This window comes from Nelumbo lutea, chromosome 3 (assembly GCF_056320005.1).
Source record: "Nelumbo lutea isolate HS-2025 chromosome 3, American lotus-T2T, whole genome shotgun sequence".
In the NCBI taxonomy this organism is placed as follows: Eukaryota; Viridiplantae; Streptophyta; class Magnoliopsida; order Proteales; family Nelumbonaceae; genus Nelumbo; species Nelumbo lutea.
In genome coordinates, this window is record NC_142686.1 from 74,869,574 (window position 1) to 75,013,752 (window position 144,179).

The window sequence follows — 144,179 nt, forward strand, 5'->3', positions numbered from 1 at the left end:
GGTGAAGCCCCTCCCACATCGGTCTATGATGCCCCTATCATCTTATGAAACACTCTAACAGATCTAACAGCAAATAGATAGCCCAATTTTATGGTGCGTTTCCTCATTACTGATGGACCCATCATTGTGCTAATGACGGAAGGCCTTTAGAGAGTCCATCATATGGATCTCCCTATCACATGGATTCGTATTTGCTGGAGGGAACAAAATTACGCCCTAGTTCTAATTTAGGTCAAACCAAAGTGGCTCCCACTGACATTCATAAAGTCAGATTTCTGGTGGGCTTTAATCGGCTAGGGGTTCCGTATGCATCCCTTTCCAGGGTTGTAGGGCCCACCAAGAAAGGAAGGGTCATCCAATGACCTTAAGGGACACCATGGAAATGATGTGCATTCAGTCATGGTGTGTGCAAGAGACACTAACGAGTGATCATGGGCCAAGTGCTTATGGCCCATGGTCGCAACACATCAAACATCCAATCATCACATGAAAAGGGAGGAATTGATCCAATCAATCAACTGTTGTAAAGCCCATTAAAAGGCCCATTTGAAATCCATAACATTAACAATTAATGTCTATTAGGTGTATGGGCTGAATTGCAGTTAGCAGTTCGACCCATACAACTTTTCTCACAAGTGTGGGCTTTTGCAGTTTTAATCCTTTTAAAACTGGGCTTTACAGGTGGGCCAAATTAATCCATGTAATTGAAAATCAGATTTGGACAAAAGTATGAGGAAAAATGGACTGAAAAATAGTCCCTTTCGAACCCCAAATTTGGTCCAAACAGTTTTGGTCCAGTCTAGTCCGAAATGGTCTGAAACTGATTTTCAATTCAAGAATTAATTCATGAAAAATCTGAAATTAATAATTTTGATTTTAGACAAACACAAATCAACTATGGACTGTTTGCACCACCTGCAAAACAGAGGTTAATCACTAGGGTTGCAGTTTCACAAACTACAAATCGCAGAGAATGATTTCTCCATCTGCAAATCTCTAGCGCTGCCTTCTTCTTCCTTCTTCTTTAATCAAGAAAATAAAAAAAAAAACAGAAATCCTATTTCTATTTATTAATTACATTCTTGATCAAATCCTATTTCTATTTCTATTTACAGACCGAATTGAATAAAAAAATAGAAAGGAAAAAGGGTGCGCAGACCATTTGCGCCAAATCTGCACAGTGATCTCTAGGTTCGAACAGTCCATTAAATCAAAATAAATAAAGAACTGTTCTAAATAAAATTTGGATTTAACAAAATTAATTTCAAATAAGTCATCCTTAACAAGAAACAATTTCTTGAAATAAAGAAAACAATCTGCGCAAATCTTGGTAGAACATCTTCTGTCCATCTGCACAGGTTCAGATCTGATTTTCCTTTTGGTTCAAGATTCGAACCAGGCTCTGATACCATTGAAAGAATGGTAGGATCCATCTAATTGATGCCATGAAGGGTGCATCGTGGGTGGGCGAATTTAAAAAATTTTCCTACCTTCTCCCAACTGGGAATCATATTCCCTAAATTTAGAATACAATATTCAAGGATTCTACTTGAACCATAATCGAACCATATCTGAAGCAAAAGAAAAAGGGAGGATTATACCTGATCCGGAGAAACAGTATCTCCCAAAGTTGGTGTTCACGCCCAAAGAAGAGACCAAGATCCGCTCCTACTGAAAATGACACAGTTGTGGATGGAACGGAACCAGCAGGGTGCGTCCTACACACTAGATCCTTCGTAAGAACCCACTGGAAACTCTGAACACCAAATCATTTTCAGTCTTTTCTACAAGACTGATGTCAAGAACTGATTTCTTGACTTCTTTCTTCTACAAAGATCGAACCTTGCAAGAGGGAATGGTGGCGGCTGGAGGAGAACTTCGGGGACGAAGATGGCTGGACAGCTTTTCTTCTCTCTGGAGTTTTGTGAGATCTAATCTCTGTATGCAGAAAGCTTTCTTCCTTACTATAAAACCCTTGGTTCAAAATCTGATATTTTCAAATTGGTTTTCTCCTCCTTCCTTCTTGATTAAGAAAACCTCCTAATTAGGAGTTATTCCAATCCAAATCAATATTTGGATAGGGGATTATCTTAATCCTATCTGCAAATTAAGTTAGTTTACTCCTAATCCTATCAGGAGGTTACCAGATTCAAATCTGATTTGAACTTGGTCTCCCAGAGTGGATAAGGTCAAAAGCCCAATCCTTTTACTAACATTAATCTCAGATTTGCCCCATAGATGGGTGATCATATCAGCTCAGCTCGTAATGGGCTTTTGGCCCATTAAGTGTTCAGTGTTTAAGTAGATTCCAATCTGCTGCCCAGTTGGGCTTCTTTGTATGGCGTGGGACCCAAGCATTGATCTACACACCAGCCACATGGGTTCGGCCCAGCCTTTATTACAAGGCCTAGCCGAATTCACTGAAAAGCTCAATGACCCCTTGAGCCCATCACATGGACCTTATGGGCCCAACACTTACATTAAGTGGTCCCTGGGCCAAGAAATCTTATAAAAACCCAAGGACTATGGCCAGGTGCAAGATTAGCCCATCAGGTATTATCCTAAATGGTCTTACACTTAACCTCTCAGCCCTTAATGATCAAGCACTACCCAACAAGAGAGGACCTCTCCCTTGGCTGCAAGGAACAATGCCGCACTCTCTACTCACATGGATCCTGGGAATTAAAACCATTTGCAAACCTTTTGAAATCTTACATATACATTTATATATATTAATTTTGCAAAACAAAATCCCAACGATTGAAATCAACTGCCGGCAGTTTGGTTTCCATCACAGAGAGTGCATTCCCGATCATTACCATTGTCCGACAAAGGGGTTGATCCTGTCACTATGATCACTTACTCAGATGAATTCTCAGACTGCCCCAACATGCCAAGTTTTTGACCCCCGCTAAGGATCTCACTGATTGACATATCAAAGACAGCCTGATCCGACACCTAGTGGAGTGTCATAATCGAGTCTAGGGGTCAGGTGTAATTTTCCAATTTTTCCCATCTGTCTCCAAGGTCCAGGACAATATTGGAAATCCGGTCCGGTTCAAGGATTCAAATAATCCCATACTGCACGTGCCTTGGGTCTTACCCTGATGGCGGAGACAAGCCGTCCCAACACTTAGTGGCACACCAGTATCAGCCTTGGCAGGATAAATCTCCCCAGACTTATCCAATGGTTGTGAACATTTAAAATTAATATGAGTCTTTATAAGTGTCCAGTTTTAGGGTCTTACACAGAAATATACCAAACAACATGAATCAAACATGCACTTTATTTATTTACACTAAATGTCAAAAGTACATCAAATTGGATTGAAGCTAAGGGCATACAAAACTATCTAACATCAAATTCCTTTACATTCCATCTAAAAATGAAAAAATAAAATTAATTGCAGACCAAGAATGTATAAATAAATCAACAGGTGCAAAGATTTCTTGCGCCATTTAAAGAATTCTATCTCCACCATTTGAATATTCCAAAATCCAAGAAAAATATATAAAACTATTCTAAATATAGAATACATTAATAAAGATTTAATTTTAGATCATTCGCCCAATAATTGGGAACCGATTTCCTAGAAAAATGTTAATTACGCAAATCGGGTAGAGCGCCTTCCGCCCATTAGCACAGATCCAAATCTAGTTTAATTCGATGCAAGATTTGTACCTGGCTCTGATACCACTGAAGGAATGAGAGATCCATCGTGTGGATGGCCAAACTCCGCAGGAAGGTTGGGCAAATTTTCAAAATTTCTCTCTCCCATCTGGGAATCATAATCCCTATTTTAGAAAATTGTTTTTTCAATGATCAATCTTGAACCAAACTAGACGATACCTGAAACCAAAAAGGAGGATAGGGATATACCTGGTATGCAGTAATAGTAACTCCCAATGGTTGTGTTCACACCCAAGGAGAAAACAAAAAACTACTTCCATTAAAGTTGACATAGTGTGAGGTGAAGCAAAATAAGTAGGACGACTTTTCAACAAGAACTGAATGGGGTAGAGGTCTGGTGAGCATGACTTAAGATTGCTTCTTCTACCAAGAAGCAATATCAAGAATAGTTCTTGATCAGTCCCACAAGTGGAGATCGAAATGGGTAGGGGATGCAAGAACAGATAGAACTCTGCAGATTGTTGTATCTTGTTTGGTGTGTTTTGCATGTCCCCCCTGCTCTCTTATTTATAGCCTTAAAAAGACAACCTCCTAATCTGATTAGCAGTTTCCAGATCCAAATATTTATTTGGATCTGGACTCTTTAAGTGATATGGATAATCCCTTATCTTATATGTAGTTTAAGATCAGCTTGATCCTAATCAAATTAAGAGTTTTCTGATACAAATCTTTATTTGGATCTAGACTCTTTAAGTGGATAAGACTTATCCTCTTATCCTTATTTGCTTATCCAAACCTAGATTTGCCCCTATTTAATTAATCTAATTAACCCAGTTTGAAATTGGGCTTTAGGCCCATTAAGTTTATGTGCTCACTTAACCTCTTAACTTGTTGTCCATTTGGCTCTCCTTGTATTGCGGGGGACCCAAACATTGATCTATACATCAGCCACATGGGTTCAGCCCAGCCTTTGTTACAAGGCCTAGCCAAATTCATTGTAGGAGACAGTGAACTCCTAAGTCCATCACCATGGGCTCTTAAAGGGCCCAACATTTACACTAAATGGTCATTGGGTCCAGCCACCTTATGAAAACCCAAGGACTGTGGGCAGATGCAAGATTAGCCCATCAGGTATTACCCTCAATGGTCTTACACTTAACCTCTCAACCCATAATGATCAAACATTGTCTGATAAGAGAGAACCTCTCCCTCGGTTATAAGGTACAATGTTGTCTTCTCTAATCACATCGATCCCGGGAATTAAAACCTTTTGCAAATATTTTGAAACCATAATATATATATATATATATATATATATATATATATATATAAATATATTTTGCAAAAGAAAATTTCAACGGTTGAAATCAACTACTATCAGTTTAAGTTTCCATCAAAGAGAGTGCATCCCCGATCATTCACTTTGTTCAACAAACAGGCTGATCCTATCACTATGATCACCCACTCAGATGATTTCTTGGACTATCCCAACATACCCAGGTTTTGACCCCCTCTAAGGATCTCACTGATTGGCATATCAAAGACAGCCCAATCGGATACCTAGTGTAGTACCATAATCGAATATAGGGATCAGGTGTAACATTCCAGTTTTTCCCATCTATCTCCAAGGTCCAAGGCAATACTAGAATTTTGGTCCAGTTCAGGGCTTCAAGAAAACCCACATTACATGTACCTCAGGTCTCACCCTAGCAGTTGAGACAATCCACCCCAACCAACTAGGCGGTACATCAGTGTCAGCTTTGGCAGGACAAATCTCCCTAGATTTATCCAACAGCTGTGAAGATTCTAATATAACATGAGTCTCATAAGTGTCCAATTTAAGGGTATTACAATAAATGTACTTTATTCATTTACAATAAATTTCAAAGGGTACATCAATCTGAGTGGAGTTGTGGGCATAACTATCTAACAAACCCATCATATCGTGAACCCCAAGGTACCATGAGAGAGTCTTCCATTTTAAGATAGGCCCCTCCCACATCGGTTGATGACACCCCTATCATCTTATGAAGCAATCCAACAAACTGAACTAGCAAATGGATAGCCCAATTTTATGTTGCATCTCCTCTTTGCCAATTCAGTCCATCTTCATGCTAATAACAGAAGGCCTTTAGAGAATTCATCATATGAAATACCCTACCACTTGCACTTATATTAATTGGAGGGAACAAATTAAAACATCCCTAGATCTGATTTAGGTTAAACCAAAGTAGCTTCCACTGGCTTTCATAAAGTCAAATTCGAATGGGCCCAAAATGGGCTATGGTTCCGCACGGTTCCGCTTAGGGAAGAAGCTAATCTAGAGCTCATTGAGAAGGAAGATCATCCAATGATCTTTAAGGCACCATGGCAATGATGTGCATTCATCCATGGTGTTTACAGAGAGCCACTAGCAATTAAATATGAGCCAAGTACTTATGGCCCATGCACGAATCACATTCAGCACATCACAAAAATCACATTTACAAATTGATCCAATCAATTAGATTGTTTGTGAAACCCTTAATTATTTTAAGTTAACACAAAATCAGCACATTATAGGCCCATATATTATCAAATAATACTATTTGGTTATATGGGCTAAACTACAAAAGGTAGTTTGGCCAATACAACAGTTGGGGTTTTTGCTTTAACTTAACATAAATTAGGTTTTACAGGGGAGGGCAGAACTGTATCATGTGATGGGACATCAAACCCCTAGCCCATAATCGAATTTGAGTCACTTAAAATGTGACCCATGGGGCTGAAAATAGACCCCATTGAACCATGGGTTCGGTCCCAACTAGTTTGGACCAAATTAGGTTAATTCGGCTTAGGGTTTGGTGTCCAAAACATGTTACAATTTTCAAGATTTTGATTTGAATTAATTATCAGCCAAAATTGGCATCCAACCACAGCAAGAAAACATATCACATAGGGTTGCAAGTGTGATGCTCTGAATCTGATCCGGATGAACTACAAAAGAAAAGGGTTATTCACAGATTGCAGATTTCTTTTCTGTAAAAACTTCTTCTTCTCCTCCACGCGCTCCAACAAGTCATCCAATGTAAAAAATTAGAAAAAACTTAATTTTTTATTAATTACATCATACCAAATCCTATACATTTTGTCTAAAATTAAAATAAAAAAATTATTTACAGACCAAATTGAATAGAATGAAATTGTAGGATGCACAAATCTTGGCGCCAATAAAGAATTTGATCTCCATCACACCAACAACCCAAAAATCAAGAAATAAACATAGAACCATTCTAAAATTATTTCAGAATAATAAAGAATTAATTTTAGATCAAAACGCCTAAAACCGAGAATCGATTTCTCAGAAAATCTACTAATTGTGCAAATCGGGTAGAACAATCCTATTGATTTGGATTTTGATTCAGATATATTTTATTTTGGTTCAAGATTGAAGTAAGCTTTGATACCACTGAAGGAGAGGGAGATCCATCATATGGATGGCCAAACCATGCAGGGTGTTTGGTTAAATTTTCAAAAATTTATTTTCTTCCTTCCGGGAGTCGTATTCCCAATTTTAGAAAAATTGCATTTTTCAAGGATCGCTCATTATCCAAATCAGACCAGATTTGAAACCAAAAGAAAGCGAGAGCAATACCTAATACAGAATCCAAACATGTAGCTCCCAAAGTAGGTGTTCACGCCCAAAGAGGGCACCGAAACCCGCTTTCACTGAAGATGGCACAGCTTAAGATGAAGCAAGTTCAGTAATGCAGTCCTTCAGCAAGAATTGCAATCCAACGGCTTGGATCAAGCAAGGGAGGTGAGCATTAAATCAGATCACATTTTTCTTGAAAAAATCAGAATCAGAACTGATCTCTATCATTTCAAGAATGGAGGTCGAATTAGAGTTAGGGCGGCAAGAGCAAAAGGAGAGAGGGAGAACTGAGAGCAGTGTGTAAAACTAGATTTGGAGCTTCCAAGATTTGGATCATGACTCTTTAAGTGGATAAGACTTATCTTCTTATCCTTATCTGCTAATCCAAACCCATGTCTCTATCCAAATTCTTCCATACTGATTAATCCAATTAATCTAGTTTATTATGGGCCTTAGGCCCATTAAGCAAGTAGGCTCATGTCCCATTTTGATTACTGGCTAACTTGGTTCTCTTGGTATGGCGTGGGAACCTAACATTCATCTTCACAAAAGCCATATCGGTTCAGCCGAGCTTTTGTAAGCCTGGCCGAATTTACTGCTAAATGCAATGAACCCCTAAGTCCATCAATATGGGCTCTTAATGGGCCCAACATTTACACTTAATGGTCCTTGAGTCCAATCACCTTATGAAGGCCCAAAGACTATGGTCTTAAGTGAGATTAGCCCATCAGGTATATAAGCCCTAAATGGTCTTACACTTAACCTCTCATCCCTTAATGATCAAACACTGCCTAACAAGAGAGGACCTCTCCCCTGGCTGCAAGGTAAAGTGTCACACTCTCTGCTCGGATGGATCTCGAGAATTAAAACCTTTTTGCAAACATTTTCTTAAAACATAATATATGTATATATATTCATATAAATATATTTTGCAAAACAAATCTCAAACACGGTTGAAATCAACTACTGACAGTTTTGGTTTCCATTAGAGAGAGTGCAGTCTCTGATCATTCACTTTATCCGACAAAGGGGCTGATCCTGTCACTATGATCATTGAAGGAATGGAAGATCCATCAAATGGATGGCTGAACCCTATAGGAAGATTGGGCAAGTTTTCAAAAATTTCTTCACTCCCATCTAAGAATCATATTCCCAATTTAGAAAATTGCATTTTCAAGGTTCATTCTTGTAACTAAACCAGACCAAATTTGAAACCAAGAATAGGGAGGGATATACTTGATACGGAATCCATGCAAAATCTCCTCCCAACACAGGTGTTCAAGCCCAAAGAGTGTACCAAATTGCTTCTTCTAGCAAGAAACAATATCAAGATCAAATCTTGATCAGATCCAAGAATTGGAGATCGAATAGGGTAGGGCGACAAGAGCAGGGAGAAAAAGAACTGAAGGCAAAAATTAGTCAAACTGAGTTGTCTTCTGTAATGTCTATGTGTTGTTGTCTATTTCAGATCCACCCTGCTCTCTATTTATAGCCTTAAAGAGACAACCTCCTAATCTGATTAGAAGTTTCCTGGTTCAACTCTTTATTTGGATCTGAACACTTTAAGTGATAAGAATAATCCCTTATCTTATTTGCAATTCAAGAATAGCTTATTCCTAATCAAATTAGGAGTTCCCTGATCCAAATCATTATTTGGATTTGGACTCTTTAATTTGATAAGAGTTATCCTCTTATCCTTATCTACTGATCCAAACCTAGATCCGCCCTTATTTAATTAATCCAATTAACCTAGTTCGAAATGGGCTTTTAGGCTCACTTCCCTTTAATGCGGGCTAGCTTGGCTCTCCTGATCCATTAGGTATAACCCTCAATGGTCTTACACTAAACCTCTCAGCCCTTGATGGTCAAGCACTACCCAACAAGAGAGGACCCCTCCCTCGGCTACAAGGTATAGTGTTGCACTCTCTACTCATATGGATCCCAGGAATTAAAACCTTTTGCAAACATATTGAAACCATAATATATATAAGTATATCTCTATATAAATATATTTTGCAATACCAAATTTTAAACACATTTGAAATCCACTACCAAAAGTTTAGGTTTCCATCGAGAGAGTGCATTTTTCCGATCATTCACTTTGTCCGACAAAGGGGCTAGTCCTATCATTATGAGCACCCACTCAGATGAATTCTCGGACTGTCCCAACATACCCAGGTTTTGACCCCCTATAAAGATCTCACTGATTTGCCCATCAAAGACAGCCCAATCTGACACCTAGTGCAGTATCATAATCGAGTCTAGGGGTCAGGTGTAACATTCCAGTTTTGTCTATCTATCTCCAAGGGCCAAGGTAATACTGGAATTTGGTTCAGTTCAGGGTTTCAAGAAAACCCACACTGTATGCACCTCAGGTCTCACCCTAGCAGTTGAGACAAGCCACCCCAACCAACTTGGTGACACATCAGTGTCAACCTTGGCAAGATAAATCTTCCCAGATCTATCCAACGGCTGTGAAGATTCTAAACCTACACAAGTCTCATATATGTCTAGTTTAAGGGTATTACATAGAAACATATCACAATAACATGAATAAATTATGTACTTTATTCATTTACAATAAATGTCAAAGCATACACCAATCTGGGCTAGACTGGTATCTACTTACTACACTCACAGCCTGAGCAATGTATGGCCAAGTGCACAGCATAGCATACATGATGCTCACTACGGTAGAGGCATAGGGAACTTCTTTCATGCCCTCAATCTCCTCAGGTGTCTTGGGAGACATACCCTTGGAGAGAGTGACTCCGTGCCTGACAGGAACATTTCCTTTTTTGGAGTTCTCCATACTGTATCTCTTGACTATCTTGTTAATGTAAGTAGACTGGGGTAATCCTATTATCCTCTTCAATCTATCTCTATATAATCGAAGTCTCATAATGTAAGAGGCTTCTCCAAGATCTTTCATGGAGAATTGCTACAAAAGCCATACTTTCACCATAGCCAACATTCATACATCATTCCTAGTGAGTAGAATGATGTCTACATACAGAACTAAGAACGCAACCTTATCCCCGCTGGTTTTCCTGTAAACATAGGACTCATTCGGAATTTGCTCAAATTCAAACTATTTGATAGTAGAGTCAAACAGGTTGTTCCAGCTCCTATAAACTTGCTTAAGTCCACATATGGCTTGATTAAGTTTATATACCATGTGTTCCTAACCTACAGCTGTAAAACCATGTGGTTACTGCATTTAGTTATCTTCAATAAGATCTCCATTCATGAATGCGGTTTTGACATCCATTTTCCAAATCTCATAGTCATGGTATGCTGTTATGCTAGCAGAATCCTAATGGATTTAAGCATGGCCACAAGTGAAAAGGTTTCCTCATAATCGATTCCCACTTTCTAAATGTACGCTTTTGCCCCAAGATGAACCTTGTAGGTCTCAACTTTAACATCGGGGCCCTTCTTCCTCTTATAGATCCATTTGCAACCAATTGCTTTTACCCTAGGGGGCTTACTAGAGTCCAAACTCCATTGGCCTCCATTGAGTCAATCTCAGCCCTTATGGCATCTATCCACTTCAAGGAATCTATGTCCAACATAGCTTTCGTATAAGTCACGGGATCCTCCTCACTGGTCATTGCTTCCACCAAGTAACTTTCTTGGTCATAACCGTAATGAACTGGAGGCCTAGATGCCGGGGTAGATCTCCTAGGTTGGTTATTAACTAGAGCTTGTGGGACATCTCCCACTACCAATGAGCTCTCCACATCAACAACAACTTCCTGATGATGATTGTTCAGGATGTAATCTTCCTCCAAGAAATGGGCATTTCAACTATAGAATACCTTCTACTCTCCTGGGTCAAAGATTAAATACCCTACAAAGCCTTTTGGGAAACCTATAAATAGGCAATGACTGGTCTTAGATTCCAATTTATCAGCACTTGTTCTTTTAACATGTGATAGACAACCCCAAATCTTCAAATGTCTTACACTTGGTTTCTTACTGGTCCAAATCTCATATGGAGTCTTCAAAACAAATTTGATTGGAACTCGGTTCAGCACGTATATCACAGTCTCTAATGCATTACCCCAAAAGGATGTGGGTAATTCCAAGTATATGAGAAGTGATCAGACCATATCCTATAAATTCTGATTCCTCCTCTCTGACACACTATTTAACTATGGTGTAGCGGGAGGAGCTAGTTGTGATACTATCCAATTTTTCTTTAAGTCGTCCTTAAATTCGTCAGAGAGATATTTGCCCCCCCGATCTGATCAAAAGGCCTTAATGTGTCTCCCTAACTATTTCTTGACCTCTTGTCCGAACTCTTTGAACTTTTTAAAGGATTTAGACTTATGTCTCATTAGGTACACGTAACCATACCAAGAATGACCATTGGTAAATGTTATGAAATAAGCATGCTAGTTACGTGTCCTAACATTCATGGGACCACATACATCAGTATATATAAGGTCAAGTATGCTTGTTAGGGCTGTTCATAAGGAGGCCCAACCCGACTAAACCGACCAACCCAAACCGACCCAACCCGAGTTGGTCAGGTTTTCTTTAGCATCAGTTGGTTTTGGGTTATAAAAAATCATAAACCGATGATTCAGTTCAGTTTTAATTTTCATGTGTGAAAACTGAAACTAACCCAACCTGAACCGGCTTATTAGTTAGTTCCTACTTAGTAGTTACAACCTACTTAGTTCCTACTTAACTAAGTTGTCTCTATCATAGTTACAAAAGCAACTAAGTCACCACTAAGTAGAGCCGAAACCAACCCAAACTGGCTCAAACAGATCAGGTCGGTTTTGCTTAACATAGGGTTGATTTTGGTTTCAATTTCAAGTAACCTGACCAGGTCGGGTCGGTTGGAAAAACATCAGTAAACCGACCCAACCCGACTCGTGAACAGCCCTAGCGCTTGTTGATCTTTTAGGCCTACCGTTAAATGGTTGTTTTGTCATCTGACCCTGAAGGCAAGGTTCATAGGTTGGAAGATCTTCTATAGTTAGAAAATTTAAATGACCATCATTTACCAATCTTGTGATACAATCTATGTTAATGTGGCAAAGTTGGTAATGCCATAGGCACGTGGGATTAATTGTCGATCTTTTCTTGGGGTTATTATCTGAGATAGTTTCGGTTATATTTGTTTCTAGAGAAGGATGGGGAACATAGAGATCATTCTCAAATTCTCCATATGCGAGGAATTTGTTATTCCTTTTGATAGTAATCACATTATTAAAAAAAATAGATAACCATCCACACATAGTTTTGAAATAGAAATCAAATTTCTTCTCGAATTAGGTACATAAAGACAATCTTTTAATGTAATTATTCATTCTTTGAAATACAATTCTATAATTCGTATGGTTGTAGTTGCAACACTTGCAGAAGTTCCTAAGTAAAGAATTACTTCTCCGTCACTCAATCTTTTGTTTGTCCTGAACCCCTGTAATGTATTACATGCATGAGTAGAAGCCCCGGAATGAATACACCAGGAAGCAGTAGTGACCAACATATTGGTCTCCAGGTACTGAGGGTAGCTCCTCTTCTAGTGTTCGGTTTGCTTGTAGAAGTGATAGGCGTTTGATGCCTTATCCTTCTTCTACTTTTTAGACTAGCTTGTTTTCTTCTAAAGTTTCTTCTTTGCCTTCATCTTCTTCTTGCCCGATTTTCTACCTTCAACTAGCATGGCTATGGGCTCATCATTCTTTATCAGTTCTTCGGCCCTCTACAACATATTGCTAAGTTTCTGAAGGCTACATTTAGCCTTATATATTGTAATTCATTATGAACTGATTGAATGAAGGATGCAAAGAGTTCAGGATGGCATCAACTTTGGTGACATGATCTAGCCCGGATCTAAGAGCCTCTAGTTCATTGATGTATCCCACCATCTTAAAACAATGGTCATGAACTAGTTGGTTCTTAGACATTTGTGTAGTCATAAACTGCTTTAGGACCTTCTGACGAGTAGAACAATTCTACTCTTCATACATGGTCCTTAGACTATCCAAGATATCCTTGGAAACTTTGATCTGATCGTACTGTCATTTTATCCGATTGTCTAAAGAGGCTATGATGTAGCACTGGGCAAGAGAGTTTTTCTCTTCTCATTCTTGATATTCCCCCCTACGGGCCTCAGAAGCTTTATCACCCGAACGATCTAGAGCAGGGTTTTTAGCAAATTTGTCCAATTTATCAAATGTCAGAACTAGCATAAGGTTACGATACCAATCAGTGAAATTTGGGGTCTTAAGCTTATTATCATCCGATAGTGTGGCGAATTGTCTGTTTGCCATTTTTGATAAAAGGCAAAGCAAATATTAGTTCACAACCTGATTTGGTTCATGTTATCTACACATATATGACTTTTAAACTATGTTTTTTTCCATTTATTCATCTCTGAGATTTCCCTCCTATCTCAATGATTAAGACTATGAACTATGTCTCTGGAAATGTGGGAAACCACATACAGTGCATGGAGACAATTGTTTTAGCTACATAACCCCACCACCTTCAGTGAAGGATCACATCCACTCATCTCATGAGCTTTCCCTTTGGCCTCTGTCAGACAAGGTTCATTGCCATTTTAGGTTAAACCTTTCTATCCAATAAGTGCTTATCCATCATATTCGTGAATGTCAAGGTACTATGAGAGAGTCTTCCATTTTAGGATAGGCACTTCCCACATCGGTCTATGATGCCCCTATCATCTTATGAAACAATCCAACAAATCCAACACCAAACAGATAGCCCAATTTTATGGTGCATCTCCTCATTATTGAAGGACCCATCTTCATGCTAATGATGGAAGGCCTTTAGAGAGTTCATAATATGAATCTCCCTATCACATGCACTTATATTTTAGTGGAAGGAACGAAATATTATGCCCTAGTTTTATTTAGGTCAAACCAAAGTGGCTCCCACTGGCTTTCTCAAAGCCAGATTTAAATGGGCCCTGAATGGCTAGGGTTCCACATTATTCCTCTTGGGGAGGAAGCTGATGTGGAGCCATCAAATGGGGAGATCATCCAATGATCATATGGACACCATGGAAATTATGTGCATTCAGCCATGGTATGCAAAAGAGCCACTATCGAATTAATCATGGGCCAAGTACTTATGGCCCATGTACGTAGCATATCACACATCCATACATCACATGCATGAAATAAATTGATCCAATCAATTAAAATATTTGTAAAACCCTTAATTAATTAGATTAAATTAGTATCAACCCAACAGAGCCCATATTGTTATCATATAACATTATCTAGGTACATGGGCTGTACTACAAAATGCAGTTCGACCCATGTAGCTAAATCAGGGTTGATTCAGTTTTATCATATTAAAACTAGGTTTTTATAGAGGTTGGCCGAATTAAAACTTGAAATGGGCCATCAACCCTCTGGCCTAAATTGAATTAGGGTCAGAAAAAACAAACCCCATCGAACCAAGAATTTGGTCCAACCAGTTTTGACCAAATCTGGTACAAATCGGCCCAAATTTTGGTGTCCAAATCAAGATTTAATTCATGAATAATGATCTAAAAAATAAATTAATTCAAGATAATCAAATTATCAAGAAAACAAAAACAGAGGGCTGCATTGTGATTTCATTGAACATCCTACAAACCTGCAAAGAATAGTTAATCGCAGATTACAGAATCGATATCTACAAAATCATTGATCATAGAACTTCTTTCTACAAAATCTTCCTCTCCTCTGTTCCGCACTCCAAAAATCTCTAGATGGAAATAAAATACAAAAATCTAAATTTTCTATTATTACATCAGATTGAATTCCTATTTAATTTGTCTAAAAGTAATAAAAAAATTATTTACAGACCAAATTGAATGGAAAAGAAATAGTAGGGTGCACCAATCTTGGCACCAAAAAGATTTGATCTCCATCACATGTGCAGCCCAAGAATTCAAGAAACATTCATAGAACAATTCTATAAATATGATAGAACAATAAAGATTAATTTTCTAGATCATTCGCCCATAATCTGAGAACCAATTCCTAGAAAAAAATGCTAACTGCGCAAATCGGGTAGAATGCTTTCTGCCCATTTGCACAGATCCAGATCTGATCTAATTTGGTTCAAGACTTGAACCAGACTCTGATACCACTGAAGGAATGGGAGATCCATCATATGGATGGCGAACCCTGTAGGAAGTTTGGGCAAAATTTCAAAAATTTTTTCACTCCCATCCGGGAATCATATTCCCAATTTAGAAAACTGCATTTTCAAGGTTTGCTCTTCTAACCAAATCGGACCAAATCTGAAACCAAGAAAGGGAAGGATATACTTGATACGGAATCCATGCAAAAGTTCCTCCCAACACAAGTGTTCATGCCCAAAGAGTGTACCAAATCCTCCCAATGCAGGATCAATAGTTCTTTACCAAGAACTTGTGATTCTTCAGCAAGAATCAAATGGGGTAGTGAGAACATCTTCAAAATTGTTTATTCTAGCAAGAAACAATATCGAGATCAATTCTTGATCAGATCCAAGAATTGCAGATCGAACAGGGTAGGGTGGCAAGAGCAGGGAGAAAAATAACCGAAGGCAAAAATCAATAAAATTGAGTTGTCTTCTATAATGTTTGTGTTGTTGTATTTTTCAGAGATGCCCTACTCTCTATTTATAGCCTTAAAGAGACAACCTCCAAATCTGATTAGGAGTCTCCTGATCCAAATCTTTATTTGGATCTGAACTCTTTAAGTGATAAGGATAATCCCTTATCTTATCTGCAGTTCAAGATCAACTTATTCCTAATCAAATTAGGAGTTACCTGATCCAAATCTTTATTTGGATATTGACTCATTAAGTGGATAAGAGTTATCCTCTTATCCTTATCTACTGATCCAAGCCCATATCCGCCCTATTTAATTAATCCAATTAACCCAATTCGAAATGGGCTTTTAGACCCATTAAGCTTTCAAACTCACTTCCCTTTAATGCTGGCTAGCTTGGCTCTCTTTGTATGGCGTGGGACCCTAACATTGATCTACACATCAGCCACATGGGTTGAGCCTAGCCTCTGTTACAAAGCCTGGCCGAATTCACTGTTGAATACAGTGAACCCTTGAGTCCATCACTACGGGCTTTTAGTGGGCCTAACATTTACACTAAATGGTCCTCGGGTCCAACCATCTTATGAAGGCCCAAGGACTATGGGCAGCAAGATTAGCCCATCAAGTATAACCCTCAATGGTCTTACACTTAACCTCACAGCCCTTGATGATCAAACACTATCGGACAACAGAGGACCTCTCCCTCAACTATAAGGTATAGTGCTGCACTCTCTACTCATATGGATCCCGGGAATTAAAACATTTTGCAAACATTTTGAAACCATAATATATATATAAGTATATCTCTATATAACTATATTTTCCTAAACCAAATTTCAAACACATTTGAAATCCATTGCCAGTAGTTTAGGTTTCCATCAAAGAGAGTACATTTTCCCGATCATTCACTTTGTCTGACAAAGGGGCTGATCATGTCACTATGATCACCCACTCGGATGATTTCTCGGATTGTCCCAACATACCCATGTTTTTATCCCCTCTAAGGATATCACTCATTGGCACATCAAAGACAACCCAATCTGACACCTAGTATAGTATCGTAATCGAGTCTAGGGGTCAGGTGTAACATTTCAGTTTTGCCCATCTATCTCCAAGGTATAGGGCAATACTAGAATTTGGTCCGGTTCAAGGTTTCAAGAAAACCCAAACTATATGCACCTCAAGTCTCACCCTGCCAGCTAAGACAAGCCACCCCAACCAACTTGGCGGCACATCAGCGTCAGCCTTGGTAGGATAAATCTCCCCAGATCTATCCAACGACTGTAAAGATTCTAAGCTAACACAAGTCTCATACGCATCCAGTTTAAGGGTATTACACAGAAACACACCATAATAACATGAATCAATTATGTACTTTATTCATTTACAATAAATGTCAAAACATACACCTATCTGATTGGAGCTAAGGGCATAACTATCTAACAATCACCCATTCGACTAAATTCTCAAACTACCCCAACATACCCAAGTTTTGACCCCCAAAGGATCTCACTGATTGGCATATCAAAGATAGCTTAACCCAACACCTAGTGTAGTACCATAATCGAGTCTAGGGGTTAAGTGTAACTTTTCAGTTTTGCCCACCAGTCTCCAAGGTCTAGAGCATAACTGAAAAATGGTTTGGGTTCAGTGTTTCAAGCAAACACACATTGCATGTGCTTCGGGTCTAACCCTAGCAGTTGAGATAAGCTACCCCAACTGACTTGGCAGCACATTAATGTTAGCCTTGACAAGATAAACCTCCCCAAGTCTATCCAACGGTTGTGAACATTCTAAACTAACATGAGTCTCATAAGTGTCCAGTTTAAGGGTAATTACAGAAAAACACACCAAGTATAACATGAATCAATTATGTACTTTTATTCATTTACAATAAATGTCTAATGTACCATCAATCTGATTGGTGTTAAGGGCATACACTGTCTAACAGATATGTACATGGGCTTTTCTCCATCCCCTCTGTAGCTATGTTAATCTCTTCTAAAGGTTCTTGCACTGCATTGGTGGAATCTCTCATGCACTTGTGAGGTGCTTGGATTTCATTGCAATATTCCAATGTTTCTTCTTTTTGTTCTTGTTATTGTGAGTAAGTCTTTAGTGTTTCTGGTCTGATTATTGTTTATGTATTTAGTGCATTCTATCATCATACCTTCAATGTTTGCAATACTTGTTCAAATTGCGATGCATTTTTTTGTGATGAAACTACTACAATATCTTTTTGTGGAAATAGCCTGGTGAAATAGTTCCGGTTGAAGCATCGTTCATGGATACAATTTCATTGAGAGAAAGTTTCAATTATTTCATTCAAAGCATGTGATTCAAAGATGACCTCTTATGGCCACACACACACACACACACACACACACACACACACATATATATATTGGAAAAAATTTAGCAAAAATTAAAAATTGTGATAAGATTACCTTCTCATTCTAGTAGATTCGAATATCATAGGATGATCCATAATATTTTTATAAAGTCATACCTCATGGATGGCCTTCTTAACTGTTGGTGGTTCACTGTCCTCGTAATCCATGACAATGGTGTAATAACTTTTCCATCATCACTAGTCATCTGTAAACACCTGGTTCTCTTCTTTCTTTTAGGCACGATTGAGGGTTCACTCTGTGTAAGGCTCAGTAATTGCAGTCCCTCCACTTTGGCTATTCTTGTTTTACCTTCTTCAGATAACTCGGTATAGTAGATTGCATCTTGTAAGTGAGCCTCTAACCAGTCAAAAGGGACTTTGATTGCTGGAATCCTGGTAAAGTAAAGGCCGATTTAACCAGGCATGTGTGGGGGTGCCTAATACCTTCCCACACCGTACGTTGGTTCCTGGACCCTAAGAATCTCATCTCCAATGGGTTACTAGTCACCAAGAAAAAAATATATTTTTCTTGCAAAATCCTAGGTTTTCCTAAATTTCCATTTCTGAAAAATTTAGGTGGCAACTCCATCCATATCCATTCTTCATCTGTCCCCCCTCCGGGTCAGGTAGCCACAACCGTCATTGAAGACATTAGATTGATATTTCATTTGTTATATTAATGGATAATCCCTTATCAGTTTACAATATGTTTTCTATGTTTTAGTTATATTGGTTTAAGTAGTTGTTCACTTAGTTTTGTTGACCAAAGTAGCTTGAATTAAGTCATTTGTCATGTATGTAGTAGATACTATGAATGTGTTACCAGTGGAAGGGTTATACAATAAGAAAGAAAGAGGAAAAGAGGGATTGTTGCAGGGAAAGTGATAGTGGATCAAAGAGGTGATCCATTTGTCTGCAAACCAGAGCAGAAAGGGAGAGGAGTGCCAATTACTGTGAGATCGAACTGCTGGAGGCGGCGGCTACAGGAAGAAAGCGGCAAGAGAGTATTCACAGGGTGCAGAATTCTCTCTTCTTGTGATTTCAGCTCTGAAGACAAGAATGTGTTGGTTGCTTTCCAAAAGGCTGCCACCCCCTCCTCCTTTTATAGACTTAAAAGGGATCAGCTCCTAATCCAATTAGGAGTTACTAATCCAAATCATATTTGGATTAGAAGTCACTTTTAGTGATAAGGGATAACCCTTATCTTATCTGCAAATCAGATCAGCCATCTCCTAATCTAATTAAGAGGCTTCCAGATTTAAATCTCATTTAGATCTTCGACTCTCTAAGTGGATAGGGTCTGGGCCCAATCCTATCAGCTGATCCATTTCAGAATTCGCTCATATTTAATTGACTGGTCAAACAAGACAAGTTCAAAATGGGCTTAAGGCCCATTTAAGGTTATGTATTCACTTAGCCTTTCAAACTGCTGCCCAGTTGGGCTTCCTTGTATAGCGTGGGACCCAAACATTGATCTACACATCAGCCATGGGTTCAGCCCAGCCTTTAATACAAGGCCTGGCCAAATACACTGTTATGGACAGTGCACCCCCGAAACCCATTTTATGGGCTCTATGGGCCCAAAACTTACCCTAAGTGGTCCATGGGCCAAGCCACCTTGTAACACTCAGAGACTGTGGATAGATGCAAGATTAGCCCATCAGGTATTATCCTCAATGGCACTTAACCTCTCAGCCCGTAATGATCATACACTGCCCAACAAGAGAGGACCTCTCCCTCGGCTGCAAGGAACAATGTTGCACTCTCTACTTATATGGAACCCGGGAATTAAAACCTTTTGCAAATCATTTCGAAACCATAATATATATACTTTTATATCTAATATAAAATATATTTTGCAAAACAAATCTCAACGATTGAAATCAGCTGCCGGCAATCTAGGATTCCATTAGTGAGAGTTCATCCCGACCATTACCTTTCTCTGACAAAGGGGCCAATCCTGTCACTATGATCACCCACTCAAATGAATTCTTAGACTATCCCAACATATCCAGGTTTTGACCCCCGCTAAGGATCTCACTTATGGGTATATCAAAGACAGCCCAATTTGACACCTAGTGCAGTATCATAATCGAGTCTAGGGGTCAGGTGTAACTTTCCAGTTTTGCCCATCAATCTCCAAGGTCCAGGGCAATACTGGAAATCTGGTCCAGTTCAAAGATTCAATTAATTCTACACTGTATGTGCCTAGAGTCTCACCCTGGCAGCTAAGATAGGCCACCCCAACCGACTTCGTGACACCACAGTGTCAGCCTTGTCAGGATAAGTCTCCCCAGACCGATCCACTGGCTGTGAACATTCTAAACTAACATGAAACTCATTAAGTGTCCAGTTTAAGGGTATTACATAGAAACATACTAAGGGAACATGAATCAAATATGCACTTTTATTCATTTACAATAAACTCATAAAGTAGATCATCTTAATTGAAGCTAAGGGCATACAAAACTGTCTAATAGCTCCCACTTTCACTTAGGTCCAATTAGGTACTAGCCGGAGTCCCATGCTTTCCTCGTATTTCTCAAACACTTTCTGTGATAGTGGCTTCGTCAATGGGTCTGCTACATTTTCCACTGACGCTACCTTCTGAATCAGGATGTCCCCTCTACCAACAATCTCCTGCAGTACGTAGTACTTCCTCTCGATGTGCTTCGACTGAGAGTGAGCTCGTGGCTCCTTACCCTGAGCAATGGCTCCATTGTTGTCACACAACAATGGGATGGGTGATGTGCTAGACGAAACTACTCCCAACTTGTGAACGAACTTTTCATCCACACGGCTTCTTTGGCAGCCTCACTTGCGGTAATGTACTCAGCCTCGGTCATGGAGTCTGCAGTGGACCCCTATTTGCTGCTTTTCCAGCAAACAACACACGATCCTATCATGAAAACATATCCAAATGTAGGCTTTCTATCATCTGGATCTGACTAAAAATCGGCATCTGTATACCCTTGGATCTGTAGTGAGCTACCATCGAATACTAGACAAAACTCTTTTGTCCTGCGAAGGTACTTGAGTATGTTTTTCACAACAGTCTAGTGCTCCTGCCCTGGGTTGGCCTGAAATCTACTTACTAGACTCACTGCCTGAGCAATGTCATGACGAGGGCATAGCATGGCATACATGATGCTTCCTACGGCAAAGGCATAGGGAACGTGTTTCATGCCATCAATCTCCTCAGAAGTCTTGGGAGATATCTTCTTGGAGATAGTGACTTTGTGCCTGAAAGAAACATTTCCTTTCTTGGAGTTCTCCATGCTATATCTTTTGACTATTTTGCCAATGTAGCAGATTGGTATAATCCTATTATCTACTTTGATCTATCTCTATAGAGTCGAAGACCTAGTATATAGGAAGCTTCTCCAAGATCTTTCATGGAGAATTGTTGTGAAAGCCATACTTTCACTGTAGTTAACATTCCTACATCATTCCCAATGAGTAGAATGTCATCTACATATAGAACCACGAAGGTAACCTTATCTCCATTGTACTTTCTATAGACACAGGGTTCATCCGAATTCTACTCGAAGTCAAACGATTTGACAACAGAGTCAAAATGGATGTTCCAACTTTTAGAAGCTTTCTTAAGTCCATAAATGGATCTATTAAGTTAACATACCATGTTTTGCTGACCTGCAGCAATGAAGCGTTGCGGCTGCTGCATATAGATATCTTCAAGAAGATCTACATTCAGGAATGCAGTTTTGGCATCCATCTGCCAAATCCCATAATCATGGTATGCTGCTACAGTTAGCAGGATCCTAATGGATTTAAGCATGGCCACAGGCAAAAAGGTTTCCTCATAATCGATGCCCTCTTTCTGAGTGTACCCTTTCGCCACCAAACGAGCTTTGAAGGTCTCAACTCTACCATCGGGTCATTCTTCCTCTTGTAAATCCATTTGCAACCAATTTCTTTTTACCTCGGAGGGTGGATCTACTAGAGTCCAGACTCCATTGGTTTCCATTGAGTCGATCTCTGCTCTCATGGCCTCCACCCGCTTTTGGGAATCTATGTCCAACATAGCTTCTGCGTAAGTCACGGGATCCTCCTCACTAGTCAAGGTTTCCACCAGGTAACTATCCTGGTCATAACCATAATGGACAGGTTGCCTGGATACCCGAGTGGATCTTCTAGGTTGGTCACTACCTGGAACTTGTGGGACATCTCCCACTGCTCCTGAGATCTCCTCATCATGAACAACTTCCTGATGATGGGTGTCCAGGATGAAATCGATTTCCAAAAATTGTGCATTTCGATTGCAGAACACTTTCTGCTCACTTGGGGCAAAGAATATGTAAGCTACAGAGCCTTTTAGGTAGCCTACAAACAGGCAATGAATGGTCTTGGATTCCAACTTGTCTTCCCTCGTTCTTTTAATGTGTGCAGGACAACCCCAAATCTTCAAGTGTCTAACACTTGGTTTCTTTCCGGTCCAAAGTTCATATGGAGTGTTCGGAACCGATTTGATTGGAACCCGATTCAGCACATAAATTGTAGTCTCTAATGCGTAACCCCAAAAGGATGTGTGTAACCCTGAGTGTATGAGAAGCGACCGGACCATATCCAACAAGGTCCTATTCCTCCTCTCTGAAACAACGTTAAGTTGTGGAGTAGCAGGAAGAGCTAATTGTGATACTATCCCATTGTCCTTTAAGTAGTCCCTAAATTCGTCAGAGAGATACTAGCCACCTCGATCTAATCGAAAGGCATTAATTTCTCTCTCTAACTATTTCTCGACCTCTTGTCTAAATTCTTTGAACTTTTACAAAGATTCAGACCTGTGTCTCATTAGGTACACGTAACCATATCGTGAAAAATCATCTGTGAAGGTAATGAAATACACGTGTTGAGTTCGCGTCCTAACACTCAGGGGACTACATACATTAGTATGTATTAGGTCAAGTGTGTCTGTACATCTTTCAGGCTTACTGTTAAATGGTTGTTTCATCATCTTGCCTTATAGGCAAAGCTCACAGGTGGGAAGATCTTCTACAGTTAGAAAATCCAAAGGACCATCCTTCACCAACCTAGTGATTCGGTCAACACCGATGTGGCCAAGTCGGTAATGCCACAGACATGTGGGATTAACTGTATCACGGGCTCTCTTCTTGGGGATTTCAGCCGACATAGTTTTAGTTATGTTAGTTTCTAGAGAATGATGTAGAACATAGAGACCGTTCTCCAGTTCCCCGTATGCGATGAATATGTTATTTCTTTTAATAGTAATCGTGTTACTAAAGAAGACAGAATAACCATCTACACATAGATTTGAGATAGAAATCAAATTTCTCCTTAAATTTTGTACATAAAGACAATCTTTTATTTCAATTGTTCCTTCTCTAAATAGTAATTCCACGGTTCCTATGGTCGCGGCTGCAACATTTACAGTTGTCCCCAAGTAGAGTGTGATTTCTCCTTCACTCAGCCTTCTGCTTACCTTGAACCCCTGCAGTGAGTTACATGCATGAGTCGAAGCCCCGGAGTCAATATACCAGGACGCAGAAGCTACCAATAAATTAGTTTCTATAACACAAGTTTCAAAATTGTCTTTCTTGGATTCCAGGTAGGCAGGATAGTTCCTTTTCCAGTGGCCGGTCTTCTTGCAAAAGTGACAGGCATCCGATGCTTTGTCTTTCTTCTACTTTTTACTCTTAGTGGCTTTCTTCTGAGGCTTCTTTGCCTTACTCTTTCTCTTTCCTGTCTTGCTAGCTTCAACAAGCATAGCTACAGGCTCATCCTTTCTAATCAGTTCTTCGGCTCTTTGCAACATATTGCGGAGCTCTAACAAGTTGGCATTCAGCTTGTTCATATTATAGTTCATAATGAACGGATTAAAGGAAGGAGGCAAAGAATTAAGGATAGCATCTATCTGGGTCACAAGGTCCAGCCCGGATCCAAGACTCCAGTTCGTTGATGTATCCCATCATACGAAGACAATGGTCGTGAACTTGTTGGCCCTTGGTCATTTGTGCGGTCATGAACTGTTTCAAGACCTTTTGTCGAGTAGAACAATTCTGCTCTTCATACATCGTCCTGAGACTGTCCAATATGTCCTTGGCGAGTTCGATCTGATCGAATTGCTTCTATATTGGGTTGTCCAAGGAGGCAATGATATAACACCGGGCAAGGGAGTTTTTCTCCTCCCATTCCTGATAGTCTCTCCTTCGGGCCTCAGAAGTCCTGCCACTCGGATGCTCTGAGGCAGGATTCTTTGACACTTTGTCCAGCTTTTCAGAAGCTACGACCAGCATAAGGTTCATGTACCAGTCGGCATAGTTTGGGCCCTTAAGCTTGTTGTCGTCAAGAAGCTTTGCAAATGATCCGTTTGCCATTTTCTGATAAAAGAGCAAACATCAGTCCACAACCTAATTTGATTCATGTTCATTATATAGATATAGATTTTAATCTACGATCCATTTCCATTTATTCATCTCTGAGATTTCCCTCCTTTCTTAGTGACGGAGACTACGGGTTGTCTCTGGAAATGTGGGAAATCACATAGGGTGCATGGAGCCAAGTGTTTCAGCTGCATAATCCCACCACCTTTCTATGAAGGATCATATCCACTCATCATATGAGTTTTCCCTTTGGCCTCTGTCAGACAAGGTTCAAAGCCGTTTTCAAGTAAACCTTTCTGTCCAGTGAGTGCTTACCCATCATATTCGTGAACGCCAAGGTATCGTGAGAGAGTTCCCATTTTCTGGTGATGCCCCTCCCACATCGGTCTATGACGCCCCTATCATCTTATGAAACACTCAGACAAGCCCAACAGCAAATGGATAGCCCATTTTCTTGTGCGTTTCCTCATTACTAAAGGACCCATCCTCATGCTAAAGATGGAAGGCCTTTAGAGAGTTGATCATATGAATCTCCCTATCACATGCACTCATATCAGATGGAGGGAACAGTTATTAAGCCCTAGTTTGATTTAGGTCAAACCAAAGTGGCTCCCACTGACTTTCATAAAGTCAGATTTCGGTGGGCCTTAATCGGCTAGGATTCTGCACGTAACCTCTTGATGAGATATGGGGCCCACCACTGAGGGAGGTCATCCAATGACCAAAAGGGATACCATAGCAATGATGTGCCTTCAGCAATGGTGTGCACAAGAACCATTGTCGATTGAGCATGGGCCAAGCACTTATGGCCCATGTACGTAGCACATCACCCATCCATGCATCTTATGCAGGGATAAATTGATCCAATCAATTAATCATCCATAAGGCCCATTGGAAGCCCGTTTTAAATCAATAATATTAACCATTAATATTAGCTAGGTACATGGGCTGAATTAGGGTCACCCAGTTCGGCCCATATAGCTTTAACCTTTGAAGTGGGCTTTTGGTAGTTTTAACTATTTAAAACTGGGCCTTTATAGGTTGGGCTGAATTAACCATTTAATTAAATATCAATCCTCAGGCCCATTATATGGGAAAATTAGGGCTGACTTTCATCCTTGATTAAACCCTAGATTTGGTCCAAACAGTTTGAACCAATCTTGATTCGAATGGGTCTAGGGTTTGATCTTTAATTAAATCTTTAATTCAAGAAAATAATCTGAAATTAAATACTGATAAAAGAAAATCAAGAATCAGTCAAACAGGGTTGTTCATAGAATTCATCCTGCAAAACAGAGGTTAGATCACAGTTTGCAGTTTCATAAACTGCAAATCGCAGATTATATTTCTCCCATCTGCAAAATCTTCTTCTTTGCGAAATCTCCCTTTCTGCGCCACCATCTTCAATCCAAAAATAAAATAAATAGAAATCCTATTTCTATTAATGATTACATCAGATCGAATACCTATACATTCAATCTAAAAATAAAATAAAAAATAAAAAAAATTATTTACAGACCAAATGTAATGAATAAATCAAGAAACTACGAATCTTGTAGGTTCCCTACGCAAACCAAGAATTCGATCTCCTTTTGTACGAACAACCCATAAATCAAGAAAATCATAACAAACTATTCTAAACAATAATTAGATTTATATAAAATTAATTTCATATTATTTGCCCATCAATTTTGGGAACAAATTTCCCAAAACCATATCTGCGCAAATCGGGTAGAACGCCTTCTGCCCATTTGCGCAAGTTCAGATCTGAAACAAATTGGTTCAAGATTTGAACCATGGCTTTGACACCATTGAAGGGATAGGATATCCATCACATGGACGCCCAAAGAATGTGGAATAAGGGGGCGAATTTCAAAAATTTCTCCCATCTTTGCAGGGAATCGAATTCCTTATTTTAGAAAAACACATTTTTCAATGATCAATCTTGAACCATTAACCAAACCAGGTCTGAACCAAAAGGAGAAAGAGGGAGGATGTACCTGATACAGAGAAATAATATCTCCCAAAGGAGGTGTTCACGCCCAAGGAAGGATCCAAAATCTGCTCCCACTGAAGATGGCGCAGTGCAGAATGGAGCAGAATCAGTAGTGTTCTTCCAAAAGAACTTGACCCTTCGCAAGAATCAACAGGAAGGCTTGTGAATACGGCACCAATCAATCTTTTCCCCAAAAGATTGGTATCAAGATCAAATCTTGATTACTCCTATAGAGAGTAGGAGATTGAACTGTTGGAGTCAGCGGCTGTAGGAAGAGGGCAGCAAGAGAGTTTTCACAGGGTGCAGAATTCTCTCTTCTTGTGATTTCAGCTCTGAAGACAAGAATGTGTTGGTTGCTTGCCAAAAGGCTACCGCCCCCTCCTCCTTTTATAGACTTAAAAGGGATCAGCTCCCAATCCCATTAGGAGTTACTGATCCAAATCATATTTGGATTAGAAGTCCCTTTAAGTGATAAGGGATAACCCTAATCTTATCTGCATATCAGATCAGCCATCTCCTAATCTAATTAGGAGGTTTCCAGATCTAAATCTCATTTAGATTTTGGACTCTCTAAGTGGATAGGGTCTGGGCCCAATCCTATCAGCTGATCCATCTCAGAATTCGCCCCTTTTTAATTGATTGGTCAAACCAGCCCAGTTCGAAATGGGCATAAGGCCCATTTAAGGTTATGTATTCACTTAACCTTCCAAACTGCTGCCTAGTTGGGCTTCCTTGTATGGCGGGGGACCCAAACATTGATGTACACATCAGCCATATGGGTTCGGCCCAACCTTTGTTACAAGGCATGGCCGAAAACACTGTTATGGACAGTGCACCCCCTAAAACCCATCTCATGGGCTCTATGGGCCCAACACATACCCTAAGTGGTCCCTGGGCCAAGCCACCTTGTAACACCCAGAGACTGTGGGCAAATGCAAGATTAGCCCATCAGGTATTATCCTCAATGGTCTTACACTTAACCTCTCAGCCCATAGTGATCATACACTGCCCAACAAGAGAGGACCTCTCCCTCGACTGCAAGGAACAGTGTTGCACTCTCTGCTTATATGGATCCCGGGAATTGAAACATTTTGTAAATCATTTCGAAACCATAATATATATATACTTTTATATCTCATATAAAATATATTTTGCAAAAAAAATCTCAACGATTGAAATCGGCTGCTAGCAGTCTAGTTTCCATTAGTGAGAGTGCATCCCCGATCATTACCTTTGTCCGACAAAGGAGCTGATCCTGTCACTATGATCACCCACTCAGATGAATTCTCAGACTGTCCCAACATACCCAGGTTTTGACCCCCGCTAAGGATCTCACTGATTGGTACATCAAAGATAGCCCAATCCGACACATAGTGCAGTATAACAATCGAGTCTAGGGGCCGGGTGTAACTTTCCAGTTTTTCCCATCAATCTCCAAGGTCTAGGGCAATACTAGAAATCTGGTCCAGTTCAAAGATTCAATTAATCCTACACTGTATGTGCCTAGGGTCTCACCCTGACAGTTGAGACAGACCACCCCAACTGACTTGGTGGCACCACAGTGTCAGCCTTATCAAGATAGGTCTCCCCAGACTGATCCACTGGCTGTGAACAATCTAAACTAACACGAATCTCATTAAGTGTCCTGTTTAAGGGTATTACGTAGAAACATACCAAGGGAACATGAATCAAATATGCACTTTTATTCATTTACAATAAACTCATAAAGTACATCATCTTGATTGAAGCTACAGGCATACAAAACTATCTAACAAAAGTAACCAAGGAGGATACCCAACTTATCAAGCTCACTGGGCATCCGATCAATAGAGAGCAGTAGGGACCCAAAGCTATTGAGTCACATCAGCACAAACCTCCCCCCAAGTAGTCACCTCCGTGGGTGACAGCTATTATACTATAATGCCATTTAATGCTTACCGCGGCAATGGCATCATCTCAATGCACGAGCTGCAGTCACAACCTTTTGCTCTTGCCTCCACCTCTATCTCTTTAAATCAGGTATGATACTTTAGCCACTATCATGATAGATCTAACCATGCATTTGGTACCAACTATGCCAAAACCAGGCCTTGGTGAAAACTTGACTGTCTACGACCCACCCTCCTACCACGGATACATCTCAAGTAGCAACATCTTGCTGGGAACAAACTATATTTGCAGCATCTGTCTCATCTCCCTTCATGCTAGAACCCTCCTCAAAGAAAACTAGCCAAGGGAGTCTGAGAATCTTCAACCACTTCACTTCCTCGAAGCCAAGATCCCTACAGTGGAGCTGCTATCGCAAGCTATCTGTCACATTTTCAGATTTGAGCAAAATATGTAGTCTTTGAAAGTTATCAAAGTATATAACCTATCTGTCACATTTTCAAATGGTACAAGTCTTTTTGATTTGTCAAAAAAGTTTACTTGTCACTTTTTTTTTAACATTTACAATCAATGAATAATATAGTTGTAGCATTTCCATGCATTCCCTTTCAATATTTCTCTCAAAGAGCAATCAATGAACATGCCTTTACAGTGTAAATTTATTTGTGACATTTGAATGCATCTATCTTATGATAATAATTAATAATCACAGAATAACACTACGTCACATATGGAATGACAACATTGCATGAAAATAGAAACAAGCATAGAGAAAAATAGGCTGAAATGGAGATGCAAGTTAAACAGTAACCGTGGATAAAGAAGAGGACCAAATGACTGAATATGTAGCAGAAATATCACCAGCACTGTGCACCTTCCAAGAGAACATAGAAATAGTAGGAGAACAACTACAAGAAATTAATGTCTCTGACTCCCCAAAAGCAAAGACACCACTCTTCATTGTAGCAAATCTAACAGAAGCAGAAAAGAAAGAGTGAATCAGCCTACTAGCAGAGTTCAAAGAAGTATTTGCATGGTCCTACACTGAAATGCTAGGCTTGAACCATGGTTTAGTAGCACACTCACTTCACATAGAACTAGTAACACATCTAGTCAAGCAGCCACCACGAGTGTTTCACCCAGATATTCAGTTGAAAATAAAGGAAGAAATAGAAAAGTTGCTAAAGGTATGTTTGTTGGAAGGGAGCGTATGATAGTGAAGATCCAAAACTCCAAAATAAAGGTCTAACTTATCGCATGAAGCATTACTTGGTCCCCACATTTAACTATATAATCATTTTATCAACTAACCAATACAAGATTTTAATCCAATAGTTGGAGGCGAGTTTGTTAGTACTATGTCGTGAAACCCTAGGTGACGTCCTCCCCATCCATGGCGAATCCCAAGGATGATCCCCCTCCTCCCTCTACTTCGAAGCCCTCTTTTTCCCCTATTCTCTCTTGACTTTCTCCTCTCTGAACTTCTTCTAGATGTTCCAATCTTTGAAGATGGTCTGAAACAAGGTGAACCTACTATCTTCTTTCTTGAAGATGTTCTTGAAAATCTTAAGATCTCCTTTGATGGGTGCTGATTAGTAAGTGTATGCATGGCCACCCCCCCTCTCCATGAGATTAAAGAATTTATTCTAAGCATGTTCTCATCCGTTTTGCTGAAGAGGCCAATCTTCTTAAAGTTTGGTTGAAAGAGGTTGTCTGGATTAAATCTTTTGTTTTCAGACTTTTCAAGTGGGTGATGGAACCTATCTTCTTATCTCATCAGTCACCTTGTTGTAACAGTGTTTTATCATATAGAAGTTGATTATAATCCCAACTCCTACTAAATGTATATAAATAGACAACAGGGCCGAACCATTTCATTATTGGTTCTTCCCATTCTATCAACTTATATCAAACTATCTCTTTTCTGTTATTTCTTTATCTTGGTATCAGAGCCAATGTCATGGCCTCTTCTGGATATTTTTCTCTCGCGTCAAAATAGGTGAGCTTGACTGTTGATAACTCCAATGGGTTGCCCCAGCTTCCAAACATCACCCACTACATTCCAGTGAAGCTAACCAGCGAAAATTATCTGCTGTGGAAGAATCAGTTTCTTCATATTCTTTATACCCATAAGCCGATGGGTATTGTCGATAGCTCCATTCCAGCTCCGCCCAAGGAGATCATTGATCCCAGTGATCCATCGAGAAGGATTCCAAATCCTAACTTTGAGAGATGGTTCCAGCTTGATCAGTTAGTACTCAGTTGGCTGATCTCATCCTTGACCGAAAGCATCATGGCGCAAGTTGTTGGACTACGGTCTTCTCAAGAGGTTTGGAATGCTCTTTCCAAATCATATTCTACTCTCTCTCAATCCAGAATCCTTCAACTCCAGCGCCAGTTACAATCACTGAGAAAAGGTATATGCTGAATGTTATTGAATATGTGCGCCGTGCTAAGTCTATTGCAGATAACTTGGCTGCTGTGGCGGAACCGAACTTGCCAAGAGATCTCGCCATGTATATTTTGTGCGGCTTGGGCCCAGAGTATGACTCTGTAGTTACTGCCATCACCAACAGATCTGATATGGAGGAATTGGACGTCGATGATGTGCTCGAGATCCTGTTGAACCATGAGGCACTACTCGAACAACGTAGCAGTACTGTCACAGATCAAACTTCACCCACAACCAATGTTGCAAACTTCAAAGGCAAAGGCCAAGGCTCCCAGCAGAACCGCAATTCTACTAACAGTCCCAATTCTGGAAATACTCAAGGTCGTGGAAGAAGACGAGGTTCAGGTTAGTCTTTTCACAATGGTGGCCGTGGAAAAGAGACCTCCAATATAGTCTGCAAGTTGTGCAACAAACCTGGGCATGTGGTTGCTAAGTGCAAGCGCAGGTTCGATTACTCCCACAACAACGATGAATACAAACCTGCTGCGTTTCAGAGTGGGGTGTCATCTACCTATGACCCTACGTGGTACCCGAACACCGGCGCAACTCACCACTTGACTCCAGACGCGACAATATTCAGAACCGGTCCGAATACAGTGGCAATGATCAAGTCCGAGTCGGTAATGAGTCAGGACTACAAGGGGAGAACAATTCTACGAGGGCCCAGTAGAGACGGTTTATATTGCTTCCCAGATTCTTCATCAAATAAGTCTCCTTCAGCGTTGGTTGGTGAAAAAGTCTCAGTTGATAATTGGCATTGACGACTTGGACATCCGGCTCTAGAGTTGGTTTACCTTACATTGTTTGGTTTAAACGTCAAGCAGTATGTGAGTCTTGTCAATTAGGAAAAAATCACTGGTTGTCATTAGCATCTTCTAGTTCCGAGTTCAAAAGACCTCTAGAGTTGGTTTTCTTAGATGTTTGGGGACCAGCTCCAATTGCGTCTCAACAGGGTTTCAAATATTATGAAGTGTTTGTTGATATTTTAGTAGATTCTCCTAGATTTTTCCCATGCGTAACAAATCAGAAGTTTATGATATTTTTGTAAATTTCAAGAGACATGTTGAAGTCAAGCTTGATGCAAAAATAAAAAGTTTCCAGTCGGATTGGTAGGAGAGTACAGAAGACTCTCTAAACTGCTTGACGAATGCAGGATTAATCACAGGCATACTTGTCATCATAGAATTAACATTGTCTCTACTGGCCACCTCGTCTCTTCCCTTTAGTTTTTGGACCAATGCGGCTATCACAGCTACTTTTCTAATTAACAGACTCCTGAGTCCGGTGATTGGAGGAAAATCACCATATGAAAGCTCTTCGGTATGACTCCAGATTATAAAATGTTGTATTAGACAGTTTTGTATGCCCTTAGCTTCAATCAAAATTGATGTACTTTATGAGCTTATTGTAAATGATTAAAAGTACATATTTGATTCATGTTCCCTTGGTATGTTTCTGTGTATTACCCTTAAACTGGACACTTATTGAGACTCGTATTAGTTTAGAATGTTCACAGCCAGTGGGTCGGTCTGGGGAGACCTATCCTGACAAGGCTGACACTGTGGTGCCACCAAGTCGGTTGGGGTGGCTTGTCTCAGCTACCGGGGTGAGACCCTAGGCACATACAGTGTGGGATTAATTGAATCTTTGAACTGGACCAGATTTCTAGTATTGCCCTGGACCTTTGAGATTGATGGACAAAATTGGAAAGTTACACCCGACCCCTAGACTCGATTATGATACTGCACTAGGTGTCGGATCGGGCTGTCTTTGATGTACCAATCAGTGAGATCCTTAGCGGGGGTCAAAACCTGGGTATGTTGGGACAATCCGAGAATTCATCTGAGTGGGTGATCATAGTGACAGGATTAGCCCCTTTGTCGGACAAAGGTAATGATTGGGGATGCACTCTCACTGTTGGAAACCAAGACTGCCGGCAGCCGATTTCAACCATTGAAATTTATTTTGCAAAATATATTTTATATGAGATATAAAAGTATATATATTATGGTTTCTAAAATGTTTGCAAAAGGGTTTTAATTCCCGAGATCCATATAAGTGGAGAGTGCAACACTGTTCCTTGCAACCGAGGGAGAGGTCCTCTCCTGTCGGGCAGTGTATGATCATTAAGGGTTGAGAGGTTAAGTGTAAGACCATCGAGGATAATACCTGATGAGCTAACCTTGCATCTGCCCACAGTCCCTGGGTGTTACAAGGTGGCTTGGCCCAGGGACCACTTAGGGTAAGTGTTGGGCCCATAGAGCCCATTTGATGGGTTTCAGGGGGTGCACTGTCTTAACAGTGTATTCGACCAGGCCTTGTAACAAAGGCTGGGCCGAACCCATGTGACTGATGTGTAGATCAATGCGTGGGTCCCACGCCATACAAGGAAGCCCAACTGGGCAGCGGTTAGGAAGGTTAAGTGAGCACATAAGCTTAATGGGCCTAAAGCCCATTTCGAGCTGAGTTATTAATTTAGTTAATTAAAGGGGCGAATTCTGAGATGAATTAGCAGTTAGGATAGGGTTTTAATCCTATCCACTCAGAGAGTCCAGATCTGAATGTGATTCAGATCTAGAAACCTCCTAATGAGATAGGATAAAGCTAATCTAATCTGCAGATAAGATAATGGTTTATCCTTATCATTAGAAGAGAATGCTGATCCAAATATGATTTGGATAAGCACCTCCTAATGGGATTAGGAGCTGATCTTTTCAAGTTAACAAAAGGAAGGAGGGGGCGGCATCCTTGAGAGAGACTAAGAAACATATCAGATCCTCTTTAGTGCTGAAATCAAGAAGAGAGAATTATGCACCCTGCGAATACTCTCTTGCCGCCTCCCTGCTCTTGCCGCCCTGTTTGCCAGTTCGATCTCCAGCTGTGGGAGAAGTCAAGATTGGATCTTGACATCAATTCTTTGAGAAAGGATTGAAAAGGGAGCTGTGCTCACGTTCCATCTTGCTGTTTCTTGCGAAGGACAGAGTTCTTGGGGAAGAACAATGCTGATTCTGCTCCATCCTGCACTGTGCCATTTTCAGTGGGAGCAGTCTTTGGATCCTTCCTTGGGCGTGAATACCTTCGTTTGGAGATATTGCTTCTCCGTATCAGGTATCATTCTCTCCCATTCCTTTTGGTTTAGATCTGGTTCAGTTTAAGGTTCAAGATTGATCCTTGAAAATATGATTTTCTAAATAGGGAATGTGATTCCCAGTTGAAGGGAGAGAAATTTTTTTTTTGAAATTCGCCCCTTATTCCGCAATCTTTGGGCGTCCATGGGATGGATTTCTCAACCCTTCATGTTGAAGGTCTTCGGGTGCGCATTCTATCTGTTTCTTCGACCATACAACACTAAGTTTAACTACCGATCTATGAAATGCATCTTCTTGGGCTACAGTGATAGACATAAAGGCTACAAGTGCTACCACTCTCCCACAGGTCGAGAATATATATGCTAACATGTCGTGTTCGATGAGTCAACTTTTCTTGGCATTACTAGCCATGTCAAGTCAAACAACACCCCCACGGCTAAACACAAAGGTATTTTTATTCAAGGACCTAGGCACAGCGCACATTTCTCGACACACCACTGCAGCTGCTCCAGTTCTGCAACACCATACCACTGAGGTCATTTCAGATTTACATTCAACTGGTGAACCGTCCAACACCAACAATCTGAGTGAGAATGAAATCAGGCCCATTAATGGGCCCATAAGCGAAACTGATACCTCTCAAATACAGTCCTCTCCTAGTTCCAATGCTGAGTCTTTTGCACCACCTCGGCGTACACGGCTTGTGCAGGACCTGCTGGATGCAACTGAATCAATACCACCACCTAGCCGCAGTCACCGAATGGTCACAAGGTCAATGGATGGTTCAATCCCACGACAGACCAGCACTACAATCAGGTATCCATTGCCAAATGCTTTAGTTGCACAATTGAATTCTGGTTTTATAGAGCGTCTGAAGCCTCTAAACATTAACATTATTGGTACAAAATGGGTCTTCAAAATAAAATGCAGCCAGACGGGTCAGTAGAGCAATACAAAGCCCGTTTGGTGAACCAAGGCTTCTCTCAAGTTCCAGGAGTGGATTTCTGTGATACTTTCAGCCCGGTAGCAAAACAAGTGACCATTCGCACATTACTTTCCCTTGCGTCTCTCAACAGTGGTGCATTCGCCAACTGGACTTTGATAATGCATTTTTAAATGGGTTCATTGAAGAAGAAATTTATGTCCAACAGCCCAAGGGGTTTGAACACCCCCAGTACCCCTCACATGTGTGCAAACTTGACAAGGCTCATTATGGGCTTCAACAAGCACCGTGGGCCTGGTATGCCCGCCTCATTTCCCACTTGCTTGCCGTTTGTTTTAAGTGATCAAAATCAGGCCCCTCATTGTTTGTTTACTCTAAGGGTGGGGTTCGGATCTACATGCTCATATATGTCGATGATATACTCATTACGAGCAATATGTCTAAAGCCATTGACAGTGTAGTATCCAATCTTGCTACTATCTTCTCATTAAAGGACTTGGGACCTGCCCATTATTTCTTGGCATGGAACTCATCCAACAGAAATCTGGTATGCTTCTCTCACAAAGAAATTATATCTTCAATCTGTTACAAAGAGACAATATGGTCCATGCCAAACCCATCTCCTCTCCAATGGCGGCAAACAACAAACTTTTCAAAGTTGGTGGAACATCTTTGAAGGACCCTACTGAATACCGAAGTGTGGTCGGGGCTCTACAGTATGTTGCTATTATGCCCGATATAGCGTTCGTGGTGAATAGGGTGTGTCAATTTCTTCACACACCAACAACTGATCATTGGGCTACAGTAAAGCGTATCTTGCGCTACTTGAAAGGCACCATTCACCATGGGCTATTCTTTGATTCCAACCCAGGCCCACTGTCCATACAAGCCTTTTCAGACGCTGATTGGGCCGGGTGTCTAAATGGCAGGAGATCCATAGGGGGATATGCGATATTCCTAGGCCAGAATCTTATAGCTTGGAGCTCCAAGAAACAGGCAACCGTGGCACAGTCTAGTACTGAATCAGAGTTCCACGCATGTGCCAACACAGCTACTGAGATCTTATGACTGAAAGCACTTCTTGACGATCTAGGGATTCAACTATCCCAAGCACCAACGATCTGGTGTGACAATATTGGAGCAACTTTTCTGGCATCAAATCCTATTTTCCATGCCAGGACACGGCATGTAGAACTAGATTTTCATTTCTTGCAAGATTTGGTACTCAGAAAAAGGATTCAAGTACAATTTGTATCCTCAAGAGATCAGATAGCAGATGTGTTCAATAAACCACTCAGTGGGACAAATTTTCAGTGGTCAAAACTCAAGCTTCTTGTCCGAGCACACAGTTCGCTTGAAGTGGTAATGTTAAGATAATGATGAAGAGTCCTTGGCGTGCCGCAGTGCTGGAACCTATCCTGTTATCTCATCAATCTCCTTGTTGTACTCAGTGTTTATCATATAGAAGTTGATTGTAATCCCAACTCCTACTCAACGTAAATAAATAGACACCAGGGCCGAACCTTCATTATTGGTTCTTCCCATTCTATCAACTTATATCAGACTATCTCTTCTCTGTTATTTCTTTATCTGGCACGCTACTACAGTCTACAAATATGGCAAATCTTATTAGCGCAGTGACAATGTCAGTCCTAGAGAACAGATAGAACCTACAAATTCAGCGAAAGAGAAGAACTCAACACAGTAGGTTTCCAACGGAAACCCTAGTAATTCTCATGATGATATGATACTTGAGATGATCCCCCCTTCTGCTTAGAATATAGCTATTGATTCTGGATTGGTTTAGCAAAACAGTGATATTATCGTGGCAGCTTTGGATTTAGATATTGAAGGGCACACTGAATGTCCTCTATGAATCCCAATCTCCAAAGGTGAGCTGATTATCAATCACAAGCATAAAGAAGCGGCTGGTTCTCAATCCGAGCATAGAAAGAATAGAGTGTTCTTATTGAAGAGATTAAATCTTTTCAGACTAAAATTGGCTAAAGAATTTAGTCCTTGCTTAAAGTTCAAGCTGCAAATGGTCCTGCGACCAACCCCAACGCAAGTATTCAGCCAGTTAAGTCTAAGATTAAAAATAAAAGGAAAGACTATAGTGCTCTAGTCGGTGAAATACGCATTACCACTTTACCAGATCCCAAGGGGTCAAAGTATGACTTTTCCATCTCTTTAATTTAATGAGTATTTTGTTTTGGAATGCTAGGGGATTGGGGAACAATCCCAATCCGTAGACTAAAGAGGTTGAAAAATGCCTGTGTTTGGGCCAGACTTGATAGACGTCTAGTTAAGAGTACTTGTCTTTCTTCCTTTAATTCATCTCTAGTTGTTCACTTAAATAGTATGTACTTGGACCATGCTCCCATTCTCTTTAAGCTTCATGATGATAGGATATGGACCACCCAACTATGTTTCGTTTCCAACAAATGTGGCTTGTCATGAAAACTTTATCCCAACAATTTCAAAAAATTGGTGATTGTTGGAAGGGTAACCAATCCCTATCACAGCTGGGTCGAATTAGGGTTTTTAGGAGGCAAAAGAGAAGAGAAGAGAGTAAGAGATTGGAGAGAACTAGTGACTTTGCCCCTCCTCTCTTAGTCCCTTATATAGAGCACTCTCTTGATCTAATTAGGAGTTGGTACAAAACAAATTTAGATCAGAACTTTATATTTAATTGATAAGAATTATCTTCTTCAGATGATGGGTGTTCCATATCCAAATCCATGCCCATTTTCAACACAAATCATAAGACAACTTAAGTTGTCATGTGATCTCTTAACTAACCATATTAGTAATGGGCCTTAGGCCCATTTTCTTTAATGGTTCATATCGCAAAGTGTTGCATAGCCACTTTGGGCCTGAATGTTGTATAGCATGGAACCCATAAAAGTCTCACACAAGTCCATAAGAATTCACCCCACCTCTAGAAGAGATTAGGCTGAATTCACTTCTTAGGGGCAGTGAACCCTTGACCCAATTAGCTTAGATTTAGTTTGAGTCCAACATTTACACATAAATGATCATTGGATTCATCCTTGTTAGACAGTATATACCCTTATCTCCAACCAGATTGATGTACCGATGCATTTATTGTAAATGAACAAAAGTACATAATTGATCCGTGTTATAATTGGTATAATTGGTGTGTTTCTGTGTAATTACCCTTAAACTAGACACTTATGAGACTCGTATTAGTTTAGAATGTTCACAACCATTTGATAGACTTGGGGTAATTTATCCTACCAAGGTTGGCACAGATCTTCTGCCAAGAAGGTTGGGGTAGATTGTCTCAACTGCTAGGGTTGGACCTGAAGCACATGTAGTGTGTGTTTGTTTGAAACATTGAACCTAGACCAATTTCCAATTATGCCCTAGACTGTGGAGATTAGTTGGTAAAATTGAAAAGTTACACATAACCCCTAGACTCGATTATGGTACTGCATTGAGTGTCAGAATAGGTTGTCTTTGATATGCCAATCAGTGAGATCCTTTGGAAGTCAAAACCTAGGTATGTTAGGGCAGTTTGAGAATTCACTTAATTGGGTGATTATAGTGACAGGATCAGCCCCTTTGTCGAACAAAGTGAATGATCGGGACTGCACTCTCTCTGATGGAAACCAAAACTGTTGGCAGTCGATTCAAATTTGTTTGAGATTTGTTTTGCAAAATATATTTATATGATAATATATATTATGTTTTAAAAAAAATATTTGCAAAAGGTTTTAATTCCCGGGACCCATCTGATCAAAGAGTGCAACATTGGACCTTGTAGCCAGGGAAGAAGTCCTTCCCTGTCGAGCAGTGGTTGATCATAAAGGGCTGAGAGGTCAAGTGTAAGAAACCATTTAGGGCTATTTACCTGATGAAAGATATCTTACTTAAGTCCATTTTCCTTAGGCCTTCATAGGATGGCTGGACTCAATGATCATTTAATGTAAATGTTGGGTCCATTAAAAACCCATACTGATGGACTCAGGGGTTCACTGTACTTGATAGTGAATTCAGCTAAGCCTTTTCACAGAGGTTGGGCCGAATCCATGTGGGCTTATATAAGGTCATTGTTGGGGTCCCATCCCATACAATGTGAACCAAATGAGCCAGCAACTAACTAGGGACGTTAGCCACTTGTTTAATGGGCCTAAACCCCATGATTACTAGATTAATCAAGATGTCACATGATTGCTAAGCTATCATGTAACACAGAGTAAATTTGGGTTTGGATTTGGGTATGGAACACCTAATCTTATAAGAAGATAAGGTCTATCTCTAAAGAATGTCGAGATCTGATTTAGATCTAGATTATCTCCTAATTAGATTAGGAGATAGCTCCATAAGAGATTATAAAAGAGGGGGTGGACCAACCTAAGACAACTTCATATTTTTGCAGTTTCTGGTCCTCTCCGCACCCTTTTGTCTCCCAATTTTATCCCAGTTCAACAACAGCTTTGGAACTGATAAAGATCAGTTTTTTCTCTCTAATTTTTGCAAGAAAAATTCAGAGAAATCTCATGCTCACCTCCCTTGTTCAATCCAAGGTGTTGGATCACAGTTTTGCTAAAAAATGTATTGCTGAACTAGCTTCATGTCAAACTGCGCCATCTTCAATGGAAGCTGCTTTTAGAACTCTCTTTGGGCATGAACTACCACTTTGGGAGCTATATTTGTGGAATCCGTATCAGTATGCTTTTCCCTTTCTTTTGGTTTAATATCTGGTCTGGTTTCGGTGCAAGAACGATCTTTGAAAAATGCAATTTTTCTAAAATTAGGAATATGATTCCCAATCGGGTAAAAGATTTTTTTTGAAATTTTGCCCTGCCATCTAGCATGGATTGGCCATCCATATGATGGATTTCCCCTTCCTTCAGTGGTATTGGAGCTAGATTCAATATTGAACCGAAATAAACCAAATCTAAAGCTAAACCCAAATCGATAGAAGTATTCTAGCCGATTTGCGTAGTTAGCAGCTTTTTGAGAAATTGGTTCTCAAGTTTTGGGCGATTTGATCTGAAATCAATTTTATTATATTCTGATATAATTTTAGAACTATTCTATTATTATTTCTTTGGTTCTTGTGGAGTTTGTGTGATGGAGATCAAATTCTTTAATGGCGGCAAGATCTGCACACCCAGGAATTATTTATTTGATCATTGGTTTATAAATAATCTTTTCTTTTTAGAAAAAATGTATTAGGATTTATTCTGATGTAATTAATAGAAAATTAGGGTTTTTCTACTTTTTTACATTGGAAGACATGCTAGAGAGTGTAGAGAAGAGGGAAATTTTGTAGAAAAATTTGCAATCTACGATTAACATTTTTTTTGTAGGTTTGCAGTTCGTCCGGATCAGATTCGGACCATCACATTTGCAGCCTTAGATTATTTAATTTTGTTGTGATTGATTTTCAATATTCAGTTGTTAAAATTTCAGGTCAAATTTATATGAATTGTTGCATGTTTTGGACACCAAACCCTAGGTCAAATTGACCTAGTTTGGTCCAAACTGTTTAGACCAAACAAATGGTTCGATGGGGTCTGATCTCAGCCCCATGGGTCACGTCTTATATGGCTCAAATTTGGTTATGAGCCAAGGGTTTGATGGCCCATCACATGGAACAATTCGGCCCTCCCTTGAAAGACCTAATTTAAGTTAAAGCAATATCAGTCCAACTGCTTTGTAGACCGAACTACTTTTTGCAGTTTAGCCCATATACCTAGATGATATTATTGGATAATTCATCGATCTTTAATGGGCTGATTGTGTGTTAACTTAAATTAATTAGGATTTTACAAGCCTTTAATTGATTGGATCAATTTGTTTATATGCTTGTGCTTGTGATGTGGTGAATGTGATTCGTACATGGGCCATAAGTGCTTGGCCCATGTTTAATTGTATTTGGCTCTCTACGAACATCATGGATGAATGCACATCATTGCCATGATGCCCACAGATCATTGGATAATCTCCATTCTCAGTGGGCTCCCTGATCAATTTCTCCCCAAGAGGAACCTCACAGAACCCTAGCCTGTTTTGGGCCCATTTGAATTAGACTTTATGAAAGTTAGTGGGAGCTACTTTGATATGACTAAATCTAACTCAGAGACTTTTTTACTTGTTCCCTCCAGATTAATATAAGTGCAAGTGATAGGCAATATCAGATAATGAATTCTCTAAAGGCCTTCCGTCATTAGCATGAAGGCGGGCTGAATCGGTGGGTAGAGATGCACCATAAAATTGGGCTATCCATTTTGTTGGTCCAATTGGTTGGATTGCTTCATGAGATGATAGGGGCATCATAGACCAATGTGGCAGAGGCCTATCCTAAAATGGGTGACTGGGTCCATGATATGGTGGGTTAGCACTTACTAGAGAGAAAGATTTAACCTAAAATGACAATGAACCTTGTTTGATAGAGGCCAAAGTGAAAGCTCATTGGATGGGAGGGAAATCTCAGAGACATGCACCATGTCTCCGTCACTGAGATAGGAGGGAAATCTCAAAGATGACCAAATGGAGATGGAACATAGATAAAAGATCATTCTATGTAAGATAACATGAATCAATTTTAGGTCGTGGACTAATATATGTTGCCTTTTATCAGAAATGGCACATGGACAATTCGCCAAACTTATGGATGATAACAACCTTAAGGGATCCAATTATGTTGACTGGTACCATAACCTTAATCTGGTTCTGATGTTTGAGAAATTGGACAATGTTGCTAAGAACCTTGCTCCGGAACACCTGGGTGATAGGGCTTTTGAGGCTAGCAGGAGGGAATATCAAGAATGGGAGGAGAAAATTTCTCTTGCTTGGTGTTACATCATAGCATCTTTAGATAATGCTATCCAGAGGCAATTCGATAAGATCGAAGTCAACAAAGACATCCTAGATAGTCTAAAGATTATGTACGAGGAGTAGAATCATTCTGCCCGTCAAAAGTCCTCAAGCTATTGATGACCACACAGATGACCGAGAGCCAATAGGTGCATGACCACACCATGAAAATGATGGGGTATATTAATGAACTGGAGACTCTTCGATCTTAGCTCGATGATGACACAAAAACTTATGCCATCCTTAACTCTCTGCCTCACTCCTTCAATCATTTTGCCAAGAATTATAACATGAACAAGCTAAATGTTAGCCTTCAGGAACTCAACAATATGTTGTAGAGGGCCAAAGGACTGATTCAAAAGGATAAACCAATAGCCATGCTTGTTGAAGGTGGAAAATCAGGAAAAAGAAAGAGGAAAGGCAAAAAGAGGCCTCAGAAGAAAGCGGGCGAGCCAAAAATTAAAAGAAATACAAAGCATCGGATGCATGTCACTTTTGTAAAAAGATCGGACACTAGAAGAGGAATTGTCCTCAATATTTGGAATACAAGAACCAAAAAGGTAATTTCAAATCTCTTGTCAAAGAGACCAATATGTTGGTCACTTTGCATCCTAGTGTATTGACTTTGGGGCTTCTACTCAATCATGTAACACATTGCAGGGGTTCAAAGAAAGAAGAAGGCTGAGTGATGACGAGATGATCCTTTACTTTGAAAATTCTACAACAGTTGTAGCTACAGCCATAGGAACTATAGATTTAGTTTTCCAAGAAGGCATTGTGAGAATTAAAGATTGTCTTTATGTACACTCACTAAGAAGAAATTTGATTTCAGTTTCAAAACTTTGCAAGGATGGTTATTCTATTATATTTAGTGATACGATAACTATTAAATTGAATAACAAATCCCTACTTACGAAGAACTTGAGAATGGTCTCTATGTCCTCCGTCCTTCTCTAGAAATAAACATAACCAAAACTATGTCAGAAATTATCCTCAAGAAAAGAACACATGATGCGATTAATCCAACGTGCATGTGGCATTACCGACTTGGCCATATTAATTTAGATCGTATCACAAGATTGTTAAAGAATGGTCCTTTGTATTTTCTAACAATAGAAGATCTTCCAGCTTGTGAACCTTGCCTTCAAGGTAAGATAACGAAACGGAGATTTGCGGGAAAGCTTGAAAGATCTATAGGCACAATTGACCTGATACATATTAATATATGTGGTCCCATGAATGTTAAGGTACGCAACTAGCACTATTATTTTATAACTTTTACCGATGATTACTCTCGATATAGTTACGTGTACCTAAAATCTGAATCCTTTGAAAAGTTCAAGGAATTCAGACAAGAAGTCGAGAAATAATTGGCAAAACAAATCAAAGCCCTTCTATCAAATCGAGAAGGTGAATATCTCTCTAACGAATTTAGGGACTACCTGAAGGACAATGGGAATGTATCACAATTGTCTCCTCCTGCTACACCACAATTAAATGGTGTATCAAAGAGGAGAAACCAGACTCTATTAAATATGGTCCAATCACTTCTCGTCCACTCAGAACTACCTATATCCTTTTGGGGATACGCATTGAAGACTGCTATATATGTGCTGAACTAGGTTCTAACCAAATTCGTTCTTAAGACTCCCTATGAGCTATGAACTAGTAAGAAACCAAGTGTGCAACACTTGAAGATTTTGGGTTGTCCAACACATGTTAAAAGAACAAGTGCTGACAAATTGGAATCCAAGACCAACTGTTGCCTATTTGTAGGCTACCCTAAAGGTTCTGTAGGATACATTTTCTATGACCCAAGAGAACAAAAAGTGTTTTGTAGTCAAAATGCCTACTTCTTGGAAGAAAATTTCATTCTGAACAATCATCGTCGGAAAATTATTCTTGATGATGAAAGCTCAGGTGTAGTGGGAGATGTCCCACAAGTTCCAAATAATACCCAACTTAGAAGATCTACCCAGGTTTCTAGACCTCCAGTTCATTATGGCTATGATCAAGAAAGTTACTTAATAGAAGCCACAACCAATGAAAAAATCCCCTGACTTATGCGGAAGCTATGTTGGATATAGATTCCTTAAACTGGGTAGATGCCATGAAAGCTGAGATGGACTCAACGAAAACCAATGGAGTCTAAACTCTCGTAGACCTACCCCCTGGGATGAAAGTAATTGGTTGCAAATGGATCTACAAGAGGAAGAAAGGGCTTTGATAGGAAGGTTGAGACCTACAAAGCTCGTCTTGTAGCGAAATGGTACACTCAGAAAGAGGGAGTCGATTATGAGGAAACAATTTCACCAATGGCAATGCTTAAACCCATACGGATCTTGCTAGCTGTAGCAACACCCTATGATTATGAGATTTAGCATATGGATGTCAAAACCGCATTCCTGAATAGATATTTTACTAAAGATATTTATATGCAGCAACCGCAAGGTTTTATTACTGTTGGTCAAGAACACATAGTGTTCAAACTTAATAGATCCATTTATGGACTTAAACAAGCTTCAAAAAGTTGGACCATCCGATTTGACTCTATGATCAAACAGTTTGACTTTGAGCAGAATCTGGATGAACCCTGTGTTTATAGGAAATTAGTAGGAGATAAGGTTATGTCCCTTATTCTGTATGTAGACGACATTCTACTCATTAGAAATGATCTAGGAATGTTGAATACGGTGAAAGTATGGCTTTCATAGCAATTCTCCATGAAAAATCTTAGAGATGCTTCCTACATCTTAGGACTTCAACTCTATAGAGATAGATCGAAGAGGATAATAGGATTATCCTAATCTACTTACATTGACAAGATTGTCAACAACTACAACATGGAAAACTCCAAGAAGGGATTTGTCCCTTTCAGACACAAAGTCACTCTCTCGAAGGGTATGTCTCCCAAGACTCCTGAGGAGATACTAGGAGTAGTCTGAGAATTCATTCGAGTGGGTGATCATAGTGATAGGATCAGCCCCTTTGTCGGACAAAGTAAATGATCAGGACTACACTCTCTCTGATGGAAACTGAAATTACCGCCAGTCGATTTCAAACTTGTTTGATATTTGTTTTGCAAAATATATTTATATGATAATATATAATATGTTTTAAGAAAAAGGTTTGCAAAAGGTTTTAATTCCTAGGACCCATCCGATCAAAGAGTGCAAAACTACACCCTGTAGATAGGGAAGAAGTCATTTCCTATCGGGTAGTGGTTGATCATTAAGGGTTGAGAGGTTAAGTGTAAGAGACCATTTAGGGCTATTTACCTGATAGGCGATATCTTACTTAAGTCTATTTTCCTTGGGCCTTTATAGGATGGTTGGACTCAATGATCATTTAGTGTAAATGTTGGGCCAATTAAGAGCACATAATGATGGACTCAGGGGTTCACTGTACTTGATAGTGAATTTGGCCAGGCCTTTTCACAGAGGTTGGGTTGAACTCATGTGGGCTTATGTAAGGTCATTGTTGGGGTCCCACGCCATACAAAATGAACCAAATGGGCTAGCAGCTACCTAGGGACGTGAGCCACTTGCTTAATGGGCCTACAACCCATGATTAATAAGATTAATTAAGATTCACATGAGTGTTTATGTTGTCTTGTGACATGGGGCAAATATGGGTTTGGATCTAGGTATGGAGCACCTAATCTTATAAGAAGATAATGTCTATCTCTAAAGAGAGTTGAGATCTGATTTAGATCTGAATTATCTCCTAATTAGATTAGTAGATTAGGAGATAGCTCCATAAGAGATTATAAAAGAGGAGGGGGCGGACCAGTCCAAGACATATTCATATTTTTGCAATTTTTGGTCCTCTTTGCACCCTTTTATCTCTCAGTTTTCTCCAAGTTCAACTACAACTTTGGGACTGATAAAGATTAGTTCTTTTTCTTTGGTTTTTGCAAGAAAAATTCAGAGAAATCTCATCCTCACCTCCCTTGTTCAATCCAAGGTATTGGATCATAGTTTTGCTAAAAACTGTGTTGTTGATCTGGCTTCAATTCAAACAGCGCCATCTTCAGTGGAAGCTGGTTTTGGAACTCTCTTTGGGCGTGAACTACCACTTTAGGAGCTACATTTGTGGAATCTGTACCAGGTATACTTCTCCCTTTCTTTTGGTTTCAGATCTTGTCTAGTTTCGATGCAAGAACGATCCTTAAAAAATGTAATTTTTCTAAAACTGGGAATAAAATTCCTAGAAGGGTAAAAGAAAATTTTTGAAATTTTGCCCAGCCATCTAGCATGGTTCGGCCATCCATGTGATGGATTTCTCCTTCCTTCAATCCCCCATATGAAAATCCAAGGATAATGGACTTATGTAAGATAAAACCTATTACGTAATCAGCCCTGGTCTCTTACACCTAATCTCTCGACCCATAATCATCAAAACACTGTCCACAAAAAAGGGCCTCTTCCCTGATTGAAAAATGCAATGTCACACTTTTTGCTCAAATGGATCTCAGGATTAAAACATTTCTCAAACCTTTTCCATAAAATAGTAATATAGCATATAAATACATTTTGCAAATCAAATTTCAAATACATATGAAATCCATTGCCAAGAGTTTAGGTTTCCATCAAGGAAAGTGTAAACCCTAATATTCACTTTATCTAACAAAGGGATCGATCCTATTGCTATAATCACCACACAGGTAATTTCCTAAACTGCCCCAACATACCCAGATATTTGACCCTTAATAGATCTCACTATTTAGTATATCAAAGACAATTCAATGCAAAACCTACTGAAGTATCATAATTAAGTTTGGAGTTAAGTACAACATTCAAAATTTGCCCATCTACCTCCAATATCCAGGGCCTAATGAAAATTGGTCTAGGTTTAGTGTTTCCTTTAAACACCCATTGGCTGTTCTTGGGATCTAACCCTAGTAGCTGAGATAGGCCACTCCACCAATTAGGCATCACACTAGTGTCAGATTTGTCAAAATAATCTCCCTAAGTCTATCCAATGGCTAAGAATATTCTAAACTAATACGAGTCTCATAAGTGTCTAGTTTAAGGAGTAATTCATAGAAAAATACCAATTAAAACATAAAACAATAATGTTCATTCATTTATTGATAAATGTTGTGTACATCAATCTGATTAGAGTTAAGGACATACACTTAGGTCCAATCGAGTATTAGCCTTAGTCCCATGCCATCCATGTATCATTCAAACACTTTCTGTGTTAGTTACATTAATGGTTATGCCACATTTTCTGCTTATATTACCTTATGAATCAAGATGTCTCCTCTACCAACAATCTCTCATACAATGTAGTACTTCCTTTGATGTGCTTTGACTTGAGTGGGCTTTTGGCTCCTTAGCTTGAACAATAGCTCTAATATTGTCACACAACAGTGGAAGGGATGATATGCTGGATTTTATGCATCATAATTTGTAGACAAATTTCTTCATCCATACCACTTCCTTGGCAGCCTCACTTGTAGCTTGGCTTCGGCCGTTGAGTCTATTGTGAACCCTTATTTGCTACTTTTCTAATTGATTGCACAGGATCCCAAGATAAAAATATATCTAAAGGTAGACTTTCTATCGTCTAGGTCAGACTGGAAGCTGACATCTATATAACCAATCATCTATAGTGAACTACCGTTGAAAACAAAATAATAGACTTTAGTTCTTCATATGTATTTTAGTATGTTCTTCATAGTTGTCCAGTGCTCTTAAGTGCATAACATAACATACATGATGCACCCTATAATAGAGGCATAGGAAACCTTTCTCATGTCCTCTATCTCCTCAAGGATCTTAGGTGGCATTCCTTTTGAGAGAGTGACACCATGTTTGAAAGGAACGAATCCTTTCTTGAAATCTTGCATATTGAATTTTTTGACAATCTTGTCAATGTAAGTAGATTAGGACGATCCAATTGACATCTTCAATCTATCTCTATAAAGTCGAAGTCCCAAGATATAAGAAGCTTCTCCAAGATCTTTCATGGAAAATTACTGTGAAAATCATAACTTCATTGTTGTTAACATTCATGCGTCATTCTTGATGAATAAAATATCATCTACATATAGAACTAAGAATGCAACATTGTCTCCCACTGTCTTTCTATAAACACAGGGTTCATTCGTATTTTGCTCAAAATCAAACTATTTGACTATTGATTCAAAACAGATTTTCCAACTTCTAAAAGCTTAATTTAATTCATATATGGATCTGTTAAGCTTACACACCATGTGTTTCGGACTCTTGGCAACAAAGCCTTCCGAGCATATAGATGTCTTCAATAAGATTTTCATTCAAGAACGTAGTTTTGACATCCATTTGCTAGATTTCATAATCATAGCGTACAACTATAGCCAATAGTATCCTAATGGATTTAAGCATGGCCACGAGCAAGAATTTTTCTTCATAATCAACTCATTTTTTAATGTAACCTTTCGCCATTAGTCAAGCTTTATAGGTCTCAACTTTTTCGTCAAGGCTCTTCTTCCTCTTGTAAATCCACTTGCAACCAATTGCTTTCACTTTAGGGGTGGGTCTATCAGAGTCCAAACTCTGTTTGTATTCATTGAGTTCATCTCAGCTTTCATGGAATCTACCAACTTCAAGAAATCCATCTCTAACATAGCTTTCGTAAAAGTTAAGGGATCTTCCTCACTGTTCATGACTTTCATCAAGTAATTTTTCTTGATCACACACAAAACATACAGGAGGTTTAGATACCTGAGTAGATCTTCTATGTTAGATATTGATATCTAGAACTTATGGGTTATCTCCCATTACCCTTAAGCCCTACAAATAAGCAATGACTGATTTTGAATTCCAGTTTGTCTATACTTGTCTTTTTTACATGTCTTGGACAACCCCATACTTTAAATTGTCTAACACTTGGTTTTTGCCAATCCAAAACTCATATGGAATCTTAGGAACTGACTTGGTTGGAACCCGGTTCAATACGTAGATCACAGTCTCTGATGTGTGTCTCCAAAAGGAAATGAGTAATTTTGAGTGGATGAGGAGTGACCGAACCATATCTAATAAAATCCATTTTTTTCTCTTTGATACATTGTTTAATTGTAGTGTAGCAGGAGGAGACAATTGTGATATAATCACTTTGCCCTTTAGGTAGTCCCCAGATTCACTAGAGATATATTCACCTCGTCAATATGATCTAAAGGGCATTGATTTGTCTCCCTAATTGTTTCTTGATTTTATGTTGAAACTCTTTGAACTTTTCAAAAGATTCATACTTGTGTCTCAATAGGTACATGTACCCATACCGAGAATAATCAATTGTAAAATTTATAAAATAAGAATGTTGGTTATGTGTCCTAACATTCATGAGACCACATACATCTGTATGTATAAGGTCAAGTGTACTTGCATTTATTTCAAGCTAACTTATAATTGACATATTGGTCATTTTGCCTTGAAGGCAAGGCTCGCAAATTGGTAGATCTTCATGACCATTTTCCACCAATCATGTGGTTCATTTTATGTTTATGTGTCCAAGATGGTAAACATCCTTTAACTATTTCTCGTGTTCTTTTCATGGGAATGTCTTCTGAGGTTGTTTTAGTCCAATTTATTTCTAGAGAAATGTGGAGTACATAGAGATCATTCTCAACTTCTTCATAAGCAAGGAATTTATTATTCAAGGTAATTGTAATCTTATTACTAAATAAAATAGAATAACAATTCTTACATAACATAAAACTAAAAATCAAATTTCTCTCAAGTTGCGAAACACAAAGACAATTTTTAGAGTAATAATCCCTTCTCTAAAAACTAAGTCTATTGATCCTATAACAACAGATACAACCATTGGGATGTACCTATATAGAGCACGATCCCGTCATCATTCAGTCTTCTACTTTCCTTGAACCCCTACAGAGTGTTATATATATGAGTTGAAGCCCTAGAGTCAATACACCAAAATATAGAAGTGACCAACATATTGATGTCTATGACTTGAGTTTTGAAAATACCTTCTTTCTTCTTCTTGATGGATTCCAGATATTGAGGACAATTCCTCTTCCAAGGCCTGATCTATTTGTAAAAGTGGCACTCATCTAATGACTTTTGTCTTTTTTGCTTCTTTGATTTTCCAACCTTCTTCTAAGGCCTCTTAGAAAGTTTTATAGAATTTATAGATAATATGAGCATGTTTTAATATTATACATTCTTCATGTTATACAAAAATATGTATGATAATGAGAATTATTGTTATTAAGGATGGAAGTGGCCAAAAATACAAAAAATAAAGAAAACAAAAAAAGAAGGGATTAATGCCTTACCTATGACCCATTGGCCTAATTGTATAGATCACTGGTTCAACAAGAAAAGGTCATCCACTCATTAACCAAATCAATAGATTTTTTTTCTTAACGAATATGGTTTTATTTGAAGCATACTACAAAATTTGTCTAGGCTATTGTGTCAATCAATTCAATTGCTCAATTCAACCCCAAGTTGAAAACATTGATATATATCGTAGGTAAAAAGAGTTGGAGCTAGGTATTTAGGTTGAAAGGCAACAAATCATTAAAATTTTATCATTATCGTCATTTAAAATTGACACATGCAATACATGTGCACATTTACTAGTACTCCTTAAATATGAAAATTGAAAATATAAAGAGAAATTGGGGTCAGATGCCTAATAAGAAATGCAAGATAAGAAGATAAGCATCTTATAAAATTTTTCCTAGTAGAATTAAAATGAGGTTAATTTGTATATTTGTTAGAGTAGAAAGGTGAATAGAGGTTTTAGTATTTATGAAAAATCTTGGTTAGGTTCCTCTCAAAATGACCTTGGTGGAGGTTTAAGGAATTTTCCTATTATACAATCACAACCTTTTTAGTAAAATTTCCAATTTTCTTTATGCAAATGGGACCCATTCAGTACTTATCCCCTAATTTTCTATAATTGAATAATGGCAGGGTACCAGCTCAAAAACACCTCATATTTCTTCTTATGAGGTAAAATGGTACAACCTAAACGGTGTCTCCTTAAATAAATTAGATTAAGGTTAAAGATATTGTGGACTACTTTTTCTTCAAAAAAAAATCTACTTTTCCCTTTAGTAAAGGGAACAAGGGCTTACCCTTCTCAAGCAAACTCAAAATTCTTTCTTTTCTTTGTTGTCCAAGCAAACTCAATCTTTTAACATCTATTAAAGTTCAACCTAACCTAAATTAAAATATTACCCAAATGTTTTTTTTTCTTTATCAAAAGATTAGATTCTCACGCAAACTAAAATGGGTTGCTTTTGATCCCACGATTCTACTCGTTAATGAAACTCCTCAAAGCAATCCACAAATCAAAGGGGAAGTGGAGGTTACTGAGCTCTCGAGCTGCTCCTACCCAATGGTAGGCCCTAATCCTCTGACCTAACAATAGAGCTGGAATCAGGTAAGATTCCAATGGATCCAGCTACATCTGAATTCAATCTTATTATTGAAAATTGAAATTCAAATCCAATCGGTCGGTCTTGAGATCTTGAATAGGATTGGACTCGATCACATCTTATTATTGAATATAATTATCTATTTATATATTATAAAATTTAATGGGACTCACATCTTAATCTGATCAGATGAGATTAAATTTACGTCCATCTGAATCCGAAATAATCAGATTGGTTGCCGGATTGTGGGTTTCGGATCTACATACCAAGATCCCACGGGCCTATAGTAAACTATGGTTCCTGTGCCTGCATTAGCCATTCTTTTCTTTCCTTGGGATAAACGGTTAGTTCCACGTAAACTAAATTCTTTTCTTTTTCCGTTCAATCAGCACACAACCTCTTTACATATAATTAATCATTTCAAACTAACCCTACACTCTATAATCCTTTCCTTTTTATTCTTGGTATGAACTTTATGGGTAAGCTTCCTCCACAAACAAATCCAAGCCCCATTATAAAGCGGAGGAGAAGAGTGAAAATGCATCTCTAATTCTAAATTCCTAAAGAACAAGAAGAGAAGAAAAGAAAAAGTAAGGAGAGACTCAAATTCTCAGACATCCAAATGGCATCTGAGATAAACTTGAAGCTTCTGGTAGATATGAACACCAACAAGGTCCTATTTGCAGAAACAGGGAAGGAGTTTGTAGATTTCGTCTTCCATCTTCTTAGCTTGCCAATGGGCTCCATAATGAGACTTCTCATCCCACTAAGCTCCAGTAATGGATGCTTTGGCAACCTGTACAGTAGCGTCGACAATCTGCATGAAATGTACATTCAGGCTAACACAGACAAGGCCCTTCTGTTGCAGCCTGAGATTGCATCTTCAACATCATCATCACTACCGGCTGGTTTCGGCCAAGAAATTGTTCTACTTCAGCCCCAGAGTGGGATCAGGGCTAATCCTTGGGCAAAACTGAAATTCTACAGGTGTCCGAGGACATGCGGGACCGTGACCAATGTTATGTCTACTCGGTGTACTTGTGGATATGAAATGTCCTCTGAAATGCAACTAATTGAACCAGCGGAGGCGGCCACACCTACCAGAAGAGGTTATGTAAAGGAAGTGGTCACCTACATGATCACTGATGATTTGGAGATATCACCTATTTCTATAGTCTCTACTATCGCCCTCCTCAGCAAGTTTGGTATTAACGGAATAGATGCCTTAGAAGAGATGGTTGTGAAGCTTGGCAGGGACGAGGTAGCACGTAATCTCTACACCCGTCCACCTCTCTCTCTCTCTCTATCTCTCTCTCTCTCTCAAGGCTGTTTTGGCTTTGTACAGGGGTTGGCTTTGTTAAGGGCTTCATTACAGCCGAAGTCAGTTCTTACAAAAGTTTTCCAGGGGGAGATATCTAAAAGAAGTCGTCTATCAGTTCCATCAAATCCGAGGAGGTCTCTATAATCTGTTTTTCCATTGATATTTGAATAAAATATAATTAAGATGATCTGAAGGCTCTATTTATTGTTACTAGTGTATTTTATTTCATTTACCTTGTGGGGAGTTTCTATTTATTTCTATGATATAGAAACACTTATTATCTTGCATGCATTTCATGCAGTAGCTAAAATCCCCACAGTTTTCCATCCATTTCGAGGTGCACATACCTCAGCTCATAGTCACATGATGTTGCAAAATGCATTAAGCACAGGGTGCAACCTTTAATATATATAAGCTACACTTTTTTTTTTGAATTGAATTGAATAGGGTAAAATTTGCACTGTTTTTTTTTTTCTAATGTCGCTATAGTTTGTGAAATCTGAATATTCACTTAAGAGGGTTTTGCAATTATAAACACTACTAGAGAAGCATATAGTTTTGTTTCCTTTTCAAAGTTCCCTCTAGGATGAAAGTAGCAGCATGGCTTCTAACTTAATTCTTTTGGATGCCAGCACATCTGATAAGAATTCTGAAGCTGTTCAAACTGCATCAAATGATAGGAAAGTGCAAATGGAAGACATTCAAATAAGCGTGGTAGATGGGGAGAAGTAAACGGCAGGCCTGGTCATGGAGCCAATTATGAACTTCATTGATTCAACACCATCTGGAAGCTATGGCATTCCATCACATTCGACCATGATTCTTGTTTACAGCCTTCTATTACAAATGTACTCTTCGGCCTCTGGCTTTTATCCTACAATAAAATGAGATGGGTTTGTATCAGTTGAGGAGCAAACTCTCAATTCAAAATTGATGAAGGTCTTGTCATTTGTGATTTAGGAGATTCGTTCTCCTGAAAGCTTTAAAAAAAAAATAAAAAAAGGTAACTGTATAAACATAACATCCAATTCCTATCTCCATACATATGTACATTAAATTCATCCAACTGGATACTGTGCTCTCATGGTATTTACATGGTTTTTGCTTTCAGGAAATCCTGCCTCGTGTTTTAGTCCTTTGCATAAACAGGAATCAGAGGATGCTGAGACAATTATGAATTGAGAGCTAAACATGGTGTGTCCTGTTTGACACCAATATTACGAGTAAAACTGTAAAGCATTCGAACTTGGGTCTTTTATGTTCCCTCACCCAAGGGGACTTTACAGAACATATCAAATACTGCATTGCTACAGGAGTTCGAATTTGCGCCCCACCTCCTGGCACCCCAGAAACGTCCCATACAATAGAAACCCACCGCGTGTCCTGCCCCCGCAGACCGTGCTGAATTTCACCCAAAACAAAAATTTTCCCCCATTCTTGCTCATACTCAGTCTCTCAACCTGCCCAGTTTAACCAACCCTGACCCCTGTACCTCCTCCCCCATCTGAGCTTGGCAAAAAATCCGGCACCGGCAACCGTTCCAGCAGACACATCACATACCGGAGGTATTCCCCTTCCCTCTCATGATTGAGGAGAAAAAATGGACAAAGGAGTAGTTTCTTCTATTTCTTAACTTATAGGGTTCATTTTACAAATACTGCAGAAACAAAAACTTTGCGCTTGTGAAACAATTTAACCTTTGTCCTCGCCAAGTAGAAGTCTGGTTTCAGAACAGAAGAGCCAAGTATTCATCTGTTCATAATTTTCCTATTTTGTGCATAATATATGTTTGATCGAAGTGGGAGTTGATTAAAAACTTGTTTTGAGAAAATGGGCTTGCATTAAATTTCCATTTCTTTCTTGAAAAACGTCTACTGGACGAAGTTGAAGCAAACGGAGGTAGACTACACGAGTATTTAAAGCTTGCTGCGAAACACTGACGGAAGAGAACAGGAGGTTGCAGGAGTTTGCAGGAGTAAAGAGCCTTGAAGACTTCCCACCCCTTCTACATGCAACTCCCAGCGACCACCCTGACCATGTGCCCCTCCTGCGAGAGCGTTCCCACCACCTTGACAGATCCCTCCACCATGACAGGCACCAGCGCCGCCACCACCACCCCAGCCACAAACAAGGGACGGGAGGTACCTCTGGTGTGTCTACCAGCACAGTCGTCCACGCCAGAATTCTCGCCAAGCTCAGATGAGAGAGGTGCAGAGGTCAGGGACTCGGGTAACACAGGGCAGCTCAAGAGACAGAGTATGAGCAGGAATGGGGGAAAATTTTCAATTTGGATCCGCACGATCTGAGGGGCCATGCGTGTGGGAGGACACGCGGCGGGTTTCTATTGAGCGGGACATTTTTGGGGCGCCAAGCCGTGGGGTGCAGATTCGAACTCTTACTACTATGGCAAACAATTGTGCTTTGGAGTTGCAACTTCGTCCAGGTTACCCCAATGCAAACGGACCTGATCAAATAATCGAATCTTATCCATCGGATTTATATAGGATTCGTGTCAACTCGATTTACAGTCAGACATTGAATAACATAATTAATAAGTTAAATTGAAGCGAAAAAAATTAATAAGTTAAATTAAAAGTGATTGAAATATTATACATCATGAACAAAATATGTTGAAAATAAATTTTATGTAACTTGAATCAATGACTGTTAGAATATAAATTTCAAGTATATATAGCAACATACATTTGAATATTAATTTGGATAATGTCTAGCGTAAGAAATATGAAAGGGGTGATCCAAGTGTTTGAGAAGATGTCAACTTTTAAAATTAATTTCAGAAAGAGTTGTGTGGTGGGGATCAATATGAATGAAAGAGAGGTGACAGAATGTACAACCATTTTGGACTAGAAGTTTTCGGTGGCCAATGAATTACTTGGGATTACCTTTGGGAGGAAACCCAAGAAATGTGATGTTCTGGAACTTGGTGGTGGACAGGTTTACAAAAAGAAATGGAAGGCTAACTCTGATCAAGTCAACTCTGGCCAACTTACCTGTCAACCTTCTTTCAATTTTCAAGATTCTTGTGAGGATTTGTAAAAGCGTAGAGGAGTTAATGAGGGATTTTTTTGGAAAGAATGGAAGGACCACAGGGTTAGATGGGAATTGGTAAGTAGAAGTAAGGAGTTTGGTAGCTTAGGGACCGGGAACATCCACAAGAGGAATATGATATTGTTAGGTAAATGGTTGTGGAGATTATCAAAGGACAAGGACAAACTGTGGACAAAGGTTATTATAAGCATCCATGTGCTAGCGGCTGATGGCTGGGATGCCAGAGTTTTGGCATGAGTTACTAGTGTGACGCCTTGAAAAGCTATTCATGCCATCCTTCCACACTTCCTACCCTTTGTTAGGTATAATCTGTGTTCAAGGAATTTGGTAAGATTTTGGGAACATGTGTGGGTGGGGGGAATTCACCACTTCAATTACCTCTTTATATTCTCTTTCTAGTAGTAGTTATAAAAATGAGCATGTTTCTACCTTCTTATCCTCTTCTGGTTTAGAGACTGAACTAAATTGGGACTTGGGGTTAAGACGGGGTTTCAGAAACTCAGATGTGGACAATATCTTGGATTTAATCCAAATTCTCTTCAAGGTTCTCTTGGATCCCTCTAAGTTGGACTCTCGAATTTGGACCCTTTTTTCCTCTAGTTGCTTTACTTGTTCCTCCTTCAAAGCCCTATCACACCTTCCAGTCCCGACATTATTTCCCTATTAAAGAAGTGTGGGGAAACTGATCCTGCCAAAGGTTGGGGCATTCTGCTAGGAAATATTCTTGGAAAGAGTTAACATTTGCAACCTACCTCAAATAAAAAGCCTTTTTGGTGCTTGTCTCCTAACCGGTGTACTTGTTGTAAAAATGGCAAGTCTTGTTACTACTTATTTATATCTTGGCCCTTTATTTCTTCTATTTGGGTTTGGTTTCTTCCTCTATTTGGTTGCAGGTGGACTCCCCCACCAAGTCTACAAAGCCTCTTTGACTCTTCTGTTGGTAGATGGACAAAAAAGAGGGAAAAAGATTGTAGAGATGTACAAGAGCATCAATTTGTTGGACAATTTGGGAAGAAAGAAACCAAAGAATTTTTGCTGAAAAAGAAAAAAGCAAAGAGGCAATCAAAGAAGTGATCACTTCCAAGGATTAAAGTATCGATATCGGGTATCATATCAGACCACTCGGATACAGATATGGATATGCTTTGGAAACACATGGATACAGACGAAAAGATAATGGATACGCCAAAAAATGCATACAAATTCCATAAATATATTAATAACATTATTTTTAAGATCAAAATAGCCATAATTAATGTATATATACATAGAAAATTTATATTCTAAAGGTATATGTGAAGAAATATACTATAATTAATATAGTGGGATGCATAGAAATCATAAAATTTTATTAATATGGTATGAATCAAGAATCCTGGAACATATTATATATATATATATACAAATTAATACATGCACAAAGCTATTATTATATTATTTTCTATTTACTTTCAAGGCACAAAACATATGCAACTATTATATGTGAATTACTATATCGATTATTTTATAGCGGGATGCATAAGAATCATAAAATTTTATTGATAATGTATCAATCAAGAATCCTGGAACATATTATATATTTTTTTACAAATTAATACATGCATAAAACTATTATTATGTTATTTTCTACTGAATTTGAAGGTACAAAACATATGCAACTATTATATGTGAATTATGAAGACAGCGTCACCATGTTATTAATAGAGTTAAAATCACCCCCCCTCCTAATGATACTAGAAAAGACCCCCCTATACTTTATTTTGTGACAAAGATATCCCTCTATTATGATCGTAAGATAAAGATCATATGCAAATTAATTCTAAGATATGCAACTATTATATGTGAATTATTATGTTATTTTCTATTTTACTATTTTTAATTTTTAATATTAACCAAAAGTCAACTAAAAATTAATTCTCAAATGTTAAGTTAACAATATTTCTAAGATACACATCATATGCAAATTCATAACTTTTAACTACTAAAATAATTATTCCATTATTAATATTTTATTTCCATAAATTTTGAGATAAAAAAAATCATTTTTTTATATAAATGTAGACTAATGACTTTTACAAATTCAATTTATATTATATTCTCGTAGTTTTTGTATATAATATTTTTATTTTTATAAATAATATACTTTTATTTAGTTCAACTTAAAATATTAATTAATAATTTATAAAATTTTAAGATACATATCTTGTTCAAATTTATAAATATTACGTACTAAAATTTATTCTATTATTAATATCTTTATTCGTATAAAGTTCTTGAGATTAAACAATTTTTTTATATAAATGTGAATTTAAGAAATTATTTGTTCTATTATTTTAGTTTTGAATTTTTTTTTTTATTTTGCTGGAATTGTTAAACACAAATGTAATTTATCTACATTACATGTGGACACTAGAATAGAAAAAAATTATTTTATTTCATTAAATTTCATAAGATGAAAAGTGGCCTAGTGGATCAAGCGTGCGGATAAGGCTTTAACGCTGGGTGATACTTCTACTTCTAGGGTGGTGCTTTGGGTAAAAACAATGGAGATATTCAAGGACACCCAGACAACGACACTACTGAATTGGAAGGAAGTAGCAGAATTGGCTTCAAGCATAAGTGTTGCTCAACTTCTATGGTCTCTACCTTGTGCAAGGTTTGTTAAGCATAACTTTAAGGGAAGCAGTGAAGGTAACCTTGGTCCATCAGGAATTGGTGGAGTTTTTAGAACGGAGGAAGGATCAGTCATAGCTTTGTTCTCAGGCCCAATTGGTGTGGGAGACTAATTGCGTGCAAAAATGATGGTTTTGATGGAAGGTGTGAAAAGGGATAAGGAATTAAGTGTTAACAAGATGATCATTGAAGGAGATTCTAAAGTGGTAATTGGTTGGTTAGGGAAGGTGATGGATTGTGGACATACATTAATGAATGAAGACAGTTCACGTGGCTAACTCAAGGTATGGAGGTGAGATTGCAATGGGTAAAAAGATGTGCCAATTCATTTGCGGATGCACTAGCTAAACAAGGATAGGGAAGAAATCAGTTACATAGGGATTACTGACATTGGTAAAATCTCTCTATTGCTGATAACATGGATCAATCTTTTTCTATATCTGGTATAAAGGTATAGAAAGACCTACAACCTTTTTGAGGAAGAGAGAATAATTAAACTTTAGAAATTTATAGAGAGGGAAAAATTAGAACTGAAATTTTAAGATATGGTTAGAACTACCTGAAACTCAAGAGAGTTCTCTTCGCACCCCCATCTAACACAATATGCCACAGGCATTGGGTGAAGAGTAGAAAACATTATTTACAATGCCTTTAAACATAACAACCAATGTATTCTTCCAGCAATCAAATATTCAATCAATGTACATTCAATCAGCTTACTTATTTCCAGTAAAACATACAAGTAACACTAGACAAATTAAAGAAACTTCAAATGAAGTTACCTTCTCACTTTTCTAATTTCCTTCCAATGGGGGGACTTAAGAGAGAGTTGTGTGGCCAATTATCTGATTAGAGATGGACATTTTGGCCCATCTATTAGAACGGTAACAGGGACTGTCAAAGTGCATTCGAAATTTCAAATTTCCAGTACATACATCTCAATGTAAAAGGCAGACAACAAAATGTTAAACAATGCTCATGACCCTTCACCTTAAGATGTAAGGTTTTCCTCTTGCACTTGTATCCATGGGTGGTCTACTGTCAACAGAATAGCAGAATGACATGGAATGAGAAATCAAAAACCAGAGTCTTAGTATAGAATTAGAAAGGGATGAGAAACCTAACAGCATAAAGAAATACTTCTGATGAGTTGCTCATCTGATACAGTCCTTGGGCTAAGGGTACGAGGAAGGATTTTCCTCATTGGTAATTATGTTTTTTCCCAAGATAGATGGACATAAATTCTAAGCAAGGATTTTTGTTTTTGTCTTCTTTAAATATAGTAACAATGGCACTTGCTAAATATAATTGGCCTTTTCCTTGTTTTCCCTTCTCTTCTCTTCTCTTTTCAGTTTTGCAGGTATTCATACTGAACAATTGTGATGTCTGTCTAGTGGGGATGGTGGAAACGATTGGAAGATGGTGCAACCATGAATACATAATTGGGGCCAGCAAATGGGGATGATTGGAAGATGATGAGAGGCAAATCGAAGAAGTCCAAACACTAGAGTGAGTCCGGGAGATGAAACGAGTGGCACGAAAGTCAAAAGAAAGAAGGCAAGTGTTGGTAGTAGTTTAAAGTGTTAGACAGTGCATGCCCTTAGCTTCAATCAGATTGATGTACTTATTATCATTTATTGTAAATGAATAAAGTGCATAATTGATTCATGTTATTTTGGTGTGTTTCTGTGTAATACCCTTAAACTAGACACTTACGAGACTCGTGTTAGTTTAGAATCTTCACAGCCGTTGGATAGAGCTGGGGAGATTTATCCTGCCAAGACTGACACTGATGTACCACCAAGTGGGTTGGGGTGGCTTGTCTTAACTACCAGGGTGAGACCTGAGGTACATGCAGTGTGGATTTTCTTTAAACCCTGAACTGGACCAAATTCCAGTATCGCCCTGGACCTTGGAGACAAATGGGCAAAACTAGAATGTTACACCTGACCCCTAGACTCGATTATGGTACTGCACTAAGTGTCGGAATGGACTGTCTTTGATATGCCAATCAGCGAGATCCTTATGGGGGTCAAAACCTAGGTATGTTGGGGTAGTCCGAGCGTTCACCTGAGTGGGTGATCATGGTGATAGGATCAGCCCCTTTGTTGGACAAAATGAATTATCAGAGAATGCACTCTCTTTGATGGAAACTTAAACTGTCGGCAATTGATTTCAAACTAGTTGAGATTTGTTTTGCAAAATATATTTATATAGAGATATACATATATATTATGGTTTCACAAAATATTTGCAAAAGGTTTTAATTCACAGGATCCATGTGAGTAGAGAGTGCAACACTATACCTTGCAGCCGGGGGAGATGTCCTGTGTTTGATCATTATGGACTGAGAGGTCAAATGTAAGACCATTGAGGGTAATACCTAATGGGCTAATATTGCATCTGCCCACAGTCCTTGGGCCTTCATATGGTGGCTGGACCCAAGGACCATTTAGTGTAAATGTTGGACCCATTAAGAGCCCATACTAATGGACTCAGGGGTTCACTGTGTTCTGTAGTAAATTCGGTCAGGCCTTGTAACAGAGACTGGGCTGAACCCATGTGGCTGATGTGTAGATCAATGCTAAGGTCCCACGCCATATAAAGAGAGTAAAGTTAGTAGCATTTAAAGGGAAAGTGAGCTATGAAGGGATAGAAAATCCATCATATGGATGCCCAAGATTGCGGAATAAAGGAGGGCGAATTTCAAAAATTTTTCTTTCCCTTCAATTGGGAATCGAATTCCCTATTTAGAAAATCATATTTTCAATGATCATTCTTGAACCATAAACTAAACCAGATCTGAACCAAAATGAGGAGAGAGAGATAATACTTGATACAGAGAAACAATATCTCTCAATGGAGGTGTTCACGCCCAAGGTAGAAACCAAAATCTGCTCCCACTGAAGATGGCGCAGTGTAAGGTGGAGCAGAATCAGCAGTGTCTTTCCCAAGAACTTGATTCTTCCCAAGAATCACCTAAACGGCTTGTGAATACAACTCCTACCAATCTTTTCTCCAAAAAATTGGAATCAAGATCCAATCTTGATTTACCCCAAGGAATGGAGATCAAATTGCAATAGGTGGCGGCTACAGGAAGGAGGCGGCCTAAGAGTATTTGCAGGGTGCAGAATTCTATCTTCTGTGATCTCAGCTCTAAAGATAAGACTGTTGCTGGTGAGTCTCTTTGATATCTAAAGGCTGCCACCTCCTCTTCCTTTTATAGACTTAAAGGGATCAACTCTTAATCCCATTAGGAATTGCTAACCCAAATCATATCTGGATTAGAAGTCCCTTTAAGATAAGGGATAATCCTTATCTTATCTGCAGATTAGATCAGCCAGCTCCTAATCTAATTAGGAAGTTTCCAAATCTAAATCTCATTTAGATCTTCGATTCTCTGAGTGGATAGGGTGTGGGCCCAATCCTATCAGCTGACCTTATCTCAGAATTTGCCCCTTAAAGACTAATCAAATTAGCCAAGTTCGAAATGGGCTTAAGGCCCATTAAGGTTATGTATTCATTAAGCCTTCCAAACTGCAGCCCAGTTGGGTTTCCTTGTATGGCGTATGACCCAAACATTGATCTACACATCAGCCACATGGATTCAGCCCAGCCTTTGTTACAAGGCCTGGCCGAATACACTGTTATGGACAGTGCACCCCCTGAAAACCCATCAGATGGGCTCTATGGGCCCAACACTTACCCTAAGTGGTTCTTGGGCCAAGCCACCTTGTAACACCCAGGGACTGTGGGCAGATGCAAGATTAGCCCATCAGGTATTATCCTCAATGGCCTTACACTCAACCTCTCAGCCCATAATGATCATACACTGCCCGACAAGAGAGGACATCTCCCTCGGCTGCAAGGAACAGTGTTGCACTCTCTCAAATATGGATCCTGGGAATTAAAACATTTTGTAAACATTTCGAAACCATAATATATATATATACTTTTTATAACCCATATAAAATATATTTTGCAAAACAAATCTCAACGATTGAAACCGGCTACCGGCAGTCTTGGTTTCCATCAGTGAAAGTGCATCCCCGATCATTACCTTTGTCCGACAAATGGGCTGATCCTGTCGGTATGATCACCTACTCAGATGAATTCTCAGACTGTCCCAACATACCTAGGTTTTGACCCCCGCTAAGGATCTCACTGATTAGTATATCAAAGACAGTCCAATCCGACACCTAGTGCAGTATCATAATCGAGTCTAGGGGTCGGGTGTAACTTTCTAGTTTTGCCCATCAATCTCCAAGGTCCAAGGCAATACTGAAAATCTGGTCCAGTTCAAAGATTCAATTAATCCCACACTGTATGTGCCTAAGGTCTCACCCCGGTAGCTGAGACAAACCACCCCAACCGACTTGGTGGCACCATAGTGTAAGCCTTGTCAGGATAGGTCTCCTAGACCGACCCACTGGCTGTGAACATTCTAAACTAACACGAGTCTCATTAAATGTACAGTTTAAGGATATAACATAGAAACATACCAAGGGAACATGAATCAAATATGCACTTTTATTCATTTACAATAAACTCATAAAATACATCATTTTGATTGAAACTAAGGGCATACAAAACTGTCTAACAGCTCCCACTTGCACTTAGGTCCAATCAGGTACTAGCCGGAGTCCCATGTTTTCCACATGTTTCTCAAACACTTTCTGTGAAAGTGGCTTAGACAATGGGTCTACCACATTCTCCGTTGATGCTACCTCTTACTATCATCCTCCCATAGGCCCCAGTGTTGTCATACAACAGTGGAATGGGTGATGTGCTAAATTCCAAATTCATGAATGAACACCTTCATTCAAAAGGCAGCCTCACTTACGGAAATGCACTCGGCTTGGGTTGTGGACTATTAATTTGCAACTTAGGACCCCTATTTGCTACTTTTCCAGCAAACAGCACACGATCCTATTGTGAAAACATACCCAGATGTAGACTTTCTACCATCTGGATCCGACTGGAAATTGGCATCTGTATACCCCTGGATCTGTAGTGAGCTACCATCGAATACTAGACAAAACTCTTTTGTCCTTCGAATGTACTTAAATATGTTTTTCACAGCAGTCCAATGCCCCTACCCTACGTTGGCCTGAAATCTGCTTACTATACTCACTACCTGAGCAATGTCAGGGCGAGTGCATAGCATGACATACATGATGCTCCCTACGGCAGAGGCATAGGGAACGTCCTTCATGCCATCAATCTCCTCAGAAGTCTTGGGAGACATCTTCTTGGAGAGAGTGACTCCGTTCCTGAAAGGAACATTTCCTTTCTTGGAGTTTTCCATGCTGTATGTTTTGACTATTTTGTCAATGTAGGCAGATTGGGATAATCCTATTATTCGCTTCGATCTATCTCTATAGAGTTGAAAACCCAGTATATAGGAGGCCTCTCCAAGATCTTTCATGGAGAATGTCATCTACATACAGAACCAAGAAGGTAACCTTAACTCCACTGTACTTCTTGTAACACAGGGTTCATCCGGATTCTGCTCGAAGTCAAACGATTTGACGGTAGAGTCAAAACGGATGTTCCAACTTCTAGAAGCTTGCTTAAGTCCATAAATGGATCTATTAAGTTTACATACCATGTTTTCCTGACCTGCAGCTATGAAGCCTTGCGGCTGCTGCATATAGATATCTTCAGTAAGATCTCCATTCAGGAATGCAGTTTTGACATCCATTTGCCAAATCTCATAATCATGGTATGCTGCTATAGCTAACAGGATCCTAATGGATTTACGCATGGCCACAAGCGAAAAGGTTTCCTCATAATCGATACCCTCTTTCTGAGTGTACCCTTTCGCCACCAGACGAGCTTTGAAGGTCTCAACCCTACCATCGGGGCACTTTTTCCTCTTGTAAATCCATTTGCAACCAATTGCTTTTACCCCGAAGGGCGGATCTACTAGATTCCAGACTCCATTGGTCTCCATTGAGTACATCTCTGCTCTCATGGCCTCCATCCACTTCTGGGAATCTATGTCCAACATAGCTTCCGCGTAAGTCACAGGATCCTCCTCACTAGTCAAGGTTTCCACCAGATAACTATCCTGGTTATAACCATAACGGATTGGTGGCCTGGATACTCGAGTGGATCTTCTAGGTTGGTCACTACCTGGAACTTGTGGGACATCTCCCACTGCTCCTAAGCTCTCCTCATCAAGAACAATTTTCTGACGATGGGTGTCCAGGATATAATCGGTCTCCAAGAACTGGGCATTTCGACTACAGAACACTTTCTGCTCACATGGGTCATAGAAAAGGTAACATACAAAGCCTTTTGGATAGCCTACAAATAGGCAATGGCTGGTCTTGGATTCCAACTTGTCCGCACTCGTTCTTTTAACGTGTGCTGGACAACCCTAAATCTTCAAGTGTCTGACACTTGGTTTCTTTCCGGTCCAAAGTTCATATAGAGTGTTCGGAACCGATTTGGTTGGAACCCGATTCAGCACATAGATCACAGTCTCTAATGAGTAACCCCAAAAGGATGTGGGTAACTTGAGTGTATGAGAAGTGACCGGACCATATCCAATAAGGTCCTATTCCTCCTCTCTGAAACACCGTTAAGTTGAGGTGTAACAGGAGGAGCTAATTGTGATACTCCTTTAAGTAGTCCATGAACTCGTCAGAGAGATACTCGCCACCTCGATCAGATCGAAGGGCTTTAATTTCTCTCCCCAACTGTTTCTCGACCTCTTGTCTAAACTCTTTGAACTTTTCAAAAGATTCAGACTTATGTCTCATTAGGTACACATAACCATATCGTGATAAATCATCTATGAAGGTGATGAAATACACGTGTTGATTCTCTGTCCTAACACTCAGGGGACCACATACATCAGTATATATTAGGTCAAGTGTGCCTGTACATCTTTCAGGCTTACCGTTAAATGGTCGTTTTGTCATCTTGCCTTGTAGGCAAGGCACACAGGTGGGAAGATCTTCTACAGTTTGAAAATCCAAAGGACCGTCATTTACCAACCTTGTGATTCGGTCAACACCGATGTGGCCAAATCGGTAGTGCCACAGACACGTAGGATTAACTGTATCACAGGCTCTCTTCTTGGGGATTTCAACCGACGTAGTTTCGGTTATGTTATTTCTAGAGAATGATGTAGAACATAGAGACCGTTCTCCAGTTCCCCGTATGCGATGAATCTGTTATTTCTTTTAATAGTAAACGTATTATTAAAAAAGACAGAATAACCATCTGCACACAGTTTTGAAATAGAAATCAAATTTCTTCTTAAGTTTTGTACATAAAGACAATCTTTGAGTACAATTTTTCCTTCTCTAAAATTTAACTCCACGGTTCCTATTGTCGCGGAATCAATACACTACAGTGAGTTACACGCATGAGTTGAAGCCTTCTGCTTACCTAAAGACAATCCAAGAGACCGTTCCCCTTCACTCAGCCTTCTGCTTACCTTGAACCCCTACAGTGAGTTACACGCATGAGTTGAAGCCCCGGAATCAATACACCAGGACGCAGAAGCTACCAATAAATTGGTTTCTATAACACAAGTTTCAAAATTACCTTTCTTGGATTCCAAGTAGACAGGACAATTCTGTTTCCAGTGGCCGGTCTTCTTGCAGAAGTGACATGCATCTGATGCTTTGTCTTTCTTCTACCTTTTTCCCTTGGTGGTTTTCTTCTGAAGCTTCTTTGCTTTCCTCTTTCTCTTGCCCGTTTTGCTAGCTTCAACAAGCATAGCTACAGGCTCATCCTTCTTAATTAGTTCATGATGAACGGATTAAAGGAAGGAGGCAAAGAATTAAGGATAGCATCTATCTGGGTTGCGAGGTCTAGCCCGGATCCAAGAGCCTCCAGTTCGTTGATGTAACCCATCATCCGAAGACAATGGTCGTGAACTTGTTGGCCCTTGGACATTTGAGTGGTCATGAACTGCTTCAAGACCTTTTGCCGAGTAAAACGATTCTGCTCTTCATACATCGTCCTCAGACTGTCCAATATGTCCTTGGCAAGTTCGATCTGATCGAACTACCTCTGTATTGGGTTGTCCAATGAGGCGATAATGTAACACTGGGCTAGGGAGTTTTTTTCCTCCCATTCCTGATAGTCTCTCATTCAGGCATCGGAAGCCCTGTCACCAGGACACTCCGGTACAGGATTCTTTGCCACTTTGTCCAGTTTTCTGAAGCTAGGATCAACATAAGATTCCTGTACCAATCGGCATATTTGGGCCCTTAAGCTTGTTGTCATCAAGAAGCTTTGCAAAAGATCTAATTGCCATTTTCTGATAAAAGAGCAAACATCAGCCCACAACCTAATTTGATTCATGTTCATTTCATAGATATGGATTTTAATCTACGATCCATTTCCATTTATTCATCTCTGAGATTTCCCTCCCTTCTCAGTGACGGAGACTACGGGTTGTCTCTGGAACTGTGGGAAATCACATAGGGTGCATGGAGCAACTGTTTCAGCTACAAAACCCCACCACCTTTCTGTAAAGGATCATATCCACTCATCATATGAGTTTTCCCTTTGGCCTCTGTCAAACAAGGTTCAAAGCCATTTTTAGGTAAACCTTTCTATCCAGTGAGTGCTTACGCATCATATTCGTGAACGCCAAGGTACCGTGAGAGAGTTCCCATTTTCTGGTGAAGCCCCTCCCACATCGGTCTATGACGCCCCTATCATCTTATGAAACATTCAGACAAGCCCAACTGCAAATGGATAACTCATTTTCTGGTGCGTTTCCTCATTACTGAAGGACCCATTCTCATGCTAATGATGGAAGGCCTTTTGAGAGTTCATCATATGAATCTTCCTATCACATGCACTCATATTAGCTGGAGGGAACAAAATTACGCCCTAGTTTGATTTAGGTCAAACCAAAGTGGCTCCCATTGACTTTCATAAAGCCAGATTTCGGTGGGCCTTAAATCGGCTAGGGTTCCGCACGTGACTTCTTTCTAAGGTGTGGGGCCCACCACTCAAAGATGTCATCCAATGATCAAAAGGGACACAATGGCAATGATGTGCATTCAGCCATGGTGTGCGCAAGAGCCACTGTCGAATGAGCATGGACCAAGTACTTATGGCCCATGTACCCAGCACATCACACCCATACATCTCATGTAGGGATAAATTGATCCAATCAATTAATTATCTGTAAGGCCCGTTGGAAGCCCGTTAAAATTCCATAATATTAACCATTAATATTATCTGGGTATATGGGTTGAATTAGGGTTTCCCAGTTCGGCTCATATAGCTTTATCCTTTAAAATGGGCTTTTGCAGTTTTAACTATTTAAAACTGGCCCTTTATAGGCTAGGCCGAATTAACCATTTAATTAAATATCAATCCTTAGGCCCATTAGGGCTGACTTTCAGCCTTGACTAAACCCTTGAATTGGTCCAAACAGTTTGAACCAATCTTGGTTCGAATGGGTCTAGGGTTTGATTTTTAATTAAATCCTTAATTCAAGAAAATAATCTAAAATTAAATAACTGATAAAAGAAAAACAAAAAATAGTTAATCAGGGCTGTTCGCACACTCCATCCAACAAAACAGAGGTTAGATCACATATTGCAGTTTCTCAAACTACAAATCGCTGATAGCGAATCTCCCATCTGCGAAATCTCCTTCTCTGCACCGCGATCTTCGATCCAAAATTAAAAATAAATAGAAATCCCATTTCTATTATTTATTACATCAGATCAAATGCCTATACATTGAGTCTAAAAATTAAAAAAAAAATAATTATTTACAGACCAAATGTAATAAATTCAATTCAAAAACTGCAAATCTTGCAGTTCTCCCTACGCTAATCAATATTTCGATCTACTCTTGTACGAACAGCCCATAAATCAAGAAAATTATAAAGAACTATTCTAAATAATAATCAGATTTATTTAAAAATAATTTCAGATTATTTGCCTATCTGTTTTGGAAACAAATTTCTCAAAACCCATATCTGCGCAAATTGGGTAAAATGCCTTCTCCCTATTTGCGCAGGTTCATATCTGAAACATAATGGTTCAAGATTTGAACCATGGCTCTGATACCATTGAAGGGATAGGAAATCCATCATATGGACGCCCAAGATTGCGGAATAAATGAGGGCGAATTTCAAAAATTTTTCTTTCCCTTCAACTGGGAATCGAATTCCCTATTTAGAAAATCATATTTTCAATAATCACTATTGAACCATAAACTAAACCAGATCTTAACCAAAATGAGGAGAGAGAGATAATACATGATATAGAAAAACAATATCTCTCAATGGAGGTGTTCACGCCCAAGGTAGAAACCGAAATCTGCTCCCACTGAAGATGGCGCAGCGCAAGGTGGAGCAGAATCAGCAGTGTCCTTCCTAAGAACTTGATTCGTCCCAAGAATCACCTGGACGGCTTGTGAATACAACTCCTACCAATCTTTTCTCCAAAAGATTGGAATCAAGATCCAATCTTGATTTACCCCAAGGAATGGAGATCGAACTGCAATAGGCGGCGGCTGTAGAAAGGAGGCGGCTAGAGAGTATTTGCAGGGTGCAGAATTCTCTCTTCTGTGATCTCAGCTCTAAAGACAAGACTGTTGCTGATGAGTCTCTTGGATATCTAAAGGTTGCCGCCCCCTCTTCCTTTTATAGACTTAAAGGAATCAGCTCCTAATCCCATTAGGAATTGCTAACCCAAATCATATCTGGATTAGAAGTCCCTTTAAGATAAGGGATAATCTGTATCTGCAGATTAGATCAGCCAGCTCCTAATCTAATTAGGAAGTTTCCAAATCTAAATCACATTTAGATCTTGGATTCTCTGAGTGGATAGGGTGTGGGCCCAATCCTATCAGCTGATCTTATCTCAGAATTCGCCCCTTAAACACTAATCAAATTAGCCCAGTTCGAAATGGGCTTAAGGCCCATTAAGGGTTATGTATTCATTAAGCCTTCTAAACTGCTGCCCAGTTGGGCTTCCTTGTATGGCATGGGACCCAAACATTGATCTACACATCAACCACATGGGTTCAGCCCAGCCTTTGTTACAAGGCCTGACCGAATACACTGTTATGGACAGTGCACCCCCTGAAAACCCATCAGATGGGTTTTAAATGGTTAATTCGGCCTAGCCTGTAAAGGCCCAGTATTAAATAGTTAAAACTGCAAAAGCCCATTTTAAAGGATAAAGCTATATGGGCCGAACTTGGTAACCCTAATTCAGCCAATATACCTAGATAATATTAATGGTTAATATTATGGAATTATAACGGGCTTCCAACGGGCCTTACAGATAATTAATTGATTGGATCAATTTATCCCTGCATGAGATGTATGGATGTATGATGTGTTGCGTACATGGGCCATTAGTACTTGGCCCATGCTCATTCGACAGTGGCTCTTGCGCACACCATGGCTGAATGCACATCATTGCCATGGTGTCCCTTTTGGTCATCGGATGACCTCCCTGAGTGGTGGGCCCCACACCTCAGAAAGAAGTCACGTGCGGAACCCTAGCCGATTTAAGGCCCACCGAAATCTGGCTTTATGAAAGTCAGTGGAAGCCACTTTGGTTTGACCTAAATCAAACTAGGGCGTAATTTTGTTCCCTCCAGCTAATATGAGTGCATGTGATAGGGAGATTCATATGATGAACTCTCAAAAGGCCTTCCATCATTAGCATGAGAATGGGTCCTTCAGTAATGAGGAAATGCACAAGAAAAAAGGCTATCCATTTGTTGTTGGGCTTGTCTGAATGTTTCATAAGATGATAGGGGCGTCATAGACCGATGTGGGAGGGGCTTCACCAGAAAATGGGAACTCTCTCACGGTACCTTGGCGTTCACGAATATGATGGGTAAGCACTCACTGGACAGAAAGATTTACTTAAAAACGGCTCTGAACCTTGTCTGACAGAGGCCAAAGGGAAAACTCATATGATGAGTGGATATGATCATTCACAAAAAGGTGGTGGGGTTATGCAGCTGAAACAGTTGGCTCCATGCACCCTATGTGTTTTCCCACATTTCCAGAGACAACCCGTAGTCTCCGTCATTGAGAAGGGAGGGAAATCTCAGAGATGAATAAATGGAAATGGATCGTAGATTAAAATCCATATCTATGAAATGAACATGAATCAAATTAGGCTGTGGACTGATGTTTGCTCTTTTATCAGAAAATGGCAAACGGATCTTTTGCAAAACTTCTTGATGACAACAAGCTTAAGGGCCCAAACTACGCCGACTGGTACAGGAACCTTATGATGGTCCTAGCTTCAGAAAAACTGGACAAAGTGGCAAAGAATCCTGTCCCGGAGCGTCCAGGAGACAGGGCTTCTGAGGCCCGGAGGAGAAACTATCAGGAATGGGAGGAAAAAAACTCCCTAGCCCGGTGTTACATCATCACTTCCTTGGACAACCCAATACAGAGGCAGTTCGATCAGATAGAACTTGCCAATGACATATCGGACAACCTAAGGACGATGTATGAAGAGCAGAATCGTTCTACTCGGCAAAAGGTCTTAAAGCAATTCATGACCACTCAAATGTCCAAGGGCCAACAAATTCACAACCATTGTCTTCGGATGATGGGTTATATCAACGAACTGGAGGCTCTTGGATCCGGACTAGACCTCACAACCCAAATAGACGCTATCCTTAATTCTTTGCCTCATTCCTTTAATCCGTTCATCATGAACAATAACATGAACAAGTTGAATGTCAGCTTGCAAGAGCTCAGCAATATGTTGCAAAGAACTGAAGAACTGATTAAAAATGATGAGCCTGTAGCTATGCTTGTTGAAACTAGCAAAACGGGCAAGAAAAAGAGGAAGGCAAAGAAACCTCAGAAGAAAGCCACCAAGGGCAAAAGGCAGAAGAAAGACAAAGCATCAGATGCATGTCACTTCTGCAAGAAGACCGACCACTGGAAACGAAATTGTCCTGCCTACCTGGAATCCAAGAAAGGTAATTTCGAAACTTGTGTTGTAAAAACCAATTTATTGGTAGCTTCTGCGTCCTGGTGTATTGACTCCGGGCTTCAACTCATGCGTGTAACTCACTGTAGGGGTTCAAGGTAAGCAGAAGGCTGAGTGAAGGAGATGTCACTCTCTACTTGGGGACTACTGCAACTGTTGCAACCGCGACAATAGGAACCGTGGAGTTAAATTTTAGAGAAGGAAAAATTGTACTCAAAGATTGTCTTTATGTACAAAACTTAAGAAGAAATTTGATTTCCGTTTCAAAATTGTGTGCAGATGGTTATTCTGTCTTCTTTACTAATACGATTACTATTAAAAAAAATAACAGATTCATCGCATACGGGGAACTGGAGAACGGTCTCTATGTTCTACATCCTTCTCTAGAAACTAACATAACCGAAACTACGTCGGCTGAAATCCCCAAGAAGAGAGCCCGTGATACAGTTAATCATACGTGTCTGTGGCACTACCGACTTGGTCACATCGGTGTTGACCGAATCACAAGGTTGGTAAAGGATGGTCCTTTGGATTTTTTAACTGTAGAAGATCTTCCCACCTGTGTGCCTTGCCTACAAGGCAAGATGACAAAACGGCCATTTGACGGTAAGCCTGAAAGATGTACAAGCACACTTGACCTAATACATACTGATGTATGTGGTCCCCTAAGTGTTAGGACATGGAATCAACACATGTATTTCATCACTTTCTCAGATGATTTCTCACGATATGGTTACGTGTACCTAATGAGACACAAGTCTGAATCTTTTGAAAATTTCAAAGAGTTTAGACAAGAGGTCGAGAAACAGTTGGGGAGAGAAATTAAAGCCCTTCGATCTGATCGAGGTGGCGAGTATTTCTCTGACGAGTTCAGGAACTACTTAAAGGACAATGGGATAGTATCACAATTAGCTCCTTCTGCTACACCACAACTTAACGGTGTTTCAGAGAGGAGGAATAGGACCTTATTGGATATGGTCCGGTCACTTCTCATACACTCAGAGTTACTCACATCCTTTTGGGATTATGCATTATAGACTGCGATATACATGCTGAGAATTCATCTGAGTGGGTGATCATAGTGATAGGATCAGCCCCTTTGTCGGACAAAGGTAATGATCGGGGATGCACTCTCACTGATGGAAACCAAGACTGCCAGCAGCCGATTTTAATCGTTGAGATTTGTTTTGCAAAATATATTTTATATGAGATATAAAAAGTATATATATATATATATATATATATATATATTATGGTTTTGAAATGTTTGCAAAAGGTTTTAATTCCCGGGATCCATACTTGAGAGAGTGCAACACTGTTCCTTGCAGCCGAGGGAGAGGTCCTCTCTTGTCGGGCAGTGTATGATCATTATGGGCTAAGAGGTTAAGTGTAAGGCCTTTGAGGATAATACTTGATGGGTTAATCTTGCACTCAGAGAATTCTCAGCCCATAATGATCATACACTGCCCGACAAGAGATGACCTCTCCCTCGGCTGCAAGGAACAGTGTTACACTCTCTCAAGTATGGATCCCTGGAATTAAAACATTTTGCAAACATTTTGAAACCATAATATATATATATATATATATAGTTTTAATATCTCATATAAAATTTATTTTGCAAAATAAATCTCAACGATTGAAATCGGCTACCGACAGTCTTGGTTCCATCAGTGAAAGTGCATCCCCTATCATTACCTTTGCCCGACAAAGGGGCTGATCCTGTCACTATGATCACCCACTCAGATGAATTCTCAGACTGTCCCAACATACCCAGGTTTTGACCCCCACTAAAGATCTCAATGATTAGACACCCGTAGAGACCAAAACCAAAAGGAAGAAGCAAGGCATCTTGGATCTGTTGCTGACTCAATGCTTAATCAGGTGGAAGCAGGGTCCGCAATAGACAGAGTTCAAGGGGATCGCCAAAACTTGACTCCATGAGGAGGGGTAGCTGAAGCTGAGGTATCAATGGAATCAGGAAAAGATCAAAGGCAGACGGAGATCTCTATAGTTGAACATGAAATTTTGAGCTCTCTAGTTGGAACCACGACCTTGGATGAGGTTCCAGTGGATCAACCTTTAGCAGTGATTCCGACAGGTGAGTGGCCCCAAACAGATACGCATTTGCAGGGCTTAGCTGAACCAAGGAAGATTGCAGCTGATCCCTAGCGTGACTGGTGTGACTTGGAGGATCCATCTCTGTGGGTGTTACCCAAGATGTTGAGCTTCCGAGAATTCTTGGGGGTCTGAATGAAGGGATTGGAGGAAGAAGCAAAGTTTTTCTTAATGGAAGTTGAAAGAAGGGTGCTGGAAGAGAGGGGAAGAAAAGGGAGGAAAATGGAAAGGGAGTTGTTTAACTATCTTGGGGTTTAAACAATAAAGTAGGCACCCCGTGAGGGGGTGGAAGCGCCAAAAGAAGATGAAGAATAGGGTATAGGGGGAACAAAGTCTCTCGAGAATTCTACCCAAAACCATTACCATGAAAATTATCTCTTGGAATGTAAGAGGCCTAAATTCAGGACGAAGGAGGGTCGTAATCAGTGCCTATATCAGAAAATGGAATCCCAACATACTATGACTTCGGGAAACAAAGATGGAGACAATGGAAGCAGCAGATATCAGATCATTGTGAGGGGTCAGAAATTGTGAATGGGCAAGTACTGTCAGCAATAGGCACTGTGGGAGGCCTAGTAATAATTTGGGATCCAGATGTTTTGAAGTTGACAGACAAAGTAGTCAGTCAGTTCTCTCTCTCTATTCTCTTCCGTTTTTGCGAAGATGGGTGGGAATGGATTTTTTCAGGGATGTACAGACCAAATGAGAATGCACTAAGGAGATTCTTTTGGGGGGAATTGGATGAGGTGAGAGGTAGCTGGGAGAAACATTGGGTGGTGGGTGGAGACTTCAACACAATTAGGTATGCATATGAGAAGAAAGGTGGGATAGGATGTCAAGAGGGGCGAGGGGTTTTGCAGACTTCATAAGCTGATGGGATTTGGTGGATATTCCTTTGTTGGGGTCTAAATACACTTGGACCAATAACCAGGAAGATCTAACTTAAGTGAAGCTTGATAGATTTATGGTTTCAACTGAGTGGGAAGAAAAATTTGGACAGTTATTGCTAGAAGCCCTTCCCCATCCCCTATCCAGTCACACTCTTATCAGTTTGGATAGCAAAGGGATCCCCCCTAAACTCTCCCTCCTTTCAGATTTGAAAATCTTTGGTTGGAAGAGGATGGTTTTGTGGGGTTATTAGAAGTTTGGAAAAAATTGGAATTTAAAGGAGTGGAGGTGAAGAAGAAAGAGTGTTTAGACATCATTGTTGAAGTGGATAGACTGGAAGAAAACTCTAATTATCAGAAGAAGATAGAAGAAGAACTAAGGCCAAAATAGAGTTTGATAAATTATCATTCCAAGAGGAAATTAAATGGAGGTGAAGATCAAAATGCTTGTTGCTGAAGGAGGGTGAGTTACAATAACCTCCCTGATGAGTTACAGACAGTAACCTCTTCCCAATAAAAAAAAAAGAAAAAAAAAACAAACAGAAATACTTCTGATGAGTTACAATAACCTCCCTAATACAATACATCACTAAAAATACAACTTTCCACAGGTTTTATTGCAAATTTTCCATACAAGAACAACCAAATTCTAATATCACCATACGGTTTTGGATCTACATCTTTTTCTTTCTTTTTTTATAAACTACATCTTTTTTCTTTTCCCTTCAGACAATTCTTGATCTTTTAACCGACAAGCAATAAAATGTATGTTTACCACTAATGTGAAATTAATATGAAATTTCACTGATATTGCCAAAAAGAAGAAAATAGCATAACATGACCAGTTTCAAAAGTTAGCATGACTAACTCTCTTACATAGATGGTGTTACTGAAGCTTTTCCAGATCTGGCCTTTGGTCAAGTATCTTTTCTGTTGAACCATCAGGAAATGCATCTGGATAGGTAGCCAAGATCTTCCCTTTCATGCTTCTGTTATTAAAATTATCAATACTAAATCAATATCAAGAACACAACCTTTTGGAAAAGAAGATTATCAGTAAATAATGAAGGTTCAAGACTTCAAGAGTATTCTCCTTCCGAGGAGATTATTAGACCCAGTGACACAACTAAACAAACAAAATGTCTGAAATGTAATCTCAATATAAAAGAGGGAGGCATGCAACTTAACTTGGTAACATCAAAGGATTAATAAAAAGAAATAATGGAGGTTCGAGTACATCTGAAGCATTGTATTGAAAGAATAAACTGGACCTATGGTAGGTTTTCCATCAACAATAGGAACTAAAACTATGATGATTAAGTTTTCTATCATTCATATTAGGATACCTGTTTTGTCATGTTTGTTTCACCTACAAAGTCTCAGCCAATTGAAAAACCTTCTATCCCTCATATTAAGTTACAACAACCAGAAAATATTGTGAGGTTAATTAATTCAGCACTTGGAGAATTAAAAGAAAACAAAACGTACAACCTAATAGGTGATAAGGTATCACCACATACAGCTTGAAACAAACTACAAAAAGCATTCAATATAATTGTCCACTTTACAAATTTGAAACCCCAGAACTTCCCCAAGATCCTCCCTCGTGATTTGTCTAAATTCTGGTAACAGTAACACCCAATCTGCATCAATTTTGCGACAAGTTCCACAATTTTATCCAAACTCTGTGTTTTGTCTTCAAAAATTCTTCTGTTTCTTTCCTTCCATATGTTCCAGCAGATTGCAAATGGAATGCAGCTCCAGATCGCCTTTTGCTTTCTTGCTTCCTCTTATCTTTGGCCCCAAACATAGCAGCAAACAGCCTCCACAAAAAGCCAGAAATCTTGCACGAATAAATGACTAACATTTTCCTCTTGCTATTTACATAGGAAACACATATTGGCCATATTGAACCCCTTAGATTTCAGATGGTCCACAGTCAAGATGCTACCCATGGCCATAAGCCATGCAAATGCTTCTGTTGAGTTTTGGGCTGATAACATTTGTTTTTATTTACAAAGCATAGTTAGAAAAAAGATGAGAATGTTATCTTCATCAACTAATTGGCCAACAAAAATCAGATTTATAGTGAGACTGGTAACAAGTAAGGTCTTGGTAAGAGGGAAAGATGTAGTGGATGAAAGATTAAGAGACAGGTCATTACTAGCAATGATGTTTAACTTTTCACCATTGGCAGTAACAATATGTTTGTGATGGGTTTCAATAAGGTCACTTGGTTGGTCAGGGTAGGCTCCTGTCATATATGATTGGTAGCTCCAGAGTCAATGATCCAAACATGAGAAGGAGAAGAACAATAACTAGAGAACTCACCAGGTAAGCCGGTAGTAGAAAAGGCAGAAGAAATAGCAGATGTTACCAGTTGTCGAAGGTTTTCCCTAACCATAAATGCTACAGAATCACCTTTTAACAAAAGAATCACCACCAGTAGTAGATTTCTTACTCCCATGTGCTACAGCAGCAATGCCAATCCCATAGGCCATTTCAGCAAGAAAGCAACAGTCCAGACACAAGGATATCAGAGAAAACCAAATTCAGCGACAGTTCCCTCTAGTCCAGGACGAAAGACAAGTACTCCAATGCTAGAGAAGGTCAAGGGAACCCAATAAAATACCATAAACAGCTTCAGCAATCAAGAACTTGATTTGACAGTCCAAGAAAGGCAAGTTTTAGGATTGTCGAATCTAAAATCTCTCAATTTCTGAAATCTGAAACAAAGAAGGGAAGCAAGAAAACCCTAGGACGAGACCAGATCTAGTGTTATAGGTTGATCGATTCAGGCCGATTGAGAGAAAATTGTGGTTTACCAACATATCAAGTGTCTTTTCCAAGAACAGAGAAGTATCTTGTGCTGATCGAAACAGCCCTTAGAAGATTCCAAACCAGAAACTGAGTGTAAGGATAAAAAGAGCTTGAAAGAACCCTTCAATTTAGAGAGTATTGCCGCCCCAAGATGGCCTGAAATACAAAGTTGTTGCAGTCCAAAAAAGGAAACTGTATAGTATTGCTGCCCCAAGAAGAAGATCAGAACTCCTTCAAAAACTCACCCAATCAAATGTTGTTTGTAGGGAGAATAGATCAGGTCTAGCCGACACCAGATCTGAAGTTCGGCCTCAAACCAAAGTCTCCCAAGAGAAATCTAATAAAATCTCTCCTGCTGGTTGCACAGAGAAGACTTGACAGAAAAGGGTTGATCAAAACAGCCCCGATACAACAAGATTACTACTTCTAGTGAGGTTCAAAAGAGAGAGAGGATAGATCAGAGAACGACCTGCTCTGAAACCATGTCAACACTCTGGCTGAATAGAGAAAATAATAAGAATAATTTTAGAGGTGTCAAGAATGAATTGACCCCCACCTCAAAGAGTCTTTTATATATTAAAAGATATGTACAATTACAAGAATGCCCATATAAGGATGAAAGAGAAAAAAAGAATAATATACATAAGGGACTATACTAAGAAGATGCATCAAGTCACAGAGTCTCCACAAGTAGTAACTGGGAAATATGGGGTAGTGAGGTTTGGTTGGGAGTCAAGAGAAGTCTCAAATTCCTATGGGGTGAGTGTGTGGAAGGGGATAATGAATTTTAATAGAGATTTCAAAGCATTGGTCAGGTGGGGGGAGGGGTCAAGAATGAGATTTTTGGAAGACAATTGATGTGGGTTGGGGAAGCTGAGGGAGGTTTGTCCAAGACTTTATAGGCTCTATGATCAGCAGGTGAGGGTGGATCAATGCTTTGAGATGAGAGGAGGCCAAGTGGTGTGGAGCCCAAAGTTTAGAAGGCCATTAAGAGATCATGAGATTTAGGAATGCTTGCTGCTGTAAGAAAAGCTGTAACAGGTTGATGTTTCTACTGCTGCTAGTAGGGGTGGCTACGAGCCGAGCACTTCACGAGCTACTCGAGATCGGCTCGGCTCAGTTTCAACCGTGCTTCGAGCCGAGCTTGAGCCCAATTTACAGGCTCGTTTATTAATCAGGCCAAGCTTGAGCCTAATAAAGCTTGGCTCGTGAGGCTCGCAAGGCTAAAAAAATTATTATTATTATTTTTTTATTATTATTATTATTATTATTATTATTATTATTATTATTATTGTTATTATTATAAATTATAAAATTATAGAAAATAATACATATAATAAAAATATTATATATATAATATTTATATTTTCATATATAATAATAACTAATTATTATAATTCTTAATTTTTTTAAATATCAAATAAAAAGTATTTTTTATAAATACTTTTTTTTATTTTTATAAAACATTTTTCTCAAGTCGAGCTCAAGCTCAAGCTCAAGCTCAAGGTTCTAGCTCGAACTGAGCTCTAGCTCAAGGTTCTAGCTCGAATAGCTAGTTATTCGGCTCGGCTTGAATCCACCCCTAGTTGCTAGAGACGGTCTGTGGTGGAAAGAATGCAAAAATGGAATTTTCACTGTGAAATATTTTTACTTGGCTTTGATAAGGTAGCAGATGACTGCAGATCAGGTGGACGGAGTGTGGGGGAATCCTACCCCTCCTAGGGTGGAGGCCTTTGCATGGTTGGTGTCGCTGGACAGTATTTTAACTTCTGACCACCTGAAGAATAGAGGTTTCTACATGGCAAGTATATGTTACCTTTGCTGCTCGGATGAGGAAACAGCCTTCCACCTGTTCTACACATGCAAGATGGCTCATATCATTTGGAGTTTCTTCTACTTTTTATTTGGAGTGAATTTATTTCAGCCTTCGTCCACAGCTGAGTTATTTTCCTCCTGGCCAAGATTCAATAGGTGCAAGAAAGCAAAGATTGTTTGTAGCTGCATCCCTTTCACGGTTTGCTGGGTCCTATGGAATGAGAGAAATAGAAGGATATTTGAGAACAAACAGAAGAAAATTCAAGGTCTTTTAGCCTTGACTGTAAATCTGGTCTCAGATTGGGTTTTGGTGCATCCAGACTTCAATCAGATTAGTAGAATAGAGCTGGGGAAGAATTTTTGGAATGTTCTTGAGTTACAGTCTTGTAATCTTGATCAGCTCTGCTGTTACTGACTTTTCTAGAGTAATGTAATGTTATCTAGGTTGGGAGCTAGCTTAACACCCCCCCGGATGTATGGCTCTTTTCTTTTTAATGAAATTTTTATTCTGATTCTTCAAAAAAAAAACATTCTTGCTCTCTCTTTGGGTGCAGGAAGATCCCTCATTTAAATCTCTTGAGCTCAAGTTTCCTAAGGCAACTGAAGCAAAGAGGAAGAGTAATGTGAAAGGCAGTTAAAGAAGCAGTAGTGTGGACTATTTGGGAAGAAAGGAATGAGAGTATCTTCAATGAAATAAGTAGGATCAAGGAGGAAGAGTAATGTGAAAGGCAGTTACCCAAGGAGGAGAAAATAGACACTATAAAGATCAAACTGACACATTGGGTAAAGACTAGGGAAATTTTTCAAGATTTTTCAGTGAATGATAAAATAAGAAAATGAGATGGAGTAGCACAACCCTCAAAAGGCAAAAGACAGGCTGGTTATGGAATGGCAATCTCCTCCAAGTAATATGCTAAAGTTGAACTTTGATGCGAGTTCTATGGGTCACCCAGGGCCAACATGTATTGGTGGGAAGGGGGGGTATTCAAAGGCACCATAGGAAGTGTGGTGGCCATGTATTCAGGACCTATTGGAGTGGGAGATTCCCTGAAAGCTGAGTTGATGGCCTTACTGCAAGGCCTAAGACCAGCAAAGCAATCAGACTCTCAAAATCTGGAAGTAGAGAGGACCTCAAAGTTAACCATCACTTGGGCAAAAGGCCTATGGGCTATGCCAAGTCCCTTGGATTTACAGGCTTGTCTTGAGGGAGATTGATTGCTTATCAAGGGAGTTAAACACTTCCTACTTATGAGCCAGAAGAACTACAAATGGGATGGTGAATTCTAGCAAAACAAGGGTTTAATAGACATCAGTTATTTTGGGCACTAATGTAAATCTTATGTATTTGGGTGGTTGTATTATCTCCACAAGATGTACTAAAATTCTCTCATTGAATTAATAAAATCTTTTTTATTGATCAAACAAAAATGTTGACTTTGACTGTTTTTTGTAATTTTTCTCTTACTCTACCCGTAGTTCTGTGTACAGAAACTCATTGTACACAGGGCATACTGTATACCATTTCTTTTTGTTACTTACCTTTTCAAAAAAAAAAAAAAGAGGCCCCTTGAGGCAAGCCAAAACAAGTCCATGTGATTTGAGGCAGTGCCCCTGACCTAAATTTTCGGCCCATATATATAAAGAAATTGGTTTTGTTATTTAAATACACTTCATTCTATTTTAGGATTAGGAATCAGATATTAATTGTATTCTCATTTATTCTTTTGTGAAAATTTGCTATTTGAGATCCTATTTGTAAGAACTAAGACTTCAGGCATTTGAAAAGTTCTTGCTTTTGTTTATTACTAGTGCACAAACAGCAATAAAAGGTAATTTAAAAGTTGATAACCCATTACAAAGGTGTGAATCCACAACAAAATAATAACAAATGGAAGATACTATTATAATTTGGCCTGCCTTTGAGTCCTATTAGTCTGATAACAGTCGAGAAGAGAGAAGAAAGAAGAAAGAAAGAGAGAAAGGAGAAGAAAAGAAGAGAAGAAAGGGAGAGAAAGTTCTGGTTTGAATGAGAGAAAATATTCACTCTCCCATTCGGCCAGATGTGTTTATATTACTAACATAATGGAAAAGACACATGTGCCCCTACTTAAGTGAGGGGCACTAGTTCTAACATAATCCTACACTTCAGCAACCTCAACATAACTATAAAGATGGAAATACCCCTACATACTTAACACTAACACTCCCCCTCAAGCTGGTGAGTATATATCATATAGTCCCAGCTTGCTACATATGTAGTCCACTCTTCCCCAACTCAACCCTTTAGTAAATAAGTCTGCCCACTGGTTCCCTGTGTTAACATATGTAGTGTTTATCACTCCACTCAGCACCTTCTCTCTCACAAAGTGACAGTCAACTTCTATGTGCTTGGTTCTTTCATGAAACACCGGATTAGAAGAAATATGAACTACAACCTGATTGTCACAGTAAAGCTTCATTGGAGTGTTAACATTGTATCCCATCTCCTGTAGAAGGTTCCTTAACCACACTAATTCACAAGTAGTATGTGTCATAGCTCTATATTCTGCCTCCGCACTGCTTCTCTCCACAACTGTCTGCTTCTTACTTTTCCATGTCACCAAATTACCCCCAAGAAAAGTGCAATAGCCTGTGGTAGATCTCCTATCAAAGATAGAACTGGCCCAATCAGCATCAATATATCCTTCTATTTCAAGTTTTCAACCACTTTTGTATATCAACCCATGACCAAGAGCCCCCTTTAAATACCTCACAATTCTTAGAACCGCATCCCAATGAGGAACTAGAGGTTTCAGCATGAACTGACTTACCTTACTAACCACAAAATGAAATGTCTGGCCGAGTAATGGTTAGGTAGTTCAGTTTACCTACAAGTCGTCGGTATCTACCAGGGTCCTCAAACACTTCACCCATATCACTACTCAGCTTAGTGTTTGTTTCCATAGGTGTTTCAGCTGGTTTAGCACCTAACAAACCTGTTTCTTCCAACAAATCAATGACATATTTCCTCCGACACAAGTTAATACCATGCTTAGACCTTGCTACTTCTATCCCCAAGAAATATTTCAATTTACCAAGGTCCTTTGTCTGAAAATGTTCCTGCGGAAAAGTCTTCAACCTGTCAATGCCCATTTTATCATTCCCGGTAATAACAATATCATCTACATACACCACCAATAGGATCTTTCTTGCCTAAGAGTCATGACTGAAGACTGAATGGTCAACTTGGCACTATTTCATACCAAACTTCTTTACCACCTCACTGAACCTACCAAACCATGCTCGAGGAGACTGTTTAAGCCCATAAATGGCCTTCTTTAGTCTGCATACCTTACCATCCTCCCCTTGAGCAACAAACCCCGATGGTTGCTCTATATAGACCTCCTCGAGCTAATCACCATGCAAGAAGGCATTCTTGATATCAAGCTGATAGAGGGGTCAATCATACATAGCAGCAAGAGAGATCACAACACAAACCGAACCAATCTTAGCAACCGAGGAGAAGGCCTCTGTGTAGTCAATACCATAGGTTTGGGTGTACCCTTTTGCAACCAGTCTAGCTTTCAGCCGCTCTACACTACCATCAAGTAAGTAATTAATAGTATAAGCCCACTTACAACCAACAGCCTACTTCCCAGGAGGAAGAGTGATGAGGTCCCAAGTATGATTATGAGTTAAAGTTGAGAGTTCTTCCATTGCATGGCGCCATCCTAGAGAGGCAAGGGCTTCCTGGACATCCTTAGGGACAACAACAGAGGATAACAAAGAGATAAAATGGCGATGGAAAGCAGAAAGGTGAGTGAAACATAATTAGAGCAACCGGTACATGTGGGCGATGTGTATAGACTTGATGGATAGGTGGTCATTCAACAGGTGGTGGCACCGGAGGCAAGGACTTGGTCACAGTTGGAACAAGAGGAACAGAATTCGCAACTGGAAGAGGAAGAGTTGGAGGAAAATGAGGAGGTGATGAGGAAGAAGAAACATCATCGGACCCCAAGAAAAACAGAGTAGACTCAAAGAAGGTAGCATCAGCACAAACAAAGGAACGTCGAGAACTAGGATGATAACACATACCCTTTCTGAGTCCGGGAATAGCCAAGGAAGATGCACTTAATGGATCATGCATCTAACTTGTCCCTCCAGGGGCCCAGATTATGGACGAAATAGACACACCCAAAAACTCGAGGAGAAAGAGAAAACGGAGACAAGGTAGGAAACAAAGTAGTGAATGGGGAATGACCATCAAGGATAGACGTGAGCATCCGATTAATCAAGAAGCAAGAAATAAGCACCGCATCACTCCAAAAGGGTTTGGGAACATTCATGTGATGCATGAGAGATCGAGTTGTTTCCAAAAGATGGTGATTCTTTCTCTCAGCCACCCAATTTTGTTGTGGGGTGTAGGTACATGAAGTCTGATGTATAATGCCATGTTGGTCCAAGTATTCTTGAAATGATAAAGAGAAATATTCACGGCCATTATTGGAATGAAAAATTTTAATATGAACACCAAGTGGTTGCGAATCTCAGCATAAAATTTTTGGAAAATGGTAAACAATTCACTCCTTTCTTTCATTAGATAGAGCCACGTTATCCTTGAATAATCATCAACAAATATGACAAAATATTTATATCCATTGTATGACATCACTTTATAAGGACCCCAAACATCTTAATGAACCAATGAAAAAGGACTCGACATATGGTTATCAACCCTAGGACTAAAGGGAACAGGATGATGTTTCCCAAACTGACATGACTCACAAACCAAAACAGAAAGTTGACTCAACGAAAGAACCAAAGACTTCAAAGCTTTCAGCAAAGGATGACCAAATCGGCAGTGCCACTAGAGAGGAAAGAGAGATGACTGGAGAACAGTTGATGTTCTTCCACCACCGTCAAAATAATACAATCCACCAGCTTCATGCCCTCCACCAATCTTCATCCCCGTCTTGAGATCTTGAGAAACATACGAAAAGGGTAAAAAGTAATAGAGCAATTGAGTGTCATGGTCAACTTACTAACAGACATAAGGTTAAATGGAAATTTAGGGACATACAAAACTGAGGATAAAGGTAAGGGGTCATGGTAACATTGCCAACACCACAAATGGAGGATGTGGAACCATTAGCAAGGGTAACAGATTGTGATGTTGAACAAGGAAAGATGGAAGAAAACACACCTGGAGTTCCAATCATGTGATTAGCAAGGGTAACAGATTGTGTATAGTATGTCCATCCATACCACAGTGAGTACACCTCAAACCCGAACTATATCCTCTGCCATGGGCTCCCCCTGAATCTCTACCTCCAGTACAACCACCACCACGGTTATATGTAGGTCCACCACCACCATTCCGACCATATACCGGTCCACTACTACCACTACGGCCTTACTGAGCTCCACCTCTAACACACACCATGGCCCCTCAATACTACAAAGGCTAATCTGTCGAAAACACTAGAGTTCTTAGTAGATCCAATGGAAATCCTCCGAAGTCGAGTAAACACCTCTTCTAAGGGAGAGCTGACCCTCCTAGTATCTAAGCCCGCATTGGTTCATACTCAGATTTCAGCCCCACCAAAAACCGAGTCACATAAAGCCATTCTCTCTGTTGTTGCTAAATTTTGACATCAGAAGTGAGGGGGTGATAAACCTTCAACTCATTACGAATGTTTCTCATACTAGGATAGTACTCTTCAAGACTCTGATTGCCCTGTTGCAGATGAAAGTATTTCTGATATAGCTGATATACTCTATTGAATTGTCTTGGCCAGAATACAACTTTTTAGCATGGTCTCACACATCTTTGTAAGTGTCAAACTCATGAGAATCAGTGAAAGGTTTTTCTTGCCTTATGTGTTTCACCTTCTTCTTTTCCTTAAGAAAAACTTCTACAAATTTAGCCCAAGGTACATAATTTTCTCCATTCAGTTTAATGGAGGTCATTTGAACATTCAAGTAGTCAGTAGGGACCATCACATTAGACTTGTTATTTCTACTATCTCCCATTGCTGAATTCGGCACACTGCACACCAGACCACACCACACACTGATCACACTGGTTTTATCACTTGTTTTTGCTGAAAATTGCACTCTTTACACCACAAACCCTACCCCTCGACTACCTGAAATCTCACCACACTGTATGAGGACCACTCTCCCTTCGAATCACACTGAAAGTAGCATAAACCCTAGCACACTACAGTCTGAAATCCCACCATACGATCTAAAACATACTTATTATTTGATTCACAACAAAAAAATGCATAGAAATCTCTTACCTAATCACCCGAAAATCAAACCACACAAGACACCCACTACACCACACGAATCATCCCTCTTCTCTTCATCGATTAGGGGAGGGTTTCTTAGAAACCACAGCAACCAACCACAAACAGCAAAACTAGAGGCATAGAAACCTCTAAGGGAAGAGGGCGATCACTCATTTTCAGCCCTTTCCCTTATCTCCAACTGATGGCAAAGAAACCAAGAGAAAACCCTAAACTGGGTGCGCAGAAAACAGAAATCTGGGCAGATCCGAGTTGCTTAGTTGAGCTCTGATACCATATTATAATTCGGCCTACCCTTGAGTCCTGTTAATCAGATAACAGTCGAAAAGAGAAAAGAAGAAAGAAGAGAGAAAGAGAGAAAGGAGAAGAAAAGAAGAGAAGAAAGGGAGAGAAAGTTCTGGTTCGAATGAGAGAAGAGATTCACTCTCCCATTTGGCCAGATGTGTTTTATTTTACTAACATAATGGAAAAGACACATGTGCCCCTACTTAAGTGAGGGACACTAGTTCTAGCATAATCTTACACATCAGCAACCTCAACATAAGCGTAAAGACAGAAATACCCCTACATACTTGACACTAACAGATACATTTAAAAAAGGTCCACACCTAGGTGCACCAAATGTGTGCCTTTCGAAAGAGGTTGTGCAACAGTTCAAGCAAGGAACATGCCTTGAAATGCGCCTTGCCTATGCACCTAGGGATGCTTGAAATGCTACCATATTCAACTAGCTCAAAATCTGATTCAAGCACTAACAAAGATCCAAGAGAAATTGTGATGTGGAACATGTATAAAAAAGAAATAGGTGAATTCTTTATAACATAGAAATCTTTTTTTTTTTTTGAGTTGTTTCTATGTGCTAATGAGCTTATTTTCTTCTGTAATACATCATAGAAACAATTCAAATACTATAGACGTATCCTAAGAGTTTCTAAAGCAGTATCAATTCTTAAATCTAATAGTCTGGTTAATCAAAGTGGAATTTACATAGATAAATGGAAAATAATTTTTAAGGCAACTATAATGATAAAGTGCATAGTGAGCTCCTACTCCTATGGAGTAGGGAAACACTTAGTGTTCTATAAAGCAATAACTTAGAGGTGGTACAATTTACAAATCAAAATGAAGTAATATCAGTCTTAGTTGGAATACTCTTTTCTAACCTACAAACGTTTTCTTCCATTTTACATTCAAAAGAGGTGGACAACCGGCAACATTTTGGAGGCTGAAACAGAAACATCCTTGGAAATGAACAAAGGATACTAATTTACTAAGAATCAAATAATTGGCTGGAATAAGATATGCAGATTTAAAAAGGTGAATGATTTAGGAGTGCAACCTTCAAGTTCAATAAATAAAAGCCTTCTGGGTAATTTTCTGATGGAGAGTTATTTTAACCAAATATAGAATTATAATAGGATTGATAATGGGACTGACAACACTAATGGAGATGAGTGTGTGGGAAGGCATCTAATAGTTATTTGAAGAATTCTACAGAGCATTCTGTTTTAATGTTGTAATGGAAGAAAGTGCATTCTTTGGGAGGATAACTAGTTTACAATGCTTCCTCAGGATTTCACTAAGCTATATACTTGGCATATGAAAAGAAGTTAAGGACAGATGGTTATTTTAAAGAAAACAGAAGATAAGTTCTTTGATCCACTATACTTTGGAAAAACTTGAACAATTAGGAAGTAGATAGCTTAGTTGGAAGATAGGAAATAAATGAAGTTTTGAAAGATGAGTATATCTGAAACTGGAACTGGAACAAGAACAGACTTTCTTCTCTGGTGAGAACTTTTCTTTAGAAATGTTAGAAGTTCTTTCCTGGGGATGTTGGAACAAGAATACTCCTGATGGAGAATGTTGAGCTGCTATTTCTTTTCTTTTATGCACTGTTTTATGTTCTTTTTATTCGCTATATTGGTCTCTTATAGAGGCTGTTATTTTCTTTTATTTCATGTTGGTAGGGGGAGTGTTGAGATTCTCTTCTTTTCTTCATTATGCCCTTCTCTATTTCTGTTTTCTTTTGTTTTATTGATTCATAAATACAAATTAATGTCAATTTCACTTATAAGTGATTATGATGATAAGGATGAGGAGAGCAATATAGCAAATAAAAAGAACATAAATACCATATACAAAGAAGCAAAAGGCATACCACCAAAGAGCATTTACATGGTTATCCAACCTATACATTAAAGGTCAAATTACAATGTATTTTGTACAATCTTCAGAGTTTTCTACATTTAAACCCAAAAAGTACCCTGAGAATAGAAGCCTAAACAACAGCATTCTCTCTGGCTTCCCTTTGAGTTGATCAACCTCTTAAGTCTTCTTAAAAATTCTTTTTCCCTTTCAGTCTGCATTAACTGGAAAATGGCAAAAAGGACCAAAGCTCCAAAGCACAAAACATCTTTGGCAAAATCCTCTTGGTAGTTAAGACTGAACTAGAGAAAGAATAGCCTTGGGGTCCTCTGTTCAAAAAGGGTTATAAAATGGGATGAAATAATTGTTGAGAATGGGCGATGCAAGAGAAGGTGGGGGTGGGTCAGCAATGCCTTGAGATCAGTAGTACCATTCCAAAACAATCTGCTCACATGAAATATGAACCATGGTGGCAATGTCAGAGACCAAATCCAATGCCAAGGTAAGGGATTTTCCTCATTAGAGAAGGATAAAAACCAAGACTTCTCCAAGAAAGCAGCCAATGTGAAACAGAAGGACTTAAGTTTTTATCCCATTTGAGGGAACATATAGTTCCTTATACTTCTGTGGAAGTTAAATTCACATACTAATTCAGACCAAGAAGTCAAACTATCTAATCCCACCATTTAGATCTCCCCTTTAGAAGTTCATGTGATCAAATGATACTTCTCATAAACGACCTTTTCCCATGCAGTATATATCTTAATTGTCCACAAGAGGACCATAGTTGAACGCCTAACATCACTTTGGGTAGTGAATGCATTCGATTTTTCTCAAAAAAAAAAAAAATGAATGCATAACATCACTTTGGATTTCTTGGGTGGAAGAACAATCTGATAAGCATGCAAAATCATGTGCATTGTCAAGGCAACTTATAAAAACTTTTCTAGCTTGCAAATAACAAAAACAATAATCTAAATATAAAACATACCGTAGTGGCTAAGATAAAAGAGTAACAATACATCAACTACTATCCAAATACCACAACAGTCAAATTCACCCATTGCTCCATACATACAAAATTACAAACCACTTAAGCATGAAAAATCTAGCAGGAAATTACTTAAACCTCCCCGTGTTTTCTAACAAATATTTAAACCTTCATTGTACTTTGACATTCATAAAAACCTCCCTTCACATTTCAAATAAATATGCAAGTGCACCCTTCCATCAATTGTCCTGACAGAAAATGCTGATGTAATGATTTAATGTTTTTAAAATCTCATCTTTGCCCATGAGAAACTTTATTGGGATGAAGATTTACCAAATTATCCTCATAAAGGTGATTCACTTTATTTAAGTAGGTTACATTTTGTACTTAAGTGAACAACAAAGGCTAAATTGTGGTTGAGCTTAAACCTTCCTTATTAGTAGAAACACCATATTCAGGCAACCTGAAGAGCGAACAAAAGTGTTCACTGTGCACATTCATGACAAGGGCATAGTTGTAATTTTAACATATCCGCTACAGGATAGTTAAAGGAAGGGGTGCATTTGCATATTTATGTGAAATGTTTAGGGAGGTTTTTGCAAAGGGTCCAAGTACGGGGGAGGTTTAAGTATTTGTCAAAAAACACGGGGGAAGTTTAAGTAATTTTCCCAAATCGGGTTGTAGGATATCATATTGAAAGCAAGAAACCGAGAGAAGTGGTGTTCTGGTACCTTAGTTTCTGAAAAATATAATCGAGGTCTGATTTCATGGACCTTAAAAGACGTGTATTTTTTGATAAATCACCAGAAATCTCTGCAAAACACTGCTCTGAGTATTCATTAAAATGTGATAAGACTGCATTGCTGTCCTGTAACCTTCCCAATCTGCAATTGGTGCATGAAGTGGAAAAGTTTCATAGTCAATACCAGGACTGATAAAAATTCCATCAATTAGATCATAGGAAGCAAATTTGATGGTAACTAGAACGAACCAAGGTGCTACAAAAGAGTAAGAATTTGGTTTTGGGAAATAATTTCTTGTGTGCTAGTATACTTTGAACAATACCAATGGATGCCAAAATGATAAATCAAAGTCCCAATCTTTTAACTGTCAGGGGTTTTAGCAAGAATCTATAAAGAACTTCCTGCAAAGATTTTCAACATCAATGCAAGAAAGAAATCAACAGAAAAAAAATTCCATATAGTTCTCTAGTAGCTTCTTGTCATTGACACTTTGGTTTAAATTTACTAAATTACAACCCTTTAACCTGACTTCTTTTGCAAAATAAAAAGAGAAATATATGAAGTAACAACAAATGAGCATCAAACCATTAGGCCCCCTTTAATTTGGCAGGCCAAAAATGAGAACCAAATTCAACCCTCCACAAATCAGGAGTGGAATAAAATTACACAACCCCCACCCCCCCTAACACATACCCCAATCAAAGGGGAAAAAAATTAGTTGCCAAAACCCCACCCCCTCCTCAATTAATTTTTGCCGAAACAAAGGAAAAGATCCCTAGAGTTCCACCACTCCGCATGGAAAATTCCCATACTACCTTTCGTTTTCTGTCACAATCCAAAAACAGCCTCACTCCACATCAAACTATTGCTTCCTTGAAATAAGCGCCATATTTAACTATGTAATTATGATTTTCTTTTTAAACTCAATTATTAAATAGACTTAAACTCTGTATGTCAGCAAAACAGACAAACAGAAAAAAAAAAACAAACAAACAGAAAGGGAAAGAAAAGTTTCCATTACAATGCAAAACAACCAAGATCCACGTTTGGGCTCAGATACAGAATCCAAACACGAAAATCCAAATCCTAAATATGAGAATTTTACTTCCTTTACCTTTTCTACCTTCAAAATACAAATCCAATTTTCAGCAATTTCTATCAAGTTAAATTTGCATCCATCCACCAGTAAATTAAATGGATCGAATAAACTAATCATTAACTAACCTTCTTACCGTTTCCTCTAATGAGATTCTAACTATATTTCCGGAAAACCATAAAATGCCAGATTATTAATTACGAAAAAAATGCCAGATCAAAACCACAATCAAAGTCGGTATTAAAAAGATTTCTGAACACTTAAACAATGAAAAAGAATCCAAATAATGCCAATTCTAGAACTCAATTTACAAATGGAAAAGATCTTAGCACCAAAATCATAGCTTAAAAATCCGAATATCAGCAGTAACTAGAGAGAGAGAGAGAGAGTACATGAGGTGCTGTAATTGCTTGAGCTTGTCGAGATCATCGGTGTTAATCAGGTTTTTGAACTGCCGAGAAACCTCTTCAGAAGCAGCTATGATGCATTCCCTTTCCGACTGCTCCATCACCGAAGCGATCACAGACTGGCTGACGAGACGGTTCTTGACACAGCCAAGCACGGTTTGTTCTGTTATATATACATATCCACCCTCCCCTTATCCCTTCCCAGCTCGCTCTCCTTTTTCTTGGGCCTTGCAGTGCAATTTTATTTGGATTAGGACATTTTAGTTTTGTTTGCAGTGCAATTTTATTTGGATTAGGACATTTTAGTTTTGTTTGCAGTGCAATTTTATTTGGATTAGGACATTTTAGTTTTGTTTGCAGTGCAATTTTATTTGTACTAGGACAATTTAATTTTGTTTGCAGGGCAATTTTATTTGTATTAGGACAATTCAATTTTGTTTTGGATTTTATTTTAGGGTAAAATACCAAAACCTCTATTGAAGTTTCTCACAACTATAAAAACCTTTCTTCTAGTTTTGCTTTAGCAAAATACCTCCCTTAAACTTTTAAAGAATTCAACAAAAATTTCCCTTACATCATTGATCGAAACGGAAAACGTTAGACCAATAAATCAAATATTTTTAAGAGAAAATTCCTTATCAGTACCATGTACTTTGGCTCGAGTGACATTTTGGTCCTCAAACTTTAAAATACAGCAATTCAGTACATGTCGTTAACCAGTTCCTTAATTAGCTATTAAGTGACATTTGAAAAGTAAAACTGCCCTAAGAATACCATCTAATCCTCTTTATCAACCATTCAAACATTAACAATAAAATGAATAGTCCCAAGTTCTAGATTCTTCTAAATAGTCACCAACTTTTTTGAACAGAAGAGGCTAGGATTTGGGACTATTTAGTTTTTTGTCAATCTTTGGATGGCTGATACAGAGAATTAAATGGTATTCGAAGGGCATTTTTGACTTTTCAAATGCCACTTAACGGTTTATTAACAGACTAGTTAACGATAGGTATTGGATTGTCACATTTTGAAAGTCCGGGTACTAGATTGTCACATTTTAAAGTTCAGGGACCAAATGTCAATCGAGCCAAAGTACAGGGTATTGATCGGGACTTTTCCCTATTTTCAAATACCCATTTTACATTTTTTTAAAGGGAAAATTCCATATTAGTACCTGATGTGGGTTAGCTTGGCCCAGCCCACATAGGGCTAGAGGGCCTAGCCCATTAGCACCTGCTAACGCCAACCACAGTAGGCGAGAGCCTTGCTGCCTTCATACATAGCCAATCACTTAACTATCTAGCGTACCACCAGGGCTTGCAGTCTGACCTCGTATGGCTTTCATCCGAGGCATTCATTTCTACCTACCACCAGCACGCTCGAGTATAAATAAGAAATACTGCCCCTGAAAATGGGCCAGAATAGAGTAACTCCAACATTTACTCACACATTTAGTTCCTACATGCACATTATCTATCAAGCATTAATTCTGGGAGATCTGGTGCATCCGAGGACTTTCTCCCGGAGCATTCTTACATCCACCCTAGCCTTACACCTCATACTAACTTGAGCATTAAGGCCCCCGCCTCAGGTATCCACCCCGAGGCCTCTAACACTCTTTGTCTTGCAATGCTTCAGGTCACCAAGGACCTCGCCTCACCTAGTAGTCCTTGGCTACCATAGTCCTCGCCTTGGTTTACTATCTTCGACTACGGTCAACCTCTTTCGCAGCCTTGGGGTCCTCGTACCACGCTCAAAACTTGAAGATTAAATTTACCTCATTGCCCTTGGCCAAACCGCGCGACAACAATTGGCGTCGTCTATGGAAATCCGTTGCTTAGACAACCCCCACTTTAGGATAAACAATAATAACACTCTAAGATCATCCAAAACCCCTATAAACTCGAAAACCATGGTGAGGAGAGCCAGGAACACCCCAAACTTGGTTACTTACGAACAATTTCAAGTTGTTCTTGATCGTTTGGACCGCCTCACCCAACAAATGGAAGAAGTCTGCCCCCAAGCAGGAGGTTCCTCTCAAGGTGACCGCCCCACTGGGGTGTTAGAGGATCAGGGTCAGTGCGATAACATCGAGATACCGACCCTCGGCCATGGTAATCCGCTGGCCGAACCATCAAAGTTAGGCAATAACCGCCTCCCGGACTCACCTCGAAGGAATGTCTATTCTTTGAGTCGAAGGGAGAGTGCGCCCGCTCAGTCCGAAGATAGTCATCAATCTTCGGAGCAACACCACCGCCGTCGTAGGGAGGTCCCCCTATATGATGGCAAGCAGTTTGGTCGCCCTTGAGTTCGCTCCCGAGGTGAGAGCCGACACCATCCCACTCCCCCTCCTGTCTCAGACCTCAAGGACGTTCTGAATGACCGTCGCACCTGTAGAGGAGCACACGACCCTGCCTTGAAGTATTTGAGAGTCCGAGCCAACGCCCATCAGGTACGTGAAGACAAGAGCAGGGCCCATGCCCATGCTGATCCAGGTATCACCGAGTTGTGAACCGAGATTGGGGCCATCAAGGATGAGATCCACCAAGTTAAGGAGAGTCGAGCCGACGCCTCAACCAGTGATGACACCTCTACTGGTCGAATGGACGCATTCACCCAAGAAATCATCTCAAAGCCTCTCCCCCACACTTCAAGCCTCCCACAATAGAAACCTATGACAAAAGTGAAGGGATGAGAAATCCATCATATGGATGCACGAACCCTATAGGAAGGTTGGGCGAAGTTTCAAAAAATTTCTCTCTCTCCTACGTGGGAATCACATTCTCTATTTTAGAAAACTGCATTTTCAATGATCAATCTTGAACCTAAACCAGACCAAATCTGAAACCAAAAGGTAGGGGAGGGATATACCTGATACAGAGTAGTAGTAACCCCCAACGAAGGTGTTCACGCCCAAGGAGAATACCAAAGACTGCTCCCACTGAAGATGACACAACATAAGGTGGAGTAAAATCAACAGGGTTGTTCTTCAACAAAAACCTAATTCTTCACCAAGAATCTAATGAAGGGCGAGTGAGCACGACTTTAGATCACCTTTTCTGCCAAAAGGTGATATCAAGAACCCTTTCTTGATCGCTCCTACAGGTGGAGATTGAACTGGTAATGGCGGCAATAGCAAGAGAAGGCAAGAGCAGAAGATGGCGTTAGTCCAACTGTATGCTATCTTCTCTCTTGTATCAGTAAGACTGAAGGATGACTTGGGGTTTGCCCTTTTCCTCTATTTATAGCCTTAAAAAAGAGGTTCTCCTAATCCCATTAGGAATTTCCTAATCCAAATCTTGTATTTTGATCTGAATGCTCTTTAAGAGATAAGGATAACCCCTTATCTTATCTGCAGATAAATATAAGCTCTCCTAATCTAATTAGGAGTTTCCTGATCCAAATCTTTATTTGGATCTGGACTCTTTGAGTGGATAGGGACAATCCCTTATCTTATATGTTGATCTAAATCCCAGAATCGCCCCTCTTTAATTAATATAATTAAGCCAGTTTGAATTGGGCTTTAGGCCCATTAAGTCTATGTGCTCACTTATCCTTCAAACTACTGCCCAGTTGGATATTCTTGTATGGCGTGAGACCCAAACATTGATCTACACATCAACCACATGGGTTCAGCCCAACCTCTGTTACAAGGCTTGGCCGAGTTCACTGTAGGAGACAGTAAAGCCCCGAGTCCATCACCATGGGCTCTTAATGGGCCCAACTTTACACTAAATGGTCATTGGGTCAAGCCACCTTATAAAAACCAAAGAACTATGGGCAGATGCAATATTAGCCCATCAGGTGTTACCCTCAATGATCTTACACTTAAAACCTTTTGCAAACATTTTGAAACCATAATATATATAAATATATATATATATATATATTTAAATATATTTTGCAAAACAAATATCAATGGTTGAAATCGGCTGCCGGTAACTTTGGTTTCCATCAGAGAGAGTGCATCCCTGATCATTCACTTTGTCCGAAAAGGGGCTGATCCTGTCACTATGATCACCCACTCAGATGAATTCTTGGACTATCCCAACATACCAAAGTTTTGACCCCCTCTAAGAATCTCACTAATTGGTACATGAAAGATAGCCCATTCCAACACCTGGTGCAGTATCATAATCGAGTCTAGGGGTCAGGTGTAACATTCCAGTTTTGCCCATCTATCTCCAAGGTCCAAGGCAATATTGGAATTCTGGTCCGGTTCAGGGTTTCAAGAAAACTCACACTACATGTGCCTCAGGTCTCACCCTGGCAGCTGAGACAACCAACTCCAACCAACTTGGCGGCACATCAGTGTCAGCCTTGGCAGTATAAATCTCCCCAGATCTATCCAACAACTGTGAAGATTCTAAACTAACACAAGTTTCATATGTGTCCAGTTTAAGGGTATTACATAGAAACACACCATAATAATAACATGAATCAAATATGTACTTTATTCATTTACATTAAATGTCATAATATACATCATTCTTATTGGAGCTAAGAGTATACACTGTCTAACAGGAATCACTGACCCCGATGGCCACTTGGAGGGTTTTAGAGTGCTCATGAAAATGTACGGCTATTCCAATGCATTGACGTGCCAGACCTTCCAGGCTACCTTTAGGGGAGCTGCATGCCGTTGGTTCTCCAGTCTTCCTCCTCGATCAATCAGCTCATGGGAGCAATTTACAACCCTATTCCTTACCCGCTTCATTAGTAGCAAGCAATGCCAGAAGAGTGCGGTCTCTCTGATGTCACTCAAATAGGAGTAGGTGAAAACTTGCAGTCTTATATCGACTACTTCAAAAGAAGAGCTCGAAGTTCGAGACCCTAAACCTATGGTCTCCGTGCACGCGGCCATCAACAGGCTATGCCCTGGCTTGGCTTTCAAGTGCTCGGTTGCCAAAACCCCACCGAAGACCAAACACAAATTCCTCAAGAAGGCTCAAAAATACATTGCGGCCGAAGAGGCTTCGGTCAGAGACAACCAAGCAAGAGCATCTGAGCGCCATGACGAGCCCCCGGAGACGAAGAGGAAAAGTGGATACCAGCACAACCCTGGCAACAATGGCGGAAAAGACAACAAAAAGCCCGCCACCCTGGCCTACAGGGACTACACGCCACTTAACTCAACTTGCATCCATATTCTGATGCAGATAGGGGAAGAGAAGTTTGTGAAGTGGCCAACGAAGTTGAAGCAGAACCCCAAGAGGGGGAACCCTACGAAGTACTGCAAGTATTAGACAGTGTATTCCCTTAGCTCCAATCTGAATGATGTACATTATGACATTTAATGTAAATGAATAAAGTATATATTTGATTCTTGTTATCATGGTGTGTTCCTGTATAATACCCTTAAACTGGACACATGTGAGACTCGTGTTAGTTTAGAATCTTCATATCCGTTGGATAGATCTAAGGAGATTTATCCTACCAAGGATGACACTGATGTGCCGTCAAGTTGGTTGGGCTGGCATGTCTCAGTTGCCAGGGTGAGACCTGAGGTACATGCAATGTGGGTTTTCTTGAATCCCTGAACCAGACCGGAATTCCTGTATTTCCCTGGACCTTGGAGATAGATGGGCAAAAGTGGAATGTTACACTTGACCCTTAGACTTGATTATGATACTGCACTAGGTGTTGGATTGGGTTGTCTTTGATATGTCAATCAGTGAGATCCTTAGAGGGGCTCAAAACCTGGGTATGTTGGAATAGTCCGAGAAATCATCTGAGTGGGTGATCATAGTGACAAGATCAACCCCTTTGTCGGACAAAGTGAATGATCAGTGATGAGGGCAGATTTGGCCCTCCAGTGGAATTGTGACACATGGCACCTCATGCTGACTAAGTGTGGCCTCTTGACAGCTCGCCACAGGCAACTCACGATAGGTAGCTCGCCACAGGCAGCTTTCCATAGGTAACTCGCCATAAGCAGCTCGCCACTGGCAGCTCCCCATAGGCAGCTCGCCATAAGCAGCTCCCCATAGGTAGCTCGCCATAGGTAGCTCGCCATAGGCAACTCGCCATAAGCAGCTTTCCACAGGCAGCTCGCCACTGCAGCTCACCATAAGCAGCTTGCCACGGGCAGCTCACCATAGGCAGCTCGCCACGGGCAGCTCTCCATAGGCAGCTTGCCATAAGCAGCTTGCCACAGGCAGCTTGCCATAAGCAGCTTGCCATAGGCAGCTCACCTTAGGCAGCTCGCCACAAGCAGCTCACCACAGGCAGCTCACCCTCATAGCCTGGCAACTTAGACAACTCGGCATTGCATAGACACCTTGGCACTTGTAGGGTAGCTCGGTACATGAGTAGTTTGATGTACCGCAGGAAGATCTCCTCCCTGACGACCTGGCCTAGACATCGACCCACAGACTGACACGGGCGCTGACAAAACGACCTGGCCCAGACACTAACCCGCCGACTGACATAGGTGTTGACCTGACAACCTGGCCCAGACACTGACCCACCGACTGACACAGGCGCCGCCCTGACAACCTAGCCCAGGCGCTGACCTGGCTGCCTGATACAAACGCCAGCCTGATGACCTCGAGGAGTTCACCACTGTACCCCGATTCTGATGGGATGTGATGAGTCTTACCGTTTGGAGGCTTTTCACCCACCTAACCCACGAGGACTTCAGTAGATAAAGACTTCACCCCCCAAAGGGGAGGAGGAGGGGAAAAAATTGAGGTAATCCCTGCTCTCTAGCTCTCTCATTTCTCCAATATCATCTTCAAAGCTCTCTACAATCAGAGTGCTAACTTAAGCGTCGGAGAGCCCCCACCGGGAAAAAACCCTTGGGTCCTCTGATTCAATTCTCGCAGGTCCCTGAGCTCCTGCCGCCAACAAAGAGGAGAAAAAGATGGAGTTCTCGCAGGTCCCTCAGCTCCTACTGCCTATAAAGGAAAGAAGACCACCTCATGCAGAGGGCAGTCGGGTTGCGCTGCACTAGGGAGCTCCACCATTCTCTAAGTCATAGGCGACCTAGTAGGGAGTTTGCCACCAGGTAGCTCTCCACCAGGCAGTTTGCCACCAGGGAGCTCATCACCAGGCAGTTCACCACCAGGCAATTCGCCACTAGGGAGCTCGCCACCAAGCAGTTCGCCACCAGGCAATTTGCCACAAGGTAGTTCACCACCAGGCAGTTCGCCCCCAGGAAGTTATCCACCAAGCAGTTCGCCACCAGGCAGTTCACCACCAAGTAGCTCATCACCAAGGCTCGTCACCACCGGGTCAAATAACGAGGTACTTAGCCAAAAAATTTTTACATCACAAAAATTGGTACATGGCCAGAAATGGTTACATCAATTAGAGATGCACTCTCTCTTATGGAAACCAAAGTTGTCGGCAGCCGATTTCAACCGTTGAAATTTGTTTTGCAAAATATATTTATATAGATGGGTGAGCACTCACTGGACAGGGATGCACTCTCTCACGGTACCTTAGCGTTCACGAATATGATGGGTGAGCACTCACTGGACAGAAAGGTTTAACCTAAAATGGCAATGAACCTTGTCTGACAGAGGCCAAAGGGAAAGCTCATATGATTAGTGGATATGATCATTCACAGAAAGGTGGGGGTGTTATGCAGCTGAAACAGTTGGCTCCATGCACCGTCTATGATTTTCCACGTTTCTAGAGACATAATTCACAATCTTCGTCACTGAGATAGGTGGGAAATCTCAGAGATGAGCAAATGGGAATGGAACATAGATTAAAAGCCATATCTATGTAAATAACATGAATCAAAATAGGTTGTGGACTAATGTTTGCTTTTTATTAGAAATGGAAAATGGACAATTCGCTAATCTGTTGGACGACAACCAACTTAAGGGCCCAAATTATGTTGACTGGTACCGTTACCGTATGCTGGTCTTCACTTCAGAGAAGTTGGACAAAGTAGCTAAGAATCTAGCCCCAAAATGTTCAGGTGATAGGGCTTCTGAGGCTCATAGAAGGGACTACCAAGAATGGGAAGAGAAAAATTCCCTAGCCCACTGCTACATCATAGCCTCCTTGGATAATCCGATAATGTGACAGTTTGATCAGATTGAATTGTCCAAGCATATCTTGGATAGTCTAAGGATGATGTACGAAGAGCAGAATCGTTCTACTCGGCAGAAGGTCTTGAAGTAGTTCATGACCGTGCTAATGTCCAATAACCAACAGGTTCATGACCATTGTCTAAAGATGATGGGTTACATTAATGAACTTGAGGCTCTTGGATATGGGCTTGACCATGTCACGAAAGTGGATGCCATCCTAAATTCTTTGCCTCCTTCCTTCAATTACTTCATCATGAATTATAACATGAACAAGCTAAATGTTAGCATTCAGGACTCAGTAATATGTTACAGAGGGCCAAGGAACTGATTAAGATGGATGAGCCCATTGCTATGCTTGTTGAAGCTGGCAAGTCGGGCAAGAAGAGGAAGGCAAAGACAAAGCCTCAGAAGAAAGCTATTAAATCTAAGAAGTAGAAGAAAGATAGAGCATCAGATGCTTGTCACTTCTGCAAGCAGGCCGGCCATTGGAAGAAGAACTATCCGCAGTACCTACAATCCAAGAGACAAGGTAATTTCGAATATTGTGTCATAGAAACCAATTTGTTGGTAACTTCTGCTTCCTGGTGTATTGACTCTAGGGCTTCGACTCATGCATGTAACTCATTGTAGGGGGTTTAGGATAAGCAGAAGACTGAGTGACGGAGAAGTAATACTTTACTTTGGGACTTATGCAAGTGTTGCAGCGACAACTATAGGAACTGTAGAGTTAATTTTTAGAGAATGAACTATTGTACTAAAAGATTGTCTTTATGTATAGAATTTGAGAAAATTTTGATTTCTGTTTCAAAACTGTGTGCAGATGGATATTCTGTTCCTTTTATAATTACAATTACTATCAAAAGAAATAACAAATTCCTCGCATACGGAGAACTTGAGAATGGTCTCTATGTTCTCCATCCTTCTTTGAAAACTAACATAGCCAAAACTACGTCGGATGACATCCCCAAGAAAAGAACCCGTGATACAGTTAATCCCACGTGCTTGTGGCATTACCGACTTGGCCATATTAACATAGATCGTATCACAAGTTTGGTAAAGGATGGTCCTTTGGATTTTCTAACTGTAGAAGATCTTCCAACCTATGAACCTTGCCTTCAGGGTAAGATGATGAAATGACCATTTAACAGTAAACCTGAAATATGTACAGGTACACTTGACCTTATACATACTGATGTATGTAGTCCCATGAATGTTAGGACATGTAACCAATACATTCATTTTATAACATTCACCGATGATTACTCTCGGTTTGGTTACATGTACCTAATGAGACACAAGTCTGAATTCTTTGAAAAAGTTCAAAGAATTCAGACAAGAGGTTGAGAAATAGTTAGGGAGATATCTACAAGCAACAACCACAATGATTCATAGCTACAGGTCAGGAGCACATGGTATGTAAATTAAATAGATCCATATATGGACTTAAGCAAACTTTTAGGAGTTGGAACATCCGGTTGGAGCAAAACCCGAATGAGCCCTGTGTTTATAGAAAATCTAGTGGGGATAAGGTTACGTTCTTGGTTTTGTATGTAGATGACATTCTACTCTGGGTCTTCGCCTCTATATAGATAGATCGAAGAGGATAATAGGATTATCCCAATCTGCTTATATTGAAAAAATAGTCAAAAGATACAGCATGGAGAACTCCAAGAAAGGAAATGTTATTTTCTGGCATGGAGTCACTCTCTCCAAGGGCTTGTCTCCCAAGACACCCGAGGAGATTGAGGGCATGAAGGGCGTTCCCTATGCCTCAGTCGTAGGGAGCATCATGTATGCCATGTTGTGCACTCATCCTAACATCGCTCAGGCAGTGAGTGTGGTAAGCAGATTCTAGGCCAACCCAGGGCAGGAGTATTGGACTGCTGTGAAAAACATACTTAAGTACCTTCGAAGGACAAAAGAGTTTTATCTGGTATTCGATGGTAGTTCACTATAGATCCATGAGTATACTGATGCCGATTTCTAGTCAGATCCCGATGCTAGAAAGTCTACATATGGGTATGTTTTCACGATAGGATCATGTGCTGTTTGCTAGAAAAGTAGCAAACAAGGGTCCTAAGTAGTAAGAATAACAATACACAACCCAAGCCGAACACATTGTCGTAAGTGAGACTGCATTATGAATGAAGGTGTTCATTCTAGAATTTGGAATTCAACACATCACCCATTCCACTGTTGTGTGACAACACTGGATCTACGGGAGAATAATGTTAAATGGTAGCAACAATGGAGAATGTGGTAGACCCATTGACTAAGCCACTAACACAGAAAGTGTTTGAGAAACACGTGGAAAGTCTGGGACTCTGACTTGTAATAGATTGGACCTAAGTACAAGTGGGAGCTGTTAGACCGTGTATGCCCGTAGCTCCAATCAGAATGATGTACATTATGACATTTAATGTAAATGAATAAAGTACATATTTGATTCATGTTATTATGGTGTATTTCTATGTAATACCCTTAAATTAGACACATATGAGACTCATGTTAGTTTAGAATCTTCACAGGCATTGGATAGATTTTGGGAGATTTATCCTGCCAAGGCTGGCACTGATGTGCCACCAAGTTGGTTAGGGTGGCTTGTCTCAACTGCTAGGGTGATACCTGAGGTACATGCAGTGTGAGTTTTCTTGAAACCTTGAACCGGACTAGAGTTCCAGTATTTCCATGGAATGTTACACCTGACACCTAGACTTGATTATGATACTACACTAGGTGTCGGATTGGGCTATTTTTGATATGCCAATCAGTGAGATCCTTAGAGGTGGTCAAAACTTGGGTATGTTGGGACAATCCGAGAATTCATCTGAGTGGGTGATCATAGTGATAGGATCAACCCCTTTGTCGGACAAAGTGAATCATCAGGGATGCACTCTCTCTGATGGAAACCGAAGCTGCCGGCAGCTGATTTCAACAGTTGAAATTTGTTTTGCAAAATATATTTAAATAGATACACACACACACACACACACACACACACACACACACATATATATATATATATATATATTATGGTTTCAAAATGTTTGCAAAAGGTTTTAATTCTGGGGATCCATGTGAGTAGAGAGTGCAACACTTTTCCTTGCAGCCGAGGGAGAGGTCCTCTCTTGCCGGGCAGTACTTGATCATTATGGGCTAAGAGGTTAAGTGTAAGACCATTGGTGGTAATACATGATGCGCTAATCATGCATCTGTCCACAGTCCTTGGGTTTTTATAAGGTGGTTTGACCCAAGGACCATTTAGTGTAAATGTTGGGCCCATTAAGTGCCCATGGTGATGGTCTCAGGGGTTCACTGTCACCTATAGTGAATTCGGCCAAGCCTTGTAACAGAGGTTGGGTTGAACCCAAGTGGCTGATGTGTAGATCAATGTTTGGGTCCCACGCCATACAAGGATACCCAATTGGGTAGCAGTTTGGATGATAAGTGAGCACATGGACTTAATGGGCCTAAAGCCCAATTCAAACTGGTTTAATATTATTAATTAAAGATGGGCGGTTTTGGGATTTGGATCGGCAGATAAGATAAGGGATTGCCCTTAGCTACTCAGAGAGTCCAGATCCAGATTAAGATTTTGATTAGGAAACTCCTAATTAGATTAGAAGGGCTGATCTTTATTTGCATATAAGATAAGGGTTTATCCTTATCTCTTAAAGAAAATCCAAATCCAAATACAAGATTTAGATTAGGAAACTTCTAATGGGATTAGGAGAACTTTTCTTTAAGGCTATTAATAGAAGAGATGAGCGAACCCCAGATCATTCAATTAGATTATTGATATAAGAGAGAAGACAAGTGTAGTTGGACTAACGCCATCTTCTGCTCTTGCCTTTTCCTATTGCTGCCGCCTTTGCCAGTTCGATCTCCACCTATAGGAGCGATCAAGAAAGGTTTTGATATTAGTTTTTGGAGAAAAACTGATATGAAGTTGTGCTCACTCACCCTTCATTAGATTCTTAATGAAGAATCAGGTTCTTGCTGAAGGACCACCCTACTGATTCTGCTCCACCCTACACCGTGTCACCTTCAGTGGGAGCAGTCTTTGGAGATCTCCTTGGGCATGAACACCTTCATTGGGAGTTACTACTACTTTGTATTAGGTATATCCCTCTCCTACCTTTTGGTTTTAGATCTGGTTTGGTTTAGGGTTCAAGATTGATCCTAGAAAATGCAGTTTTTTAAAATAGGGAATGTGATTTCCACATGGGAGAGAGAGAAATTTTTGAAATTTCGCCCAACTTACTTGTAGGGTTCGGCTATCCATATGATGGATCTCTCATTCCTTCAACAAGTACCAACGTAGCACTAGATAGGACTCTGAGGACTACCACGATCTAAAGAATGAAATAGAGTCCCTCATTCATCGAGGACACCTCAAGTAGTTCGTCGGAGGAGGGGCTGGCGCCTCGTCATCCCAGCAACAACACTAGCAGGTGGCAGGTGTCATCGACGTCATCGTCGGGGGCATGGCCTCGGGTGGAGCCTTGGCTTCAGTTCAAAAAGCCTACGCAAGGTAGCTTAACATCCAAGAGCTTGCCCCGAAGAAGCAAAAATACCCGGACACTCAACAAAGGCCAAGATGTTCACATGCCCTCATCTTCACTAACGAAAACCTAGAGGGGGTTATTGTCCCCCACGATGATGCCCTCATGGTTGCAAACATCATCTCCAATTTCATGGTGAAGAAGATTCTAGTGGATAGTGGATCATCAGTCGACATCATTTTCTATGACACCTATGAGAGAATGAAGCTCGCGTTAGAGAGGCTCCAACCAGCTAATGCTCCTTTCATCGGCTTGTCTAGTAGCATCACCAGGCCGAAAGGAAAGATTACCCTACCCATCACGTTGGGGACAACACCACACCAAGTGACTTGGATGCATGAGTTCCTAGTGGTGAGGGTTGCCTCTCCCTACAACGCAATAATGGGAAGACCAACCCTTCATGCACTAGTAGACATGTTCATGGGTCAGGTGGCCCGACGGGCCAATGGCCAAACCCGTCGGAAATTCACTAAGGCATCTGCGATAATCACCTCAGCGGCCAAACCCTAGCCCAGAAAACTCTAAGGCAAGGGTACTATTGGCCAATGCTTCACAAGGATGCGGCCGAGCTAGTGTAGAAATGTGATCAGTGTCAGATTAATGCCAACCTCTACCATCAATCTGTGACCACCCTCTTGGCCCTCTGCAGCCCCTAGCCCTTCGCCAAGTGGGGGATGGATCTCTTCGGCCCCTTCCCTCAGGTTGTGGGAGGCAAGAAGTACCTCGTCGCTACTATGGATTACTTCACTAAATGGATAGAAGATGAACCCCTAGCCATTATCACCGCACAGGCAATTCAGATCTTCTTTTGGAAGAACATCGTTTTCCGCTTCGGCCTCCCCAACATGTTGGTCACAGACAATGGAAAGTAGTTTGACAATGCCAAATTTCGAGAATAGTACACCTACCTCGACATCAGGCAACAATACACCTTGGTGGGGTACCCCCAGACGAACGGCTTGGCCAAGGTCACAAACAGGACCGTCTTGGACGGGCTAAAGACCAGGCTGGATAGAGCTAAAGGCCTAAGGGCCGACGAACTACCTTGCATCCTCTGGGTGTACCGAACCACACCTTGGACAACAACAGGAGAAACTCCCTTCAGTTTGACCTACAACATGGAAGCAGTGATTCCAGCAGAAATTGGCCAACTAACGCTTCGAGTCCAAGGGTATACCAAGGACGGGAGTGACGAGGGGCTCAGAGAAAACCTAGACCTATTGAAAGAAGGTCGAGACCAAGCACAAACAAGGATGATTGCCTATCTACAGCGAGTGACCCGCTACTACAACTCCAGAGTAAAAGAAGGACACTATAGAGAGGGAGACCTTGTCCTCAGGAAGGTCATGGTTCCCAAATATAGAGTAGGTAAGTTGGGCCCCAACTGGGAAGGCCCCTACCGGATCAAGCAGGCCCTTGGCCCCATCACACTTTGATTGGAAAACTTAGATGGAAGACTCGTTCCTCAGACATGGAACTCGAAAAACCTCTGGATGTATTACATGTGAATATAACATTAGATAAAAGTAATGAATGAATGAAGCAAAGTTCCTCTTCACTTGACCTCATCGCCTTGTCACCTCGGAAGTGACCCACTCGGCTATCTGCATTTAGTGCAAAGAAAATTAGGCAGAGCCCTTGGCTTCGCCGATGGGATGCCTCAGCCTCCCCCGAGAGATCACTTGGTAAGAATGAGTCAGGGGAGCTGCACCCCGATAGTTCTAATCCATCGTAACTCTTCATCCACCCAAGTACCTCGGCGGCATACTTCGGCCCCGGACCTCGGCCAAAGTACCAGGTCTCTTCGGCCTCGCCTGAGATAACATAGGATTTGGAGGCCAAGCGAGCTCTGCCTCGAGTTTATGACTCTGCCTCGGCTTTCAATATCCGGACAAACCAAGATGAGCGTGCAAATAAACGAATGATGCGACTGAATCGTATGTGCCTTGTGTACCATGGTTTCAACCTTTCGGAGGGGAAAGGACCTCTTATACACAAAAAAAAAAGGAGAGAGAAAAAGAAAGAAACAACATACACAAAACATAGTGTGCACAAAAAATGGCTTCATTCACTATTTAATTTTGATCTTGTACAGACTTTACAAAATCTTGTATTGCGCTAAAAAAAAAACACAATAGAACTATTACAGAAACAGAACAAAATAAGAAGAGAGGAGGCCCGCCTGACTACCAACCATCGTTTAGGGGTCCTGGTGCAAAGCTTGGTCCACAAGGACCTCCTTGTGAGTTCGGTGACAAGGGGGAAAGCCTATGCCCGCGCCTCATCATGGAAAGCCTGGTCCACGAGGACCTCCTAGTGAGTTCGGTGAGAAGGGGGAAAGTCTACACCTATGCCTCGTCATGGACCAGAGGAGGAACAACATCTTCAACAGGAACATTGGAAATCACCTATAGTCCCTCGATGTCAAAATCTGGCAGCACAAGTAGGAGTGCCTTCTTAGGGTCCTCTATGCCTTCGAGGAAAGATGATGAAGCATACTCCGCTAACACATCCAAGTAATCAGGAGACTTCTTGTGTGTCTCCACTACCTCGGCTGGTGCCTTCTTTGACTTCTCCGCCAAAGCTAGGGCTTCGGTAGCTTTCGCCTCTGCATCGACAACTCTCTTTAAGGCTTTGACAACCCTCTTCTTGGCCTCCGTAGCCCGTCTCTCCGCCTCTATGGTGATATTCTCCAGCCTTACCTGCTCCATCTGCTCTTTGGAGAGCCTTTGACATTCCTCATACAGCTGAACTTTGAGGTACTCCTGAAGCGATTGTTCGTCCAGAAGCACCTTGCGGAACTTCTAGTGCTTTTGCTCAACGGAAACAACGACCTTTTGGAGCTTCTCCTCCATGGCCTTCTTCTCCTTCTAGGCCTTGTCGATGTGGACCATGGCAGCCTTGTTCGGTCCCCCAAGCCGACGAAGTGTAGACAGGCCTGCCACAAAACTGATAAGAAAAACAAAAAACAAATAAAATGAACATACACACGATGAAGCATTGAAGAACGTCTTATCTCAGCCAGCTGATACAGTCCCTCATCATAAATAGCCTTGGGGTTGCTTTGCAGAAGGCGGTAGTGATCCCTCAGCAAAATGGACCCAGACGGGCACTCTCTAGGCACGGATGATGAGACCAAAAAGAACCCTATTTTTATCCCAATATTCACTCTTTTACATTAATTTGGCACTTAGATGGACTCATTACTCTTGTATTTCGATTCAGGGCAATAAAGAAGGCAATTGGAAGAAAACAGGGCAAATTGGGTGATTTTGCATAGTTTCAGTGACAGTCAATAATCTAGGCATAACTATCAATTCTGGACTAAGAATTGGACAATTCAAGAAGAATTAGAAAGATGAAAGGAAGACCCACAACTTTTATGTTTTGGGTTTTGACAGATTTGGCCCGCATTGAGTAGGAAAATGAACCCAAAGTCAGAGAAAGTTCGCACCCATGTGAACAACTGAAGCCCAACTCGCAGAAGTACCTTGAAACAACCCAAGTTAACAAACAGCCCAACTCGAAATTAAGAGCCAAGAGTCTCAATTTCGAATGTAACTTCTTGAGAGAGAGTCTTATCAGATCTAAAGTCTTGAATGTAATCCTATCAAGATAAGAAGATTGGATTAGATCACTAGATAAGCGATAGGATAGGATTAGTTTAAAAATAGATTAGGACTTTCTAATTTGAAGTTAATCTCCTAAAAGGAGATGGAAAGCAACCCTCTCCCTCTGCTATATAAAGAGGGGGGCGGACCAGCTCTAGCATCACTCACTCCAAGACCAAGAGATCATTAAGAAACTCAAGAAAGCAGTTCGGCCATGGAAAAGTAGAGCATGGAGATTGCGCAGATCATGAGCAACTAAGCTTCTTTTTCTGGTTCAAGGGGGAGGTTCGATTGTGTCATTGTGAGGTTCTATAGTTAATTTATTTTCTTGCTTTTTAATTCAAGTATTCATTGATTCTTGCGCATATTTTTATTGGATGTTGATGTTAATTAGTTTGACACACTGAATTAATTTTGATTTTCCTATTGCTATCCATGATTTCAGAGATCCATAATTGTCACGAATAGTGGTACAAGTAGCAATTATGTTAATATCTTTTTGGGTCAATTGTTCATGACAGCCTTTGACCAATGTATTGACATGGTTTAACCTAAAAGGAATCGATGGAACAAAATTCAATAATTGCAGCTATCTCAATTATTGTTATTTTGGTTTAACTGTTTTCACAGAGCTTAATGCTATCATTACTTATCCTAGAGCGCTATTGTACCCAGTTGATTAAAGATAAGTGTTGATTGAATGTTGGGTTTGGTCAACTGATTTAGGAAAACACAAGGTTTATTATGGCTATCCTTATAAATCTAAGGTTAAATGCTTGAATTGCAAGAATGCTGAAATTTACCTAGGATCGATGGCCAATCGATTCAACTCGAACCCTTAAACCAGAATTCGGTAAGACTGGTTTTCTCTTGTTTGTTTAGTTTGCTATTGCTTTCTTATTCTTTTAATTTTAGTTCCCACTCAAATATAGTATCCATTCGGCTACGAGATTACTGTTAGCTCCCTGTGGGATTCGACCTAGTACCACTTTTATTGCAAATATCTTATTGTGGGACTAGTACTAATTTTGAGGGCTTCGACAACCCATCAGCGGACCTCCACATCACCTCATCGGCCTACCTAACTATGTTGGCAAGCTTCCGCGGAGGCTCCTCCCTCGGCGTGTCTCTGACATGCCTCTTCTTTCCAGCCTCGGGCCCCTCCGTAGTCCTCTTTGGCACCTCTTCCCGAGTGGTGGTTTTCTTAGGCACTTCTCCCCCGGTGGTGGGCTTCTTCGGCGCCTCCACCATCCTCTTTTGCACCACCACTGTCTGCTTCCCCTTGGTGGGTACTTGTGAATCCCCCCCTTTCCTGGGGCAGGAGGGGCAACCTCATCGCCAGGCCTCTTCGGCGTCTGTCCACTGGCCTTCTTCCCGGCCTATTTTGCCCGGGCCTTTGCTAGCAAGCACTCCTCAGCGTCCATTGGCACTTCTGTGAAACAACAAAAGAAAGTAGTTAGCATATTAGCAAAAAGAGAAAGAAAGGAACATGGAAGATGCACTAACTACGAAATCTCTCCTACGATGACGCGGGTCTCCCCCTAGTCGAACCTGAAGTGCCAGCCCTTGGGGCAAGAGACATAGAAGAATTTGTCCTTCTACCCGTGAACGGAAGAGGGGTTATGCACTGGCTTCCCTCTCCTCGGGTGGAAGTAGTACATGTCAACCTCGGAAGCGTGCTTCCTTGGCACAAACATGGCGTGAAATAATTTCAGCGTCTGAGTTGAGCCCACACCATCATCGCCATGATGGTCCTGAGGGTGTTAGGTATGAGCTGGATGTTAGTGATGTCGTACCACTCCAACAGTTCATAGATTAAGGTCGGGAGGGGAAACCAAAGACCATACTCTAAAAAATGCTGGTAGATACAAATTTTCCCCTCCTTGGGGCCCCATAGCCTATCACCCACATCAGGGACCCTCAAGCTGTTAGACGAAGGTATATGGAAACTCTTTGCTAGGGATTTGACCTGGCATACATCCAAGGAGCTATCAAACTCCGAACATGGGACGCCAACATCAGCCACCCTTCGGGCAGCACTCCCGCCTACTTGTCCGGTGATGAGTTCTGTGGCATCACCCTTGGAGAGAGGAGATCCCTCTCCAAGGTTTCATGAGGAGAGTCACATCCCCAACAATTGCCTTTGGCGCCCCCCAAGGTTAGCCTCTCAAAACGGCCACCTCCCATTGATGGAGGACTACAACTAAAGAACCTAAGAAGATAAGGGAGATGTGTTGCAGGAGAACTCCCTCCCGAGATGTTCGGGAGTTCATGGCACTTGGGACCAGAGTCTGAAAACGACATCGTGAGATTACCTAAAAAGGTGGAGTGTCCTGAAAAGAGAAAGGGGCAAAGGAGTTCTAGAGACTTGGGAGTTAGGGAGCTGCATTCACTTGAGAGAAAGGGCATCTAAGTCCAAATGGAGAAGAAAGGCACCGCTAGGTCCCTTATTTAAAGGAAAACAAATGACCAAGATTTCTCCAAATTCGATGGCTGAAACTAATCCCCTCCCTCCATCCAACTGCGACATACAACCTAGCATAGGCCCTCGGATGACAAAATGACGCCCAAGGCAACAGTTCAAATCGGTGCAGGTCCAACGGTCGCAGGAGCCCCCTAGAGCAAGCCCTCGGAAAATGAAACAACAATCAAAGTGACGGTTCAGATTGACGCAAATCCAACAAACGTCGGAGTCCTCCACTACTGCGAACCAGTCTCATCGTATCGCCTAGCACATCCCCATGGAAGGCAAAACAATGCAGGGTGAGCCGCAGAGACTGCCCACAACAACCCGCCAAGCGAACCAAAAAGCCCACCCGCAGCAGACCACCGGATGGACCGTTCAACCCGGCAAGCACAGGATTCCTAGGGCGGCTGTCCTCTGCATAGTAGCCTCGCTAGGGTGACCTAACTGTGCGAGATATGGGACACCCTCTACTACTCCCGATGACCGAAGGCACTACGACTGCTACTCCCGATGACCAAAGTCGAAGCCTCACTTTGCGGACCACCCTAATTACGGGCAGAAGCCGAGGCCTCACCTCTGTCTCGGGAGTGGGGGGCAAATGATGCGGGTTAGCTTGGCCCAGCCCACATAGGGCTAGAGGGCCCAACCCACTAGCACCTGCTAACATCAGCCACAGTAGACGAGAGCCCTGCTACCTTCATACGGAGCCAATCACTTAACTATCTGGCGTATCGCTAGGGCCAGTAGTTTGACCTCATACGGCTCTCATCCGAGGCATTCATCTCTACCCACCACCAGCACGCTCAAGTATAAATAAGAGGTAACTGGCCTTGAAAAGGGGCCAGAACAGAGTAACTCCAAAATTTACTATCATTTAATTCTTGTGCGCACATTATCTATCAAGCATTAATTCTGGGAGATCTGGTGCATCCGTGGACTTTCTCTCGGAGAACTTTCATATCCTCCCCATCTTCACACGTCATACTAACTTGAGTGTCATAGCCCCCACCTCGGGTATCTACCCCGAGGCCTCTAACACTCTCTATCTTGTAGTGCCTCAGGTTGCCAGGGACTATTAGGCAGTGCTTGCCCTTAGCTCCAATTAGAATAATGTACATTATGACATTTAATGTAAATGAATAAAGTACATATTTGATTCATGTTATTATGGTGTGTTTTTGTGTAATACCCTTAAATTGGACACATATGAGAATCGTGTTAGTTTAGAATCTTCACAACCGTTGGAGAGATTTGGGGAGATCTGTCCTACCAAGGTTGACACTAATGTGCCACCTGTTAGATAGTGTATGCCCTTAGCTCCAATCAGAATGATGTACATTATGACATTTAAAGTAAATGAATAAAGTACATATTTGATCCATGTTATTATGGTGTATTTCTGTGTAATACCCTTAAATTGGATACTTATGAGACTCGTGTTAGATTAGAATTTTCACAGCCGTTGGATAGATCTGGGGAGATTTATCCTGCCAAGGCTGACATTGATGTGCCGCCAAGTTGGTTGGGGTGGCTAGTCTCAGCTGCCAAGGTGAAACCTGAGGTACATGCAGTGTAGGTTTTATTAAAACCCTGAATCAGACCAGAATTCCAGTATTGCCCTAGACCTTGGAGATAAATGGGCAAAACTGGAATACTACAGTTGACCCCTTCACTCGATTATGATACTACACTACCTATCGGATTGGGCTATCTTTGATATGCCAATCAATGAGATCCTTAGAGGGGGTCAAAACCTGGGTATGTTGGGACAGTCCGAAAATTCATCTGAGTGGGTGATCATAGTGACAGGATCAAACCCTTTGTAGGACAAAGTGAATGATCGGGGATGAACTCTTTCTGATGGAAACCAAAACTACCTACAGTTGTTTTCAACCGTTGCAATTTGTTTTAGAAAAAATATATTTCTATATATATATATATATATATATATATTATGGTTTCAAAATGTTTGCAAAAGTTTTTAATACTCGGGATCCACGTGAGTAGAGAGTGCAGCACTGTACATTGCAGTTGAGGAAGAGGTCCTCTCTTGTCGGGCAGTGTTTGATCATTATGGGCTAAGAGGTTAAGTGTAAGACCTTTGCGGGTAATACCTGAGGGCTAATCTTGTATTTGTCCATGGTCCTTGGGTTTTTCTATGGTGGCTTGACCCAGGGACCATTTAGTGTAAATGATGGGCCCATTAAGAGCCCATAGTGATGGATTCAGGGGTTCACTATTTCCTACAGTGAATTCGGCCAGACCTTGTAACAGAGGCTGGGCTGAACCCATGTAGCTGATGTGTAGATCAATGTTTGGGTTTCACGCGATACAATGATATCTAATTAAGCAACAATTTGGAGGGTAAGTGAGCATATGGACTTAATGAGCCTAAAGCCCAATTCGAACTCGCTTAATGAAAATAATTAAAAAGGGGGTGGTTCTAGGATTTAGATTAATAGATAGGATAAAGGATTATCCTTATCCACTCAGAGAGTCCAAATCCAAATAGAGATTTGGATCAACAAACTCCTAATTTGATTAGGAAGGCTAATCTTTAGACTGTGTATGCCCTTAGCTCCAATTAGAATGATGTACATTATGACATTTAATGTAAATGAATAAAGTACATATTTGATTCATGTTATTATGGTGTGTTTCTGTGTAATACCCTTAAATTGGATACATATGAGACTCGTGTTAGTTTACAATCTTCGCAGCCGTTGGATAGATATGTGGAGATTTATCGTGCCAAGGCTGACACTTATGTGCCGTCAAATTGGTTGGGGTGGCTTGTCTCAACTGCTAGGGTGAAACTTGAGGTACATGCAGTGTGGGTTTTATTGAAACCATGAATCAGACCAGAATTCCAGTATTGCCCTAGACCTTGGAGATAGATGGGCAAAACTGGAATGTTACACCTGACCCCTAGACTCAATTATGATATTGCACTAGAGGTTGGATTGGGTTGTCTTTGATATGCCAATCAGTGCAATCCTTAGAGGGGGTCAAAACCTGGGTATTTGGGACTATCCGGGATTTCATCTGAGTGGGTGATCATAGTAATAGGATCAGCCCCTTTGTCGGACATAGTGAATGATCGGGGATGCACTCTCTCTGATGGAAACCAAAACTGTCGGTTGTCGATTTGAACCGTTTAAATTTGTTTTACAAAATATATTTATATGGAGATATATATATATATATATATATTATGGTTTCAAAATGTTTGTAAAAGGTTTTAATTCTCAGGATCCATGTGAGTAGAGAGTGCAGCACTGTACCTTGCAGCTGAGGGAAATGGCCTCTCTTGTTGGGCAGTGTTTGATCATTCTGGGCTGAGAGGTTAAGTAAAAGACCATTGAGGGTAATACCTAATGGTCTAATCTTGCATCTACCTATAGTCCTTGGGTTTTTATAAGATGGATTGACCCAAAGACAATTTAGTGTAAATGTTGGGCCCAATAAGATCCCATGGTGATGGGCTCAGAGGTTCATCATTTCCTACAGTGAATTCGGCCAGGCCTTGTAACAGAGGATGGGATAAACCCATGTGGCTGATGTGTAGATCAATGTTTTGGTCCCATCCTATATAAGGATAGCCAACTGGGCAGCATTTTGTAGTTTAAGTGAGCACATAGACTTAATGGGCCTAAAGCCCAATTTGAACTGGCTTAATAAGATTAATTAAAAGGGGCGGTTTTGGGATTTAGATTAGCAAATAGGATAATAGATTATCTCTATCGACTCAGAGAGTCCAAATCCAAATAAAGATTTGGATAAAAAAACTCCTAATTTTATTAGGAAGGTTAATCTTTAAATTCAGATAAGATATGGGAATATCCTTATGTTTTAATGAGAGTGCAGATCCAAATACAAGATTTGGATTAGGAAACTCATAATAGGATTAGGAGATGGTCTCTTTAAAGGCTATAAATAAAGGAGCAGGGCAAACCTCCAAGCCACAAAATTCTTAGTTCGTAGATTACAAAGAGAGAAGAGTCTGCAGTTTGATCTCCACTTGTGCGAGTGATCAAGAAAGGTTCTTGTTATTACCTTTTTGTAGAAAAGGTAATCTGAAGTTATACTCACTAGCCCTCCATCACATTCTTGCTGAAGAGCCATCCTACTGATTCTGCTCCACCTTACACTGTGTCATGTTCAGTGGGAGCAATCTTTGGTTTTCTCCTTGGGTGTGAACACCTTTATTGGGAGTTACTATTACTCCGTATCAGGTATATTTGTCTCCTACCTTTTGGTTTCAAATCTGGTCTGGTTTGGTTTTAAGATTGATCCTTGAAAATGCGGTTTTCTAAAGATACTGTTGTTGGGACAATGTGTTGGTTTGAAATGGTTGAGCTGGTTGAGTCCTAGGGTAATCATTGTACTCTCAGTGAGTCTGGCCTTCAGCCCATTGAGAGTGCATATCTGGCAGGGTGTTTTCTTGGACTTGGGCCCCATAGGTGACGTTGGGCTGATTTTTCCACCCAGGGTTATATGGGTCAAAGAATGGGTTAGCATTGGGTTGGAAAAATCAGTTGGTCGTATGTACTTGGTCTAAATTGATTGGTTGACATAGGCCTGCCATAGGGCACTGGCTAACATGATGGGCCGGGTTTGCATAGATGGAACATGTTGGTTAGGATGACAAGGTTGGGTATGAGCCACTTTGTTGATGAAATGCAAGGACTTGATCAAATCTCTAGGCCATCCCATCAATTAAATAATCTGTAAAACCCTAATTAATTAAAGTTAACACATTATTTGCCCATCAAGGCCCATGTATCATCAAATAATACTATCTAGGTATATGGTTTAAAATGCAAAATGCAATTTGGTCCGTATAGCTGTTATGCTAAATTTGGGTTTACGCTACTTTAACTAAGCAAAACAGGGTTTTACAGGGGTGGGCCGAATTGCATCATGTGATGGGCCATCAATCCCTTGGTGCACAACCGAATTTGGCTCACCTGAAACTTGACCCATGGGTTTAAGAACAAACCGCATTGAACCACGGGTTCGGTCTAACCATTTTGGACCAAACTAGGTCAATTCGGCATAGGGTTTGGTGCCCAAAACATGTTGCAATTTTCAAGAATATGATCTGAAATTAATTACAACCAAAATTGACATTCAAGAACAAAAAGAAAACACAAGAACTAGGACTACAAGTGTGATGGTCCAAATCTGATACAGACAAACTGCAAACCTGCAAGAAAAGGGTTAATCATAAATTGCAAATCTGATCCAGAAAAGAATCTTCTTCTCATCCGTACACTCCAGCAAATCTTCCAATGTAAAATAATAGAAAAACATAATTTTCTATTAATTACATCAGATCGAATCCTATACATTTTGTCTAAAAAAAATTATTTACAGACCAGATTGAATAGAATGAAATTAAAGGGTGCACAAATCTTGGCACCATAAAAGAATTCGATCTCCATCACACAAATAACCAAGAAATTCAAGAAATAATCATAGAACCATTCTAAAATTATTGTAGAATAATAAAGATTTAATTTCATATCAATACACCCACTTCTGAGAACCGAATTCTCAGAAAACTACTAATTTGCGCAAATTGGGTAGAACATTTACTGTCAATTTACGTTGCTTCAGATATGGTCTAAATTTCGTTCAAGACTTGAACCTGGCTTTGATACCACTGAAGGGAAGGGAGATCTATCATATGGATGGCCGAACCATGCAAGGTGGCTGGGCGAAATTTCAAATATTTCTTTTCTCCCTTCCGGGAATAGTATTCTTAGTTTTAGAAAAACTGCATTTTTCAAGGATTGTTCTTGAAACAAACCGGACCAGATTTGGAACCAAAATAAAGGGAGGGTTATACCTGATACAGAATCCACACGTGAAACTCCCAAAATTGGTGTTTATGCCCAAAGAGGATACCAAAACCTGCTTCCTCTAAAGATGGCATAGATTGAGATGAAGCAGGTTCAGTAGTGCAGTCCTTCAGTAAGAACTACAATCCTTTAGTAAGGATCAAGCAAGGGATGGTGAGCATGAATTAAATATGGTTTTTCTAGAAAAAATCAAAACCAAGATCCAATCTTGATCAGTTCAAGAAACTGGAGATCCAATAGTGTCGGGTGGAAAGAACAGAGGGAGAGAACTGTGGGGAGAAAAAGGTGAAAAATAAAGTTGTTCGCCCCCTCTATTTATAAGCCTTCATGATCAGCTCTCCTAATCCTACTAGGAGGAGTTCTTTGATCCAAATCTTTATTTGGATTTGAACTCCTAAGTAGATAAGAATTATCTTATCCTCTTGATGATCCAAACCCATGTTCAAACCCAAATCGCCCAAGTCACATGACAACTTAACTTCTTAATTAATCTAGTTCATTATGGGCTTTAGGCCCATTAAGCTTGCATGCTCACTTCCCTTTTAATTGTTAGCTAACTTGGCTTCTTTGTATGGTATGGAACCCTAAAATTGATCTTCACAAAATTCATATGGGTTCAGCTTAGCCTCTGTTACAAGGCATGGCCGAATTCACTGCTAAAAAGAGTGAACCCCTGAGCCCACCCATTAGTATGGGCTCTTAACAGGCCCAACATTTACACTAAATGTTCATTGAGTCCAGCTACCTTATGAAAGCCCAAGGACTATGGTCTTAAGTAAGATTAGCCCATTAGATATAAAAGCACTAAATGGTCTTACACTTAACCTCAACCCATAATGATCAAACATTGCCCAACAAGAGATGAACTCTCCCTTGGCTGCAAGGAACGATGTTGCATTCTCTACTCGGATGGATCCCAGGAATTAAAACATTTGCAAACCTTTTCCATAAAACATAATATATATATTTCTCTTTCTATATAAATATATTTTGCAAAACTAATCTCAAAAAGGTTTGAAATCAACTGCCAGCAGTTTATGTTTCCATCAGAGAGAGTGCAATCTCCAATCATTCACCTTGTCCGACAAAGGCACTGATTCTGCCACAATGATCACTCACTCTGGTGAATTCTCAGACTGCCCCAACATACCCAAGTTTTGACCCACGCTAAGTGACGGGTTTGTCGAAGCCCTCAAAATTAGTACTAGTCCCACAATAAAATATTTGCAGTAAAAATGGTACTAGGTCGAATCCCACAGGGAGTAAATCAGTAACCTCTTAGCCGAATGGATACTATAATTGAGTGGGGAAATTTAATAACTAGAATTAAAAGAATAAGAAAGCACTTAAACAAACAAGAGAAAATTCAATCTTACCGAATTCTGGTTCAAGGGTTCGGGTTGAATCGATTGGCCATCGATCCTAGGCATAACTCAGCATTCTTGCAATTCAAGCATTTAACCTTAGATTTACTAGGATAGCCATAATAAACCTTGTGTTTTCCTAAGTCAGTTGACCAAACCCAGCATTCGATCAACACTTATCACCACTCAACTAGGTACGATAGCGTTCCATGTTAAACAATGATAGCATTAAGATTTGTGAAAATAGTTAAACCAAAATAACAATAATTGAGATGGCTGCAATTATTGAATTTTGTTCCATCAATTCCTTTAGGTTGAACCATGATAAAACGTTGGTCAAAGGCTGTCACAAACAATTGACCCAAAAAGATATCAACCTAATTGCTACTTGTACCATTATTCGTGACAATTGCGGATCACCGAAATCATGGATAGCAATAGGAAAATCAACATTAATTCAATTTGTCAAACTAATTAACATCAACATCCAATAAAAATATGCACAAGAATCAATGAATACTTGAATTAGAAAGCAAGAAAATAAAATAACTACAGAACCTCACAATGACACAATCGAACCTCCCCCCTTGAACCAGAAAAAAAAGAAGATTAGTTACTCATGATCTACGCAATCTCCATGCTTTTCTTCTCCATAGCCGAACTACTTCCTTGAGCTTCTTGGCCTCTTGATGATCTCTTGGATCTTGGAAATGAGTGATGCTAGAGCTGGTTCACCCCCCTCTTTATATAGCCAAAGGAGAGGGTTGTTTTCCAACTCCTTCTAGGAGATCATCTTATCTTTAGGGAGTCTTGATCTTCTTTGAACTAATCCTATCCTATCTCTTATCTAATCCCCAACCTTCTTATCCTTATAGGATTACATTCAAAGTTTAGATCTAATAAGACTCTCTCCCTCTTGGGAAATTACATTAGAATTAGGATTCTAGACTCTTGTATCCGAGTTGGGCTTCTCTGCTACTTGGGCTGCTTCCAGGTTCTTCTGCGAGTTGGGCTTCAGCTATTAAATGGGCCTGGCTACGAATTTGCTATGACTTCGGGCCCGGTTTCGTACTCGATGCATATCGAACCAGTCAATTCCCAAAACATAAAACTTGTGGGCCTTTCATTCTTCTTTCTAATGCTTTTTGAATTGCCCAATTTGAAGTCCGGAATTGTGAGTTAGGTCTAGATAACTGACTATCACCGAAACTGTGCAAAATCACCCGAATTGGCATGTTTCCTTCCAATTGCCTTCTTTATTTCCCTGAATCGAAATACAAGAGTAATGAGTGCATTTAAGTGTTAAAATAATGAAAAAATGAAAATTAGGGGACAAAAATAGGGTTCTTTTCAGTCTCATTACTAAGGATCTCATTGATTGGCATATCAAAGATAGCCTAATCCGACACCTAGTGTAGTACCATAATCGAGTCTAGGGGCTAGGTGTAACTTTCTATTTTTGCCCACCAGTCTCCAAGGTCCAGGGCATAACTAGAAATTGGTTCAGGTTCAATGTTTCAAACAAACACACACTACGTCTGCTTTGGGTCTAACCCTGGTAGCTGAGACAAGCTACTCTAACCAGCTCGGCAACACATTAGTGTTAGCCTTGGCAGGATAAACTTCCCTAAAGCCTATCCAAAAGCTGAGAATATTCTAAACTAACATTAGTGATGAGAATGCAAAATATCATATTTTTCACCCTTAATGTTTAGTCTTTATACTTATTTAGTGCTTAAATGGACTCATTATTCTTATATTTTGATTTTGGGCACAAATGAAGGCGCTAAGTGAAAAACAGAGCTAATCGGGTAATTATGGACAGTTTCAGCACCGCTTTGTAATTTGGCCATAACTCTCCCATCCGAGCTTCGATTGAGATGATTCAAGATTCGTTGGAACGGTAAGGAAAAGATCTACAATTCTCATGTTTTAAATTTTGATATTTAATGACTAAATCAAGGTCAAAATCGGGCCTGATGTAGCTCAAACCGCACTGTTGATGTGCTGAAAACGCTCCTTAGCCTACAAGTTTTCATATGCAAAACCACCACTCTCCCACTTACATGATAACTTTGTTTTATCTTATTTTGGAAGTTTTCTTGATAATTCAGACTTTGAGACTATTATCTGGAGAAATTTGAGGAGATTTTGTAAGCTTCTCTTGGGGGGAAGTAGAGAGAAAGAAAAGGAGAGGAAGAACAAGAAAGAAAACAATCAGACTTATGTTGCCGCCCCTCTCTTCTTCCTTTCCAATTCTTTCTTGAGTTTTCACCATGACCATGCGTGACTAAATTTTGATACTTGATCGAAGGAAACAGAAGCCTCAGAATCATCAAAACTGTGAGATCTAATTTGATTTTTATTGTTTGATTTATGCTTTGAATATCAAATGTTCTTCTATGTTCATGTTTATGATTGTTTCGTTTGATTTCCAGGAGGCCTACTAGTTTATTATTCATTGCAATCTACTGATAGGTTAGATATTAGATCCATAATTGTTTGATCCCTCTAATCTGTGAAGTAAATAGGGTTTAATGATTTGTTACATCAGAAATTGTTAAATCTTAGGAAGAACACTCGACTGAATTAAATGCAACCGCTTGTGCATGTGTTGTTTAGCTTCATTGATCTCTAATGCTTAAGATTACTACTAGATTAAATCTTTAACGCTTGTTTAGGGATTGTTCAATAGTAAGGGTTAAGAGGATCACTTGTTTTCTGATTAACTGTGATTAGGGAGATATAGGAAATTAATTCCTACGATGAATATTCAAAGTCTGAATTGATATATCTTTGCATCGATGAACAGTAGTGAAATTCTGATGGTGGATGTTGACTTAGACCAAGACTCGTTCTTTTCATTAATTTCAGTACCTAGATTTGCATTGCTTCTCATTTGGTTTTCTTTCTTTTTAATTCTGATTTTTGTTACATGCAAACCCCCCTCCATCTTTGTTCACGCAGCATAAAAACTAGGCTAGATACTCTCTGTGGGAATGATCCTTACTCCCACTATTGCATTTGTTTTAGGAGTATAGGTTTTATTTATGGGTGCCTACGACAGCACGCCAATGAGTCTCATAAGTGTCCAGTTTAAGGGTAATTACATAGAATTAAGTAGATATAACATGAATCAATTAGGTATTTTTATTCATTTACAATAAATGTCAAATGTACATCAATCTGATTGGAGATAAGGGCATACACTATCTAATAGCTCCCACCTGCACTTAGGTCTAATCGGGTACAAGCTAGAGTCTTATATTGTCCATGTGTTTCTCAAATACTTTTTGTGTCAATGGCTTTGTTAATGGGTCCGCCACATTCTCTGTTGATGCTACCTTTTGAATCTGGACGCCCCCTCTCCCAACAATCTCCCACAGTACATGGTACTTCCTCTCGATGTGCTTTAACTTTGAGTGGATTCGGGGCACCTTAGCCTGAGCAATGGCTCCAGTGTTGTCACACAATAGTGGAATGAGTGATGTGCTGGATGAAACTACTCCTAATTCTTGAATGAATTTCATCCATACTCCTTTGATAACTTCACTTGCGACAACATACTTGGCTTTTGTTACAGAATTTGTTGTGGACCCTTGTTTGTTGCTTTTCTAATTAACTGCATAGGACCCCATCATAAGGATGTAGCTAGATGTAGAATTTTTATTATCAAGGTCTGAATGGAAGTCAGCATCGTTATACCCTAGGATCTATAGTGAACTACCATCGAATACCAAATAAAACTCTTTTGTCCTTTGAAGGTATTTAAGTATGTTTTTCACTACTGTCCAGTGCTCTTGTCTTTGGTTTGACTGGTATCTACTTACCACATTCACTACTTGAGCAATGTCTGGCTGAGTGCACAACATGGCATACATGATGCTCCCTATGGTTGAGGCATTGGGAACCTCACTCATGCCCTCAATCTATTTGGGAGTCTTGAGAGACATACCATTGGAGAGAGTGACTTCGTGTCTAAAAGGGACAAATCCTTTCTTAGAGTTCTCCATGTTGTATCTTTTAACAATCTTGTCAATGTAAGTAGACTGGGATAATCCTATTATCCTTTTTTATCTATCTCTATAAAGTCAAAGCCCCAAGATATAGGAGGTTCCTCTAAGATCCTTCATGGAGAATTGCTGCGAAAGCCATATCTTCACTGTAGTTAATATTCCTACACCATTCTCAATGAGTAGAATATCGTCTACATACAAAACCAAGAACGTAACCTTATCTCCCATTGCCTTCTGATGTGTGGCTCATTGTGACACTAGCAAGCGCACTAGCCGTTCAAGTAATAAAGTAGTGAGCGAAGTATCGTTCCCATGAGGATTTAGGAAACAAGTATCAATACTAAATTGTGTACTTCTTATCTGATTAACAAATAAATCAAAACTTTAATGAAAGCTAAAAAAATCCTAAATTAAAATCTATCTAAATCATTGGTCCAATTGCCTTCAAATCAGGTTAGAAGAGTAAGCAGTAAATTTCAATCTCAGAATTCAGCAACCTATCAATTTGGATCATTCGAATAAATCATAATTGAGCCTTGGTTTGGTGAAACCCCAAGGTCATGAACAGCCTCTCTCAAGTGCATGTTCATCCTATGCATGAGTGACAATTCTTCTATCTCTAACAAGAATCTAATCCCCATGCATGCATTTCTTCAAACACTTCTAAGGCACCAATTCAAAACTGAATTGATCACCAACTAAATTGTGCAAGTTATCTCTAATCTTGCATCCAATTCAGTTCTTGAATAGTAGATCTGAATTCCTAGAGTCTCTCTCAAGCACTCTAGGAATTCCAAGTTTTAGATCCATTCGGCCAATCTGAAAATTGCATATCTGAATTCTCTTTCAAGCAATTCAGATCTTGCAATCTCGGATCTGAGAATTCAGATCTGAGTTTTGAAGGTTAGTTGGCCAAATTAATCTACAATAACACCCTTATTCAAGAAACTCCAAGTACAATTCATGACCATTCGAATGAATAAAAAAGAATTAGATTGCTGAACTGAAATTTTACAAGCTGAAATACATCAAGGAAGAATGGAAGAAGGAGAAAGAAGAAAGAAAATATAACAAAGAAACAGAATTCAAATTAAAGGAGAATGAAACTACAATTGAGTTATTACAAATGATCTTTGAATCACAAACCCCCAATTTCGAACTCACCTTCTCTTCTAGCTTGCTTGTCTTGAACTTCCTTTAGCCCTTCTTCTTCATCTTCCTTGTGCCTAACCTTCTTCTCTTCTCTTCTCTCAAGGTGGCCGAACCTCTAAGAGAGGGAGAGCCTTCCTCTCAAGCAATTGAACACCTCTCTCTCCTCCTAGAGGCCTCCTTATATAGTTTTTCAAGGGGGCTCTTGCCCCTTCTTGAAGTCTCTAGAATTGGGTCTATTACACCCCTCTTGAACCTTATAGAGTGCTCCCTCCTTATCTTCAAGAAACTTCTAGGAGTTGCCGCCCCTAGCTCCCTTTAGGCTGCTATTTGGGCTGCAACTTAGCTTGCTTTTGAGCTCATGTAGGCTACACTCTAGGCTGTTCTTTGGGCTAAAAATGGGTTGGGTCGAAATTTCCTTCTTGCTAGGCTTCTTCCCTTGGGTTTTCCAAAGAGTTGGCTTGCACTACTTGGGCCGAATGAAACTCCCTTGCTCTCATGGCTGGGTTGGGCTGAACTTGATAAATTTGGGGCTTTCTTTTCTTACTTTTGCCTTCTTTTTCTTGATTTGACTGCCCCTGAAATCTTTCTTGCAATCAAGCTAAAATAGGGCAAAATCTAATTAAACCGGCATAAAATTTCATGCAAAAACCTCATAAAATATAGATAAATTGTAAGTTCATCAAATACCCCCACACTTAAGCTTTTGCTTGTCCTCAAGCAAAGACATCAGTCATAAACTCAACATTCCCCCCTTTTGTTCTCACTATTTACCTGGTGAACTTTTTAAGATAGAAATGCATTGAGTAGTCGGAGAACTGTTGTAAGTGCTTAACTCTTATTCTTGTAAATTACCATTTAACATATGTATAATATCCAAGGAAAGGAGAATACGAATTTCATTAAAGTCCAGCCTTCACTCCCAATCAATATATAATTAAGCTCCTTAATTGTCAAAGTTAATAATCAAATTACACTAAGTTTCACATCTGTAGCTTTATCTTAATGAGAGTTCAACTTAGTATGCCCTCTTGGACCTCAACTATCACCATCATTACTTATTTCTAGGGGTGAGTGCAATTTATGCTCCATCTCACCCTTTTCTTTTTTTCTGTGTGAGTGCATTTTATGCTCCATCTCACACCGGTCACATGCTTGAGGTAGATAAAAAAACTCATGTTTTGAGCTGCTAGTTTTACTATTCAGCTCAAAATAGCGGACTCAATTTGGGCTTTTGTCCTTCTTTGAACCTCAAGAATCAGCACTTCAGATGTGCACTAGCTCTCCTGACCATTAACCATGAAACCATATGCTTTCATACACATGAAGGTAGTTAGGGCTAGTCATGCTGAAAGACATATTCAACTCCCCTTTTTCTCATGCATATACTAAGTTGGGCCATTTGCAAGAATAAAAACTTAGCAAATACATTGGTCTCCCTCAACTCATTGAAATCCTTCTTAAAAATCATCAAATAGATAGTAATGAACTTGAGGAGTTCCAGTCTTTTTTTTTTTTGGTTATGTCATTGCCTGCATATGTGTGTTGGGGTGAATGAGGTGCATGGTTTCAGCCCCCATACCCTAGCCTCGGGCTCACTCCCCCACACTTAAGATGAACATTTTCCTCAATGTTCGTCGTATTAGGCAGTAACAATAAAACTAGCAAGAGCATCATCAAGTAATAGGAGGTGTTTAGAGGACTTCCCTGAAGATCATTCTTAAATTCTGCAATATGTTGTCGGTGGAAAACTTCTTCTGCTAGAAATCACTTGCAAACTAGAAGAGGAGATCAGTATCTTTATTCAATTAAATTCTAAACTTAAATGCTATGAAAAATAAAAACAAAAAGCAAGTAAGATAGTTTATGACTAAGTATCTGTATTTGGAATTCTCCCAACAACCTCTTGTTCCCTTGGGTTTACCACGGTGTTACTAGGTAAGGTACCCGAAACCCTTTCTGAAATCATCTGTGCTAGCTGCCCAACCTGAGTTTCCAAGTTCCTTATCAATGTTTCGTTATTCTGAAATCTAGTTTCCGCACTAGCTATGAACTTGGTCATCAGCTCCTCTAAGTTAGATTTCGGTTCCGGCTGATGGAAGTTTTGGTGGAAAGGCTTAGGTGCATGCTGATTCTGCCATGGCTGATTTAGGTGGCCTCTCCATCCGGGGTTATGGGCATGATGGCACTGATTTCCTGGCTGTCTTGTAAAGTTGCCAACAAAGTCTACTAGTTTTGTGGACTGAAAAGACTGACTACCAACTTGGCATTCAGTGCTATTATGGCCTCCCCCACACTTATCATACTGCACATGCATAGTTGCCATCTGCATCTCATCAAAATTTTTTTCTAAGTGCTCCTAATTGTGCAGAGAGAGCTGTGTATGTATCCACATTATGCAAGCCATGCTGCTTCCTAGTTTGAGTTCTTTCAGAATGCCATTGATAGTTGTTGACTACCATTTCCTCAATAAGTGCATGGGCAACCTCAGAAGTTTTATTATTTATGGACCCTCCGGCTGCAGCATCTAATATGGTCTTATTTGAGTCAATAAGACCATTATAGAAAGTCTACACTTGCAGCCAAATGGGGAGACCATGGTGAGGAACTCTCCTTAACAACTCCTTGTATCATTCCCATGACTCATATAAAGATTCCCCTTCTTGCTGAAAAAAAGTAGTGATGTCATTCCTCATTTTAGCAGTTTTAGAAGGGGGAAAATACTTAGAGAGGAATCGGCTAGCCATTTCATCCCATGTGGCTATAGATTCTGCCGATAATGAGTTCAACCAAGCTTTGGCTTTATCCTTCAAAGAAAATGGGAATAACCTCAGCCGGATGGCATCATCACTTACCCCATTGTGTTTGAAGGTGTCACAGATTTCCAAGAAGTTAGTAGGATCCTTATGGATTTAAGCATGGCCACTTGTGAAAAGGTTTTCTCATAATTGATCCTTCTTTCTAAGTGTACCTCTTCACTACAAGACGAGCTTTATAGGTCTTATTCTTTCCATTAGGGCCCTTCTTTCTCTTGTAGATCCATCTGCAACCAATTGCTTTCACCAAAGGGGTGGGTCTACAAGAGTCCAGGCCTAGTTGGTTTCCATCGAGTTCATCTCGACTTTCATGACATTTACCCACTTCAAGGAATCTATGTCCAACATAGCTTCTGTATAAGTCATGGGATATTCATCACTGATCGTGACTTCCATCAAATAACTTTCTTGACCATAGCCGTAATGAACTGAAGGCCTAGAAGCTCGGGTAGATGCTTTATGTTGGTGATGAAACACGAAATATGCCTACCAATAGATAAAGAACAGAATCTATTCACACCCTCGTGTCTGGTGAGGTGGCTCGGATTGGGTTCAATCAGTAGTAAGTTGAGCTATTGTGCCGACTTGTGAAGCTGAGCTGAGGGTCCGAGCTAAGAGTTTTTGAAATGAAAGAGAGGTTAGAGTGCTTGGATAAATTTTACCCAGGAGGACACTCCGATGCTTAAGTTAGGGAGTAGTTTTCCTAGAGAAATTGAGGGAGAGTGAGAGCTTATGTGTGCATACCTTTCAGAGTGTCCCTGGGTAAGTTGTCATTATAGTTTGAGGGACACTCAACGTCTTTCAGTTTTCTACGAAGCTGTTTTCGTAGTTTGAGGGAGTGTTGTGCCATTAGTTGCTAAATTCGTACAATAGTTACTGGTCACTTGTTGGTCCCGTGGCGCGTAGTTTGGTAAGTTTTCCTTGTAGTTTCAGTAATGGAACTAAACCGGAGATGGTGCGTGAGACAGTTTTGGGTGAGTTGTCGTTGCCAGTGGTCCAAGCTCGCTTCATGTTGGCTACACACCTGTTATAAACTGCCACATGTTGAACTAGCAAGCTATCTTGCTGAGTTGGACATTGTGTTTCTGAGAGCGTACACCTGTCCTCCATCAAGTGGGTTGTGGGACATCTCCCAATTCTCCTAAGCTCTCCTCATCAAGAACGATTTCTTGACAATGATTGTCTAGGAGGTAATATTCTTCCAAGAATGAGGCATTTCGATTGTAAAACAACTTTGGCTCTCTTGGGTCATAGAATAAGTAGCCTACAAAGCTTTTGGGGTAACCTACAAATAGGCAACAATTGGTCTTGGATTCCAATTTGTCTGCACTTGTTCTTTTAACATGTGGCGAATAACCCCAAATCTTCAAGTGTCTCACACTTGGTTTCTTACCTGTCCAAAGTTTATATGGAGTCTAAGGAATGGATTTGGTTGGAACCTGGTTCAGCACGTATATCGTAGTCTCCAATGCGTACCCCCAAAAGGATATATGTAGTTTTAAGTGGACGAGAAGTGAACAAACCATATTCAATAGAATCCAGTTTTTCCTCTCAGATACACCATTTAATTGTGGTGTAGCAAGAGGAGCTAACTTGATACAATCCCATTATCCTTTAAGTAGTCCCTGAATTCGTCGGAGAGATATTCACCTCATCGATTTGATTGAAGGGCCTTGATCTATTTCCCCAACTGTTTCTCGACTTTCTGTCAAAACTCTTTGAACTTTTCAAATGATTTAGACTTATGTCTCATTAGGTACACGTAACCATACCGAGAAAAATCATCGGTAAAGGTTATAAAATAAACATGTTGGTTATGTATCCTAGCATTCATGGGACCACATACATCAGTATGTATCAGGTCAATTGTGTTAGACAATGTACACCCTTAGCTCCAATAAGAATGATGTACTTTATGACATTTAATGTAAATGAATAAAGTACATATTTAATTCGTGTTTTTATGGTGTGTTTCTGTGTAATACCCTTAATCTAGACACATATGAGGCTCGTGTTACTTTAGAATCTTCACAGCCATTGGATAGATCTAGGGAGATTTATCCTACCAAGGCTGACAATGACGTGCCGCCAAGTTGGTTGGGATAGCTTGTCTCAACTGCCAGGGTGAGATTTGAGGTACATGTAGTGTGGCTTTTCTCGAAACCCTGAATCAGACTAGAATTCCAGTATTGCAATGGACCTTGGAGATAGATGGGCAAAACTGGAATATTACACTTGACCCCTAGACTCGATTATGATACTACACTAGGTGTCGGATTGGGCTATCTTTGATATGCCAATCAATGAGATCCTTAGAGGGGGTCAAAACCTGGGTATGTTGGGACAGTATGAGATCTCATCTGAGTGGGTGATCATAGTGACAGGATCAGCCCCTCTGTCGAACAAAGTGAATGATCAGCGATGCACTTTCTCTGAAGTAAACAAAAGCTGCCAGCAACCAATTTCAATCGCAAAAATTTATTTTGCAAAATATATTTAATATATATATTATGGTTTCAAAATGTTTGCAAAAAGGTTTTAATTCCCGGGATCCATGTGAGTAGAGAGTGTAGCACTGTTCCTTGCAGCCGAGGGAGAGGTCCTCTCATGTTGGACAGTGTTTGATCATTATGGGCTAAGAGGTTAAGTGTAAGCTGATCCTGTCACTATGATCACCCACTCAGATGAATTCTCAGACTGTCCCAACATACCCAGGTTTTGACCCCCTCTAAGGATCTCATTGATTGGCATATCAAAGATAGCCCCTCTATCGGACAAAGTGAATGATCAGCGATGCACTTTCTCTGAGGTAAACAAAAGCTGCTAGCAACCAATTTCAATCGCAGAAATTTGTTTTGCAAAATATATTTAATATATATATATATTATGGTTTCAAAATGTTTGCAAAAAGGTTTTAATTCCCGGGATCCATGTGAGTAGAGAGTGTAGCACTGTTCCTTACAGCCGAGGGAGAGGTCCTCTCATGTTGGACAGTGTTTGATCATTATGGGATAAGAGGTTAAGTGTAAGACCATTGAGGAAAATACCTAATGGGCTAATCTTGCATCTACCCACAGTCCTTGGGTTTTTATAAGGTGGTTTGACCCAATGACCATTTAATGTAAATGTTGTGCCCAATAAGAGCCCATGGTGATGGACTCAGGGGTTCACTATTTCCTATAGTGAATTTGGCTAGGCCTTGTAATAGAGGCTGGGCTGAACCCATGTGGCTGATGTGTAGATCAATGTTTAGGTCCCACACCATACAAGGTTACCCAACTAGGCAGTAGTTTGGAAGATAAGTGAGCACATGGACTTAATGGTCCTAACACCCAATTCGAACTGGTTTAATAAGTTTAACTAAAGAGGGGTGGTTCTAGGATTTAGATCAGTAGATAGGATAAGGAGTTATCCCTATCCACTCAGAGAGTCCAGATCCAAATAAAGATTTGGATAAGAAACTCCTAATAAGATTAGGAGGGCTGATCTTTATCTGTAGATAAGATAAGGGATTATCCTTATCTCTTAAAGGGAGTCCACATCCAAATACAAGATTTGGATTAGGAAACTTCTAATTGGATTAGGAGAACCTCTCTTTAAGGCTATAAATAGAGGAGAATGGCAAACACCAGTTCACCCAATCAGATTACTGATACAAGAGAGAAGACAACTGTAGTTGGATTGATGCCATCTTTTGCTCTTGCCTTCTTCTGTTGTTGCCGCCATAGCCAGATCGATCTCCACCTGTTAGAGCAATCAAGAAATGTTCTTGATATCAGTTTTTGTAGAAAAATTTATCTGAAATCGTGCTAACTCACCCTCCATTAGATTCTTAGTGAAGAATTAGGTTTTTGCTGAAGAACCACCAAGTTGATTCCACTCCACCCTATGCTATGTCATCTTTAGTAGGAGTTATTACTACTCGGTATCAGGTATTTCCCTTTCCAACCTTTTGGTTTTAGATATGGTCTGGTTTAGGATTCAAGATTGATCCTTGAAAATGTAGTTTTCTAAAATAGGGAATGTGATTCCCACATGGGAGAGAGAAATTTTTGAAATTTTGCCCAAACTTCATGCAAGGTTCAGCTATCCATATGATGGATCTCTCATCCCTTTCAGTGGTATCAGAGCCAGGTTCAAATCTTGAACCAAAAATTGATGAGATCTGAAATTGTGCAAATGGGCAGAAGGTGTTCTACCCGATTTGCACAGATAAGAGATTTTATGGAAAATCGGTTCCCAAATTAAGGGTTATTGATCTGAAATTTAATCTTTTTAAATCTGATATATATTTAGAATTGTTCTTTATATTTATCTTGATTTATGGGTTGTTCGTACGGTGGAGATCGTAATCTTGATTGCCGCAAGAAATCTGCGCTTTGCAGTTCTTTACATTCCGGTCTATAATTAATTATTTTTTAATTTTTACATTGAATGTATAGGAATTTGATTTGATGTAACATTAATAGAAAATTAGGGTTCTTCTATTTTATTTCAATCAAGATTGAAGCTGATTGCGTAGAAGGAAGGATTTTTTGCTGATTAGGGTTCGCCCATCTGCGATTTGTAGTTTGAGAAATTGCAATTTGCGAACTAACCTTTGTTTCGCAGGGTAGTAGATCTACGAACAACCCTTTTACTAATTCTTGATTGTCTTTTATTAGTAGTTTAATTTCAGATCATAATATTGAATTAATTCTTGAATTAAAAATCAAACCTTAGACCCATTCAAACCAAATTGGACCAAACTGGTTGGACCGAATCTGTGGTTCGATGGGGACCAAACTAATTGGACCAAACTTGGGCCAAGGGATTGATAGTTAATTGCAAGATCTAATCCGACCCACACCTATAAAGCCTTGTTTTAATGTGTTAAAACTGCTTAAGGCCATTAACTGCATAAAAGCTATATGGGCTGAACTACTCTTTGCCATTCAACCCATATACCTTGATAATACTAATCGGTTATATTATGAATTATTTTGGGCTTTAATAATGGCTTTTACAGATATTAATTAATTGGATCAATTTTATCCCTACATGTGATGTATGGATGTGTGATGTGCAACATTCATGGGCCATAAGTGCTTGGCCCATGCTGATACAATAGTGGCTCTTGTGCACACCATGGCTGAATGTACACCATTGCCATGGTTTCCCTTAAGATCACTAGATGATCCTCCCTTCATGGTGGGCCCTACACCTCCCCAATAGGAATCATGCAAAACCCTAGCCGTTTAGGGCCCACCAAAATTTGGCTTTATGAAAGCTAGTTGGAGGCACTTTGGTTTGACCTAAATTCAATTAGGGCGTAATTTTTGTTCCCTCCTAAAATATGGGTGCAAGTGATAGGGATATTCATGTGATGAACTCTCTAAAGGCCTTCCATCATTAGCATGAAGATGGGTCCTTCAGTGATGAGGAAATACACTATAAAATTGGGCTATCCATTTGCTACTGGATCTGTTGGAATGTTTAATAAGATCATTGGGACGTCATAGACCAATATTGGAGGGGCCTATCCTAAAATGGAAGACTCTTTCATGGTACCTTGGTGTTCACGAATATGATGGGTGAGCACTCATTGGACAGAAAGGTTTAATCTAAAATGGCAATGAACCTTATCTGACCGAGGCCAAAGCAAAAGATCATAAGATGAGTGGATATGATCCTTCACAAAAAGGTGGTGGGGTTATGCAGCTAAAACAATTGGCTCCATGCACCCTATGTGTTTTTCCACATTTCCAGAGACATAAATCGTAGCCTCCATCACTGAGATAGGAGAGAAATCTCAGAGATGAACAAATGAGAATGGAACATAGATTAAAAATCATATCTATGTGGATAACATGAATCAAATTAGGTTGTGGACTAATATTTACTTTTTATTAGAAATGGCAAACGGACAATTCGCTAAACTATTAGACGACAAAAAACTTAAGGGCCCAAACTATGCTGACTGGTACCGTAACCTTATGTTGGTCCTCACTTTAGAGAAGTTGGACAAAGTAGCTAAGAATCCTGCCCCGGAACGTCAGGGTGATAGGGCTTCTGAGGCCCGTAGGCGGGACTACCAGGAATGGGAAGAGAAAAATTACCTAGCCTGTTGCTACATCATTGCCTCCAAGGATATCTTGGATAGTCTAAGGAATGGACGAAGAGCGGAATCGTTCTACTTGGCAGAAGGTCTTGAAGCAGTTCATGACCGCACCGATGTCGAAGAACCAACATGTTCATGACCATTGTGTAAAGATGATGGGTTATATTAATGAACTTGAGGCTCTTTGATCCAGGCTTGACCATGTCACGAAGGTGGATGCCATCCTAAATTCATTGCCTCCTTCCTTCAATCAGTTCATCATGAACCATAACATGAACAAGCTAAATGTTAGCATCTAGGAACTCAACAATATTTTACAGAGGGTCGAGGAACTGATCAAAATGGATGAGCCCATTGCTATGCTTGTTGAAACTGGAAAATCGAGCAAGAAGAAGAGGAAGGCAAAGAGAATGCCTCAGAAGAAAGCTATTAAGTCTAAGAAGTAGACAAAACATCAGATGCTTATCACTTCTGCAAACAGGCTGACCACTGAAAGAGGAACTATCCTCAGTACCTGGAATCCAAGAGACAAGGTAATTTTGAATACTGTGTCATAGAAACCAAATTGTTGTTAACTTCTGCTTCCTAGTCTATTCACTCTGAGGCTTTGACTCATGCATGTAACTCACTACAACGGTTTAGGATAAGCAGAAGACTAAGTGATGGAGAAGTAACTCTTTACTTGGGGACTTCTACAAGTGTTGCAGCTACAACTATAGGAACTGTAGAGTTAATTTTCAAAGAATGAACTATTGTACTGAAAGATTGTCTTTATGTACAGAATTTGAGAAGAAATTTGATTTCTATTTCAAAACTGTGTGTGGATGGATTTTTTTGTTTTCTTTAGCAATACGATTACTATTAAAAAAAATAACAAATTCCTCGAATACAGAGAACTTGAGAATATTCTTTCTGTTCTCCATCCTTCTCTAGAAACTAACATAATCGAAACTACGTCGGATGACATCCCCAAGAAAAGAACCTGTGATACAGTTAATCCCACGTGCCTGTGGCATTACCGACTTGGCCACATCAACATAGATAGTATCACAAGGTTGGTAAAGGATGATCCTTTGGATTTTCTAACTATAGAAGATCTTCCAACCTGTGAACCTTGCCTTAAGGGTAAGATGACGAAATGGCCATTTAACGATAAGCCTGAAAGATGTACAGACATGTTTGACCTTATACATACTGATGTATGTGATCCCATGAGTGTTAGGACACGTAATCAGCACGTTTATTTCATAATATTCACCGATGATTACTCTCGGTATGGTTACATGTACCTAATGAGACACAAATCTAAATCATTTGAAAAGTTCAAAGAGTTCAGACAGGAGGCCGAGAAGCAGTTAGGGAGAAAAATTAAGACCCTTCGATCGGATTGAGATGGCGAGTATCTCTCTAAAGAATTCATGGACTACTTAAAGGTCAATGGGAAAGTATCACAACTAGCTCCTCCTACTACACCACAACTAAACAGTGTGTCAGAGAGGAGGAACCAGACTTTATTGGATATGGTCCAATCATTTCTCGTACACTCAGAGTTACACACATCCTTTTGGGGTTACGCATTGGAGACAGTGATTTACGTGCTGAACCGGGTTCCAACCAAATCAATTCTGAAGACTCCCTATGAGCTTTGGATCTATAAGAAACCAAGTGTGAGATACTTGAAGATTTGGGGTTGTCTGACACACGTTAAAAGAACGAGTATGGACAAATTGGAATCCAAGACCAGTCGTTGCCTATTCATAGGCTACCCCAAAGGCTTTGTGGGATACCTATTCTATGACCCAGGAGAACAAAAGGTGTTTTGTAGTCGAAATGCTCATTTCTTGGAGGATGATTACATCCTGAACAATCATCGTCAAGAAGTTGTTCTTGATGAGGAGAGCTCAAGGATAGTGGGAGGTGTCTCACAAGTTCCAAGTAATGACCCACCTAGAAGATCCACCTGGGTTTCCTGGCCTCTAGTTCATTTCGGCTATGATCAGGATAGTTACTTGGTGGAAACTACGACTAGTGAGGAGGATCTCGTGACTTATACAGAAGCTATGTTGGACATAGATTCCTTGAAGTGGAAAGATGCCATGAGAGTTGAGATGGACTCAATGGAGGCCAATGGAGTCTGGACTCTAGTAGATTCACCCCCTAGGGTAAAAGCAATTGGTTTTAAATGGATCTATAAGAGGAAGAAGGGCCCCAATGGTAAGGTTGAAACCTACAAGGCTCGTCTTGTGGCAAAAGGATACCCTCAGAAAGAGGGAATCGATTATGAGGAAACCTTTTCGTCGGTGACCATGCTTAAATCCATTAGAATCTTGCTAGTTGTAGCAGCATACCATGATTATGAGACTTGGCAAATGGATGTCAAAACCGCATTCCTAAATGGAGATCTTAGTGAAGATATCTACATGCAGCAACCACAAGGTTTCATAGCTGCAGGTCAGGAACACATGGTATGTAAATTAAATTTATCCATATATGGACCTAAGCAAACTTCTAGGAGTTGGAACATCCAGTTGGAATCTACCATCAAAAGGTTTGACTTTGAGCAAAACCCGGATGAACCCTATGTTTATAGAAAATCCAGTGGGGATAACGTTACGTTCTTGGTTCTGTATGTAGATGAATTTCTACTCATTGGAAATGATGTAGGAATGTTGACTACGGTGAAAGTATGGCTTTCACAGCAAATTTCCATGAAAGATTTTGGAGAAGCCTCCTATATACTGGGACTTCGACTATATAGAGATAGATCGAAGATGATAATAGGATTATCCTAATCTGCTTACATTGACAAGATAGTCAAAAGATACAGCATGGAGAACTCCTTTCAGGCATGGAGTCACTCTCTCCAAAGGCATGTCTCCCAAGACTCTCGAGGAGATTGAGGGCATGAAGGACGTTCCCTATGCCTCATCTGTAGGGAGCATCATGTATGCCATGCTGTGCACTAGTCCTGAGATCGCTCAAGAAGTGAGTGTGGTATGCAGATTCCAGGCCAACCCAGGGCAAGAGCATTGGACTACTGTGAAAAACATACTCAAGCACTTTCGAAGCACCTTCCAGTCAGATCCAAATGGTAGAAAGTCTACATCTAGAGTGTTTTCACAGTAGGATCGTATGTTGTTTTCTAGAAAAGCAGCAAATAGGGGTCCACGATGGATTCCATAACCGAAGTCGAATACATTGTTGAAAGTAAGTTGCCTTATGAATGAAGGTGTTCATTCTGGAATTTGGAATACAACACATCACTCATTCCACTATTGTGTGACAACATTGGATCAACGGGAGAATAATATTAAAATGTAGCTTTAGTGGAAAATGTGGTAGACCCATTGACTAAGACACTGACATAGAATGTGTTTGAGAAACACGTTGAAAGTATAGGACTCCGACTTATACCAGATTGGACCTAAGTGCAAGTGGGAGTTGTTAGACACTGTATGCCCTTAGCTCAAATCAGAATGATGCACCTTATGACATTTAATGTAAATGAATAAAGTATATATTTGATTCGTGTTATTATGGTGTGTTTCTGTGTAATACCCTTAAACTGGACACATATGAGGCTCGTGTTAGTTTAGAATCTTCACAGTCGTTGGATAGATCTGAGGAGATTTATCCTTCCAAGGCTAACACTGATGTGCTACCAAGTTGGTTGAGGTAGCTTATCCTTATCTCTTAAAGAGAGTCAAAATCGACATAGAAGATTTGGATTAGGAAACTTTTAATGAGATTAGGAGAACCTCTCTTTAAGACTATAAATAGAGGAGAAGGGCTAACCTAGTTCACCCAATCAAATTACTAAAACAAGAGAGAAGATAGTTGCAGTTGGACTAACACCACATTCTACTCTTAACTTCTCTTATTGCTACCGCCATAGCCAGTTCGATCTCCACCTGTAGGAGTGATCAAGAAAGGTTCTTGATATCAGTTTTTTGAGAAAAACTGATCTGAAGTTGTGCTCACTCACCCTCCATCAGATTCTTGGTGAAGAATTAGGTTCTTGTTGAAGAACCACCATGTTGATTCTGCTCCACCCTACATTGTGTCATCTTTAGTGGGAGCAGTCTTTGGTGATCTCCTTGGGCATGAACACCTTCATTGGGAGTTACTACTACTTTGTATTAGGTATTTCCGTCTCCTACCTTTTGGTTTCAGATCTGGTCTGGTTTAGGGTTCAAGATTGATCCTTAAAAATGCAGTTTTTTAAAATAGGGAATGTGATTTCCACATGGGAGAGAGAGAATTTTTTGAAAATTTGTCCAACTTTCCTTTTGCCGAGGGAGAGAAATTATGGTTTCAAAATGTTTACAAAATGTTTTAATTCCCGAGATCCTTGTGAGTAGAGAGTGCAACACTGTTCTTTGCAGCTGAGGGAGAGGTCCTCTCTTGTCAGGTAGTGTTTGATCATTATGGGCTAAGAGGTTAAGTGTAAGACCATTAAGGGTAATACCTGATGGGCTAATATTGCATCTGCCCATAGTCCTTGGGCTTTTATAAGGTGGTTTGACCCATGGACCACTTAGTATGAGTGTTGGGCCCATTAAGACCCCATGGTGATGGGCTTAGGGATCCACTGTTTTATATAATGAATTCAGCCAGGCCTTGTAACAGAGGCTGGGCTGAACCCATGTGGCTGATGTGTAGATCAATGTTTAGGTCCCATGCCATACAAGGATATCCAAATGGGCAGCAGTTTGGAGGAATAGTGAGCACATGGACTTAATGGGCCTAAAGTCCAATCCAAACTGGTATAATTTGATTATTTAAAGAAGGGGCAGTTCTGGGATTTAGATCAGTAGATAGGATAGGAAGTTATCCCTATTCACTCATAGAGTCCAGATTCAATTAAAGATTTGGATTAGGAATCTCCTAATAAGATTAGTAGGGTTGATCTTTATCTGTAGATAAAGATAAGGGTTTATCCTTATCTCTTAAAGAGAGTCCAAATCCAAATAAAATATGGATTTAGAAACTCCTAATGGGATTAGGAGAATTTCTTTTTAAGGCTATAAATAGAGGAGGAGGGTGAACCCTAGTTCATTCTTCAATATTACAGATTCAAGAGAGAAGACAACTCTAGTCAGACTGATGCCATTTTCTTTTCTTGCCTCCTTCTATTGCTTCTGCCATAGCCAGTTCGTTCTCCACCTGTAGGAGCAACCAGGAAGTGTTCTTGATATCAGTTTTTGGTGAAAATTTGAAATAAAGTCGTGCTCACTCACCCTCCATCGAATTCTTGCTGAAGAGTTCGGTTCTTGCTAAAGAACCGCCTGTTGATTCTGCTCCACCCTATGCTGTGTCATCTTTAGTGGGAGCAGTCTTTGGCATTTTCCTTGGGCATGAACACCTTCATTGGGAGTTACTGTTACTCCGTATTAGGTATTTTCCTCTGCTACCTTTTGGTTTCAAATTTGGTCTAGTTTGGGGTTCAAGATTGATTTTTGAAAATGCAATTTTCTAAAACAAGGAATGTGATTTCCATATGGGAGAGAGAAAAATTTTTGAAAATTTTCCCTACCTACCTACAGGGTTTGGCTATCCATATGATGGATTTCTCATCCCTTCAAATTATATCTACAATACCTATAGTTGTAGCTACAACTGCAATTTGTTACATGCATGGGTAGAAGCCCCAGAGTCAATACAGTAGGAAGCAGAAGTAACCAACATATTGGTCTCTATAACAAAAGATTCAAAATTACCTTCTTTCTTCTTTGTCTCCATATACTAAGGACAATTCCTCTTCCCATGTATGGTCTGCTTGTAAAAGTGGCTCACATCCGATGCTTTGTATTTCTTTTGCTTTTTAAGCTTGCCAACTTTCTTCTGAAGCTTCTTCTTAGCCATCATCTTTTTCTTGCCTGACTTGCCAGCTTCAACAAGCATGGCTATCGGCTTATCCTTCTTAATCAATTCTTGGGCCCTCTGCAACATATTGTTGAGCTCCTGTGGGCTAACCTTTAGCTTATTCATGTTATAATTCATGATAAACTAATTGAAGGAGAGAGGTAGAGAGTTTAAGATGGCATCAATTTTAGTGTCATCATCTAGCCCAGAGCCAAGAGCCTCCAGTTTGTTAATGTAGCCCATCATCTTAAGACAATGGTCATGAACTTGTTGGCTCTCAGACATTTGTTTGGTCATCAACAATTTGAGGACCTTCTGTCGAGTGGAAAGATTTTGCCCCTCATACGTTGTCCTCAGACTATCCATGATATCCTTGGACACTTTGATCTTATTGATCTGTCTCTGTACCAGATTGTCTAAAGATTCTATGATGTAACACTGGGCAAGAGAGTTCTTCTCCTCCCATTCCTAATACTCTTTCCTACAGAACTCGAAAGCCCTGTCTCCCAGATGTTTTGGTGCAAGGTTTTTTGCTACCTTGTCTAAATTCTTGGACGTTAGAACCGGCATAAGGTTATGAAACCAGCCAGCATAATTAGGTCCCTTAAGCTTATTGTCATCCAAGAATTTGGTGAATTTTCCGTTTTCCATTTCTGATAAAATGCAACATAAATTAGTCCACGACCAAAATTGATTCATGTTATTTACATAGAAAGGTCTTTTATCTATGTTCCATTTCCATTTGTTCATCTTTGATATTTTCCTCCTATCTCAGTGAAGGAGACTCGGTTATGTCTTTGGAAATGTAGAAAATCACATAGGTGCATGGAGCCAACTATTACAGCTGCAAAACCCCTCCACTTCTTGTGAAGGATCTTATTCACTTATCAAATGATTTTTCCCTTTGGCCTTTGTCAGACAAGGTTCATTGCCATTTTAGGTCAAACCTTTCTATCCAGTAAGTGTTGACCCGTCATATCGTAGACTCCAAGGTACCATGAGAGGGTCTTCCATTTTAAGATAGGCCCCTCCCACATTGGTCTATGACAACCCTATCATCTTATGAAAAAATCCAACAAACTGAACCAGCAAATGGATAGCCCAATTTTAGGGTGCATCTCCTCATTGCCAATACAGCCCATCTTCATGCTAATGACAAAAGGCCTTTAGAGAATTCATCATATGAATTTCCCTATCACTTGCACTTATATAAATGGAGGGAACAAGTTGAAATGTCCCTATATCTGATTTAGGTCAAATCAAAGTAGCTTCCTCATAATTTCATAAAGTTAGATTCAAATGGGCCCAAAATGGGATAAGGTTCTGCACAATTGATAACTTTGTATTTTGATGCCTTAAGAGCATAATTTTAGGGTATTTTAGACCTTAAACTAACAAATTTGTACACTTTTTCTAGTTAAATTCAATGTTGTGGCCTTTGAAGGTCCCTGTGCAAATTCTAGGTAAAAAGTGGGAAATTTACAGAGTTTTTTGTAGATTTTGGGAAGCTAGCAAGAATTTCAGCTGAGATAGGGAGCATTTCCATGAAAAACTGAACACAAGAGGGCGCCTCCTATCTACTAAATCCAGAAAGACACCCCTCCTATTGTAGTAGCATACTCCCCTCTCCTTAGCAAACCCTAGGATGCCTCCCTACTCATTCTTTTCACCTGTAACAAATCCTAGCCACCCTAACTGCTAAATCTTCACATTCCACTCATCCCTAACAACTAATCTCAACCATCCAAGCCTTAACAACCTCTCATACCCTTAGATCTTCACCTTGCAATCTCCACGCTCCTTTCTAGGGCACCATTTCTTTAGCATTCGAACCCAATGGTGCCACCTAACTCTTAATCCCCACCATTCAGCCTCTCCTTTTCACTCTAGCCATAGGATTCCTCTAGTTTAATCCTAACCCTCTATTCCTAAACCCCAAGGGTGCCCATTTTCTGCATAAACCCACTAGCTGCCCCTCTCTTTCTCTCTAATCCTAATTTTATCCACCATTCTCTACAAAAAAGACCCTAGGAGCCCTTGAGAAGGGGTTGGTTAGTCCAATTCACAAGGCCAAGGCTTCTTGAGAGGTTCAAGGGTTACAAGAAGGAGGATGCCTAGTTCTTGTCAAGAGGGGTTCCTGTAAGAAGTTCGTCCAACCTACAACTACTGCCACTGGAGTTGATCCACCACTTTTATTTTGTTTTATTTTCTTTTTTTTTTGTTATTCAGTTTTTCTAGCAATTTAATTTCTATAATTTTTATTTTGGTCTGATTTAATTTATGTTTTTCTTTGTCTTTTGTAGATCTAAATTTGCCTAGATCAAGGCTAAGGTGTCTCGAGGGTTGAACGGAGGAGGAACTTCTTGCAGTTTGTCTTCCTAGAAAGCCACCACCACTGGATCCGAATTTCAGCATCTTTTTATTTATTTTCTTGTTAATTTCAGTTTTATTTAATTTCTGAATTTTATTTCTTGTCTTTTTCAATTTTAAATATTTAATTCCAGCTTTAATAAATTCTATTTTCTTATTTTTTGCAAATCCCAAATCTGTTTTCTTTTTCTTATTTGTCTAGAGCAAAATAATAATTTTTAACCTTGCTTCCTGACGGGTTTGTCGAAGCCCTCAAAATTAGTACTAGTCCCACAATAAAATATTTGCAGTGAAAGTGGTTCTAGGTCGAATCCCACAGGGAGCAAATCAGTAATTTCTTAGCCGAATGGATAAAGTAATTGTGTGGGAAAATTAAATAACTAAAATTAAAAGAATAACAAACTAATCAAACAAGAGAAAATCAGTCTTACCGAATTCTGGTTCAAGGGTTCGGGTTGAATCGATTGGCCATCGATCCTAGGTACAATTCAACATTCTTGCAATTCAAGCATTTAACCTTAGATTTTTAGGATAGCCATAATAAACCTTGTGTTTTCCTAATTCAGTTGACCAAACCCAGCATTCGATCAACACTTATCACCACTCAACTGGGTACGATAGCGTTCCATGTTAAACAATGATAGCATTAAGATTTGTGAAAACAGTTAAACCAAAATAACAATAATTGAGATAGCTGCAATTACTGAATTTTGTTCCATCGATTCTTTTAAGTTGAACCATGTTAAAACATTGGTCAAAGGCTGTCACGAACAATTGACCCAAAAAGATATCAACCTAATTGCTACTTGTACCATTATTCGTGACAATTACGGATCACCAAAATCATGGATAGCAGTAGGAAAATCAACATTAATTCAGTTTGTCAGACTAATTAACATTAACATCCAATAAAAATGTGCACAAGAACCAATGAATACTTGAATTAAAAAGAAAGAAAATAAAGTAACTACAGAACCTCACAATGGCACAATCGAACCTCCCCCCTTGAACCAAAAAAAGAAGCTTAGCTACTCATTATCTGCGCAATCTCCATGCTCTTCTTCTCCATAGCCGAACTGCCTTCTTGCTTCTTGGTCTTCTTGATGATCTCTTGGATCTTGGAATGAGTGATTTCTAGAGCTGGTTCGCCCCCTCTTTATATAGCCAAAGGAGAGGGCTGTTTTCCAACTCCTTCTAGGAGATCATCTTATCCTTAGGGAGTTTTGATCTTATCTTGAACTAATCCTATCCTATCTCTTATCTAATGCTCTAATCTCAATCTTCTTATCTCTCTAGGATTACATTCAAGACTTTAGATCTGATAAAACTCTCTCCTTAGAGATTACATTCGAAATTCGGACTCTTAACTCTTGAATTCGAGTTGGGCTGCTTCAAGGTACTTCTGCGAGTTGGGCTTAAGTTGTGAAATGGGCCTGGCTGCGAACTTACTCCGACATTGGGCTCGTTTTCGTACTCGATGCGGGCCGAATCTGTCAAAACCCAAAACATAAAAGTTGTGGGCCTTCCTTTTATCTTTCTAATGCTTCTTGAATTGTCTAAATCGGTGTCTGGAATTGAGAGTTAGGCCCAGATTACTGACTGTCGCCGAAACTGTGCAAAATCACCCGATTTTCCCTGTTTTCTTCCAATTGCCTTCTTTATTGCCCTGAATCGAAATACAAGAGTAATGAGTCTATTTAAGTGCTAAATAAATGTAAAAGAGTGAATATTAGGGGATAAAATTAGGGTTCGTTTTGGTCTCATCACTTCCCTAAGGATCCGACCCCTTCCTCACCACTAACTATGTTCTTTATTTAGTATTGAGGATTGGAAAAATATAAATCATTAAACTGATGTCCTGAGTGTTTGACAACACATCCTAGGTGCACCACGTTTTTGGCACTGTTTTCAGGGAAGCAACGGATTGAAACTTTTTATTTCATTGTTTCAGATCCGTTTGCATTATTTTTTTTATTTTGTTAGTTTTCTGATCATTGGAGCAAAAATGTGGTGTGCTCGGGATGCATCATCAAACACTCGGGGCACCAGTTTAATAATTTATATTTTTCCAATCATCGAAACTAAATAAAGAACATAGTTTAGTGGTGAGGAAGGGACAACTAAAATAAAACTTCGTTGGGTTGCCTCCCAACTAGCGCTAAGGTTAACGTCTTCAGCCAAACACATTCATTCTCTTCTCACATCTACACTTCCATACTCGCTTTCTTCTTTACACAAACAGGGCTCAGATTGGGCTAATCAAAGGGTAAATAGGGCATCTACAAGGTTGTTCACTACATCTACCTTGAACTCATCTTCCCCTAAGTTTGGATACTGAATGGCACTAAATACATTTAATCGGACTTTCTCCTCCCCAAATGAAATGTACATTTCTCTTGATTTATAGTTGATGTTTGTATTGGTAGTTGTTAGAAACGGACGTCCTAAGATAATCAAGTTATGGTTCAGTTCCTCGTTTGGGGTCTTGTCCAGGACAATAAAATCCACTAAGAAGTAACAATCCTCTACTCTAACAATGACGCCCATAATAACACCTTGAGGAATCTTGACTGACCGAACAGAGTTGTAGAATTACCGGGGTAGGTTTTAACTCATCGATCCTCAACCTTTCATTAATAATAGAGGGAAGCGGATTTACACTGCTCCCAAGATCCAATAGTGCCTGATCGAAAGTGATTCTAGATATGACACAACTTATTAAAGGAGCACTAGGGTCATTCATTTTCTAGGGGAGTTGGTTTAGGAGAACCGCACTAACATCTATCGAGAGCATCACTTTTTGTGGGGCCGATCGTGGTTCCCTCTTTTGAGTACACAACTCTTCCAAGAACTTGGCGTAGGCCAAGAAATTTCGTATCGCATCGAGGAGAGGGATGTTAATATGAACTTGCTCGAATAACTCCCTGATCTCCTCATTGCGAGTCTCTTTCGTCTTTCGCAACGGCCCGACTGTGAGTGCAGTTGGAAAGGGAACTACAGGTCGGTTCACTATAGGTCTTCTTGCTCCTTTTCTTCTTTATTGCTATTTTAAAATTTCTTTTTCTCATACGGGTCCTCTAAAATCCTCCCACTCCTTAAGGTCGTAATAGCCTTGGCATTTTCAAACTGAGGGTTCTTAAGAGGTGGTTGAACCAACTGTGGTGGAAAACCCGGTGGCTGATTTCTAGGATTCACAATCGGTTGACTTGGTAGTTGTCCTACTTCTCTCCTCGCATTGGCTTCAGCTAGCTGTCCTATTTGGCTCTCTAATCTAGTGATGGATTGTTGCTGAGTTAGAATCAGTTGTTGAAGTTGTATGAATTTGTCATCAAGCAAACCGGTTTGACAGGGCTGAGGGTAGGTTTGACATGGCTAAGCTGGTTGAGTCCAAGGGTAATCATTATACTCATAATGAGTCTGGGCTTCAGACCATTGAGAGTGCACATCTAGCAGGGTGGTTTCTTTGGCTTGGGCCCAATAAGCGAAGTTGGGCCGATTTTCCCACCCAGGGTTATATGGGCAAAAGAATGGGTTATCATTGGGTAGGAAAAATCCGTTAGTTGCATATACTTGCTCTAAAATGACTAGTTGACATGGGTCTGCCGTAGGGCATTGGCTAACATGATGGGTCGGGCTTGCACAAATGGAACATATTGGGGTATGGGCCAATTTGTTGATGAAATGCAAGGACTTGATCAAGTCTTTGGGCCATTCCATTAATCTTATCCAGTTGTTGAGACACATGGTTCCACTCTATCCATGGCTTAGGTTGGAAGTAGTTTCTCATTCCACAAACTCTAGCCATTGAATTCATTTTATTTTGTTTTATTTTTATTTTTATTTTTTTGATTAAGCACAAACAAGTAAAACACACAACCTAGGGGCTAAACTAAGGTTTCCTAAACTAGTGGTTCAACCAATGTGAATCCTCTTAAGTTCATTCGGAATTACACCACTTCCTTTGGTTAGCCAGGTAAGAGGTGGGGATGTGGGAGGCTCCCCTTGCTTTCGCAAGTACCTAATTAAGTAACCGCAAAACCTGCTTAGGCTTAGCCGGTTAACCTCTTTCCTTAGATACAAACTGCCGATTATGGAAAGCAATTACAAACTTCCCTAAAATTCAGCACACTTTTGAGCCAAATGTGTGGAACCTCCTAAAGGATCTTGCTATCCAAATTTTAAATTAAGGTTTAGGGTGAATTGCATGTGAAAGGGTGGTGGTTTTTGGGCCAAGGAAGTGTGATGAAATCCCCACCTTATCTTATTTAAATTGGATTTCCCTTAAATGGATTAACAGAAAAACATAATAAATGCAACTAATTACAATGTTGGAACAATTATCTCTAATATGCAATTCAGCAATAAAATAACAAAACAAATTAATTCAGCAAAGAGAGCAATTAAAAAAAGTGAAAAACCCTAACAGATTAACAACTAACAAGATGATTTCAGCAATTAAATAATCCTATATGATGCATGCTCAAGAACATATCAAACCCTAAATGTTGGAATGCAAATGCAAAAAATTTTAAAATATTAATTTTTTTTAAATTCAAATTTTGAAATTTAAAATTTAAAATTTCAATTCAAATTCAGATTCAAATTCAAATTCAAATTTTGAAATTTAAACTCAAATTCAAATTTTGAAATTTAAACTCGGTTAAATATTATTATTTTGTTCCAAACAAATAAGAAAAAGAAAATAAATTTGGGATTTGCAGAAAATAATAAAATAAAATTTATTAAAGCTGAAAATAAATATTCAGAATTGTAAAAGACAAGAAATAAAATTCAGAAATTAAATAAAACTGAAATTGACAATAAAATAAATAAAAATATGCTGAAATTCAGATCCAGTGGCAATAGCCTTTCGGGAAGACAAACTGCAAGCCATTCCTCCTCTGTTCAGCCCTCGAACCCCTTGAGACACCTTAGCCTTGAATTGGGCGAATTCAGATCTAAAAAAGACAAAGAAAAATAGAAATTAAATAAAACCAAAATAAAAAATTTTAGAAATTAAATTGCTAGAAAAACTGAATAACAAAAAGAAAGAAAATAAAATAAAATAAAAGTGGTTGATCAGCTCCAACGGCGGCAGTTGAAGGATGGATGAACTGCTTGCAACGGTTTCTCTAGGTAAGGAAGCTAATCTGGGGCCCATTGAGAAAGGAGATCATCCAATGATCTTTAGGGCACCATGGCAATGATGTGCATTTAGCCATGGTGTTCGTAGAGAGCCACTAATGATTAAACATGGGCTAAGTGCTTATGCCCCAGGTATGAATCACATTCAACACGTCACAAGCAGACAAAGTAGTTCAGCCCACATAGTTGTTATGCTGAAATTGGGCTTATGCTGCTTAAACTCAGCAAAACAG

General features: G+C 39.9%; 3 protein-coding genes and 1 non-coding gene across 5 annotated transcripts; 3 read left to right on the forward strand and 1 right to left on the reverse strand.

Moving 5' to 3' along the window:
- Positions 1-30,612: 30,612 nt before the first annotated feature.
- Positions 30,613-31,277, forward strand: LOC148865494 (uncharacterized). The gene is made up of 2 exons (XM_088976394.1): positions 30,613-30,804; positions 30,852-31,277. The coding sequence occupies exons 1-2, from the start codon at positions 30,613-30,615 to the stop codon at positions 31,275-31,277; spliced, it is 618 nt and encodes a 205-aa protein (XP_088832520.1).
- Positions 31,278-51,688: 20,411 nt separating this feature from the next.
- Positions 51,689-53,462, forward strand: LOC148865495 (uncharacterized). Its single transcript, XM_088977812.1, has 3 exons — positions 51,689-52,472; positions 52,557-52,666; positions 53,165-53,462. Exons 1-3 carry the CDS (start codon positions 51,834-51,836, stop codon positions 53,262-53,264), a joined length of 849 nt encoding a protein of 282 aa, XP_088833938.1. The 5' UTR covers positions 51,689-51,833; the 3' UTR covers positions 53,265-53,462.
- On the reverse strand, positions 52,940-90,820 carry LOC148865496 (kxDL motif protein). 2 transcript variants are annotated; one of them, XR_016109827.1, is made up of 5 exons: positions 90,549-90,773; positions 89,049-89,201; positions 75,124-75,236; positions 59,265-59,312; positions 52,940-53,406 (listed from the first exon to the last, which is right to left on the reverse strand). XR_016109827.1 is itself a non-coding variant. In XM_088977813.1 (4 exons), exons 1-3 carry the CDS (start codon positions 90,662-90,664, stop codon positions 75,134-75,136), a joined length of 372 nt encoding a protein of 123 aa, XP_088833939.1. In that variant the 5' UTR covers positions 90,665-90,820; the 3' UTR covers positions 52,940-53,406; positions 75,124-75,133. The 2 variants fall into 2 exon arrangements, 1 of the variants encoding a protein (XP_088833939.1); XM_088977813.1 differs by lacking the exon at positions 59,265-59,312 and having other exon boundaries at positions 90,549-90,820.
- Positions 90,821-124,242: 33,422 nt separating this feature from the next.
- LOC148865497 (small nucleolar RNA R71) lies at positions 124,243-124,349 on the forward strand. Its single transcript, XR_016112075.1, has one exon. It is a non-coding gene; the product is annotated as a small nucleolar RNA R71 (small nucleolar RNA).
- Positions 124,350-144,179: the final 19,830 nt, after the last annotated feature.

Coding starts and splice junctions, on each gene's coding strand:
- LOC148865494 (XM_088976394.1), top strand. CDS start 30,613: ATGGGTATTGTCGATAGCTCCATTCCAGCTCCGCCCAAGGAGATCATT. Junction 30,805..30,851: donor GACTACGGTCTTCTCAAGAG/GTTTGGAATGCT, acceptor CTCTCAATCCAG/AATCCTTCAACTCCAGCGCC.
- LOC148865495 (XM_088977812.1), top strand. CDS start 51,834: ATGGCATCTGAGATAAACTTGAAGCTTCTGGTAGATATGAACACCAAC. Junction 52,473..52,556: donor TGAAGCTTGGCAGGGACGAG/GTAGCACGTAAT, acceptor GGCTTTGTACAG/GGGTTGGCTTTGTTAAGGGC. Junction 52,667..53,164: donor GTTCCATCAAATCCGAGGAG/GTCTCTATAATC, acceptor TTTGGATGCCAG/CACATCTGATAAGAATTCTG.
- LOC148865496 (XM_088977813.1), bottom strand. CDS start 90,664: ATGGAGCAGTCGGAAAGGGAATGCATCATAGCTGCTTCTGAAGAGGTT. Junction 89,202..90,548: donor AAGCAATTACAGCACCTCAT/GTACTCTCTCTC, acceptor CACCAATTGCAG/ATTGGGAAGGTTACAGGACA. Junction 75,237..89,048: donor TATATTTTTCAGAAACTAAG/GTACCAGAACAC, acceptor TTTTAATAACAG/AAGCATGAAAGGGAAGATCT.